The following is a 121896-nucleotide window of genomic DNA, read 5'->3' as shown; positions in this document are numbered from 1 at the left end:
GAGCGACGCCGACCGGCGCCGCGCCTGCGCACACGGCCCGGGCGCGAGCGACGCCGGGGCCGCGCCTGCGCACACGGCCGGGGCGCCGAGCGACGCCGGGGCCGCGCCTGCGCACTCGGCCCGGGCGCCGAGCGACGCCGGGGCCGCGCCTGCGCACTCGGCCCGGGCGCCTAGCGACGCCGGGGCCGCGCCTGCGCACATGGCCGGGGCGCCGAGCGACGCCGGGGCCGCGCCTGCGCACTCGGCCCGGGCGCCGAGCGACGCCGGGGCCCGGCACCTCGCCTGCGTACGCTGCCCCGCCGCGCGCCCGCGCCCGCGCCCAGCGCCGCTTCCGGGCCGCAAGACGAAGGTCTCGCGAGCGTGGCGGGTGTGCGTGGGCTCGGAGTCTGTGGGCCGCTCGCCCGGGCCCCGCCCGCGCCGGCATGGGGGACAACACCAGCCCCATCAGCGTGATCCTGGTGAGCTCGGGCAGCCGGGGCAACAAGCTGCTGTTCCGGTACCCGTTCCAGAGGAGCCCGGAGCACCCGGCGTCCCGCACCAGTAAGTGGGGCCGCGGGCCGAACGACGGACCGACCGACGGACCGACCGACGGACCGACGGGCCCCGCCCCGCCCCAGGCGGGGGCAGCCGAGGACGCTTAGAAACCCGCCCCTCCCCGAGCGCGGCCCCGCGGCCGCCCGAGCCGAGCTCTGTGCCAGGCCGCGCCGTCCGGGACGCTTCTCCCCCGCCCGCCCCGGGGCCCGCCCCGGCCCTCCGCCCGCCCCGGGGCCCGCCCGCCCCGGCCCTCCGCCCGCCCCGGGGCCCGCCCGCCCCGGCCCTCCGCCCGCCCCGGGGCCCGCCCGCCCCGGCCCTCCGCCCGCCCCGGGGCCCGCCCCGGCCCTCCGCCCGCCCCGGGGCCCGCCCCGGCCCTCCGCCCGCCCCGGGGCCCGCCCCGGCCCTCCGCCCGCCCCGGGGCCCGCCCCGGCCCTCCGCCCGCCCCGGGGCCCGCCCCGGCCCTCCGCCCGCCCCGGGGCCCGCCCCGGCCCTCCGCCCGCCCCGGCCCTCCGCCCGCCCGTGAGACCGTGAGACCGTGAGACCGTGAGACCGCGAGACCGCGCCCAGGCCCTGAGTTCAGGCCCGGGACTGGCAATAAATAAATGAACAAAGCATCCAGAGTCATCAGAAAAAGAACATATGCTTTGTGTAAACACGAAGAGCCACTGAGGCCTGGCACCTTCGTGCCTGTCCTCTTTTGGGCTCACCTGGAATCCTAAGCAAGTTGTCATGTTACTTATTTAGTTATTGTTGTGTCGGTCCTGGGGCCTGAACTCTGGGTCTGGGCGCTGTCCCTCAGGCTTCAGCTCAAGGCCAGCGCTCCACCACTTGAGCCACAGCACCACTTCCGGCTTTTTTCTTATGTGGTGCTGAGGAATTAGATCCAGGGCCTCATGCATGCAAGGCAAGCGCTCTACCACTGAGCCACCTCCCAGCCCCTACTTAAGCCATTTTGAACCATACCTCCACCTTTTTGTAATTTTTTGTCAGTCATGGGGCTTGAACTCTGTGCCTGAGCACTGGCCCTCAGCTCAAGGCTAGCGCTCTGCCACTTGAGCCACAGCACCACTATCAGTTTTCTGGTGGCTTATTGGAGATAAGAGTTTCACAGCTTTTCCTGCCTGGGCTGGCTTTGAACCACAATCCTCAGATCTACCCTACTGAGTAGCTAGGATGACAGGCTCGAGCCCCGGCACCCAGCTCCCAGCGCATTGAGAACTAACTACTGCATATCAGAAAAAACATGAGGTTTGTCTCTGATGTTGGCTTAGCTCACTTAACATATTTGTGAATATTAGTATTATTATTTTTTGTCAGTTGTGGGGCTTGAACTCAGAGCCTGGGCGCTGTCCCTGAACCTCTGTGCTCAAGGCTAGCATTCTACTATTTGAGCTACACCACTACTTCTGCTTTTTGAGTGGTTAATTGGAGATAAGAATCTCATGGGAGATGGGTGCTGGTGGCTTGCACCTGTAATCCTGGCTGCTTAGGAGGCTGAGATGTGAGAATCGCAGTTCAAAGCAGGAAGGAAAATTGTGAGACTTAAATTTTTTTTTTGTTTATGCCAGTGGGCTTGAACTCAGGGCCTAGGCTCTGTTCCTGAGCTTCTTTTGCTCAAGGCTAGCACTCTACCACTTGAGCCACAGCCCCACTCCAGCTTTTTCTCTTTGTGTGGTACTGAGGAATCAAACCCAGGGCTTTGTGCTAGGCAAGCAGTCTACCACTAAGCCACAGTCCCAGCCCTGTGAGACTTGTCTCCAAGAAACTCCAGAAAATCAGAAGTGGTGCTGTGACTCCAAGTGGTAGAGCACTAACCTACCTGAGTGAAAAAACTCGGAGACATCATTCATGCCCTGAGTTCAAGCCCCACAAGAGTTTAAGCCCCATAAAAAGAGTCTCACAAACTTTGCTGCCCAGGCTGGTTTCAAACATCAATTCTCAGATCTCAGCCTTCTGATTAGCTAGGATTACATGTATGAACCACTGGTGACTGTGAGAGTGTGTGTGTGTATATGTGTGTGTGTGTTTTAATATGAAGTAGTTGTCCTTCTGGTAGGGTTTATTTAATTCAACTCATGTTTTACATTCTTGCATGTTTATTCCTTTTTAGTGAATGAGTAATATTCCATGGTGTGACTAGACAGTGTTTTGAAAGCATCGGTTTGAATAGTTTCACAATGCTCCTGTGTTAGAGACCCTCTTTCTTAGCCCTTCTCCCCTTTCTGCCCTTCCTCAGGTAAGCCCCGTAGCAGATACGCTGTTAACAACACAAGTGACCATGCTGATGACCAGGATGGTGATTCCCGGTAAGCACTCTGTCACCATGGGCTGGGTCTGGTTCTGCTAAGTCTGGGCAGAATCACTGTCCTAGGGACTAAACTGTTTGTCCCCTGAGAATTCGGGTGTCCCTTTTCTTAATTCATTGGGTATTTCCAGATAGGGCAGATCTGAGGGTTGAACTGCTGCTGCTCTTTAGCTTGCTGAATAATTTGGGCACATACACTAGCTATGGGTTGTATGGTTGATAAAGCAGGTCTGAAAACAGATGAGATCATGTCTATGAGGATGTTTATCTGCTACAGAGGAAATAGAAGAAAGCAGACCCCTTTATTGCTCTTAGACTTCATTCTTCAAAAAGGTAACCAAAGGTTTGATACAGGTGTCCAAGTACAACACAGTCTTATCCAGGCCTTTGTGGGTGGCCAAACTCTAGTGGTGATTAGGGTGAAGTGGTAGAACACTAGCCTCAAGTGAAAAGGTTAGAGGACAGAGCCCAGGCCCTGAGTTTCAAGATTCAATATGGGGGGAAAAAAAAAAGATGGTAGCTTGGAGTAAATTTATCTGTTACAGACCCCTAGGAGGCCTTTACTGCGGCACACTGGTGCTCTACCTATGCTACAGGTCAGCCTGGAGCAGAACAGCCACTCCCTCCTGCTCTTCTCCCTTGCTCAGAAAGTGCTCTTGTGCAAGGAGTTTCCCAGGAAGGCCAGTAGTACCTACTTCCTGAAGTTGGTTTTCAGAGACTTAAAGATGAAATGACATAAAGGATGTTTTCAAGATAATTAGTTCAGTATTTAATATAATGAAGAAGGAAAACCATGGGGTGCTTCTCTTTAGAATTTATTTTATTAATGGGCCTGGGAAGGTAGCTCAGTGGTAGAGCGCTTGCCTTGCATGTATGAGGCCCTGGGTTCTGCTACTTCTGAATCCCGAGTCAGTGGTGGATGGTAGAGAGTTTGTTTAGATCGGGTGTGAGTTACTGGTACTGAGCCAGTGGCTAGCAGAAGTGTTTGCTGGACTTAACTACCACACTGCGGGTTCCTCACACACATGACAGGCTAAGGGGGCAGTGTGGCTTTTGTAGAAAGCCTGTGGTGCCTCCATCTAAGACTCCGAGAGCGAGCATGCTCTGAGGAAGGAGACCTAGGAATTGCCCATAGGTCCTGAAAGTTCTAGAAAGTCTTCAACAAAATTAATGTTGGAAGATTTGACCATACCCTGACTGTACAAGAGACACAGCAGCCCATTCTGACCAGTCTGGTTTGTTTGTGGGTCCAGGTGCCCTAGGGTGGTTGGAGGATCTTGTCAGGTCTGGAGTAAGGCTGGGAAGTAGCGTGAGCCTTCCGGGCTTGGAACACCGAGGCCCTCCACCGGCATGAGGCCCACTTGGGAACGTCCACAGCTGCTTCTCTTGCATTTTGTCCGTGTATCAGTTGACATTATCAGGGTTCTTGCTTCTGACTGCCTCCCTCTTTTATTTAGTTACTTTTTGTCAGTTGTGGGCTTGAACTCGGGGCCTGGGTGCTGAGCCTCTCTGTGCTCAAGGCAAACGCTCTACCACTTGAGCCACAATGCCACTTCCAGTTTTTGAATGGTTAATCGAGATAAGAGTCTCACGGTGACTTTTCATCCAGAGTTGACTTTGAACTGCAATCCTCAGATCTCAGCCTCCTGAGTAGCTAGGATTACAGGTGTGAACCACTGGTACCTGGCTGCCTCCCTTCATAAAGCCCTATTTAGTACTTGGATATGACCCAATGACCTTCTTCCTAGATTTTTTTTAACCCTAGCTTATCTTGTGTGTGTGTGTGTGTGTGTGTGTGTGTGTGTGTGTGTGTGTGTGTGAGAGAGAGAGAGAGAGAGAGAGAGAGAGAGAGAGAGAGAGAGAGAAAGAGACAGACAGAGAGAGGGAGGAGAGAGGATGTCAGAGTTTCTTTTTTTTTTTTTTTTTTTTTTGATGTCAGAGTTTCTTGAGGCTTGAACTCAACTCATAGCCTGGGTGCTGTCCCTGAACTTTTGTGCTCAAGGCTAGTTAAAGGCAGGTAACTAGGATTACAGGACGGGAGTCACTGGTGCCCAGCTTACTGTTTGCTATATCTGAGTGGTGCTACAGCAGCTGTTGAAGTTGACCTTCCTGAGACTGATTATTCATTATGATGAAATTAGTCCCCCTCCCTCCAGTGGACGGCCTCCAGGAGAGAAGCATACTCTAGGAAAGAAGAAGCACACTGGAATATCTGTGTCTCGCTGACTTTTCAGGATTGTGGACTAAGTAGATCTCCTTATCTGGGGCAGAGTATGGCCCTAGGGACACTGGAGCCACTTTCCCCAAGACATGATGCCCTCCTGACCTGGGAATTAGAAATGCTTTCTTTGGTGGATTGGTGAGCACAAGTGTTTTCCTTCCAGGCCCAAGTCAGTAACAGTGGGGAGTGCACCGAGGCGTCCAGAGCAGAGGCCCCAGTCCTTGGGCTCTTGAGATAAGAGGCAGCCCCACACCCAGTGCTCTGCTCCTGCAGGAGGCTCCCTTATCTGGGTCCTCCAGGCTAGGAGGCCCGGCTTACCAATGGGGAGGCTCACACAGAAGCACCTTGGAAGAGCTGAAGGCCTCCCCACATCTGAGTGGTTCCCAGTTCCTCACCGCAGCCGGTTCTGTGCTTCCCTCCGGTCCTGCCACAGGGCATGCGTAAAATGTGGAAAGCTTTAAGGGTTTGGGATAAGGGAAAGGCTGGGCAGCTGTGCCCTGAGAAAGGCCTTCAGCAGTCCACACCCATCACTGAGCACTGTAGGACAGGGCAGAGGTCCTGGAGGTTGAGCCAGAGGTTTAGTCCAGCAGCCTGAGTGTTGTCTGGGAGAGGCTCCTCCCCTGAGGTCAGTACCACATCCACCTGTCAACGCACACTCCAGGTGTTTCTCTCCTAATTTCCTACAGCATGCAAGAGATGGCAGCACATGCCTCCAGCCTGTGCGTCTCCTGCCTTTTACCTGTAATTCTGGTGATTTTACACCCATAACCTGGGGCTTGCTGCAAGACCTGCCCATCAGCCCTGGGGCAGAGCAGTGCCACCGAGACCCTCCCATTTAGGGGTGTTGGGTACTAGCATATGTGGTTAGTTTATTGTCATCCTCTCTTTTAATTTTCAGGTTTTCAGATGTTATTCTAGCAACCATTTTGGCAACCAAGTCTGAAATGTGTGGCCAAAAGTTTGAACTGAAGATCGATAATGTGCGGTTTGTGGGGCACCCAACACTACTGCAGCATGCTTTGGGGCAGGTAGGGCCCTTGGGCAGCTGGGATTGCCTGGGGTAGGCAGGCCTGGCCCTGTCTGGCTCTGGGGGCTTCAAATCTGAGCTCATAAGGGCTCTGGTGAAGGCAGCCAGACCCAGCCAGGGCTTGTTATAACTTCATGGGCCACTGGCTGCACCCCCCCCCCCCCCCCAGTGCTATGATCAAACCTAGGGCTTCCTACATCCTAGGCACGCACTCTCACTGCTCAGCTCCCCTCTGCCTCCCTGCCAGCTGCCTTTGCCACTTACATTCTAGGTCTCTATTTACTGTGGCTGTCCCTTTTATACATGGGGTGTCTGTCTCCTGAGGAGGACAAGAGAATGAGTTTACCGGCATCTTTCAAACCCCTGAATTTAGAACTGTTTCTATTAAATCATCTGTGCATAGCCAGTCTTTTTTTTTGGGGGGGGGTCTGGTCGTGGGCCTGAACTCTGGGCCTGGGTGCTGTCCCTCAGCTCTTCAGCTCAAGGCTAGCGCTCTACCACTCGAGCCACAGCGCCACTTCTGGCTTTTTTCTTTTTGCTTATGTGGCACTGAGGAATCAAACCCAGGGGCTCAGGCATGCAAGGCAAGTGCCCTACCACTGTGCCACCTTCCCAGCCCGCATAGCCAGTCTTACCACTTTGCACTTACTAAGCTTTGGATATATGTTCTCTGATGGAGAACTGGTACCTGAGGGGTCTGTACACCCCAGCCTCCAGTGAGCTCTGCACACAGGCAGGGTCAGTGCCAGCATTACTCAGATTCTGAAGGGTTTCCAGGATACACATGACTCACCTGCATTTCTACAATCCAGAAATTGTGTGAGGCTCTGTTCTGTGATTTGCAAGGCTTCTCCACAGTTAAGCTCCTGAAAAGAACCACTGAGGTGTTTAGATGTGTCTGGCACCTTGGAGCACCTCCCTCCTCACCGGGTGGTCAGAGGGGAGGGGAGATTGGCAGTCACCCTGTAGAACTGGGATGGGTACTTCCTTGGGTGGCCGAGAGAACTGAAGGCAGAGCTTTGACGCCTCCTAGTGGCAACACTTGCAGTTGGCTTTGTAGAGCTGTGCTGTGCCCTGCGGTGCTGCGTTTGAATGCTTTGGTGCGTGTGACCCAAGGTAGCCGGATGCAGAAATTGGGAGCACAGAGTAAGGAAGGACTTGGCTCTAGGGAGACTGGCTGTCTCCCTCAGGGATTTCCAGGCCTTTGTTGGCTTTTAGCATTTTCTCATCTCTAGATGATTCTGAGCAGTGGCCATACCTGGCCAACAGCCTGAGTGGTTGCAAGTGGATTCCAGGAATAGCAACAGGGAATGGGTCTGGGCCTCCACAGATGTGGGCTCCTTTCCAGACCTGTTGTGTCTGGGCTCTGTTGGATTACCCGTCACTCCTGTGCACAAGGCAGTTCCTCTAACAGACACACTGGTCACTTCTCAGAAACCCCAGGTGGTTCTTTCTCAAATTCTCTGGGGCTCTTTCCCAAGTATACTAGCCCTAGATGCCTGTCTTTGTTTGTTTTTTTTTTTGTGTGTGTGTGTTTTTTTTTTAATTTATTGTCAAGGTGATGTACTGATGTATCTTTTTTTTTAATTTAATTTTATTTGTGAACATACTGTACAGAGGGGTTACAATTACATGGGCAGGATAATGCGTACATTTCTTACCAAGCATTGCAGCCTCCTCCTTTGGTTTACCCTTCACATCCCTTCCCAGCCTCCCCCCTCCCCCCCAAGATGCCTGTCTTTGTAAAGTCATACCTCTCAATTTATTAGGATTATGTCTCTTTTCCAGGTCTCCAAAACAGATCCATCCCCGAAGAGGGAGGCACCTACTATGATTCTTTTTAATGTGGTATTTGCACTAAGGGTGAGTGTTTGCATGTACCCATTTCAGTGAAACTCTTGCTGCCTCAGAGCTCAGACTGTGATGGGGCCATGGAACTCACCCTGATTGTTTCCCGTGTGTGTGTGTGTGTGTGTGTGCGCGCGTGTGTGTGTGTGTGTGTGCGCGTGCGTGTGTGCGTGCGTGTGTGTGTGTGTGTGTGTGTGTGTTGGTACTTGAACTCAGGGGCTCTAACTATCTCACTTGACTTTTCCTCAAAGCTGGCACTCTACCACTTGAGCCACACCTCTACTTCCTGTTTCCCTGTAAAACACATGTAATATGGGTTATAATTTAAATGTTATTTATTATTGTATTGAGGATGGAACCTAGGCTCTCAGGGTAGACAAGTACTCTACCATTGAGCTACAGTAAATATTCGGCCCTGTCTTAATCTTTACTGAAGCCGGCGGTGGTAGTACATGCCTGTGATCCCCGCGTTTTGGATCATAGACTGAGACGGGAGGATTGTGAGTTGGAGGCAGTCATCATTACTCATCACCACAGTCTAGATCCAGAATACTTTCCCCCTCTAAAGGAAAGTGCCTGAGAACTCGTTAGCAGTTAGCTAGTCCTTATTCTCTCTTTGCCTTTAACCCTGGAGTTCACCCGTCTACTTCCTGTCTCTGGATTTGTTCTGCGTATTTCTTTTTTTCCTGCTTTTTTTTTTTAATATTTTATTTTATTTTATTTGAGAACATACTGTACAGAGGGGTTACAATTACATGGGCAGGATAATGCATACATTTCTTACCAAGCATTGCAGCCTCCTCCTTTGTTTACCCTTCACCTCCCTTCCTAGCCTCCCCCCCCCCACCCAATCATACCCCCCTCCCCCACACACACCGACATTGTAAAGCTGGTTTTGACATGACATTTTCCTGCTTATTTTTTTGGTACTGGGTTCAAACTCAGAGACCTCGTTCTCACTTGGTTTTCTTGTTTGCTGCTGACATGCTACCATTTGAGCCATGCCTTCAGTTCAAGCCAATTTTTTTCTTTTTCTTTTATTGCTGATTCTGGGGCTTGAACTCAGGGCCTTGGCACTGGCACTTAGCTTTTCAGTCAAGGCTGGCACTGTACTACTCGAGCCACAGCTTTACTTCCAGTTTTTTCAAGAACTTTCTCCTGCCTCTGCTGGAGGTCTCAGCCTCAAGAGCTTTCAGCATCTTGGGTAGCTAGATTATAGGGGTTGAGCCACCAGTGCTCAGCTCATCGTTCTTTCTTTCTTTTTTTTTTTTTTTTTTGGGGTCCGGTCGTGGGGCCTGAACTCTGGGCCTGGGTGCTGTCCCTCAGCTCTTCAGCCCAAGGCTAGCGCTCTACCACTTGAGCCACAGCGCCAACTTCCGGCTTTTTTCTTTTTTCTTATGTGGTGCTGAGGAATCAAACCCATGGCCTCAGGCATGCAAGGCAAGCGCTCTACCACTGAGCCACTTTCCCAGCCCTCCTCATTATTTCTTTCTTTTTTTTTTTTTTTGTCGGTCGTGGGGCTTGAACTCTGGGCCTGGGCGCTGTCCCTCAGCTCTTCAGCTCAAGGCGAGTGCTCTACCACTAAGCTACAGCGCCACTTCCGGTTTTCTGGTGGTTTATTGGAGATAGGAGTCTCACAGTCTCTCCTGCCCGGGCTGGCTTTGATCCGCGATTCTCAGATCTCAGCCTCCTGAGTAGCTAGGATTACAGGCGTGAGCCACCAGCTCCCGGCCCTTCTCATTATTTCTTAAGATAGTTCTAGCTCTGTCTGAGGTTGTCTTCACTAGTTATGGGAAATGCCTTTCCAATAGGCCTATCAAAGTAGAAAGGATACAAATAAACTGTAGTTGAGTGCCAGTGGCTCATGCCTAAATTCCTGACTACTCAGAAAGCTGAGGTCTGAGGATTAATGTTTGAAACCAGCCCAGGTAAAAAGCCCCTGAGACTGTTTATCTCCAATAAACCTTCAAAAAACTAGAAATGGAGCTGTGGCTCAAGAGGTAATGCACTAGTTTGAGCAGAGAAGCTCAGAGGCAGCACCCAGGCTCTGAGTATAAGCCACAGGGCCAGCACAAAGAAAAAAAGTGTATCCAGGGTAAGATTGGTTTATATTATGATGGGACTTTGAAATACATAGTAAATAGTAAATTACTGATAATAAAATAATGGAATGCCTTTGAAATACACTATTTAAAATCAAACTAGTAGCTGGGCATGGTGGCTCATGCCTATAATCCTAGCTACTCAGGAGGCTGAAATCTGAGGATCTTGGTTCAAAGCCAGTCCAGGCAGGAAAGGCCATGAGACTCTTATTGCCAATAAACCACTAGAAAACCGGAAGTGGCTGTGGCTCAAGTGGTAGAGTGCTCGCCTTGAGCTGAAGAGCTGAGGGACAGCGCCCAGGCCCAGAGTTCAAGCCCCATGACTGACCCAAAAAACCCCAAAAATCAAACTTGTAGAGAAAAGCTGCTTTTAAGGGGAACCTAGTTGTTAAAACTGGATACCTGGGGCTGGGAATGTGCTCAGTGGTAGACTTCCTGCCTAGCATGCATTAAGCCCTCGGTTTACCTCTTCACTACCACACACACAGAAAGAGCTGGAAGTAGCACTATGTCTCAATTTGTGGAGTGCTAGCCTTGAGCCAAAGAAGCTCAAGGACAGTGCCCAGACCCTGAGTTCAAGTCCTGGTACTGGCAAAAGCAGAATAAAACAAAACAAAAAACCTCCAAAACACACAAAACTGATGATAAATAAGGGACCAAAATGAATACCAAATGCTTTGTCCTGTCTCAGGGTGTAGTTCAGTGGAGCAGTTTCCCATCCAGCACTGCAGACAAACAGCCCAACCAGAACGCCTTCTCAAATTTGTTACTGGTGGCTGTCCTTGGCCTGAAGGATAGGATGGTGATCTGCCATTGTGCTTGATCCTCTCCTGCAGCCTCTGTATCTTCACAGTATTCTTATATTTCTTACATGATAACAGCATGCATATAGCTCAAAAAAAAAAAAAAAAGGAAAAAACCCGAATGAATAAACATACCATAATGAATGCTACGCACGCGCTGCGCCTGTGCCCGGGGCAGGCCAGCGGGTGAGAAGCAGCTGTAGGCCCGCCTGCTCGGATTCATGCCAGCTCTGGTCTCTGGAAAACAGTACTTGGTAAGGGAACATATAGGCCCTGAGACCGAACAGTCTACCCCTGGAATATTGTTAAGATAACAAATAGCTTCATGATTATGTAGATTTTTTTTTTACACTGATATGCCTGTCTCTGAGGACTCATACCCGTTGGCTCTGTCTGTTTCTTTCCCTCTCTCTCTATCTCAAGGCAAGTCCAAAACCTGTCTGTCCATTCTTTTATGCTTCAGAACACATCTGTAACAGAATGTATTTGTATTATGCAGTGATACTTTTTACACGTTTGACAAAACTTACAATAATTGGTGGTACTCATTAGTACCTGATTCATTGGAACTACCTGACTGAGAAAATACTACCCCCCTTGGCCTGTCTGAAGCAAGACACCACCCAGCCAGCCTGGTGCACATGTGTGTGTGCGTGTGTATGTGCGCGCGTGCATGTGTGCGTGTGTGCGTATGTGTGCATGTGTGCGTGTGTGCGTATGTGTGCATGTGTGCGTGTGTGCGTATGTGTGCATGTGTGCATGCGTGCATGTGCGTGCGTATGTACGTGCATGCGTGTGTGCACACGTGCATGTGTATGCGTGTGCATGTATGTGTGGTGGGCTTGTGCTCTCCAGGCTCTCTTCTCCCTTTGTCATGTCATACATTCTGTATCCATTGGGCAGATGGCTCAATTGTATTTGTGTCTATATCCTGCACACAGGACATTATCTTTGAAAGCCTGGTTACATTTAAATACAAATTTGAGGTGTGAGAAAGTCTCAGGAGTAACCTTGGTGTTGCTTCCTATCATATGAGTAGCTACGGAGATGCGTGCTTCTTTTTTTTTTTTTTTTTTTTTTGGTCGGTCGTGGGGCTTGAACTCTGGGCCTGGGCGCTGTCCCTCAGCTCTTCAGCTCAAGGCGAGCGCTCTACCACTTGAGCTACAGCGCCACTTCCGGTTTTCTGGTGGTTTTATTGGAGATAGGAGTCTCACGGTCTTTCCTGCCCGGGCTGGCTTTGAACCGCGATCCTCAGATCTCAGCCTCCTGAGTAGCTAGGATTACAGGCGTGAGCCACCAGCGCCCGGCTTGATGCGTGCTTCTCTGATCCACTGTAGGTGCAGAAGGAGTATTGAGGCAGGGATGTGGGCCTGACGTGTGTCTGTTGAGTGCAGGCCATCCTTGAGAGCAGCATACACAGTGAATAGCTAGCCTGGTGCAGTGAGGGCATTCTTTTTTTTTTTTTTTTTTTGTCGGTCATGGGGCTTGAACTCTGGGCTTGGGTGCTGTCCCTCAGCTCTTCAGCTCAAGGCGAGCACTCTACCACTTGAGCCACAGCGCCACTTCCGGTTTTCTGGTGCTTTATTGGAGATAGGAGTCTCACGGTCTCTCCTGCCCGGGCTGGCTTTGAACCGCGATCCTCAGATTTCAGCCTCCTGAGTAGCTAGGATTACAGGTGTGAGCCACCAGCGCCCGGCTAGTGAGGGCATTCTTACACAAACACTAGTGTGTGCTGTCTCACGGCTACTGTCTCTGTCCTGTGAGTGCCTCGGTCGTGGTGAAGGCAGTGCCCTGGGCCGAAGGGGAAGCATGGCTGCCTTTTGGCATGTCTGCCTCACGTGAGTTCTGGGTGTGAACTTGGGATCTTCTGAGAATTCTGAACACTTCTTCCACATCCAGGTGAACAAGGTATTTGAGCCTGAAGTCTCGATGTGAACCATGATCAGGCACTGCCCTGCCTGATAAAGGGAAGGCAGCCCCCGGGGTTCTTTCTAATCAGTGGTGCCATTTGCCCCTCTCCCTTCCCCACCCCATCACTGTAGTATGACTCAGCATCCCTGTCGGCCTTCAGAAGAGAAGTACTGAGTCATGTGGGTTCTGTTATCTGCTCTCTGGCACATCTTCACAGACCCCACAGTGACAGGCTCTACTCTTGGCCTGGGCAGATACACCTGCCTGCTGACTTTGGCCCCTGATAGATTCTCGAGGGGGAAGGGCCACTCTCGCCTGCTCCTTTGACCTTGTCCCTACTCTGGTGTAGAGGGGGCACAGGGTCAGGGACTGACGGGCACACTAACCCTGAGTGTGGATTTCAATCCAGGCCACACAGTTAGCATGGTGCTTCTGTGACTGTACTGTGAGCCTGTGGCAATGTGGCTGTTATGCTGCATTCTTACATACCACAGGCCACTCACACCCAGCCATGCTCAGGCCAGGCTGTTCTCAGCACGGTTGGATTAGTTTCCCCAACTCAGTCATTGGTGGTTCTTCCTCAGATTAGGACTTGTGACCCAGGATCCCATAGCTTTGGACCTGTGCCCTGCTTACATTTCTGACATGGGGCCCCCACAGGGTCATCTCTACAGCCCCCTGGGCAGCGGTTCCCGACAACAGAGGGTGTGACTGACACCAGCACTTCTGTGGATGCCCTCAGAGGGCCCAGGGAGGTTCCATGCTAGTGGCCTGGAGAGCAGCCTGAGCACGTAGAGTGGAGAGGCTTTCTTCATGTTTTAAGTTACTGTGTGTTAGGTCTTCTTCAGCTCTGTGTCTGGCTATTTGAGTCTGTGTAGGGCTTCTTCCGCAGGCCGGTGCGGGCCGTCCGTCACCAGCCGTCGGCACAGCCTGCCCAGTGCACTGCCACTGTGTTTCTTCCGCAGGCCGGTGCGGACCCGTCCGTCATCAGCTGTCTGCACAGCCTGTCGAGGCGCATCGCCACCGTGCTGCAGCATGAGGAGCGCCGCTGCCAGTACCTCACGCGGGAGGCCAAGTTGATCCTGGCGCTCCAGGACGAGGTGTCCACGATGGCGGAGGGTGAGTGCGGCGGTGGGCGAGCACCGTCCGGGCCGGCGTGGGCTTTGCGGTGGTGTGGAAATCTTTGGAGTAGAGCCAGGTAGTGGCTCTGGACTCTTAATTTTGAAGAAGCATGAGCATTAAAAGATGGTCCCATGAACTGGCCCTCTGTTTCTAGGAATACTTGTCACAAAGGGTGCCCGAGTCTAGAGAAGCGCTGTGCCTCCAGAGACCTCCCCAGGCCACAGAGCACAGCCATCAGGGGTGAACTACAGCATTGGAGGAACCTGGGATCAGGGACTGTCCTGATGTGCAGGTCGGAAACTGGTTCAGGAGTTGTGTGGTTTTCCTGTTGGACTGATAGTGCCCTGTATAGGAAGACTCCCAGAAGCCCAGTTTTAGATCCACTTGCCTGAATTTATGTGCCTAAATTGATTTCCCAATTGGACGTGTCCTGGGGTAGGGAGACTTGGGAAAGTTGAGGTGGGTGGGTTCGATTCTTGGCTTTTAGCCAAATTGCTGGAGCATCTAACTAGTTATGAAAAATAACCTTTGTTGGTGGATCACTGGACAATGTTTGGCATACCCAAAGGTGCCAGAGTATGGAGGGATCCTGCTAGCTAGCTCTACCCCACTTTGCTAAGGCTAGCAGCTCCCTACAGAATAGAAAGTGAGAAACACAACTAATCAGACTTTGTAGCTACAAGTAAAAGCAGTGATTGTCATACTCAAATTAGCAGAAAAGAAACAAGCTGGTGGCTCACACTTATAACCCTAGCTGTGCAGGAGGATGAGATTTGAAGCCAGCCTGGGCAAAAGAGAAAGTCTGTAAGATTCCATCTCCAAAATAACAAGCAAAAAATAGGCTGGAGGTATGGCTCAGAAGGTTGAGTGCCAGCTAAACTAGCAAACCAGGCAAGCGCCAAACTCCATGACTGCCAAAAACAACTCCCCCTCAAGAAAAATAATAAAAACTGTATACTTTAAGTGCATTTTCAATAAAAATTTACATTTTTGGTTTGAAAATTAAATGTTAAAATTTGTAATGTATGACTGAAAGTAGTAGTAGACTACTTGCTTAGCATATTCAATGTTCTGGGTTCAATCCCCAGCCGGGCGCTGGTGGCTCACGCCTGTAATCCTAGCTACTCAGGAGGCTGAGATCTGAGGATCGCGGTTCAAAGCCAGCCCGGGCAGGAAAGACCGTGAGACTCCTATCTCCAAGAAACCGGAAGTGGCGCTGTAGCTCAAGTGGTAGAGCGCTCGCCTTGAGCTGAAGAGCTGAGGGACAGCCCCCAGGCCCAGAGTTCAAGCCCCACGACCGACAAAAAAAAAAAAAAAAATCCCCAACACCACACACACATAAAGAGATTTTCTGGGGTCGGAGACATGGCTCATGTGGTATAGAGTACTACTCAATGAGTGAAAGCAAGTTTGAGTCCTGGTCTCAGACAAAAAAGAAAAAAAGAGACTTTCTGTTTTGGTCAGTTATTAATTATAATTATGATAATAATTCATTAAAAAAAAGATTCTCTTAAAGCCAGGCACTGGTGGCTCACACCTATAATTCTAGCTATTCAGGAGGCTGAGATCTGAGGATCCCAGTTTAAAGCAAGCCCTGGCAGGAAATCCATGAGACTCCTAGCCTGCAGTTAACCACCAGAAAACCTAAGTGGTGCTGTGGCTCAAAAATGGTAGAGTGCTAGCCTTGAGCAAAAGAAGCTCAGGGACAGCCCCTGTTCCCCAGGTTAAGCCCCATGACTGATTGGGGAAAAAAAAAAAAAAAAAAAGATTCTCTTTAGAAGGTGAGACTTTTGGGGGCTAGGAAGGTGGCGCAGTGGTAGAACACTTGCCTTGCATGCATGAAGCCCTGGGTTCGATTCCTCAGCACCACATACACAGAAAAAGCCAGAAGTGGTGCTGTGGCTCAAGTGGTAGAGCACTCACCTTGAGCAAAAGAAGCTCAGCGACAGTGCCCAGGCCCTGAGTTAGGGTCCCAGGACTGGTTAAAAAAAAAAAAAAAAAAGACTTTTTATCACTAGAAGTGAAAATTTCAGTTGAAGTATAATTTTTTTTGTTAGAGATTGATGGAGAAGGATTAATACAGCATTTCGATCTTTCTCTGTGTGTGCAGGTCCCTGAACTATCACTCCACCACTTGAGGAACAGCCCTGCTTCCAGCTTTTTTGGTACTTAACTGGAGACAAGAGTCTCATGAACTTTTTTTTTTCCCAGCTGGCTTTGAACAGGTTTGAGCCACCACCAGTGCTAGGCCAATATTGCCATCTTAAAAATGAATTGCATTATCTTGGCACTAGTGGCTCATACTTGTAATCCTAGCTACTCAGGAGGCTGAGATTGGAAAGCTGTGGTTCAGTACCAGCCTGGGAGACTCTTGTTTCCAATTAACCAGCTGAAAGCTGCAAGTGAAGGTATAGCTCAAGTGGTAGAGTGCCAGTCAGTAGAAAGGGCCAAGAGTATGAGGCTCCAAGTTTAAGTCCCAGTACTGGAAAAACAGTACGTTCACATACACATAGGAGGAAGATTGAGGTGTAGCCTGGAAATACTTGATCACTAGGACAGAAGATGGAGTCTCAGACAGTTTGTCTAGAGTGACCGGTGAAATTGCCTATTCCTGTCTGTGAGGTTGTAGGGCCATGTATAGGTGGTCAAACAAATCAGCTTAAGTCTGATTTTAATTCACAGGGATGCACATATTTTGTAAAAGAAATGAGAGTTTCCTATTGTTTGGATTAAAGTCATTCAAACCTTTTTGGAATTGGACTGGATTTAAGGATAGTTTCTATTGGGGCCTACGTGTGTTTCCTTGCTTTGGAAGCTCTCATGTCCTTCTCTGTTGTGACTCTTGCAGGAGATGAAGGGCCTCAGTCTCCGTTCCATCACATCCTGCCCAAGTGCAAGCTGGCCAGGGACCTCAAGGAAGCTTATGACAGGTAAGGCAAATGGACGTGCTCATTGAGCCTCTTGTTCCTGGTCCAGTCCCTTATGCTGGGCACTGCTGCAGTGTGTCTCTGCTGAGTAGTGTGGTGATTGGGGTGAGAACAGACCAGACAGGGAGGAACAGCTATGTGGTCCTTCTAAAGAGAAGTGACCTTGGAATACATTTTTCACATGATAGTTTCCACCTCTAGCATCTCCAGACCTCCCCTCCCCCTTCCAGCACTTGGGTTTGAACTCAGGGTCTTCTGCTTGCTAGGCAAACAGTACCACTTGAGCCACAAGCCAGCCCCAGACTTTTCTTAAAAAAGAAAAATGAACCTTAAGTTGTTTGAGAGCCTGAAAGTATTTTTTCTTTTTTTGTCAGTCATGGGGCTTGAACTCTGGGTCTGGGCGCTGTCCCTCAGCTCTTCAGCTCAAGGCTAGTGCTCTACCTCTTGAGCCACAGCGCCACTTCCAGTTTTCTGGTGGTTTATTGGAGCTAAGAGTTTCATGGGGTTTCCTGCCCGGGCTGGCTTTGAACCGCGATCCTCAGATCTCAGCCTCCTGAGTAGCTAGGATGACAGGTGTGTGCTCCCCCCCCCCTTTTTTTTTTTAACTGACCGATGCTTTTCTTGTTGTTCCAGTATCCTCTCTTTGCTGGGCGCTGGTGGCTCCTGCCTGTCACCCTAGCTACTCAGGAGGCTGAGATCTGAGCATCACGGTTTGAAGCTAGCTCAGGCAGGAAAGTCCATGGTTCTAGGGACAGCATCTAGGCCTTGAATTCAAGCCTCACAATCAACACAAGAACAGAAGCAGTGGGGCTGGGGAAGTGGCTCAGTGGTAGAGTGCTTGCCTTGCATGCATGAGGCCCTGGGTTCGATTCCCCAGCACCACATAAGCAAAAAGAAAAAAATCCGGAAGTGGCGCTGTGGCTCAAGTGGTAGAGCGCTAGCCTTGAGCTGAAGAGCTGAGGGACAACGCCCAGGCCCAGAGTTCAGGCCCCACGACCGGACCCAAAAAAAAAACAAAAAACAAAAAACAGAAGCAGTGACGCTTAGTGAGATTGGAGATTAGAGAGGGAGATTCCAAAGGAATCCTTTTGAATTTGTTACTTTTATCAAAAGCTGAGTAGAAGGCTGGGAAGGTGGCTCAGTGTAGCCATGTAGCATGCATGAAGCCCTGGGTTCGATTCCTTAGTACCACATACACAGAAAAGGCTGGAAGTAGTACTTTGGCTCAAGTGGTAGAATGCTAACCTTAAGCAAAAGAAGCTCAAGGACAACACCCAGGCCCTGAGTTCAAGCCCCCAAACTGGCAGAAAACACATTTAGTAATTGGTTAGTTAGGTTTGGGAGGGATTATTTTCTTGAGTTCCCTGTATATACTGGATTATTAACCCCTTGACTGATATATTGCTGGTAAATATTTTTTCCCGCTTAGTTGGTTGTTATAGCTTGGTTGCTATAGCTTTAGCTGTGCAGAAACTTTTTTTTTTTTGTCAGTCGTGGAGCCTGAACTCTGGGCTTGGGTACTGTCCCTGTGCTCTTCAGCTCAAGGCAAGCGCTCTACCGCTTGAGCCACAGCACCACTAATGGTTTTCTAGTGGTTTATTGGAGATAAGAGTCTCACGGACTTTTCTGCCCAGGCTGGCTTTGAATCATGATCCTCAGATCTCAGCCTCCTTAGTAGCTAGGATAACAGGCATGAGCCACTGGCGCCCGGCTAGAAACTTTTTATTTTAAGGTAGACCCATTTGTCGAGTCTCTCTCCAATTTGTTGTGATCCTGGGACTCTGTTCAGGAAGTTCCTGCCTGTGCCTATAAGTTCAAGTGTCTCTCCTACTCTGTCCTGCAGTAGTTTCAGAGATTTCAGGTTTGATGTTAAGGTCTTTAATTCATTTTGAGTTGATGTTGGTACATGGTGATAGGCTGGGGTCCACTTTTTTTTGTTGTTGTTGTTGGTCATGGGGCTTGAACTCTGGGCCTGGGCGCTGTCCCTGGGCTCTTCAGCTCAAGATGAGCACTCTACCGCTTGAGCCACAGCGCCACTTCCGGTTTTCTTGTGGTTTATTGGAGATAAGAGTCTCATAGACTTTCCTGCCTGGGCTGGCTTTGAACTGTGATCCTAAAATCTCAGCTTCCTGAGTAGCTAGGATTACAGGCGTGAACCACTGGCCTCCGGCATGGGGTCCACTTTTAGTTTTCTGCATGTGGCCTCCCAGTTTTCCCAGCACCAGTAGTTGAAGAGGCTGTGTTTCTTCCCCTGTATGTCTTTGGCTCCTTTGTCAAATATCAGCTGACTGTAGGCATGTGGTTTTATTTCTGGGTCTTCTATTCTATTCCATTGGTCTTCGGGTCTGTTTTTGTGTCAGTATTATGCTGTCTTTGTTATTATGGCTCTATTGTAGAGTTTGAAGTCCAGCTTCGAGATCCCTCCTGTGTTGTCTTTTTTGCCTAGAATTGTTTTGGCTATTCTAGGTCTTTCGTTGTTCCATATGAATTTTTGGACTGTTTTCTGTATTTCAGAAATGTACGTCATTGCGATTTGCATTGAATTTGTATGTTAATTTTGGCAGTATTGCCATTTTCAGTATATTGTCTGCCTATCCAAGAGCATGGAAGGTCTTTCCATTTCTTGGTGTCTTCTGTAATTTCTTTTCTTAAGTTTTTATAGTTTTCGTTAAATAGTTCTTTTACATCTTTGGTTAGATTAATTCCTAAATATTTTATTTTTGGGAGGGTTATTGTGAATGGGGTTGCTTCCTTTATTTCCCTCTCTGCTGTACATTGTCAGTGTACAGGAAGGTGTCTGTATGTTATTTTCACAATTTTAAAAAAAGGAAAAAACAACAAAAAAACACCTGTGGGTAAAGTTTTGTTTGTGGCAGTGTATGCCTGTGATTTTAGCACTAGGAGATTGTGAGTTGAGACCAGTCTGGGCTATATAGCAAGAACTTGTCTCAAAACAAGTTTTGTTTGAAGTTTTGATATAGATCTTTTGGTCCTACCCCTTCCTCTTAGACAGCCTGGCTCGGAGGAGAGCAGGGCAGAGGGATGGGGGTGCAGAGGACACATGACCTGCAGGACAGGTCTGTCCTGCGCAGGCCGGCTCCTGCCTAACACAGGTGGTAGGAAGAGCAATGACCAGAGCTAAGGCCAAAACTCGACTTTGCAGTCAGGTGAGCCATGTTGTTAGGAGAAGGCTGGAGGCTGACGTGTGGAGCGTGGGATAAGCTTGTGCGGCAGCTGTCTGGTGTGGGGGGTTGAACCCCTGCCGTCCGTGCCCAGTCATCCTATCAGGACGCAGGGTTCTGGCAGAAGCGTCTATCTGCTGCTGCAGGTTGGGTTGGGCTTCTCTGGCTGTGCAAGTGTTGGATAAGCCTGGGGGCCAGGATTCCTGCAGAGCTTTTTTAAAAATTTTTTTTTATTGTAAAGATACTATACAGAGGGTTACAGTTACATGAGTGAGGTAATGAGTACACTTCCTCTTGAACATTGTTACCCCTTCCATTGTTTTCCCCCTACCATCCCCTCCCTCCCTCCCTTCCCCGAGGTTCTTTTTTTTCTTTTTTTGATTGTGATTAAGTGATTACATAATTTCCGGAAATTCACAGTATTGTGGAATAATGATGCTCATTTAAAGTCACAAGTTCATTCTAGCTTTCCTAGAGCAAATTGTCTATCACAGTCTGTAATATATAACAGTGTTCACATGTTATATACCATATATGTGATCAGCAGCATGGGGATATTTGGTAGTGGTTCAACCAGATGAGTGGGAGTTCTTTGTTTCTTAAGTCCTGTTAGTTTTGTCATATCACCTAACATTTTGGATTTAGCATCCACTTATCAGGGAGACCATGTACTGTTTGTCTCTTCGTTCTTGGCTTACCTTGCTCAACATGATTCCTTCTAGCTCCATCCATTTCCCTGCAAATGCCATTATTTTGTCATTTCTAATGGCCCTGCAGAGCTTTTTCAGACCAAACAATGAAGCACCCTGTTAATAAATAAAGGCAGAAGCTTAACGGGAAAAATTTCAGGGCATAAACTCTGAGAAAACAAGGACAAACCTTACTTTTCCCTTCCTCTTGACAGATTTGAGTGTGGCTCCTGGCTTAACTTCTGACCATGTGGAAAGTTATGTGGAGTTCATTGTTTTCACAGAGATTGCTGCCGCAGTCTGAGGCCTCCTTCCCTCCCCTTCCCATCTGTGTGTGGGTGCTGTCAAGGGAGCAGGGGACCTCGGTGCCTGGGGCAGATCTCTCATGATGGGATCGTTGACTCCTGGGAGGTCAGGCAGTTTCTCAGGGTTTGATGGGAGCTTTCTGCCATAAACATCTTGGCTACAGAGGGTAAAGCTCTGTGGGTCTCTTGTTTTCTCAGTCATACTTAGCATCTACAAGAAGTGTTTGTTCCAAAATCTTGATACTCACTGAACTATCTCGTGTGTTTCTTGGGAACACCCTTCACCTGCCAGCCCTACTCATGGCCCTTTTCCTCAGCAGTTCTGAGTCTCGGGGAGTGGCAGGCATGGATTTTCTAGATATCTCTGAGGAAAAGGTAACAGGGTTGTTTGGAGGGGCACAGATGTGTTACATCCTCTTTGCATATTTCCTTTCCCCGTCTCTTGTTCCTGCCTGAGAGTAACTCAGAGCTGGTGTTTAGGGAGCTTCAGGGAAGAGGCTGTAGGAATTATCTCCAGCTAAATGCCAGTGGCTCATTCCTGTAGTCAATCGTAGCTACCTAGGAGAGCCTGAGATCTGGGGATCTCAGCCAGAAAGCCCAGACAGAAAGGTCTGTGAGATTCCATCTCCAGCTAACCCGAGACATGCTAGACCGAAGGCATAGATCAGGTGGTAGAGTCCCAAGTGCAAAAAAGCTAAAGGAGCGTGACACACCCTGAGTTCAAGCCCCTAAGCCAGCACCCACCCACACACACACAAGAGAAAGGAAGAGATCCAAGAGAACTCACTTTAGTGGGCACCACTGGGGAGGCAACTCTTTCTCCCATGGACCTCCACACAGCTCCTTCCTCCTGGCTGCGGTTCCCCTGGGAGCAGCCTGCAGGGACACATGTCCAGTATGGAACTGTGGTCAAGGAAGGGGTTTCCTGGGCGAGAGTGTGCCCATAGTGCCTAGCACAGTTCTTAGAGCCCTCTCCTCCATTTGTAACACTTCTCAGAGCCACCACGTGCCTGGTGTTTGACCAAGGAAGCCTGCAGGTCTGTTTCTGATGAGCCCGTTGTGGCCAGTGTTGGGCAGGAGTCAGGTGTTGGGATGTGGTGCTTGAGTTGAGGCTGAGGAATGAAGGGACCCTCGGGTACCTGAGGATGGGGCTGGAAGTGAGATGGGGAGGCATGGACAGGTCCTGTAGGGCAGAGCCTTGAATGGGCAGCCCAGGTGGGAGCCCTGGGCTGCGAGGAGAGTAGACCCTGAGGTTGCCAGGCGTCAGCGCCCAGCTCAGCTCCGGCTGGTCCTGGGGAGGTCTACCTTGTGTGCATGCCCGCTGGTACAGCCTACAGGGTCTACTCATTGTCTGGCCTGGAATGCGGAAGAAGTGAGGAGCCAGGTGGGGCCTGAACGTAGTCTGGAGTCCAAAAGACCTGAGTTGGCCTCACTGAGAGAACAGGGAACCAGAGGCTCTCTCCGTGGCAGTGGAGTCTTGGGGCTGGTTCGCCAGCTGCTTCTGTATCCACGGCTTGGTGTCCACAGGCCTGGCACCAGATGCGCAGCTAGCACATGGAGGGGTGGGTGGCGGCGGGCACTTTGTGTCTTGTTTTTTCCTCTTTTCTGGTGCTGGTACTCGTGCTTGAACTCGGGTCCTTCCATTCTTTCTTGGCTTTTTCACTCAATTTAGCTGCTCTCCCACTTGAGTCATACCTCCACTGCCAGCTTTTTTACTCGTGGGTTAAAATTGGAGATAAAGAGTTTCATGGGACTTTTCTTTTTTTTTTTTTTTTTTGGGTCCGGTTGTGGGGCCTGAACTCTGGGCCTGGGCGCTGTCCCTCAGCTCTTTAGCTCAAGGCTAGCGCTCTACCACTTGAGCCACAGAGCCACTTCTGGCTTTTTTCTTTTTGCTTATGTGGTGCTGAGGAATCGAACCCATGGCCTCAGGCATGCAAGGCAAGCGCTCTACCACTGAGCCACCTTCCCAGCCCGTCATGGGACTTTTCTTACTAGATGGGCTCGGAACCATGATCCTCAGATTTCTGCCTCCTAAATAGTTAATGTTATAGGCATGAGCCATTAATGCCCAGCTCGCTTTTATTGTTTGCTTGTTTGTTTCATACAGTTATAACATTCTAGGGGATTTGACAGCCCCCCTTGCCCTTACCTGTTCTCTCTTTGGTAACAGACCCTATCGTGCCTGGCTGCCTACTTCAGTGCAGGGTAGGCTGAAGACCCTTCACAAGGTGCCCTGTGTCTGCCAGGGCCCCAGGAAGGCAGCCGCTGCTGAATTAAATGCCTGTGCTGCTTTAAGTCTGTAGGAAAGATATAGGGGCTCTCCTAGAGCTGTGACAGACATGTTGGACTGCAATCCCAAGGCTCTCCAGAAATTAATTTGTATGTATGTATTCTTTGCATGTTTTCGTATCTTCACTATACTGAGATTTGAAAACATGCTTTCTTGCCCTGACGTGGCCTGCAACGCCCTCCGTTCCTAGAACACTGTACTAGGCAATGCCCTTGAGCCAGTATAGTGATGTGTGCGTGTTTAGAAAGAGTCCATGTGAATGCGTAGAAGTCTCCTGCAGTAATGGTGTCCACTCTCCACCAGCCTGTGCACGTCCGGTGTGGTGCGGCTCCACATCAACAGCTGGCTGGAGGTGAGTTTCTGCTTGCCGCACAAGATCCACTACACAGCCTCCAGCCTGATTCCCCCCGAGGCCATCGAGCGGAGCCTGAAAGCCATCCGGTAAGAAACCCTCCTTCTGCCTTCTTCTCAAGACTCCACAGCTTCTTCTATCCCACAGTTCTTCTCTTCTTAATGCAAACAATTGTCAGGAAGTGCTCCACTGTTAATAAAAGCACTTTTTTTTTGTTTTTTGTTTTTTGGGGGGGTCTGGTCGTGGGTCCTGAACTCTGGGCCTGGGCGCTGTCCCTCAGCTCTTTAGCTCAAGGCTAGCGCTCTACCGCTTGAGCCACAGCGTCACTTCCAGCTTTTTTCTTTTTTCTTACGTGGTGCTGAGGACTCGAACCCAGGGCCTCAGGCATGCAAGGCAAGCGCTCTACCACTGAGCCGCCTTCCCAGCCCCAAAAGCACGTTTTTTGTATCTGGTTCTGTCCAGAAATGATCTGTCCTCGGTTTCTCCTGGGCCCTTCCAGACTGCTTTGCTGGGTGAGGCCGCTCCCTGCCAAGGTCTGTTCCCCATGCTGGGCTGGGCCACTCAGGAGGCTGTGTGGCATAGTGTGCTGAAAACCCAGAGCTCCAGTAAGTCAGACTATATCACAGGAAGTAGCACTGTGGCTCAAAGTGGTAGAGCGCTAGCCTTGAGCAAAGGAGTTCAGGGACAGCGCCCAGGCCCTGAGTTCAAGCCCCACAAAAGAGGAGGGGGAGGGAGAGGCGAGAGAGAGCGCTGGGGTGCCAGCGGCTCACGCCTGTAATCTTACCTACCCAGGAGGCTGAGATCTGAGGATCGCAGTGCAGAGCCAGCACAGGCAGGAAAGCCCATGAGACTCTTATTTCAAATTAACTACCAGAAAACTGGAAGTTGTGCTGTGGCTTAAGTGGCAGAGCTCTAGCCTTGAGCACAAAGAGACTCAGGGACAGTGCCCAGGTCCAGAGTTCATGCCCCATAACCGACAAAAAAAAAAAAGAAATTATTATTATTACTTTTTTTTAATACCCATCCTGGGCACTGTCCCTGACCTTTTTTTTGCTCAAGGCTAGTGCTCTACCACTTGAGTTACAGGTGCCTTTCCAGCTGTCTTGGTGGTTAATTGGAGATTTGAGTCTCTTGCATGCGTGCACACACACACACACACACACACACACACACACACACACACACGCACGCACACGCGTGCGTGCCTGGAGCCCGGGTTGTAGCTCAAGGATGGAGCACTCGACTAGCAGGCATGAGACTCTGGTTCCATTCCCAATATCTAAAGGAAAAAGAAAGAAATGAGATCCTGGCACATTCTAGAACATTTGGAAATCACAGAAAACAAAGCACTGACAGTTTCCTCCCCACCCCCACAATTAGCTCTCCAGGTCAGATGCTTTTTCTCCCATTCTCCCTGCTCAGCGTATCTGTTTATGTCGTTCTGTTCTCAGTTTGTGTAGGGGATTTTGCTCTTCCTGGGTTTGGGACCATTACCTCAGGAGGAAATTCACTCTTCTGCAATTAGCAAACATACTAGTTGATCCCAGGGGTAGGATGTGGAATTGGTGAGGTATTCAGTTCTTCCTCTTGTGTTTTGTTCTAATTTCTTTTCCTTGGGAATAACAGTAATTCTTGTAAATTTTCTTTTAAAAAAGTAGTAGACAGGTGCTGATGGCTCACGCCTGTAATCCTAGCTACTTAGGAGGCTGAGATCTGAGGATCGTAGTCCAAAGCCAGCCCAGGCAGGAAAGTTTGTGAGACTGAGCTCCAATTAACCAACAGAAGAAAAGGAAATGACACTCTGGCTCAAAGTGGTAGAGCAGTAACCTTGAGCAAAACTCAGGGACAGCATCCAGGCCCTGAGTTAAAGCCCCAACAACAACATCAACAAAATTAGTACATATGAGTTGTACAAGGAGGATTTCATTGTGATATTGCGTATGTACATATAGTTTGTCCAGCTCACACTTACCTCTATTCCTCTCCTTTATCTGTGTGTGTGTGTTTGTGTGCATGGGCACATGCTGGTATTGGAGCTTGAACTTAGGGCTTCGACACTGTCCCTTAACCTTTACACTCAGGGATAGCTCTACCACTTGAGCCACAGCTCCACTTTTTTTTTTTTTTTGGTTATGGGCTTGAACTCTGGGCCTGGGCGCTGTCCCTCAGTTCTTCAAGGCGAGCACTCTACCAGTTGAGCCACAGCACCACTTCTGGTTTTCTGGTGGTTTAGAGGAGATAAGAGTCTCACAGAAGCCAGGCATCAGTGGCTCACGCCTGTAATCCTAACTTCTCAGGAGGCTGAGATCTGAGGATCACAGTTCAAAGCCAGCCCAGGCAGGAAAGTCCGTGAGATTCTTACCTCCAATAAACCACTAGAAAACCAGAAGTGGCGCTGTGGCTCAAGCGGTAGAGCGCTCGTCTTGAGCTAAAGAGTGCAAGGACAGTGCCGAAGCCCAGAGTTCCAGCCCCACGACTGACAAAAAAAAAAAAAAGTCTTGAGGATTTTCCTGCCCGGGCTGGCTTTGAACCATGATCCTTAGATCTCAGCCTCCTGAGTAGCTAGGATGACAGGTGTAAGTTACTGGTGCCCAGCTTGGCTTTTTCCTTTCTTCTGGTTAGTGGGAGATAACGAATCTCACATACTTACCTGATTAGTCTGGCTTTGAACCTCAGTCCTCAGATCTCAGCCTTCTGAGTAGCTAGGATTACAGATGTAAGCCATTGGCACTGCCTACTTCTTTATCTTAAAACAATTCTTTCCTTCTTAAAACAATATAAACAGTTCTTACTGTTCCACTTTCATACATGAAAATAAACTACTCTGACTATATATATATATATATATATATATATATATATATATATTTTTTTTTTTTTTCCCCCCCCTCTCCTTTTTGTTGGTCCTGGGGCTTGCACTCAGGGCCAGGGCACTGTCCCTGAGCTTTTTCATTCAAGGCTAGTTTTCTACCACTTGAACCACAGCGCCATCTTCTGGTGGCTAATTGGAGATAAAGGTCTCATGAACTTGCCTGCCCAGGGCTGCTTGGAATCCAGATCCTCAGATCTTAGCTCCTGTACAGCTAGGAGGCCAGGTGTGAGCCACCAGCATCTGCCTCATATTTGTTCGTATTCATCCCTGCTCCTGCTGGTACTCACTCCCCAAACGGCCTCTGCAGTTCTCAAGGCGCCTCTCTGATTCCTCCCTCAGCCTCACACACCATTACTTAACTCTGTTTCTCAGCCCGTACCATGCCCTGCTGCTCCTCAGTGATGAGAAGTCCCTGCTGGCCGAGCTCCCTGTTGACTGCTCCCCGGCACTGGTACGTGTGATCAAGACCACGTCCCCCGTGAAGAACCTGCAGCAGCTCTCACAGGATGCCGACCTGGCCTTGCTGCAGGTAGGCCTCGGGGTGAAGTCGGGAGGTATCGGGCATGCCCTGTGGCATGCCCAGGGCCCCTGTCTGGCTGAGAGCTTCTGCATGGACTGTAGTGAATGAGCGTGGCTCCCACGGGAGCTCACTCCTCTGCTGAGGAGAGGTTAGGCACGCTGTGGGATAAAGGAGAGGGTTGCTTCCACGCTGAGCCTGGAGGAGCGATCCCCAGGCTGGGTGGGGCGGGTCGGGAGTGCAGGGCACTTAGGGTATCATAGCTGACTCCCACAGGTCATCCATAGCTCAGGGAGCCTCACAAGTAGCTCGTGGCCAAGCACGTGGCGGGTAAAGTCCACTTGCCTCAGCCTGAGCACGGCACTACGCTGTGTGTTCATAGCCTGGCTTCGGCTGGCTGTGTAAATGCCTGCTTCTTGCTTAGTGAAGGGGGAGAGGGGACGCAAAGAAGCTCCATCAGGGGTTGGGTTGCTCTGGGGTCATCTGTGCCGCGGCTGTGAGCCAGAGCCTGTGGGTGGCCAGACCCACCAGACAGCCACCAGGGGGCAGCAGACCCACCCTGGGACTCGAATGAGGCCACAGCATGGTGCAGGCCTGCTTGTCCCCTTCTGGCGGTTTCTTGGTGCTGTGTGGGTCTGAGAAAGGGGTGTGGGTCTGGGAAGGGGTGGCATGACCATGGTCTGTGCCTGGCAGACTCGCAAGCTGTTTTTAAATTCCTTCTTTCAGAATAGGTGTTCCCTGCTGGGCGCTGGTGGCTCAGGCTTGTAATCCTGGCTACTCAGGAGGCTGAGATCTGAGACTCAACTCAAGATTCAAAGCCAGCCTGAGCAGAAAAGCACCCAGATTATCTCAGATTAACCAGCAAAAAAAGCCAGAACTGGAGATGTGGCTCCAGCCTTGAGAGTGAGAGTATAGGGCCTGAGGTGGAGCCCAGCACTCGCACCAAAACAATAGGAAGATGAAGAGCCTCTTCCCTTTGAGAGCAGTTGGCAGATTCTGCCTTTGTGTTCCAGCCTGGCTGCTGGGCTGGCCAGGATCCTGTGAGCAGAGCCTGTCCTGCCTGCTCCGTGTCCTCCAGACAGGGCCGTCCCGGACTTGCTGCTCCAGCACACCTGCGGAGTGGGAGTGGCCTTGTTCTCATGGGGAGGCCATGGGGGAGGCAGCCGTGAGCGTATTCACATCCTGTGCCAACACTAGAAAGGAGCTGGCCACTTTTTATACTGCGAGACTGTCTGATGGGTCTGTGCTGGGTGAGTGACTGTAAAGTCTCTTTGGACAAAGCGTTGATGTCCTTTGATGTCTCCTTCACTTCTCGGTCTTGGCCTTGCCTGGGGGTGGGGAGGGCTGTTTATTTTTTATTTATTTTTTGTCTGGTCGTGATGCCTTGAACTCTGGGCCTGGGCGCTGTCCCTCAGCTCTTCAGCTCCAGGCAAGCGCTCTACTGCTTGAGCCATTGCACCACTTCCGGTTTTCTAGTGGTTTATTGGAGATAAGAGTCTCACGGACTTTCCTGCCTGGGCTGGCTTTGAACCATGATTCTTAGATCTCAGCCTCCTGTGTAGCTAGGATGACAGGCGTGAGCCACCGGCGCCCGGCTTATTGTTTCCTTTCATACCGCCCCCTGCTGAGCTCTGTGCAGTCAGGGTTGGTACTGGGATGGCTGTGTGGAAGTCCCTGGGGCCCAGCCTTGCTGGCTCATCTTGCCAGCCTCTGGGACTGCTGCTTTGCTCAGTGTCCCTGTGGGGAGCCCTGGTGGTCCTGGCCTTCTGGGAAACGTCTGTATCAGTTACGCATGCCACAGAATGACTTAAAGTTACTCGTGTCCATTTTATTTTATTTTATTTTTATTTTTTTGTCGGTCGTGGGGCTTGAACTCTGGGCCTGGGCACTGTCCCTCAGCTCTTCAGCTCAAGGCGAGCGCTCTACCACTTGAGCTACAGCGCCACTTCCGGTTTTCTGGTGGTTTATTGGAGATAGGAGTCTCATGGTCTCTCCTGCCCGGGTTGGCTTTGAACCGCGATCCTCAGATCTCAGCTAGGATTACAGGCGTGAGCCACCACCGCCCGGCTCTCGTGTCCATTTTAATCCAGAGAGTAGCAAAGAGTTGTTGTTACAAGTTTTGATGGGCGCCAGATCTCAGGAGGCTGAGATCTGAGGATTATGGTTTGAAGCCAGCCTGGGCAAGAAGGTGAGATTCTTTTCTTAGTTTGGTCAGTCATGGGGCCTGAACTCGGCCTGGGCGCTGTCCCTCTTCAGCTTAAGTCCTCTACCACTTGAGCCACAGCCTCACTTCCACCTTTTTCTGCTTCTGCGGTGCCAAGGAATTGAACCCAGGGCCTCATTCATGCAAGGCAAGCACTCTACCACTGAGCCACCTTCATAGTCCCACAAGTGAGATTTTTTTTTTTTTTTTTTGTCGGTTATGGGGCTTGAACTCTGGGCCTGTGCACTGTTCCTCAGTTCTTCAGCTCAAGGCGATCGCTTTACCACTTAAGCCACAGTGCCACTTCCAGTTTTCTGGTGGCTCATTGGAGATAAGAGTCTCAAGGACTTTCCTGCCATGGTCTGGCTTTGAACCGCGATCCTCAGATCTCAGCTTCCTGAGTAGCTAGGATGACAGGCCTGGGCCATGACACCCAGCAAGGTCTGGTCTTCTCGGCTTCCCTTTGCCTGTAGGTCTTCCAGCTTGCAGCTCACCTGGTGTACTGGGGCAAGGCTGTCATCATCTACCCACTGTGCGAGAACAACGTCTATGTCCTGTCTCCCAATGCCAGCGTTTGTCTGTGAGTATCACTGGCTTCCAGAGCCTGTAGTTGAGGGTAGGAAGGGATGGACTTGGCAGGGCGGTACCCCTGTATGGTCCTGTACCCAAAGCCCTAGAGCCCTGAGGCTGGGCTCTCGATTTCACCTTAATGCCCAGCCTTGGACATGCCCACATCTGGATTCCAGACTGGCTCAATGCTACACTGTTACTTGTCAGGATCCCCTTTCCTGGCTGAGATGAGAGGGACTGGGTGGCTGGTGAAAAGGCAGGGTCTTGCTCTGCCTAGCAGAGGTCTGCCAGGATCCCTCGCTGCACCCTGTCCTCGTCCGACCGTCCCGGCCTGCCCACCATCCCGTGATTCTCTGCAGCCCCCTGGGAGCCTGTGTTGAGAGCAGCCAGGGGTCAGCTGCCCACTGCTGTGTTCTTGTCCCAGGTACTCACCACTGGCTGAGCAGTTCTCCCACCAGTTTCCATCCCATGACCTGCCATCTGTTCTGGCCAAGTTTTCCTTGCCAGTCTCCTTGTCGGAGTTCAGGAGTCCTCTGGCCCCGCCAGTACAGGAGGTGAGTGACAGAAACCTCGGGAGTCGGTCTGCAGCCTGTGAGCTCAGGTACCACCTCCTGACTGTCCTGTCCAAGAGGCCTTTCACACTGCCACCCCTCCCGCCTGGGGCTGGCAGCGCTCTGTGCATCTGCGTGACCCGAAAGCCAGCTGTCAGGTGGCTGCCTGCACACACTCCGCTCGTGACCAGTCTGTGTAGTCCCCTTAAAGGTGGAACTGAGGCTGGGCGCCGGTGGCTCACACCTGCCATTCTAGCCACTCAGGAGGCTGAGATCTTAGGATCTCGGCTCAAAGCCAGCCTGGGTAGGAAAGTCTGTGAGATTCTGATCTCCAATAAACCACCAGAAAATCGGAAGTGGTGCTGTGGCTCAAGTGGTAGAGCACTCGCCTTGAGCTGAAGAGCTGAGGGACAGCACCCAGGCCCAGAGTTCAGGCCCCACGACTAACCAAAAAAAAAAAAAAAAAAAATAGAACTGCTTAGCCTTGCCCAGAGCATGCTGGCCTCTCCTGGCCCGTGCTGCTTTCCCACAGATGGAGGGTGCGATGGTAGCTTCTTCGTCTGAGCCTGGACCCTACCTCCCAGGAGAGCTTGGCGCCAGTCTCCTGGCTCCTTGGAGCTTGGCCTCAGGGCCCAGAATCTCCTTATCCAAAAGGACTTTTCAGTGGACCTTCCTGGGACTACCCCTGCCCAGTGTGGCAGGAGGTAGAGAGGGGGAGAATGAGCTCTGTGGGTGGCTTCCCTGTGTGCTTTAAGGTTCTATTGTACAGCCTCTTCCTTGGTGAGAGGAACCTGCCCCTCCCTTCCACTGACTGCCGGACCAGGGGCAGGGCCAGGTAGTTTTGACAAGGGCTGGGGCAAACTGGCTGTTTTCACAGCCTTGTTCTCAAAAAACAACGTATGCCAGATCTCCTGAACTGAGTACTTAAAATTAATTAAACCCTTTTCTTCTCAAACTGTGAATGAGAAAAAGATCCTGGTTTTTCAGTTAATTTAGACCCTGAGTATGACAGAGCTTTTCATTTCTGGGCGCAGTGCCAGGTGGTACCAGCTGGATAAAGGCCACACTCTGCATCCGCTCTGTCTCCAGCTCCCTGCGGCTCTCGGGAGGGGCCAGCGGTGCTCCTGTCCCAGCACAGACTGCCCAGTTGTCTGGTTCATGTGGGGTGAGCAGTCCAGGCCATGCGCGAGCAGTTCCTTAGATCTTGCTGGGGGCTTGGACGCCCTGGCGTTGGTCCTACCAGCTCCGGGGGATGACGTGCTGTGCCGTGCTTACAAAGCTCCTGGGCCTGCCTCCCTTCCTTCCCTTCTCCCTCTTACCTTCCTTTCCCTTCGTCCCTTCCTTGCCTCCTTCTTTCCTTCCTTTCCCTTTGTCCTTTCCTTCTCTCCTTTATTAGCATATATTAGTTACACAAAAGGGACTTCATTGTGATATTTGCACACACACAAATATCTATGTATTCTGATCACACTCATTCCCTAATCTCCCTTACCCTTCCCCCTTCTTTTTAAAACAGTTCTGGCATATTTCCTTGCTTTGTTTTCATAGAAGCAAATAAACTACTGCAACTGTATCTACCATTCACCGTTTCCCTTCCCCTCCACTGGTACCTCCGTTCAAGAGAATCTGTTTTGCTCTTCTGTTAAGTGTGTATAGTTGTGCCAAGGGTTTTTACTATGTAGTTCAGCCATGCATATGTTGTATTTTGCTCAGAACCATCTCCCTGGCTTTCTGTCTTCCAACCCCCTATTCACAGTTTCATTGAGACTCCTTATTGCTTTCTTCACACACAGATGCAATACATTTAGAAGTTATTCACCCTGTCTTTCTGCTCCCCTCCCCCTAAATCCCACAGGCAGCGTTATGTTGTGTGTTCCATGTTACACGTAGTTTGTCACCCTCTGGTTGTCTTGGGTTTGGCCAGGGTTAGTATATGCAGCCTCAACCCCACTTCCTTCTGGGCAGTGACTGGGCAGCGGTCCCTCCTAGACCTGAGGTGAGACCATTGGTGCCCTCCGACCAACCGTGAGGAGCTGGGTTAGATGTCAGCCCCCTGCATGCCTCTGGGAGGGAGGGCAGGAGGTCCCTGTCCCTAGTTTTCTTCTGAAACCACCTGGGTGTCCGGGCTGATTTGAAGGCAGATCCAGAGAGAATCTTCTGCTCACGGGCAGCTGCCTGCAGCTTTTTTCCGAGCAGTATCTGGGCTTGTTCAAGAGTGCATTGGGGTCCAGGAGGGAAGCATAGTGGGTGACTGGAGGGGAGGCCAGCTCGGAGAAGCGGGGGGAGTGTGTGGAGGTGGGATCCGGGGGCCTTCCTGGCCCTGCCTGTCCTGAGGCGTGGCCTTGAAGAGCTAGCCAGCATCTGGGGCTCCTTGGCCAAGGTGAGGGCCTCCTGCTTAGGAGTTGGCACCAGCTGGTTCTACCTCGGACACCGGTTTCCTTGTCCCCAGGAGGGAATTGTGTTGGGGTGAGGAAACTGGCTCAGCCCCCACCTCCTGTTCCTCACGCAGACCCAGCTCATCCAGATGGTGGTGTGGATGCTGCAGCGCCGGCTCCTCATCCAGCTGCACACCTACGTCTGCCTGATGGCCTCGCCCAGCGAGGAGGAGGCCCGTCTGCGAGAGGAGGACGTGCCCTTCCCCGCCAGGGTTGGCGGCCGCAGCCTCAGCACACCCAATGCCCTGAGCTTCGGCTCCCCAAGTAGGGTCCCCTTCAGCCCCAGTGCAGTAGTGAGGGAGGTCTGGGGTGGTGGCCAGGAAGCCTGGCACGGGCACCTACCTGTCCACACGTGTACACGTCCCTGTCTCCCTGTACCACCGTGGCTCTGAGGCGGCGGCTCTTCTGCAGAGCATGACTGGAGTTGGGAGCAGCCTAACCACCATCACAGACAGTTGAGACCCTCTCCGTCTGCTTTCTCTGAGACAGCAGTGTTGCCATGACCCAGGCCTTTGGCTTGGGGAAGATGAGGGCCTGGTGGGTGTTTCTTGGCCTGAAGTCTGGTGTTGGGCTTCAGGCTGTATGCAAGACACCTACCTACACAGGGTGCTCTGCTCCTCTGACCCCGCCCTTCTCTCCATGAGGTGCTGGGCTCCACCCAGCATCACTCTGGGTTAGATGTCAGCCCCCCCCACCTCACAAGTCTAGCTGTGCCTCTGGACCTGAGCCAGGGTCCCTGTCCCTAGTTGTTTTCTGAATCGACCTGGCTGAGGCTAAGGAACCCAACCCTGCCTTGGGTGTAGGACGTGCAGCATGGCTACAGAGGGCAGCTCCTTGGGTCCCAGGCCTGCCACATAGGAGGACACACACCCAGGGATGCACGTTTCTAGGTGTAGGCAGAAGGTTCAGGTAGAATAACAGGAATCCTTGCTGTCTGACCTGTACCCCTCCCCCCCAGCCAGCAGTGATGACATGACTCTCACCAGTCCCAGCATGGACAACTCCAGTGCAGAGCTGCTCCCCAGTGGGGACTCCCCACTGAACAAGAGAATGACGGAGAACCTGCTGGCCAGTCTGTCAGAGCATGAACGGGCAGCCATCCTCAGTGTGCCCGCAGCCCAGAACCCTGAGGACCTCCGCATGTTTGCCAGGTGGGGGCAGAGGGTGACGGGGCGGGGCGGGGTATGCCCAATTCCAGGGTCCTGAGAAAGCAGAAGGGGACATAGGTACATGTACAGTCACGGTGGGGGAGGTGTGTTGAGTGCCGCCCTGGGGCAGAGATCCAGGCTTGGATGTTGATCTGTCACTAAGAGGCAGCAGCTCTGAGTTCTCACCCACAGGGGGCTTGGGAGCAGTTATAGGCTTAGGATGCCCATATGGTGGCCTAATGGCCTGACGGTCTGTCAAACTCACCCTGCCCAGGAAGGGTCAGGGTGCTGCATGTTGGCCTTCAGTGTGACTATGCCCCAGGCATTATGGACTATTTGCAGCTCTTCCAAACAGCTGGTCCAGGATTTTGTGCCAGCCTTAGCTACAGAAAGCCCCCTGGAGCAGGGTCCCTGCCACAGCAGCACAGAAAAGCCTCTCGCAGCCCCCTGCCTGTCAGGTCGCTGGCTTGGGCCATCCCTGGTGGGAGCAGCAGTGTCTCACGGGTTCATTTCAGGCTCTCCGCTCATCCCTGGGACACTACCAAGGCACGGGGACACACGTGTGTGTGTGTGTGTGTGTGTGCGCGCACGCGTATGCCTCCCCCTCTGCTCAGAGTTGATCCTCACCAGTGGCGGTGGGCCTCCGTGGGGCTGCCTGTGGGCCAGGCTCACGCCACCCTCTCTCCTCCAGGCTCCTTCACTACTTCCGAGGCCGCCACCACCTGGAAGAGATCATGTACAACGAGAACACACGGCGCTCCCAGTTGCTTATGCTCTTTGACAAGTTCCGTAGCGTCCTGGTGGTAACCACCCACGAGGACCCTGTCATTGCTGTCTTCCAGGCACTGCTCACTTGAGACCAGGCAGGGCACGCAGAGGCTGCACACGTATGTCATGAACTGGCATCTCCATTCGTGGTTCTCTCATTGTGGGACCCTGAGCCTGCTTCTCTAAGGCCTGGCGTTGGATGGACAGCCATCCCTGGCTGTGCTCACTGAAGTCCTCCAGACCCTGGTGTGACTGCTTCCTTGCTGTGGGCTCCAGTCAGGGTTAGCAGTACTCTTCCAGTCCTTGGGCACCTCAGCATCACTGAATTGGAGGGGCAAACACACAGAGGCTGTGCCTTTCTAACCTTGGCTATCTTTGCTGTCTTTTCACCATCTACCCTGGAGAATGGGAGGAAACCTTTGCCCATCGGACAGCTGTGGCAGCAGATTAGGTCTGAGCACCAGGCTGATCCTGTGTGGCCCAAAGCCACCACCACCTCTGTTTACCACGCACTCCCTTTCTCCCATCTCACCATCAGTCTTTCTTGCCTAGTACTACCACAGGCATTACACAAACCACCAGCAGGCTCGCGGAGCTATCTCCCTGTCCTGATCATCTGAAGGACAAGGGCATGGGCTGGCCCAAGTGAGCTTGAGTAGCCCTGTCACTCAAGGTCAGCCTGTGGCGGGGTAGCCTGACTGGCAGCACAGAACCCTGGACCTGGGTGTGTGTGCACACCGGGGGTCCTGTCCTGCAAGCACTGGCTGAAGATAGGCTCATCTGTCAGCAGGGGCCTATCTGAAATGTAGGCAAACGTTCCCTAGAAGCAAATATTTATTTGACATTTAAACAATTAAAAAAACTTGTCTGAGCAGGCTCTATGTCCTGGCCTGTATGTCCTGCTCAGCCACTTTGTCCACCACACTGACCCAAGGGCAGCCCCGGATATAGAAGCGCAGGGGCTTCTTTGTCCACTCCCCTGCCTGACCAATGCCCACACGGGCTGCTGCCACTACAGCGGGTCCACTGGGCTGCGGAGACCCATGCTCCAGCCACAGAGCCCCATCCTGGGCCAGGTCCCGCTGGTCAAAGCTCTTGTCAATGGCCAGGGCCTGGCACAGCTTGGAGGGGCCATTGCAGAGCTCCCGGTCTTTGATGGGGCGGCCGGCAGCACCCTTCCGGCGCGTGCCGCGAAGCTGTCTCATGGACTCCAGTCCTTCTAGGGGCTCTAGTGCTCGCAGCAGGACACAAGATCCATCTCCTGTGGGACAGAGACACAGCTTGAAAATCAGATTCCCCACACCTCCCTGCGCCAACATGCTCCCAGCTCTGCAAGAGTCATGCAGTGGCCTTTCTGCATGTATATCTGCACTCGCTGCTTCTGGGTGCACCCTGGCAGGAGGATTTTGGACACTCTCTCTGAGCTTTCTAAGGCTAGCACTCTACCATTCTGAGCCACAGCGCCACTTCTGGTTTTCTGGTGGTTAACTGAAGATGAGAGTCTCAAGAGACATTCCTGCTCAGGCTGGCTTTGAACTGCAGTCCTCAGATCTCAGCCTCCTGAGGAGCTAGGATATTACAGGTATGAGCCACAGGTGCCCAGCAGGATGGGTCTTCTACCTGCCTCCCCTTCTCTCCATACCTGCATTCACAAGGCAGCTGAGCCTTCTCTAAGAGCCTCTGGCAGGCAGCAAGACCTCCACCATTGCATCGTGTAACCAACACTTAGCTGTAGAGACTTACACACAGTGAGTGCCCAGAGAGCAAGGACTGCTCACTTTCTTCAGGGTAGGGTTACCCTGGCCGGTTCCTGGGGGCTCCCCGCCTGCCACGCCCCTCAACACCCCTCGGGCAAACTGGTTCACAGCAGAGCAGCAGCCAGTGAATACATGCTGGGAGAGCCCTATCTGTGACTCTTGAGGAGAGGACACATGGCGGCAGGAGGTGCCTTAGGGCCCCATTTTCCTTGGTCTCTTCTGGCCCAACCTTCTATCAGGCTGGACTACTTCATGGGCTAGAAATGATGGGCTGACACTCTTGGGCCTAGCGGCCTTACAGTGACAGACACCCCAATTCTTCCTGCCCTGTGTGTCTGGAAAGGCCCTCAGGCTTCCTGGCTGAAGACTGTGACAGCCTGGGCCCTGGCAGAGCAACCCTGACTCCAGTTCAGCTGCTCTCCTGGGACACTCACTGCCACTGGCCTGTGCGGCTCTGGCTGCCGAGGTCCTGGGAGTCACCTGTTAGTCCCTGCTCTTGGGCCTTGGCTACAAGGTTGTACCTCGTCCCAGTGCCTGTCCAGGGTGGACAAAGCCATGTTCTCCAGCCCAGCTTGCACCTGGCAAACAATAGGTTCTTCTAAGTACATGCCACTCAGCTGGCCAGTTTTCAAATGCAAGCAAAGCATGAAGCTCCTGGGCTTTTGCCCTTGCTGCTCTCAGCTTCCCACCCGATTCCCTGTGTGCACCTGCCCCTTCTGTCTCCCTGCCCTCCCTGCTCCTGAGCCACCTGGGAATGGGCACAGAGGAAGCTTCACCTCATCACTACCCCCGCTCTCTTAACTCGATGGAACAGCTCCATCCTTACTTACCAAGCCGTCTTCTGTCCTCTGTAGCCCTCAGTGCTCACGCTCTTAAATCTTAAGTAGCTCCTGGCCCCCGTGTGTGCTGCTCATACTCCCTGAGCCAAATGGACGCTCCTAGAGCATCTGGTCACATGTTCACATGCCAGACCATGAGCCCCTTGCTGGCATCCCCGAGCATCTGGTTCAACAGGCTGAACATTCAGCAGACCAACGCTGGGACGGGCCAGCTGGACTTTGCTCCTTCAGCAGGATGCTTTGGCCTCAGACCCCGCCGTCTCCTGTACCTGGCACCGAGCTACGTGCTCACTGGGCTCCCCCTGCAACTGCAAGCACGTGGGTAAGCCCTCACAGGTGCACTGAACCTGTGTCTCCACTCATGATATCCAGAGTCAGAATTCTGCAGTGGCAGCTGACCTGGGCACTGTGGGGTGGCTGTCAGCACCCTCTATCTCCTAGATGACAGGACCCCCAAACACTGCCGAAGACAACTGTCCCTGGGTGAGAACTGATGGTGACCTCAAAATAGACTAGCGAAGCTCTGGGGTAAGCTCAGTTCATCACAAGTTAATCTCCATTCCATACCACCAGTCCCTTCTGCATTTACACCAGCACTCAGTTCTGTGCTGAGACAAGTGGTAATGTTAAGGGAACAATGCACTCTGGAGCCCCTGACCCCTTGAAATATCCTTGGCCTAAGCCGGGCGCTGGTGGCTCACGCCTGTAATCCTAGCTACTCAGGAGGCTGAGATCTGAGGATCGCGGTTCAAAGCCAGCCCGGGCAGGAAAGACCGTGAGACTCCTATCTCCAATAAACCACCAGAAAACCAGAAGTGGCGCTGTAGCTCAAGTGGTAGAGCGCTCGCCTTGAGCTGAAGAGCTGAAGGACAGTGCTCAGGCCCAGAGTTCAAGCCCCACAACCGACAAAAAAAAAAAAAAAAGAAATATCCTTGGCCCATAACAAGCAACCAGAGTACCTGGTACTGTGACCTGGCCCTGGAGCGGCACTCCCCGCCTACCTCCCCTTGTCCTCCTCTGGGGGGTCCCTCACGTGCCAGTCCTTTGCTCCCCCAAGTCCAGTGCCACTAACCTTGGCTGGAGACATTCATGCAGAAGTACATGCCATAGATGATGTACACATAGAGAGTCCCCGCTTTCATGAACATGCTGCGGTTGCGGGGGGTCTGCCGGCCACCCCTCGAGTGGGCTGCTTCATCTTCTGGCCCCACGTAGGCCTCTGTCTCCACTATGCGGCCACGAAGCTCCGTGCCATCGGCAAGTCGCCGGACAAGGACCTGTGGGCAGTCCCTCTGTTCAGGGCCATAGGGACAGGGTCCACCCCAGCCCCCAGCTCAGACCCCCTGTAGGCTCAGGAGATGTGCCAGGTGTCTAGGTACAGTGGGCCTCCCACCCACACCTGTCTTCTCCGTGCTGCTACTTGTGCTGGCATTGAGCCTGAAAGCTGCTGAGGCCATCTGTGCCGGTGCCCCCTCCCCCCCAACCCCGCACTGGGCTTGAACGCAGGGCCTTGCTCTCTCACCTGGCGTTTTCACTCAAGGCTGGCACTCTACCCTTTGAGCCATACCTCCACTTCCAAGGCCACCAATCTGCCTGGCCACCACATTGTAGGTCTTGCTCACTAAGAGTCCTGACCACAGGTTGTCATCTCAAACTTCAGCCAGAGGTTGAAGATTCTTGGAAGTTCATTGTTCACTGAGTCTCTACCTTTCCATCTCCTCTCAGGATTCGCTTGAGAACCATGCTCAGCATGAAGCCAGGCAGTGTAGAAGGGACAGGGACCCTACTCAACCACCTAGGGAATTCCCAGTGTGTGTCATGTCCCCAGTCTCTGCTGTCAAAGCAGTCCCAAGCTGGGTGCCAGTGGCTCACGCCTGTAATTCCAGCTACTCAGGAGACTGAGATCTGAGAATCACGGTTCAAAGCCAGCCCGCGTAGGAAACGCCATGAGACTCTTAACTTTACAGACTCTTGTCTGTAAAGACAAGTCACCTGCTAGGAGGTGGTGGTTCAGGAGGCTGACATCTGAGGATCATGGTTCAAAGCCAGCCTGGGCAGGAAAGTCCAATTAACCCCCAGAAAACTGGAAGTGGCACTGTTGCTCAAAGTGGTAGAGCACTAGCCTTTACTGAAAAAGAGCTGAGGGATAGCACCCAGGCCCAGTTGAAGCCCCATGACTGACCAAAAAAAAAGAAAGTAAAAAGTAGGTGTCTCCATCTCTATTTCATGTTGCTTGAGGTTCAGTAAACAAGACAGTGGTCAGGCATTGGTGGCTCATGCCTGAAACCCTAAGAGGCTGTGACCTGAGGATACTGGTTTGAATCCAGCCAAGGCAGACAAATCCAAGAGACTCTTTATCTCCAATAAACCAGCAAACAGTAACAACAAAAAACCAAAACTTAAGTACAGCACAAACCAGCCTTGAGCAAAAAAACTAAAAAGGACAGTACCCAGGCCCTGAGTTCAAGCCCCAGTACCGGCGCAATAACAAAAAATAGAAGACAAGGTGGAGGAAAGAAGGGAATGATGCTATTCCTAGATGCCCTCAAACCCCCACAGCTATCCCAGGCAATGAAGACAGGATTGGACATTTTGGAAGAGAAGCTCATGGGTGTAAGTATGCACAAGGCATTCCTGCCTTGGCTCCACTCTGCATCCTGCCACAGCTGTAAGGAGCACATGGGCAGGGGCCGCTTCCCCTCTGGAGAGCTCTCCTACTAACCCTTTGCTGGCAGGATTGAGGGAGGCAGTGTCTGCCTTAGCTCCCTCAGAGAATGGTCTTAGTCTTCATCTCAGCTCACTGCATTGAACCTTTTAAATGAGCCTGTGACCCACACTTGTGTTCTGCAAGGCTGTTCCACTGGGAAGTCATGGGAAAGGCTGTGCTCCTCGACCTGACCCATGCGCTCAAGTGGACAGCCGAAGGAGTAACTGATGTACCCAGGATGCCGAGGTTGGATGTTTTATGGAACTCTTACTTTATGCTACCTTTGGGTCCTTGACCCAAACCTGGAATAAACCTGTTCCATGTGCTGTTTTGTCCTAAGGGCTCATTACTAAGCTGTCTGTAGTGAACATTTCTTCTGACCCTTACAGGGAAGACGTCCCAACAGAAACAAAATCACATCCCTTTCCAGTAAGTTAAGGTCTGTTCTTTTTTTTTTCTTTGGTCAGCCGTGGGGCTTGAACTCTGGGCCTGGGCACTGTCCCTCAGCTCTTCAGATCAAGGTGAGCGCTCTACCACTTGAGCTACAGCGCCACTTCCGGTTTTCTGGTGGTTTATTGGAGATAGGAGTCTCACGGTCTCTCCTGCCCGGGCTGGCTTTGAACCTCGATCCTCAGATCTCAGCCTCCTGAGTAGCTAGGATTACAGGCATGAGCCACCAGCGCCCGGCTCAAGGTCTGTTCTTTTTAGCACCTAATTCTTGGCACTAGTTTTCCCCTTAACCCCAAAAACCGGCAGTCCTTGCCCCTTTTAGCCTAAAAGTATGCATTTAAAAGACAAAGATGAGCCGGGCGCTGGTGGCTCACGCCTGTAATCCTAGCTACTCAGGAGGCTGAGATCTGAGGATCACGCTTCAAAGCCAGTCCTGGCAGGAGAGACCGTGAGACTCTTACCTCCAGTTATTTACAAGATGGCTCAAGCAGCGGTACAGAGCTAGCCTTGAGCTGAAGAGCTGAGGGACAGCGCCCAGGCCCAGAGTTCAAGCCCCACAACCAACACCACCAACAACAAAAAGATAAAGGTGAGCTAGATGGTGGTGGCTCACACCTGTAATCCTAGCAACTCAGAAGGCTGAAATCTGAGGATCATGATTTGAAGCCAGCCTGGGTCTCCAGTTAACCACTAGAAAACTGGAAGTGGAGCTGTGGAGAGCACTAGCCTTGAAGAAAAGGAGCTCGGGAACAGTGCTCAGGCCCTGAGTTCAAGCCCCAGGATCACCACCAACAAACCCAGGCCAGGCAGGAAAGTGTGAGACACTTTTATCACCAATTAACCACAAAAAGCCTGAAGTGGACCTGTAGCTCAAGTGGTAGAGTGCTAGCCTTGAGCAAAATGCTCAGGGTTGGGATGCAAGCCCCAGAGCTAGTTAAGTAAATAAATTAAATAAATAAAGGAAAAAGAAGTGGGCCATGAAGGTCTGGCTGTGCTTTGGCACCTATGATGCTTCAGGCAGAACCAGCTAACTCTGGCTGTGTACGCAGGCTAACAGGTTGGGCCTTTGCACTTCCTGTCCAGCTGGCTTAGCTCGGATCCTCACCCTATACTGGGCTGCCTCTGGGGAAACTGCGTCAGTGTCAACTGAGCCACATGGCAGGGAGGGAGCTGTCCCAAGCAATTCTGATGCTAGCAACGCCCTGGCAGCCACGTTCAGTCCCGCGTGCCTGAAATGAGCGCATGGTGTCATGCGGTCAGGCCCCAGCCAGGGCACCAGCTGTGTGAGCAGACGACATGCAATGGACTGCGGTCTCAGCAAGTGGCTTTCCTGAGGACCCCGGGTGGGCGAGGCTGAGGACGCAGCTGCTGCCGTCACTGCCAGGGCAGGAGCCATTACTGGTCTCCTTTTTCTTTCCAGTGACCCCAGATAACTGGGACCCAACTGCCACGCCGACTCCAGTGGAGTCTGCTTAGCATGGGAAACCATCTATCAGACCATGATAGGGGCTTCAGAGACCTATCTCTTGAGTTTTGGGACTTCACCGAAGTCTACCTCAGAGAATGGGGCTTTACAGAAACATATCTCCAAGTTTTGGGACTTCACCGAAGTCTACCTCGGAGAATAGGGCTTCTAAGAGGCCTACTCCTGGTTTTAAAAAGGCTGGCAAACCCCTGGGAAAAGATGTGTTTCTGTCTTTCTTCCCTCATAAGAGTGCCTATTAATCTTTTACTGCTTCTACTGCTTTTTGTACTTGCTCATTGTCAACGTTCCCTTATTCAAAGCTCTTTCTTAAGAGTGTTGACGACTCCAATATCTGATGAGTGTCTTAAAAATATGACGGACTCAGCCGGGTGCTGGTGGCTCATGCCTGTAATCCTAGCTACTCAGGAGGCTGAGATCTGAGGATCGCGGTTCAAAGCCAGCCCGGGCAGGAGAGACCGTGAGACTCCTATCTCCAATAAACCACCAGAAAACCGAAAGTGGCGCTGTAGCTCAAGTGGTAGAGCGCTCGCCTTGAGCTGAAGAGCTGAGGGACAGCGCCCAGGCCCAGAGTTCAAGCCCCACGGCCGACAAAAAAAAAAAAAAAAAAAAAAAATGACGGACTCACCAGAGTTAAGTGCTAACCCTGAAACCCCTCTTATGAAGGCTAGTAGACAAGTTATAAGTAAATATAAAAGTATTGGGGGTTTCACAAAGTCACTTCAGCAGAAGGAATTGTTTGTAAGGGACTTACAAGAAGCTGTAGGCTCAGCTAAAACAGAAAGAATGTATGGCAATTGCTGAGATAATTATTTAGGAGAGAGAATTTCCTGCTGTTTACTAAGAGAATTGCTAAACCTAGAGAACTGCTAGGTCTCCTTAAAGTTTACTATTAAAGAAGAGACAGGAAAGATCTTATGGGAAAGTTAAGACCTCTATAAAAATAGGTAATGGTTAATTGGTGACAAACATCGAAACCCAAACCCATTGTATTCCTTAGAGATAAGCGGAAGATAAATGCCTATCAGGTGCCCAGCTGGTGACCACCCAAGAAAGAAGCCATGCAGCAAGATTGTGTAACCTTTTGCCCTTTCTCATGAAGACTTCTGTTATAAAAGTTTGCTATCCTCTGCATTAAATCGCACTCAGCACTCAGCATCCACTCCTAATGTGTGTGAGTTGTCTGTTTGCTATCTCCCCATCCTATTCCAGGTTCCTCCCCTAGGTATCCTCCGTCATCCCGACAGAACCCGGTCCGCGGCACCCAACTATCCAGGAACTTGTGCGTGCGCGCTAGTGAGGCGCACCTGGGCAGCGGTCACCCCGGGGCGGATGTTACCTGTCCCAGAAATGCCCGGGCGAGGGGGACTGCTGGCTGGTTGAAAAACTCCGTCCCCAGCCGCATACCAGGCTCCTTTGGACTGGAGAAGTAGACGCTGTGCCGGAGGCCCGGGGTCCGGGGCGGCGCCCGGGGAGGGGAGGCCCGCAGGGTGTCCGCTGGCGACCGCGGCTCTCCCGCCTCTGCCCGCCGCTGCTGCCTTTTTTGCCCGGTCTTCGGAAAAAGCTGAAACCGGAGGGGAAACGGATCTCTAGGTGCGGAAGGCCCGGGGTGTGCTCACGGGGGCCTGCCTCGGTTTCCCCGTCCGCAGCGGGCAGCGCCCACGCCACAGGTTGTCAGGCCCCGCCCCCCGCCGGCCCCGAGGCCCCGCAGCCCCCGCCGGCCCCGAGGCCCCGCCCCCCGCAGCCCCCGCCGGCCCCGAGGCCCCGCAGCCCGCAGCCCCCCCCGGAGGCCCCGCAGCCCCCGCCGGCCCCGAGGCCCCGCAGCCCCCGCCGGCCGCCACCCCCGGAGGCCCGGCCCCCGCCGGACCGTGACATGACCGTGGCCGCGGCCTCTCACCCGGCTCGCTCCCCGGCCGGCCCCGGCGCCTTCCGGGCGGCGCGCTGGTCCCGGAGGCGGAGGTCCGTCGGGCGCGGCCTCGGGCGCCGGCTCCCCGCGAGCTCGGGCCGCGCCGCGCGCTCGCATCCGGCCGCTCGGCCAGCGCGTCCCGGCCGCCGGAAGTGGGCGGGGCCGCGCCTGCGCGGAAGGCGCCGGGGGGGGAGGCGCCGCGGCCCCCGGTACGGGATCGGGGAGAGGCTCCGGCTCGCGGGCGTCAGACCGCACGGGGTGGGGCCGGGGACCGCGTCTCCTGAGTCCGGAGGGCCTGGCCCCGCGGTCGGGCTCTCCGCGGGAGCAAGGGGCGGGCGGGCGGGCGGGGATTCTTACCCCGCCGCGCACCCCCAGCGCGCGCTCCCCGCCCGCCCCCGGACCCGCGCTCCCCGCCCGCCCCCGGACCCGCGCTCCCCGCCCGCCCCCGGACCCGCGCTCCCCGCCCGCCCCCGGACCCGCGCTCCCCGCCCGCCCCCGGACCCGCGCTCCCCGCCCGCCCGCCCCCGGACCCGCGCTCCCCGGACCCGCGCTCCCCGCCCGCCCCCGGACCCGCGCTCCCCGCCCGCCCGCCCCCGGACCCGCGCTCCCCGGACCCGCGCTCCCCGCCCGCCCCCGGACCCGCGCTCCCCGGACCCGCGCTCCCCGCCCGCCTCCGGACCCGCGCTCCCCGGACCCGCGCTCCCCGCCCGCCCCCGGACCCGCGCTCCCCGGACCCGCGCTCCCCGCCCGCCCCCCGGACCCGCGCTCCCCGCCCGCCCCCGGACCCGCGCTCCCCGCCCGCCCCCGGACCCGCGCTCCCCGCCCGCCCGCCCCCGGACCCGCGCTCCCCGGACCCGCGCTCCCCGCCCGCCCCCCGACCCGCGCTCCCCGCCCGCCCGCCCCCCGACCCGCGCTCCCCGGACCCGCGCTCCCCGCCCGCCCCCCGACCCGCGCTCCCCGCCCGCCCGCCCCCGGACCCGCGCTCCCCGCCCGCCCGCCCCCGGACCCGCGCTCCCCGCCCGCCCCCGGACCCGCGCTCCCCGCCCCCGGACCCGCGCTCCCCGCCCCCGGACCCGCGCTCCCCGCCCCCGGACCCGCGCTCCCCGCCCCCGGACCCGCGCTCCCCGCCCCCCGACCCGCGCTCCCCGCCCCCCGACCCGCGCTCCCCGCCCGCCCCCCGACCCGCGCTCCCCGCCCCCGGACCCGCGCTCCCCGCCCCCCGACCCGCGCTCCCCGCCCGCCCCCCGGACCCGCGCCCTCCGCTCCGCGCCCCCCGTGTCCGCGGGCCCTCCGCTCCCCTCCCCGTGTCCGCGGGCCCTCCGCTCCCCTCCCCGTGTCCGCGGGCCCTCCGCTCCCCTCCCCGTGTCCCCGTGTCCGCGGGCCCTCCGCTCCCCTCCCCGTGTCCGCGGGCCCTCCGCTCCCCGTGTCCTCGTGTGTGCAGGGCCTCCCGCACACCGTGCAGCCTGTAGAAATCCTTGAGGTCCTCCTGAACTGTCCCTGAGCGCGTGGCCCCGGCTCAGCCCCACAGCACAGCAGCTCGAGTGGAGTGGACGCCATGGCCGCGTGCCTGCCACCCTCCCGTGCCTCCGGCCCCCGGCCCCAGGCAGGGCCCTGTTCTGCTGCCTGGCTGACCAGCCCGGCCCAGCGCCCACCCCATCCTGGGCGGGGGGACGGAGGGAGGACACCTCTGAGTCTGGGGAGGAGGGAGGGAGGACGCCTCTGAGTCTGGGGAGGGAGGGAGGGAGGACACCTCTGAGTCTGGGGAGGGAGGGAGGGAGGGAGGACACCTCTGAGTCTGGGGAGGGAGGGAGGGAGGACACCTCTGAGCCTGGGGAGGGAGGGAGGACGCCTCTGAGCCTGGGGAGGGAGGGAGGACGCCTCTGAGCCTGGGGAGGGAGGGAGGACACCTCTGAGCCTGGGGAGGGAGGGAGGGAGGACGCCTCTGAGTCTGGGGAGGGAGGGAGGACGCCTCTGAGCCTGGGGAGGGAGGGAGGACACCTCTGAGTCTGGGGAGGGAGGGAGGGAGGACACCTCTGAGCCTGGGGAGGGAGGGAGGGAGGACACCTCTGAGCCTGGGGAGGGAGGGAGGACACCTCTGAGTCTGGGGAGGGAGGGAGGACGCTTGAGTCTGGGGAGGGAGGGAGGGAGGACACCTCTGAGTGGGGAGGAGGGAGGGAGGACGCTTGAGTCTGGGGAGGGAGGGAGGGAGGACGCTTGAGTCTGGGGAGGGAGGGAGGACGCTTGAGTCTAGGGAGGGAGGGAGGGAGGACGCCTCTGAGTCTGGGGAGGAGGGAGGGAGGACGCCTCTGAGTCTGGGGAGGAGGGAGGGAGGACGCCTCTGAGTCTGGGGAGGAGGGAGAGAGGACGCTTGAGTCTGGGGAGGGAGGGAGGGCACCTCTGAGTCTGGGGAGGGAGGGAGGGAGGACGCCTCTGAGCCTGGGGAGGGAGGAAGGGAGGACGCTTGAGTCTGGGGAGGGAGGGAGGGAGGACGCTTGAGTCTGGGGAGGGAGGGAGGGAGGACGCTTGAGTCTGGGGAGGGAGGGAGGGAGGACGCTTGAGTCTGGGGAGGGAGGGAGGGAGGACGCTTGAGTCTGGGGAGGGAGGGAGGGAGGACGCTTGAGTCTGGGGAGGGAGGGAGGACGCCTCTGAGTCTGGGGAGGAGGGAGGGAGGGAGGACACCTCTGAGTCTGGGGAGGAAGGAGGGAGGGAGGACACCTCTGAGCCTGGGGAGGGAGGGAGGGAGGACACCTCTGAGTCTGGGGAGGGAGGGAGGACGCTTGAGTCTGGGGAGGGAGGGAGGGAGGACACCTCTGAGCCTGGGGAGGGAGGGAGGGAGGACACCTCTGAGTCTGGGGAGGAGGGAGGGAGGACACCTCTGAGTCTGGGGAGGAGGGAGGGAGGGAAGACACCTCTGAGTCTGGGGAGGAGGGAGGGAGGACGCCTCTGAGTCTGGGGAGGAGGGAGGGAGGACGCTTGAGTCTGGGGAGGGAGGGAGGGAGGACACCTCTGAGCCTGGGGAGGGAGGGAGGGAGGACACCTCTGAGCCTGGGGAGGGAGGGAGGACGCTTGAGTCTGGGGAGGGAGGGAGGGAGGACACCTCTGAGTCTGGGGAGGAGGGAGGGAGGACGCTTGAGTCTGGGGAGGGAGGGAGGGAGGGAGGACGCCTCTGAGTCTGGGGAGGAGGGAGGGAGGACGCCTCTGAGTCTGGGGAGGAGGGAGGGAGGACGCCTCTGAGTCTGGGGAGGAGGGAGGGAGGGAGGATGCCTCTGAGCCTGGGGAGGAGGGAGGGAGGACGCCTCTGAGTCTGGGGAGGGAGGGAGGGAGGGAGGACGCTTGAGTCTAGGGAGGGAGGGAAGGAGGACGCCTCTGAGTCTGGGGAGGAGGGAGGGAGGACGCTTCTGAGTCTGGGGAGGGAGGGAGGGAGGACGCTTCTGAGTCTGGGGAGGGAGGGAGGACGCTTGAGTCTGGGGAGGGAGGACGCCTCTGAGTCTGGGGAGGAGGGAGGGAGGACACCTCTGAGTCTGGGGAGGAGGGAGGGAGGGAGGACGCCTCTGAGCCTGGGGAGGGAGGGAGGACGCTTGAGTCTGGGGAGGGAGGGAGGACACCTCTGAGCCTGGGGAGGGAGGGAGGGAGGACACCTCTGAGTCTGGGGAGGAGGAAGGGAGGACGCTTGAGTCTGGGGAGGGAGCGAGGGAGGGAGGACGCCTCTGAGTCTGGGGAGGAGGGAGGGAGGACGCCTCTGAGTCTGGGGAGGAGGGAGGGAGGACACCTCTGTGTCCTGGGGAGGAGGGAGGGAGGGCGCCTCTGAGTCTGGGGAGGGAGGGAGGGAGGACGCTTGAGTCTGGGGAGGGAGGGAGGGAGGACGCTTGAGTCTGGGGAGGGAGGGAGGGAGGACGCCTCTGAGTCTGGGGAGGGAGGGAGGGAGGACGCTTGAGTCTGGGGAGGGAGGGAGGGAGGACGCTTGAGTCTGGGGAGGGAGGGAGGGAGGACACCTCTGAGTCTGGGGAGGAGGGAGGGAGGACACCTCTGAGTCTGGGGAGGAGGGAGGGAGGGAGGGCACCTCTGAGTCTGGGGAGGGAGGGGGGAGGGCACCCCTTTGCTGCTGTTTGCTGCATGTGCAGGGTAGGGGTGGGGAAACTGTCATAAATCCCAGCGGAAGGGTGGGAAGGTGGCTCAGTGGTAGAGCGCTTGCCTCCCATGCATGAGGCCCTGGGTTCAATTCCTCAGCACCACATAAGCAGAAAAAGCCAAAGCCGTAAGTGGCACTGTGGCTTACATGGTAGAGCGCTCGCCTTGGCCTTGAGCTGGAGAGCTGAGGGATAGCGCCCAGGCCCCAACTAAAAACAACAAATCCCAGTGGCAGAGGCAGGGAGGTCTGGCCGCCCCCCAGCCACTCCGCCCAAAGATGACTCCCCTTTCCTGTGGGAACAACGCTCCCTTCCCCCCCCCAGTCTGAGTAGCCAGCACCATACCACGGCCCCTGGTGTAGCGTGGGCAGCCTGGCCCTGCCCAGGAAGAGGTGGCTGCTGCCACCGCCCCACTGCTGATGTGAGGGCCTGAGCGTGGGAGTGGTGCAATCTGTGTCCCACCCCCACTTCTCCCACCCCCACTTCCGGCTGCAGGCTGGCCAGCCGGGTCTTCCCGCAGTGGTCTGCAGGCAGACTGAAGCCCAGTGGAGGCTGAGAGGAGGGGCTTGGAGGCTGGCAGGAGGGAGGGAGGCTGGGGACTGGCTGGAGGGAGGCTGGCAGGAGGGAGGCTGGGGGCTGGCTGGAGGGAGGCTGGCAGGAGGGAGGCTGGGGGCTGGCTGGAGGGAGGCTGGGCGCTGGGGAGGTTGGCTGGAGGGAGGGAGGCTGGGGACTGGCTGGAGGGAGGCTGGCAGGAGGGAGGCTGGGGACTGGCTGGAGGGAGGCTGGCTGGAGGCTGGCTGGGGGCTGGCAGGAGGGAGGCTGGGCGCTGGGGAGGTTGGCTGGAGGGAGGCTGGGGGCTGGCAGGAGGGAGGCTGGGCGCTGGGGAGGTTGGCTGGAGGGAGGCTGGGGGCTGGCTGGAGGGAGGCTGGGCGCTGGGGAGGTTGGCTGGAGGGAGGGAGGCTGGGGACTGGCTGGAGGGAGGCTGGCTGGAGGGAGGCTGGGCGCTGGGGAGGTTGGCTGGAGGGAGGGAGGCTGGGGACTGGCTGGAGGGAGGCTGGCTGGAGGGAGGCTGGGGGGAGGCTGGGGGCTGGCAGGAGGGAGGCTGGGGGGAGGCTGGGGGCTGGCTGGAGGGAGGCTGGCTGGAGGGAGGCTGGGGGGAGGCTGGAGGGAGGCTGGGGGGAGGCTGGGGACTGGCTGGAGGGAGGCTGGCTGGAGGGAGGCTGGCTGGAGGGAGGCTGGGGGCTGGCAGGAGGGAGGCTGGGGGGAGGCTGGGGGCTGGCAGGAGGGAGGCTGGCTGGAGGGAGGCTGGGCGCTGGGGAGGTTGGCTGGAGGGAGGGAGGCTGGGGACTGGCTGGAGGGAGGCTGGAGGGAGGCTGGGGGCTGGCTGGAGGGAGGCTGGGCGCTGGGGAGGTTGGCTGGAGGGAGGGAGGCTGGGGACTGGCTGGAGGGAGGCTGGCTGGAGGGAGGCTGGGGGGAGGCTGGGGGCTGGCAGGAGGGAGGCTGGCTGGAGGGAGGCTGGCTGGAGGGAGGCTGGAGGGAGGCTGGGGGCTGGCAGGAGGGAGGCTGGGGGGAGGCTGGGGACTGGCTGGAGGGAGGCTGGCTGGAGGGAGGCTGGGGGGAGGCTGGGGGAGGCTGGGGGCTGGCAGGAGGGAGGCTGGGGGGAGGCTGGGGGCTGGCTGGAGGGAGGCTGGGGGGAGGCTGGGGGCTGGCTGGAGGGAGGCTGGCTGGAGGGAGGCTGGGGGGAGGCTGGGGGCTGGCAGGAGGGAGGCTGGGGGGAGGCTGGGGGCTGGCTGGAGGGAGGCTGGGGGGAGGCTGGGGACTGGCTGGAGGGAGGCTGGCTGGAGGGAGGCTGGAGGGAGGCTGGAGGGAGGCTGGCTGGAGGGAGGCTGGGGGAGGCTGGAGGGAGGCTGGCAGGAGGGAGGCTGGGGGAGGCTGGGGGCTGGCTGGAGGGAGGCTGGGGGGAGGCTGGGGGCTGGCTGGAGGGAGGCTGGGGACTGGCTGGAGGGAGGCTGGGGACTGGCAGGAGGGAGGCTGGGGGCTGGCAGGAGGGAGGCTGGGGGGAGGCTGGGGGGAGGCTGGGGGCTGGCTGGAGGGAGGCTGGCTGGAGGGAGGCTGGGGGGAGGCTGGGGGCTGGCTGGAGGGAGGCTGGCAGGAGGGAGGCTGGGGGAGGCTGGCTGGAGGGAGGCTGGGGGCTGGCTGGAGGGAGGCTGGGGGCTGGCTGGAGGGAGGCTGGGGGGAGGCTGGAGGGAGGCTGGCTGGAGGGAGGCTGGCTGGAGGGAGGCTGGAGGGAGGCTGGGGGGAGGCTGGAGGGAGGCTGGCTGGAGGGAGGCTGGGGGAGGCTGGGGGCTGGCTGGAGGGAGGCTGGGGGGAGGCTGGGGGCTGGCTGGAGGGAGGCTGGCAGGAGGGAGGCTGGGGGGAGGCTGGCTGGAGGGAGGCTGGGGGCTGGCTGGAGGGAGGCTGGGGGCTGGCTGGAGGGAGGCTGGGGGCTGGCTGGAGGGAGGCTGGGGGGAGGCTGGAGGGAGGCTGGCTGGAGGGAGGCTGGAGGGAGGCTGGGGGGAGGCTGGAGGGAGGCTGGCTGGAGGGAGGCTGGGGGGAGGCTGGGGGCTGGCTGGAGGGAGGCTGGGGGGAGGCTGGGGGCTGGCTGGAGGGAGGCTGGCTGGAGGGAGGCTGGGGGGAGGCTGGGGACTGGCTGGAGGGAGGCTGGGGGGAGGCTGGGGACTGGCTGGAGGGAGGCTGGGGGGAGGCTGGGGGCTGGCAGGAGGGAGGCTGGCAGGAGGGAGGCTGGGGGGGAGGCTGGGGGCTGGCAGGAGGGAGCAAGGCTTCCAGGCTGCCGAGGGCTGAAGCCTCCTGCTGCTATGAATGTGTGGCTGTCAGTCCCCTGGCCCAGCAAACTGCTCTGTGGGATGGGCTGCTAGCTGCTGAAGTGGGGATGGCTGCGGCCGCCCCGTCTGGCCCAGCCCTCTGGGATGGCAGGGGTCAGCTGTTTCTTGAGGAGAGAGGGCAGCAGCTGTCTAGCAGGCCAAGGAGTGGGGTGGGCTGCCATTTCCCGGCAGAAAGGCCTTGCTACCCTACCACTAGTCCTGGGCCCAGGAAGCTACTAGGACTTCCTTGCTAAGCCTGGGGCCATGGGAGGGGGCAGCTGCTTCGGATGGTCTGTGGCTTCCGCCGTCTGTCTAGCTGGACCCCTTTAGCCAGCGGCTGGTTCCAGGGCCATCCCTGCACCTGCGCATCTGCTTCCTAGGTGTGCGCACAAGGCCCCGAGAAGCCGAGAGCCATATTCTGGAGTGTTTTGTGGCCGAGACGCTCTGCTGTGGATGCCAGAGTCGCTGTGCGGTGTCCTCTTCCTGGCTAGGGCTCCTAGTGCTCCTCTCAAGCCCTGAAGCCAGGTCCAGCCCCAGACACCCACCCAGCAGCCTCAGGTGTGTGGGGAAGCTTCATCCGACTCATTTCTCCACAATAAATGAACCCAGGGACCAAGATTCCCTGTCAGGCTGCTTCTCCCACACCACAGGTCAGCAAGGTAGGCATGCAGTGGAGAGAGTGGACGGGGGACACGTGTGTCTGCTCTCCCAGCTCACTCTGCTCCATGTCCTTATTCAGGACACCAAGGTGCTCTGAGCCCGAGGCTGGGACTCACTGACACCGCAGCGAGGTACCTGTGAGAGGCAGTGGGTTTGCCAGAGGGACCGCCGCAGAGACCCTGGCCACCTCGGGGTCCTGGGGAGGGGGAGCTCTGGAAGCCACACACCTGTCAGTTAATGCAGACCATCTTCCCCACAAAGGTGACTTGTGTCAGGGCTGCCTGTTGCAGCGGTGAGCCAGCGTCAGCTCCTGCTCGTGGCCCCTGGAGATGGGTCAGGATGGCAGTCCGCGGTGTCTGCTGCAGAGAGGGAACCCCCGATACCAGATGCCCCACTGTGGCATGTCCCTGGCTTCCAGACATGACAGCACTGCTGGTCTAGCCATCCTAGTCGGGGCATCCAGGCCCTGTGGCCAGCTTATCCCTGGGAGGGGCCAAGAGTGCCAGGCATAGAGACTGTCCCTTCTGGGGGCCTGGCAGGATTAGCTTAGGCCTGGAGACCTGAGCCTCTGCTTCCTCCAGTAGCCCCCTCCTCTCAGAGAACCACCACCACTCTCTCCCAAGTCTCCAGGTCTCCCTCTAGGTAAGAACTGTGTTCATAAGCAGGCGCCCTGCCCCTCAGCAAGGCCACAGGAACAGAGAGGACTGTGCACGGTGCCCAGGCTCTGGGACCTGTTGCCATATTTTGTTCAAGTAGTCAACTTTATTTTCAGGCCCTGCCAGTGTTGGCTGTGGATGCAGCATTACTGACTGTTGGTAGCAATAACTCCGTTCTGAGTGGGAGAGGGCCACTTGCACCCAGGATATGGTTGGGCAGCAGCGGCTGGTGACCCGGCCGGCTCTTGAGTAACTGGCTGTAGATTTGAGGCCAGAGCGACTTGTGGGGAGAAGGGAGAGGTCAAGCCAGTGAGCAGAGGAAGCTGGGTTCCCACCCACAACCCGGGGGTGGCCCGGCCATGGGCAGCCTCGGTGGGAAGCCCGATGGCCCTTTTATGTCCGGCTTAGTGTGCAGAGTCCATCTGGGAAGGCGGGCTGGGGCGTGCCACCCGCTGCTGGGGTCTAAGGGCAGGTGTAAGCAGAGGGTCGTGTGCAGGCCAGCGAGTGTGCATTCGTGTGTGAACACGCTAGTGGTGTGCTTGTATCCTCGTGAAAAGTGTGTACTGCATAGGTGTGCTGGGAGTCTGTGTACACAGGCGGGTGTGGTGCTCATGTGTGCGAGGTCGAGCGTGTCTGTGAGCGTGTGAGATGGGGGCTCCAGGCCCGTGTGGGCCTGGGGGTCAGCTTCTGCTTGTCTTCTGTGTGTGGGGGGGAGGGGGGAGGGGGGAGGGGGGAGGGGGGAGGAGGGGAGGGGGAGCCCGGGGGAGGGGGGAGAAGAGGGAGGAGGGGAGGGGGAGCCCGGGGGAGGGGGGAGAAGGGGGAGGAGGGGAGGGGGAGCCCGGGGGAGGGGGGAGAAGGGGGAGGAGGGGAGGGGAGCCCGGGGGAGGGGGGAGAAGGGGGAGGAGGGGAGGGGGAGCCCGGGGTAGGGGGGAGGCCGCAGTCGGGGCTCGCGGTGCTCAGGCCAGTGCTCCCACTGGCTGGAGGTCGCCGACCGTGCGGTTAGCCGGCCAGGGGACCCTCCTGCGCCCCGGACCCCCGCACAGACCCGGGCAGGGCCGGGCCAGGCTCGCCCTGGACCCGGGGCTGAGGTTGGTCCTGGCAGGGCAGACGCGGGCCGGGCGGGGCCTGGCGGGCCTGGCGGGCGGGGGGGGGGGGGGGGGGGGGGGAGGGCGGGCTCCCTGGAGGAGGCGCCGCCGGCCGGGCCGCCTGGCGGGCGGGGGGCGGGCGGGGGCCGGGCCTGGCAGGCGGGGGCCGGGCCTGGCGGGCGGGGGGCCGGGCCTGGCGGGCGGGGGGCCGGGCCTGGCGGGCGGGGTGGGCCGGGCCTGGCGGGCGGGGGGCCGGGCCTGGCGGGCGGGGGGCCGGGCCTGGCGGGTGGGGGGCCGGGCCTGGCGGGCGGGGTGGGCCGGGCCTGGCGGGCGGGGGGCGGGGGCCGGGCCTGGTGGGCCTGGCGGGGGGCGGGCGGGGGCCGGGCCTGGCGGGCGGGGGGCGGGGGGCCGGGCCTGGCGGGCGGGGGGCGGGGGGCCGGGCCTGGCGGGCGGGGGGCGGGGGGCGGGGGGCCGGGCCTGGCGGGCCTGGCGGGCGGGGGGCCGGCCCTGGCGGGCGGGGGGCGGGGGGCGGGGGGCCGGGCCTGGCGGGCCTGGCGGGCGGGGGGCGGGGGGCGGGGGGCGGGGGGCCGGGCCTGGCGGGCCTGGCGGGCGGGGGGCGGGGGGCGGGGGGCGGGGGGCGGGGGGCCGGGCCTGGCGGGCCTGGCGGGCGGGGGGCGGGGGGCGGGGGGGCCGGGCCTGGCGGGCGGGGGGCGGGGGGCGGGGGGCGGGGGGCGGGGGGCGGGGGGCGGGGGGCCGGGCCTGGCGGGCCTGGCGGGCGGGGGGCGGGGGGCGGGGGGCCGGGCCTGGCGGGCGGGGGGCGGGGGGCGGGGGGCGGGGGGCGGGGGGCCGGGCCTGGCGGGCGGGGGGCGGGGGGCCGGGCCTGGCGGGGGGCGGGGGGCGGGGGGCGGGGGGCGGGGACCGGGCCTGGCGGGCGGGGGCCGGGCCTGGCGGGGGGCGGGGGGCGGGGGGCGGGGGCCGGGCCTGGCGGGGGGCGGGGGGCGGGGGGCGGGGGGCGGGGGGCGGGGACCGGGCCTGGCGGGCGGGGGGCGGGGGGCGGGGGCCGGGCCTGGCGGGCGGGGGGCCGGGCCTGGCGGGGGGCGGGGGGCGGGGGGCGGGGGGCGGGGACCGGGCCTGGCGGGCGGGGGCCGGGCCTGGCGGGGGGCGGGGGGCGGGGGGCGGGGGCCGGGCCTGGCGGGCGGGGGGCGGGGGGCGGGGGCCGGGCCTGGCGGGGGGCGGGGGGCGGGGGGCGGGGGGGCGGGGGGGCGGGGACCGGGCCTGGCGGGCGGGGGGCGGGGGGCGGGGGCCGGGCCTGGCGGGCGGGGGGCCGGGCCTGGCGGGCGGGGGCCGGGCCTGGCGGGCCTGGCGGGCGGGGCGGGCGGGCTCCCCGGAGGAGGCGCCGCGGGCCGGGCCGGGCCGCCTGGCGGGCGGGCGCATTCCTGAGCCCTGAGTCAGCGCCGCCCTCGCCGCCGCCGCCGCCGCCGCCGCGCACGCCCCTTGCGGCCCGGCATTCCCGGACGGGCGGGCGGGCGGGCGCGGCCTGGGACTCGGCGCGGGCGCCCTCCCGGCTCGGCGGCCCCGCAGCCTCCGGACGCCTCGAAGCCCGCGGCGGCGGCGGCGGTGAGTGCGCGGGCGGGCGGGCTCCGGGCGCCGACTCGGTTGGGGGTTTGCGGCTCGCGGGCGCCCGAGGGGGCGGCGTCGGGCCCGGCCGCCCCGCGGGGCCTCCCGGGCCGCCGTCCGCGCCGTCGGCTCCGCCCTGCGCGAGGCCCGGGGCCGCGGCGGCGCTGCGCGGGCCGCACCGGGCGGGCGCGTGCGTGCGTCTGTCCGTCTGTCTGTCGCCGTGGGTGAGGCCTGCGTCCGGAGGCGCCAGCCCCGTGCTGGACGCGCTTCTCCCAGGCAGCGGCGGTGTGTGTGTGTGTCTGTCGTCTGTCTGTCTGTCTGTGTGTCCTCTGTAGCTGTCTCTCGGTCCGGGGGCCGCGCGCCGGGACAGCTGGGTGGGAGAAGATTCGGATGAAACTGGCTTTTCAGGTTCAGCCCGGGGAAGCCCGGCCTTGGGCTGAGTCCTCCCCACTCCGGGCTGGGTCCTCCCCACTCCGGGCTGGGTCCTCCCCACTCCGGCCGGGTCCTCCCCACTCCCGGCCGGGTCCTCCCCACTCCCGGCTGAGTCCTCCCCACTCCCGGCCAGGTCCTCCCCACTCCCGGCCGGGTCCTCCCCACTCCAGCCGGGTCCTCCCCACTCCGGCCGGGTCCTCCCCACTCCCGGCCGGGTCCTCCCCACTCCAGCCGGGTCCTCCCCACTCCCGGCTGAGTCCTCCCCACTCCCGGCTGAGTCCTCCCCACTCCGGGCCAGGTCCTCCCCACTCCAGCCGGGTCCTCCCCACTCCGGGCCGAGTCCTCCCCACTCCAGCCGGGTCCTCCCCACTCCGGGCTGAGTCCTCCCCACTCCCGGCTGAGTCCTCCCCACTCCAGCCGGGTCCTCCCCACTCCCGGCCGGGTCCTCCCCACTCCCGGCCGGATCCTCCCCACTCCAGCCGGGTCCTCCCCACTCCCGGCCGGGTCCTCCCCACTCCAGCCGGGTCCTCCCCACTCCGGGCTGAGTCCTCCCCACTCCCGGTGAGTCCTCCCCACTCCGGGCTGAGTCCTCCCCACTCCAGCCGGGTCCTCCCCACTCCGGGCTGAGTCCTCCCCACTCCAGCCGGGTCCTCCCCACTCCAGCCGGGTCCTCCCCACTCCAGCCGGGTCCTCCCCACTCCGGGCCGGGTCCTCCCCACTCCGGGCTGAGTCCTCCCCACTCCAGCCGGGTCCTCCCCACTCCGGGCCGAGTCCTCCCCACTCCGGGCCGGGTCCTCCCCACCCATGAGCCAGCTCCTCCAGCAGCTGTCCGGCTGGAGGGGCCCCTGGTGCTGAGCCCTGGGCACTGGGGTCTTGGCAAGCTGGGCCTCCTCCCAGCGTGGAGTGCGGGTCCGGATGGACGCAGCTCCCTTGGGCTCCTTCCCAGGCCCTGTGCACTGCTCTGCTCTGTGGGCTGTCAGCTCCCGTGCACGGAGGCCAGGGCCTGTGGCCCGGCTGGGCCTGCCCTTCCTGAAGCCGTGGCTTTCTGGAGGATCTGACTCAGAGGAACCCCAGCCCCCTTGCTTTAGATGGTTCTCCCCTAGGACCTTTCTGGCTACAGCTGTTTCTCGGACCTCAGTTCTCCTGTGAGGTCTCGGCCCCTTCCCTGATGGAAGGACCGTCCCACCTCGACGTCTCTGCGGGGTCACTTCCTTCTCCAGCACAGCACCCTTGCTTCTGCGTGTCTTCTGTGTTGTCTTTATGAATGCCTCCTGCCTGTCTGAGCTGAGATGCTTCTAGGAAGGTTGCCCAGGATGCTGGGGGTCCTTGACAGCCCAGAGCTGAGGCCCAGGTGCTCTACAGCCAGTGGAAGACCGGCCCTTCCCACCTCAGCTCCTGCTGGACCCATAGCCCTGCCCACCTGGCTGTGCTGTGGGGGTCCCTTGAGGTTCACTGACCTCAGGCGGTGGCTGGCCTGAGTTTCAGCCTCCCTCCCTCCCTCCCTCCCTCTCCCTCTCCCTCTCCCTCTCCCTCTCCCTCTCCCTCTCCCTCTCTCTCTCTCTCTCTCTCTCTCTCTCTCTCTCTCTCTCCTCTCTCTCTCTCTCTCTCTCTCTCTGTCATGGGGCTTGAACTCTGGGCTTGGGTGCTGTCCCTCAGATCTTCAGCTCAAGGTGAGCACTCTATCACTTAAGTCACGGCACCACTTGTGGTTTTCTAGTGCTTCATTGGAGATAAGAGTCTCATGGACTTTCCTTCCCTGGCTGGCTTTGAACCTCAATCCTCAGATCTCAGCCTCCTGAGTAGTTAGGATAAGGTAGACATGAAGGACCTCTCTTCTCCCATGGGTAAGGCAGACCAGTGGAGTTAGTTAGGACTCTTGTTTGTTTTAGACATTGTTTTGCTATGTAGCTCAGGCTGGCCTGGGACTCATGATCCTCCTTCCTTAGCCTCCTGAGTGCTGGGATTGCAGGCTTGTACTACCAGGACTGCCCTAGAATCAGGTTTGAGGGAGGTGTGCCAGGTTCCTGATGATGAAGCCATTTTTGCTGACTCCGTTTCCCCTTCAGGAGCTGTCAGTCTGATTCTGCTTCCAGGAAGTGTTGCTGGGTAGCAGGAAGCAGTTTGTGGGATTGTTAGGGCGCGTCTGTGAGCTGACCTGAGACTGGGTTGCTCATCTGCTGTTACCACGTGTGGATGTCCCTGCCCTCCAGGGAGCATGCTGCCCCTTAACTCCCAGTGCCTGGCTGGGCTGCACAAGTATCCAGCTTAGCAGGTGGTTCACACCCAGGAAATGATACAGCTGAGTCCCATTCTTACCTCTTCTTGCTCTGGTGTCTGGATGGCCCCTCACCTCTCTGAGCCTTGACTCACCCAGGTGTGTCTCTTGTCAGTCCAGACTTTGTTGGGAGCTTTGACTCTGGCCATCAGCCACCCCTGGACCATGGGTGCTGGCTGGACCACAGGATAATGCCCTACATGGCTGGCTGGACCATGGGACAATGCCTCCATGGCTGGCTGGACCATGGGATAATGTCCTCCATGGCTGGCTGGACCATGGGATAATGCCCTCCATGGCTGGACCACAGGATAATGCCCTCCATGGCTGGACCACGGGATAATGCCCTCCATGGCTGGACCACGGGACAATGCCCTCCATGGCTGGACCCCAGGATAATGTCCTCCATGGCTGGCTGGACTATGGGATAATGCCCTCCATGGCCGGACCACGGGTAATGCCCTCCATGGCTGGACCCCAGGATAATGCCTCCATGGCTGGCTGGACCGCGGGATAATGTCTCCATGGCTGGCTGGACCATGGGATAATGTCCTCCATGGCTGGACCCCAGGATAATGCCCTCCATGGCTGGACCACCGGATAATGCTCTCCATGGCTGGACCCCAGGATAATGCCCTCCATGGCTGGACCACCGGATAATGCTCTCCATGGCTGGACCCCAGGATAATGCCCTCCATGGCTGGACCACCGGATAATGCTCTCCATGGCTGGACCCCAGGATAATGTCCTCCATGGCTGGACCATGGCACAATGCCCTCCATGGCTGGAGCACGGGACAATGCCCTCCATGGCTGGACCACGGGACAATGCCTCCATGGCTGGAGCACGGGACAATGCCCTCCATGGCTGGAGCACGGGACAATGCCCTCCATGGCTGGACCATGGAATAATGCCCTCCATGGCTGGACCACGGGATAATGCTCTCCATGGCTGGAGCACGGGATAATGTCCTCCATGGCTGGCTGGACCCCAGGATAATGCCCTCCATGGCTGGACCACCGGATAATGCTCTCCATGGCTGGAGCACGGGACAATGCCCTCCATGGCTGGACCATGGGATAATGCCCTCCATGGCTGGACCACGGGATAATGCCCTCCATGGCTGGACCACCGGATAATGCTCTCCATGGCTGGAGCACGGGACAATGCCCTCCATGGCTGGAGCACGGGATAATGCCCTCCATGGCTGGAGCACGGGATAATGCCCTCCATGGCTGGACCATGGGACAGTGCCCTCCATGGCTGGACCATGGGACAATGCCCTCCATGGCTGGACCATGGGACAATGCCTCCATGGCTGGACCACCGAATAATGCCCTCCATGGCTGGACCATGGGACAATGCCCTCCATGGCTGGAGCACGGGACAATGCCCTCCATGGCTAGCCCCTCTGTCCGTCCTGTAGACTATGTTCTGTGTCAGGGCCCGGAGTGCCACAGCCTCCGCCACATCTCCCAAACCGCAGCCAAAAGCCTCTGTGGCTGCTGCTCTCCACGCTCTCCAGCATGTCAGGTGACAGGGCCGTGGGGGGAGGGGGGAGATCTGAGGGAGAAGGTGCTGTGGAGGCCGCTGGCTTGGTATCAGCCTGCCCTGTTGCATGTGGAAACTTGGTTCTTCCACAGGAAGAGACTGTGAGGACTAGAGTGCTTTGTGGATTGCAAAGGGAGTCTCCACATGGTGATGCTTAGAGATGGTGCAAGGAGACAGAGAGAAGCTGGGAAACGTTTGCTTTACTACAGTAGTATGTGGTGAAGAACTGGAATCCAGGCCCCAGAGCTGTGATCTCGCCTAGAGAGGACTGAGGCTGAGCACCAGGTTGGAAGAGAAAACAGGGTCTGAGCCAGGGCGAGGGGGTAGAGCAGAGCAGAGCAAAGCAGAGCGTGCGTGACCCTAGGGATGTCCTTCCCCGCTGGCTTCCAGGCTCCCAGTGCTTCTTAGTGGCCCCTTCCTCTTTCTTTGTTTTTTTGGTGACAGTCCTGGGGCTTGAACTCAGGGCCTGCACACTGTTCCCAAGCTGTTTTAGCGCAAGGCTAGCATGCTACCACTGGAGCCACATCTCCATGTCTGGCTTCTTGGTGGCTCATTGGAGCTAAGAATCTCATGGGCTGGCTTTGAGTGGAGATCCTCACGTATGTGTGAGCCACTGGTGCCTGGCGTGGCTGCCTGTTACTGAACCCCACACCTCTGAAGTGTTCCTGGGTGAGGCCCTCATACCCTGGCTTCCTCCTGCAGCCCTCAGAGCTCCTACGTGCCGTCACCTCATGAACACCTACTGTGTGCCAGGCACTGTCATCACCTGTGATCCTTCACACAAAAAAACAAGGCCTGTCCAGAGTTAGAGGTGGAGACAGATTATGAGTATAGCATTTTGGCCTGGCTTTCCCCGCTTGCTCCCTTCCTTGATGCACCAGTGATGGCCAGCGAGCCCTCAGACATTGTACCACAGAACTAGAGTCAGCAGGACTCCTGCATCCCCAGGAAACGCATCGGCTGTGACAGTCCCAGTGGCCCCCACTTCCCGCCAGTCTCCAGAGCCTGGGCACCCTGACTGTCCTTGCCCCTCCATCCTCTGAGCTGCGTGGAGGGCACCGCTGTTCCCGGTGGCCCCTGACTCAGGCCTGCCCCGCAGACCTCATCGTGCTACATGTCCGTGTGGGCGTCTCCAAGTGGCTGGAGTGACTCATGCTGTGTGACCCCAGGCGGACAGGCCCTCCACGGGCCCTCTGTACTGTGGAGCCCCAGAGTGGAAGAGTCCCCGGGGCTGTTGGGGAACAAGAGCCCACTGTGCGCCTGGACACTGAGCTTCTGTGGGCAGACGGTGCTGCCCCTGGCCTGGGCCTGCCCCTCCCCCATGCTTTGTGAATCCAGCCAACTTGAGGCTCACATAAGGAGCAGAGTGCGCAGTGACGGAACAGGCCGGAGTCACCACCCTGCGGGGTGGACGGGTGTCCTTGCCTTGCTTTTAGACCTAGAGCAATGTGGGTTCTCCTGTACCCCCTCCCTCTACCCAGGAGGAGGGGCTGGGCCACCTGAGCAGAGCTGGCAGGGCTGAGCGTAGGGCTGGCCTCACCGCACAGCGCGCTGCCCTTCTCCCCGCTTTGGGAGCTGTTCGTGCTCTCCTTTGTGCCGGACAGGGACCCCTTGAAGGTCCAGCTGAGGGTCATCTGCTTCAGTAACCACCATTGCCACTGCGTCTGGGGACTGCCCTCCGCCCCTCTGCCGGCAAGGGTGCCTGCTGGGTGGGGCCTGTGACTGAAGAGCAGGCCCTCCATCACACAGGAAACGGGGAGACGGCCAGGGCAGGGCTGGGGGGAGGAAGGCACCGGCTGTGCAGACAGGTGAGGATCGGGGTGTGTGGGTCCGTTTGCAGAGCTGCTTGCACCCCTGCTGGTCACCACCGCTCACCTGTGCATTCCCAGCAGGCTCTGCTGTTCTGTCCACGCCTGACCCTGTTCCTGTCTGGGCCACATAACAGGCTTATTAACAGCACTGGTCATTTTCCAGGTGAGAAGATGGAGCCTAGCCAGGCCATGTGGCTGATGGGTAGTAGGACCAGCCAGTCTCCCCTCTTGGTGGGTGGAAGGCAGAGTGCTGGGGTCTCTGTCCTGTCTGGCCTGGCCTACTTGTCTCTGTGGGCATGGCTGTCCTTGGTCAGCTGACCGCCAGGTCCCTCCAGCAGGGCTGGCCTGGCTTCCTGGGAGGTTCAGCAGGTTCTCCCTAACCCTTATACCTAGGACTGTGTCAGATTCAGACCTAGGGGCGGCTCTTGACTCCGCTCACTAACTGGCAGGTGACTGTACGGCGACCGCAGGGTCCCCGGCTGGTGGCTGGGCTGGACGGACTCTCCTGGGAAGGGCTATGGCTCCCAGCTCTGGGCTGGGTGGATGGTGCACAGTGTTTCAGCCTGGAATGGTTCAGTTAGTATTGAGACCTTGCCTCACTCACTCTGCAGTCAGGATGCCTTCCTGACTGTTCATCCTCCCAACACGGTAGCCAGGAGCTCTGTGAAGACAAATTGCCTGATCCATGGCCCCGAGAGAGGCCGTGCGAATGCAGGGAGGGACCCTTGGCCACCACACCTAGGAGTTCCCTTCAGCTCTACTTCCCAGCTGCTGTAAGCGGGGCATAGCTCAGAGAAGGGATTGGAGCTAGGTCAGGGTTAGAGTCAGGCATAAATGTTTGAAAGATTGTCTCCCATGTCCTGGTCACTGTAGGCCAGGAGGAGCAGTGAGCAGCATCCACAGCTGTTCCTGGTCAGTCAAGTCTACTGTGGTGCTGTGGGCCTTCTCTGGTCAATGTAGGCCCAATAGGAGCTTGAGTACCTCTTGGGCTTGTGTAGTTATATTACTCTGTTCTTCAGGCCTCTCTCTTTTTTCTTTCTTTGCCAGTCCTGGGTCTTGAACTCAGGGCCTGGGTGCTGTCCCTGAGCTTCTTCAGCTCAAGGCAAGCACTCTACCGCTTGAGCCACAGCACCACATCCAGCTTCCCAGCCCAGGCTTCACTTTCTGCATTTGTATAAAGTAAGGGTGTGTGTGTGTGTGTGTGTGTGTGTGTGTACTTGTTTCCTCTAAAGCAATGAAGAGAAACTCCTGCCAGGCACTGTTGACTCAGGCCTGTCATCCTAGCTACTCAGGAGGCTGAGATCTGAGGATCACGGTTCAAAGCCAGCCTGGGCGGGAAAGTCCTTGAGACTCTTATCTCCAGTTAACCACCAGAAAACCAGAAGTGGCGCTGTGGCTTAAAGTGGTAGAGCTCTAGCCCTGAGCAAAAAGATTTGGTGGGGGGGAGGGGGGGAGATGGAAAAGCTGGGAAGGTGGCCCAGTGGTAGAGTGCTTGCCTAGCAGGCACAAAGCCCTGGGTCAAGTTCCTCAGCAACACATACACAGAAAAAACCAGAAGTGGAGCTGTTGCTCAGGTGGTTGAGCTCTAGCCTTGAACAGAGCCCAGGCCCTGAGTTCAAGTCCCACGACTGACAAGAGAGTAACTCCCAAGTGGAAGCCATGTCTGGTGCATCGATGCCTGGTACACACCCTGTAGCACAGCTGTTGGGTGTCACACGTTGAGGAGACAGGAATTTTGTGCTTTCCACCTTCCAAGTCTTACTTCAGAAAACCCCACCTCCACCCATGTCTGTGCGCAGAGGGTCTTCCAACCTTGCGTCTGTCTCGGGCCCCTGGAAGAGGCGCATGCAGATGTGCCATGAGCACCCTTGTAAGGGGCCCCAGGAAGCCAGGGTGCTGGGTCTTTCCCTGGACCTGGTCTCTGGTGTTCAGGGCGCCCACACGCTCCCATCTGCCTGAGCAGCCTCGCTGCCACTTCTGGTGCATGCTGCCACCTGGTGGTGAGAGGCGAGATGGATGTGGATAGGCTGGAGCCTCAAGCCCCCCCAGGCCTGGCCCTTGTCCCTGGCCCCACAGCCCAGGACCTCAGTCCTCCTCCCTGAGGCCTCTACCCAGCTGGTATGTCACAGGGGCCTCCTAGACCCCACCAAACAACTCTAACCTGCTGGCTTATTTTCCCTACCACATAGAGCCTGTGTGTCCATTTACTGAGAGGGTTAATATTACATAAACTGTAAATGTCCCCTCTTAAGGACCAGGAGGGCAGGAGCTTGGTTCTCATCCAGGTATATTGGTGGTATGTGTTCAAAACTTCCTTGGGTTGCTGGGTGCTGGTGGCTCACGCCTGTAACCCTAGCTGCTCAGGAGGCTGAGATCTGAGGACTGAAGCTGTGAGATTCCTATCTCCAGTTAACCACCAGAAAACTGGAAGTAGTATTGTGGCTCGAAGGGGTAGAGCCCTAACCTTTACCAATAAAGGTCAGGTATAGAGCCCAGGCTTTAAGTTCAAGCCCCAAGACTGACAACAACCAAACAAAAAATTTCAAAGTCAATGTATCAATGTGTATATTACATAGCTCAGCTGATGCATAGAAGCTCTGTCCCTTGTTACTGTCAATTGTGTTTAAATGACTGTGTGCTCTGCAGTATTTCTCCACCCTTAATTTTGTGAATATATGTCTCCTAAAAAGTAAATAGCTGGGCACTGGTGCCTCACAACTGTAATCCTGGTTACTCAGGAAACAGATCTGAGGATCACAGTTTGAAGCCAGCCCAGGCAGGAAAGCCCACGAGAGTCTTATCTCCAAATAACTACCTCCCATTCAAAAAAAAAGAAAAAAAAAAAGCAAATAGTACCTAAAAAGCAAGGTAAAACTGAATGTGCTGCCCATATAATCCTAGATACTTAGGAGGCTGAGATCTAAGGATCATGGTTTAAAGCCAGCCTAGGCAGGAAAAGCTGTGGAATTGTTTGTTTTTGTTTTTTTCCTTCTAGACAGTCCTGGGGCTTGAACTCAGGGCCTGGGCACTGTCTCTGAGATTCTTTTGCTCAAGGCTAGCACTCTATCACTTGTGCCACAGCTCCATATCTGGCGTTTTCTGCATATGTAGTACTGAGGGATTGAACCTAGGGCTTCATGCATGCTACTCACGCACTCTCCCACTAAGCATCTTCCCAGCCCTGTGGAATTTTATCCAGTGAACACCCCAAAAGCCAGAAGTGGAGCTGTGGCTCAAGTGTTAGAGCACTAGCCTTAAGCAAAAAAGCTCAGGGACAGTGCCCAGACCCTGAGTTTAAGCCCCAGGACACACATAGGCGTTCTGTCTGTCTGTCTCTCTCTCACACACATACACCAATGCAAGTTGATGTGTTTAAGTGATAAAGTGAAATTTTTTGGGGTTTGTGCCCCTGGGCTTGAACTTGGCCTTGGGCTGCTAGGAGGGTGCTCTACTGTGGATGGGTGCCTCTAGTCTTTTTTTACACTGGGTATTTTGAGGCAGGATGCTGCTTCTTCCCTGGGTGGGTTCCTGGACCGCCACCTGCCTACTTAATACTTCATACATGGCTAGGAAGACTCACCCAACATTTGGTTGAGAAGAGGTCTTGTGAACTTTTTTGCCCAGCTGGCTTTGAACTATGGTTCACTCTATCTCAGCTTCTCAGGTATCTTATCAGCCACCTGTGCCTGACAGCAACTGGAGGTCTGTTGAAGGTGGCATGTCCTTAGTGGGGCTGGGTGGTGGTGTGGGAAAAATGAATCAAGCGTGCTGAACATTTGCAGTTTTTCCTTAGAGACTGTCTCCTTGCAACAGCAAGGCTGCTGTCTGAGAAGGGATCCGAGGAGGCTGAGGCCGCACAGAGCAGGCCGGTGCTCCGTCGGGTTCCCCACCGCACCTCTCCACTGCCTGGGCCTGTCACAGCTCCAGACTCGCCGGGGTTGTTGTTACTGTGCGGTGTGTCCCGTCCCCAGGCCTGCCTGGCACAGCACTCCCCTCTCCTCGCCAGGCCTCCTCCTGCTGGAACCATGAGCGAGGCCCGGAGGGACGGCACAAGCAGCCTGCAGCGCAAGAAGCCCCCCTGGCTCAGGCTGGACATCCCGGCTGCGGTGCCCCTGGCGGCAGAGGAGCCCGGCCTCCTGCAGGTAGGCCGCCTGCCCCGGCCCTGGCCCACAGGGGCCGAGGGTAAGCCCTGCCCCGCGCCTCACTGCGGTCTCATCGCCTAGCCCCTCCGGCGCCAGGTTTTCCTGCGGAGTGTGAGTATGCCAGCCGAGACGGCCCACGTCCCCTCCCTCTACCCCGAGCCTCGGCGGCCTGCGCTGCAGCGGCAGACGTCCATCACGCAGACCATCCGCAGGTACCACAGCCCTGGTCACTCCGGGGCAGAGGGGCGGGGCGGGTACCTTTGGGCATTGGGGCTGGGAATGGCTCGGGGGCCCTTGTCTCAGTTTTCTCCTCCATCTTGGTCCCCACGTTGCTCCCCCTTCTTCCTGTGCTTGGGACCGCTCTCTGCCGCCTCTGCCTGTCTCCCCAACACTAATGCTCTGGCCCCCCACAGCCGACAGGTGCGCTTTGGGCGTGTTCACACTCTGCCCCTCCTGGGCCCCCGGGCTGCCCACAGGGTCCCCCCACAGCGCCAGTCTCTCTCTTGGTCCCTGCTCAGGTATCTTAGGCAGATCATGAGTGTGTTGGTGTTCACTGGCACGTGCATGCTATGCAGCATGAATGGCTGCCATTTCCTGGGGCTCCTAACGGTAGATGATGGCAGTCTTTTTGTTTGCATGTCCAAAGACTGGGCAGCCTGCCTGAGTCAGCAGCTCCCGTGCTCTGTGCTGTCCTTGGCTGTGGCTGCCGTCCAGCTGAGTTCTCTCTCTGGACTCAGGGAGGGGTGAGGGCCGCTGTGGAATGCCACTGGGCAAGGCGGTAGGGTGATCTGGTAGGAATCAGAGTGAGCCAGGGGTGGTTAGGGCTGGACTCCACTTGTCTCTGTGGACTCTGGTCCTCGCTTGAATGGTGGCCTGGGGTGGGGCATGCTGCCCAGGAGGCTGGGCACCGAGGCCCATGCCCAGGAGGAGGGGAGCAAGGGCCCCTTGCTAAGTCCCTGCCTTGTCAGGGGCACGGCTGACTGGTTCGGAGTGAGCAAGGACAGCGACAGCACCCAGAAGTGGCAGCGCAAGAGCATCCGCCACTGCAGCCAGCGGTACGGCAGGCTGAAGCCCCAGGTCCTCCGGGAGCTGGACTTGCCCAGCCAGGACAATGTGTCGCTGGCCAGCACGGAGACCCCACCCCCACTGTATGTGGGCCCATGCCAGCTGGGCATGCAGAAGGTGCGCTTGCTCCTGAACCCCCATCGGCTTTTCATCCCAGCCCCTTGGGTGGGAGAGGGGCACCAGAAGGCCCGGTGGTGTGGGGATTGTTGGGAAGGAAGGAAGCTACACTCCAGGACAGGAACCGAGAGGGAGAAGGTTGCTGGTCTGTACCAGGGTGAGCTGGGTAGGAGAACATCTCACCTAGACCAGCAGAGCAGGGGGAGGGGAGGGGAGGGGGGAAGGCCCCTTGGCAGCGCTCTGGGTGAGCCTGGTCCCATGCAGCCGTCAGGGCCGTGAGGGTCCGAGGGGGCGAGCCTCCCCGAGGTGCCCGCACTGACCTGTCCTCTCCCCTGGCCTGCACCAGATCATCGACCCTCTGGCCCGGGGCCGGGCCTTCCGCCTGGCGGATGACGCTGCCGATGGCCCGAGTGTCCCCCACACCCCCATCACCCCTGGAGCTGCCTCCCTCTGCTCCTTCTCCAGTTCCCGCTCAGGTTTCAACCGGTTTCCTCGGCGGCGCAAGCGCGAGTCCGTGGCCAAGATGAGCTTCCGGGCAGCGGCGGCACTGGTGAAGGTTGGTGGGGGCCGAGGATGGAGCCGGGGTGGGGGCGGCTGCCGGGTCCTACGGCGGCCTCCTCGCCCCCAGGGTCGAGTGGTTAGGGAGGGCACCCTGCGCCGGGCCCAGCGTCGCAGCTTCACTCCGGCCAGCTTCCTGGAGGAGGACACGGCAGACTTCCCCGAGGAGCTGGACACATCCTTCTTTGCCCGGGTAAGACTTGCTGGTGGCCCCCTCGCCTGCCGCGTCCCTGGGTCCACCCTAACTGCCTGTGCTTGCTCAGGAAGGTGTCCTTCATGAGGAGCTGTCCACGTACCCGGATGAAGTGTTTGAGTCCCCTTCAGAGGCGGCGCTCCAGGACTGGGAGAAAGTCTCGGAGCAGGCAGAACTCACCGGTGGGGCCCTGGGTCGCACTGAGCTTGAGCGGAGCCATTTGATGCTGTAAGTGCAGCAGGCTGGCGATGGCTCCAGGAGAACCTTAAAGACAAAAAAAGCTGGGCGCCGGTGGCTCACACCTGTCATCCTAGCTACTGAGGAGGCCGAGATCTGAGGATCACGGTTCAAAGCCAGCCCAGGCAGATAAGTCCATGAGACTCTTATCTCCAATAAACCACTAGAGAACCGGAAATGGTGCTGTGGCTCAAGCGGTAGAGCGCTTACCTCAAGATGAAGAGTGCAGAGACAGCGCCCAGGCCCAGAGTTCAAGCCCCACAACCGACAAAAAAAAAAAAAAAAGGTCAGTCTTGGGGCTTGAACTTATGGTCTGGGTGCTGTCCTGAGCTCTTTTGCTCAAGGTGAGCACTCTACCACTTTGAGCCACGGCACCACTTCTGGTTTTCTGGTGGTTCATTGGAGAGAAGAGTCACAGATTTTCCTGACTGCGCTGGCTTCAGACCAAGATCCTCAGATCTCAGCCTCCTGAGTAGCTAGGATGACAGGCGTGAGCCACTGGTGCTTAGCTTAGAAGGCGAATTTTTGTCCCATTAGGATCCCCGTGACTGTTGGTAGAGACACTCCACATTCATGGCCCAATTGCCTGGGAAACTGGTCTGGGCACTGAGTGTGGAGGACCCAGGGTTATGCATGATTCCAGCCTGGACTGCCCACCTGGGACACACCTGTAGCCCAAGGACTGGGCATCTTCAGTGGGGAGAAGGGGCTGACCTCATTAATGCAGAGGTGTGGAACCTCTAGTGGGTCCTAGCTCCTTTCCTGCCATCCTGAAGTGGGGGATAGCTGCTTTTTTACCAGTAGGAAGAGGCTGAGGCTGAGCAGTTTGCGCTATGCTTTCATAGCAGGGAGCAGGACCCTGATTCCACGTGGGGGGGACTGCGCCAAGTGGGTGGGGTCTGAGCAGGAGATGAACGAGGCTGCTGGTTTTCTCCAGGCCACTGGAGCGAGGCTGGCGGAAACAGAAAGAGGGTGGCGCCCTGGCCACACAGCCCAGGGTGAGGCTTCGGCAGGAGGTGGTGAGCCCTGCAGGGCCCAGGAGGGGCCAGCGCATCACCGTGCCCGTGCACAAGCTCTTCGCCAGGGAGAAGCGGCCCTACGGGCTGGGCATGGTGGGGCGGCTCACCAACCGCACCTACCGCAAGCGCATCGACAGCTACGTCAAGCGCCAGATCGAGGACATGGATGACCACAGGTAGGCCGGGAAAACGCGCTGCCTCTTGGGCACGCCTGGGCGTACAGGGGAGGCTCATGGGCAGGGCTGGGGCTCCGGCTAGTGGTGTGCCCTACTGACCCTGCGCCCCACAGGCCCTTCTTCACCTACTGGCTTACCTTCGTCCACTCACTGGTCACCATCCTAGCTGTGTGCATCTACGGCATTGCGCCGGTGGGCTTCTCGCAGCACGAGACAGTGGACTCGGTGAGCCTCGGCCCTTTTCCCAGGCTGGGATGATTGGGACCCTAGCTCTGGATGCCCTCTGGGAGGAGAGAGCCTCAAGTGGTGGAAACTTTGTCCCTGGTCGCCAGGTGCTCCGGAACCGTGGCGTCTATGAGAACGTCAAGTATGTGCAGCAGGAGAACTTCTGGATTGGCCCCAGCTCGGTGAGGGCAGGGCTGGGGGGAGCGTGGAGGTGCGCTAGTGGGCAGGAGCCTGGGGCCACAGCTGCCGTCTTCACCACAGGAGGCCCTCATCCACCTGGGCGCCAAGTTCTCACCCTGCATGCGGCAGGACCCGCAGGTCCACAGCTTCATCCACGCAGCCCGGGAGCGTGAGAAGCACTCAGCCTGCTGTGTGCGCAACGACAGGTCTGGTTGCGTGCAGACCTCCGAGGAGGAGTGCTCGGTGAGGCCCCCCACCCCGCCTCAGCCTCTCGGAAGTCTCCTTTTCTGTGGCAGCTGGTTCGTGGCTTCACCAAGCACTAGGCTCTGTCACTTTGCCTTCTCAACCCCGGCCTCGGTGCTTCCCCAGTCCTGGACAGATTACCACCTGGCTTCTTGATCTGGTCGTGCACTACCTGGAGGTGCCATCGTTAATACCAGTGGCTCAATTCAGGAGACTGTTCTTACCTAGGAGTTCTGCTGTTGCTTGCTCTCAGAATCCCTCCCTATGTGCTCTGTGTGGCTGTGGTAGGAGCTCACAGGGTGAAGTGGGGCTCGGTGGCTTTGCTTTTGATTTCCTGAATCGTCACCACATGGCTCAGAGTGGGCAAGGGTCTGCTCTGACCAGAGGCTGGTCCTGTGTCCTCAGTCCACTCTGGCAGTGTGGGTGAAGTGGCCCATCCATCCCAGTGCTCCAGACCTTGCTGGCCACAAGAGGCTGTTTGGCTCTGTCTGCCACCAGGACCCCAGGTCAGTCCTGCTGGCTGGCCTGTCACCTGCCTTCCTAACTGCCTGTGAGGGGTAGGGTGTTCCCTGTTGTTGGCTGGGGCAGGAGGGCGCCAATGCCGGGGATGGAGGAGTTGACAGTATCTGGGTGCACACAGGGTGTGTGACGAGCCCTCCTCCGAGGACCCACACGAGTGGCCAGAAGACATCACCAAGTGGCCGGTGAGCTGGGGCAGCGGCTGCCAGGGAGTCACACTTGTCACGTTGGGGGGTGGGGGGACCACGCCCACCATCGATGATACCAGCCTCCCACTGGAAGGGACCGCCTCCTGTGTTCAGAGGCTGTGTCCCTGCCCTTGGCCCAGCCTACTCATCAACATCTGCCTCCCGGATCAAGGAACTAGGTGGAGACGTGGCAGGGGGAAGAGGCTAAATAGTCTAGTTTGGCACATGGGCCAGCTTAGTCTTAGGGTGCAACAGTATGCCTGAACTCAAGGAAGCCTATTTCCTACCCTGTGGGTTTTCTTGTTTGCCTTGGCACTGAATGGGATGTATGGCCAAAGGCAGGGAGAGGCCCTGACCTCAGTTGCTCCCGTTTGTGATCCAGATTTGCACCAAAAACAGTGCTGGGAACCACACCAACCACCCACACATGGACTGCGCCATAACCGGCCGGCCCTGCTGCATTGGCACCAAGGGCAGGTAGGTGTGCCCATGAGGCTGGCCCGGGGCTGAGCACTGCCACGGAGCGGCCATCCCTCCCTTCCCAAGGTCCGGGAAACCCACAGGGCCAGGACAGGTGTGTGGGTGTTCAGCAGAAGCCTGGGCCTGGGCGGTGTGGACAGTGCCTGTCCCTGGACTCGGTAGCACATCCAAACCCTAGCCTGACTCTCCAGGTGTGAGATCACCTCCCGTGAGTACTGTGACTTCATGAGGGGCTATTTCCATGAGGAGGCCACACTCTGCTCTCAGGTAGGCACTGAGGGGGTGTGTGCGTGTGGGTGTGCACGTCTCTCACCTCCCGCAGGTGCTGATGAACCACTCTGCAGGTCCACTGCATGGATGATGTGTGCGGCCTCCTTCCCTTCCTCAACCCGGAGGTGCCCGATCAGTTCTACCGCCTGTGGCTCTCTCTCTTCCTGCACGCTGGGCAAGTCACATGTGGTCCTGGTGGGTGGCGGGGTGCCCCAGGCACGACCCTCCTCCTGGAGGTGGTGAGGTCACCTTTGACTTGTCTCCTCCACAGGGTCCTGCATTGCTTGGTGTCTGTCTGCTTCCAGATGACGGTCCTGCGTGACCTGGAGAAGCTGGCAGGCTGGCACCGCATAGCCATCATCTACTTGCTGAGCGGTATCACTGGAAACCTGGCTAGTGCCATCTTCCTGCCGTACCGGGCAGAGGTGAGGCTGCCGCCCCGGGATCAGGGAGCTTCTCCATGTGGCTCCTCAGTCCCGTGTGCTCTAGGTCTTGAGGCAGGGTAGGCAGATCAACCACCCTCCTTAGTCACAGTCAATCCCACTGCTCCCAGGTGGGCCCGGCCGGATCCCAGTTTGGAATCCTGGCCTGCCTCTTCGTGGAGCTCTTCCAGAGTTGGCAGATCTTGGCGCGACCGTGGCGTGCCTTCTTTAAGCTGCTGGCTGTGGTGCTCTTCCTCTTCGCTTTCGGGCTGCTGCCTTGGATCGACAACTTTGCCCACATCTCAGGCTTCGTCAGCGGCCTCTTCCTTTCCTTTGCCTTCCTGCCGTACATCAGTTTCGGCAAGTTCGACCTGTACCGAAAGCGCTGCCAAATCATCATCTTTCAAGCAGTGTTCCTGGGCCTGCTGGCTGGCCTGGTGGTTCTCTTCTACTTCTACCCCGTCCGCTGTGAGTGGTGTGAGTTCCTCACCTGCATCCCCTTCACGGACAAGTTCTGTGAGAAGTATGAGCTGGACGCTCAGCTCCACTGAGCAGCCATGGGCCCAAGGCCACAACCCTCACCTCACAGAGCAGCCTGCTCTGTGCACTTCCTGAACACAGACCTCTCGCGCCTTGTTCACGTCTGTCCAGTCACTTATATTGCTGGACATTTATTACAATAGTTCCCATGACAAACTTCTAACTAGTCCTTCGACGACCACCTCATGTGGCCAATAAATGGACCGGGAGCGTTTTAGCTGCCACTAACAACCAGGGTTGTTGTCTCCTTCCTGGTCTCTGGCTGGGGACTGTGGTAGGAAGCCCTTCAGGCTCCCAGCCTCCAACATGTACCTCAGGGAGGTAGGCATTAAATGCAGCCACGCTTCTTTCATCTCCCAGGGAAATCCCTCAGCTAGGTGGCACACCTTGCTCCAAGGCCTCAGAGGGACCCGTGGCCAGGGCCGGGACATTTCTCCACACCCCACCGCCACCCCCTTCTGCCTCCTCGCCCACACCTGCCACAAGGATGAGATGCAGTTCCTGGTGTCTCCACAAGCACACCAGCTTGGCTTTTATTCTTTGCTGAGGATGCCAGGCTAACAGATGCCGGGGCTGTGGCCACCAGCTCAGATGTGGTATCTTGGACTTCAGCACTCCTTTTCAACAGCTATCTGTGCTGACCTCTTGCCTAGAGCAAATTCAGCCCTCCCACACAGGCTACTGTGGCCTTGATTCTTCCAGATTTGAAGCAAATAGGGTTATTCTGTACATAAGGCCAGGGCTCTCGCCATGTGAGATTTGTTTTTTGAGGGCACAGGGAGAGGGCAGGCTTAGGCCAAGTCCCTAGGAAGGGAAGGGACAGAGGCTGACACTGTGCTAGCCCTGAGTGTCTCAGGGCTCAAGTGCTGAGTGGTACCCCAGGGATGCAGCCAGCCAAATATTCTTTTGGTGAGGGGGCTGGGAACATGGCTGGGTGGTAGAGCGCTTGCCTTGCATGCGTGAGTCCCTATGTTTCATTCCTCAGCGCCACATAAGCAGAAAAGGCCAGAAGTAGCACTGTGGCTGAAGTGGTAGGGTGCTAGCCTTGAGCTGAAGAGCTGAGGGACAGCGCCCAGGCCCAGAGTTCAGGCCCCACAACCGACCAAAAAAAAAAAAAAAAAAAATTCTTTTGGTGAGGACAGTGACAGGAGCCCCTCCCGCTAGGAGAGGCCTGGCCAACCGTTAGTACAGATGTCCTCCGAGGGTCACTTTTGCCTAAGCTTTTTGATGAAGGAAACTTCATCCCGATTCCGGATGCCATAACTGAAAGAGAAGGAAAGTGGTGTCTGTGAGAGACAAAGAAAACAAGTGAAGATGAACGTGGCATCTAGGAAGTGGTGTGGCACGCTTTGTGGTATAGTGTGTACCACACTGCACTACCAGAGCAGCCTTTCGCTCCACAACTGCTCTACCTTCCTTTGAGGCACCGTAGCCCTGGGCTTCTGCTGCTGAGTATGAGCAGGGCCCGTGGAGCTGCTTGTCTGACTACCACTCTAGTGGAGAGGGCCTTCCAGAAGCTCCTTATGGGAGGGTCAGTCCAGCTTGGGACCCTCCTGTTACTGTTCTCTGGCAGAAGTCGGGGGCACTGGAGGGTAACAGATCAGATACCTCCCTAGGATTGGGGACATGGGCTGAACTTACTCTCGGAGTTTCTTCCTGTCCTCGGTGAGCTTCTCTCCTGCAGAGGTCAGATGGTATGTTCTCCACACATATGACCTGCAACAAGAGTTGAACCACATGCTACCCTTGAGCAAGGTGAGCTGAACATCTGGGACCACAAGGGCTTGAGGTACACCGCCCTCTGCACCTAGGACAGCCGTGTCCCCCTCCTGGGCTTTTCCCCTGCACACTGTATACACACCAGGCATGAGGCAGCTAGAAGCTGGTGTTTGGGGTAGCTGGGCCAAATGCACCTTACTAATAACCTAGTTGATAGTTCTGAGACTCAGCTACAGGACACTTGATCCAATTGGAGACCCAGGGTTGACAGCACCCAGGTGAGGGCAAGAAGTGGCGCTGACAGGCGTACCATCCATAACGAGAGAAGCCACTTCTGGTGACATAAGGCCCTGAGGTGACTCCCAGGGAAGATCACCCTCACTCCCCAGGATTCCACACTGCAGTCACGACTGTAGCAGAACCTGGGCATGAACACTGAAAGCTGCTGTTTTCCCACACCAGCCCTGGGAATGGTTACAGTGAAGAAGCTGCTGCTCCACCTACCAGCTGATGTGCTGAATGCCCCCCTCACGCTCCTGCTTGAGCCGCACATATCTCTGGATGGCCTTCTTCAGGTCCAAGACCGTGGCGTTCTGCACTACCACCACCGCTGCAACCGTGGACACATGGGGGAGAAAAACCCTGTAGGAATCCACAGCCAGCGCACCGAGGGCAGCTTTGTGGCTGTCTTAGTGCTCCTGGGCATGCCCTCCAAGTTTCTCAAGATTAGCTCTGCTAACATCTCAGACCTCAAGGGAGGAGGATCGCACTCACGCATTACTTCTCCATCCATCTTGCAAACTCGGACAGTCATTGCTTGGCCATATTCCAGTGCTATCTGGGAATTGATCTCTTCCAAAGTAACCTAGAAAAGACCAGAAGTAGAGGTGGGAAGTGTTTTTATCGCCTGAAAGAGAAGTAAGCTGACAATACTTCAAAAGAAGCGCCCTGTATTATGAAGGGTGTGAAGGGGCTTTCCCAGTTTTCCAGCACTGTAGTCTTTCATCCTACCCACATTTATATATAATTTCCAAGTGGACAGAGGCTGTGGGGAGAGGGACAAAGAAATAGCAGGGATTGGACCCACAAAAGAATGGGGCTGGGAATGGCGCTGTGGCTCCAGTGGGAGAGCACTAGCCTTGAGCTGAAGAGCTGAGGGACAGCGCCAGGGCCAGAGTTCAACCGACCAACAACAAGAATGGGGCTGAATTGGTACTTTGGGCCTGGCAGCGGGGCTGACTAGACACCAAAAACTGGTCATGATAGTCCTTTTTTATTTCTGGTCAGTTGTGGGCTTGAACTCGGGGCCTGGAGACTGTCCCTGAACTTTTCTGGCTCAAGGCTAGCTCTCTGACTTGGAGGCACAGCCTCGCTTCTGTTTTCTGGTGGTTCAGGGCTGGCTGTGAACCGCGAGCCTCAGATCCCAGTCCTGCGCAGCTGGGGTGCCGGGCGCGAGCCACGGCGCCGGCACGCGCACGTCGGTAATAACGCATTTTCAGAAAGCAGAAGTCGGGCGGAAGGTGGTCGGCGGTAGAGCGCCCGCCTCGCACGCATGAGGCCCTGGGTTCGAGTCCTCAGCACCACAGAAGCAGAAAAGGCCGGAAGTGGCGCCGTGGCCCGAGTGGGAGAGCGCCAGCCTTGAGCACAGGAAGCTCAGGGAAGCGCCCGGGCCCCGAGTCCAAAGGCAGCCGCCACCGCCGAGGCGGCTGCGCAGCCCGCGAGGCCCGGCCCGGCCCGGCCCGGCCCGGCGGCCGCCGCGCACCTGGATGGGAAGGTCGCAGAGCAGCGGGTCCTGCACCACCATGGCGAGGCCCTCCTGGAACACGTCCACGGCCTCCGAGTGCGGCAGCGCCTCCTCCTCATCCTCCTCCTCCTCCTCCTCCGGCGCCTCCAGCCCGGCCTCCGCCTGCGCCTGCGCCTCCGCCTCCGCCAGGGCTGTGCGCCTGGGGTCCGGGCCCCAGCGAGAGCGCCTGCCCAGCAGGGAACGCGCAGCGCGCACGCGCAGGCACGCGTACGTACTGCGCACGTCCCGGCGAGGCAGGCCGCCGACTGACCAATGAGGCGCCTGCCGCAGGGTTGCGTCATGATTGGGGGATAATAATTGGAAGACTGAGGGGAAGAAGCTGTTGTGGTGACCAATCAGAAATAGGAGGGCCGACCCATGGGAGAAGCCGACCAATGGGAAGCGCGTCGTGTTGGGCCCGCTGGGCGCATGCGTCCGGCGAGCGGCGGGGCTGGCGCGCGGGTGCCGTCCGCGCGGCGGGGCCGAGGTGATGCTGCTCTTCTGCCCCGGCTGCGGGAATGGGCTGATAGTGGAGGAGGGACAGCGCTGCCACCGCTTCGCCTGCAACACCTGCCCCTACGTGCACAATATCACCCGCAAGGTGGGTCTTTGTGTTTTGTTTTTCTGTCGGTCGCGGGGCTTGAACTCGGGGCCTGGAGCTGCCCTGAGCGCCTTCGCTCCGGGCGAGCGCTCCGCCATTTTCAGCCACAGCGTCACTTCCGGTCTTCTGGTGGTTACGTTACCGGGCTGGCTTTGAAGCGCGGGGCGCGAGCCGTGCCCTCAGGAACTGGCTTTTGCTGTCCACCCCATTGGGGCGTTGCTGTGAAGGCCGTCCTGATTGGGGCGTTTGCCGACGTTGGTTCTGAAGGCGTCTCTGTTGTCAGGTCACAAACCGGAAGTACCCGAAGCTGAAGGAAGTGGACGACGTCCTCGGGGGAGCGGCTGCCTGGGAGAACGTGGACTCCACCGCAGGTGAGGCCCGGTCAGGGCTCGGCCGGCCGGACCGTGTCGGAGCCCGGGCCGGGGATTGCTGTTCAGAGTTGGTTATGGAAACAGTGCTGGGCCCGAGTCAGTCTCGGTGGCGTCCGGCGAGGCTCGCGTGGGTCCCACGGCCCACAGTGGGCCGGCTGGAGCGGGGCTCGCGTGGGTCCCACGGCCCACAGTGGGCCGGCTGGAGCGGGGCTCGCGTGGGTCCCACGGCCCACAGTGAGCCGGCTGGAGCGGGGCTCGCGTGGGTCCCACGGCCCACAGTGGGCCGGCTGGAGCGGGGCTCGCGTGGGTCCCACGGCCCACAGTGGGCCGGCTGGAGCGGGGCTCGCGTGGGTCCCACGGCCCACAGTGGGCCGGCTGGAGCGGGGCTCGCGTGGGTCCCACGGCCCACAGTGGGCCGGCTGGAGCGGGGCTCGCGTGGGTCCCACGGCCCACAGTGGGCCGGCTGGAGCGGGGCTCGCGTGGGTCCCACGGCCCACAGTGGGCCGGCTGGAGCGGGGCTCGGCTGGCGGCCACGCGATGAGCGATGAGAGGCACCTGTCCCGGGCGCGCCCTGGCGCCGCGCTGGCCTCTGGCCTCTCCAGGTGCAGTTGGAGGGAAGGGAGCCCTGAGGAGCCGCGGGTGAGGCCGGGCTTCCCCCTCTGTTAGGTCGTGCTGCGCTCCAGCTCAGGCTTGCGTGGGTAGACGGGCGCGCAGCACCTGGGTAACCCCTCTCTTACCCACTCCTTTGCCCTGGTTGTGTGTGTGTCAGTGGGACTTGCGCTCATTTGGCACTGTCTCTTGAGCTGTGCTTCCAGTCCATCGTTTTGCTGGTTGAACGATTCTGCTTGGGTTGACTTCAAACCTTGATCATCCATCTCTGTCTTCTGAGTAACTAGGATTACAGGCATAAGCCACCAGTACCTAGCTTTTAACTATTATTACCTTTTCTCACCCAGTATGAAGGTTTTTTGTTTTTTGTCGGTTGTGGGGCTTGAACTTGGGGACTGAATGCTGTCCCTCAGCTCTTCAGCTCAAGGCCAGTGCTCTACCACTTGAGCCACAGCACCACTTCTGAGTGGTTTTCTGGCAGTTTATTGGAGATAAGAGCCTTATAGACTTTCCTGCCCGGGCTGGCTTTGAACCGCAATCCTCAGATCCTAGCCTCCCGAGTAGCTAGGATTACAGGCGTGAGCCACCAATGCCCGGCTTTCAAGTGTTTTTGCTTTTTTGTTTTAGCACAAAGTGGACTAAGGTATTTGTCTTTGGTGTTATGCTTCAAGCAGACTTTAATGAGATTTGAAAAGAAAGGTGGAAAGTGGGAGAGAAGAGTGTTTTCAAGGTCAGAGGGGAAGGGGAGTGTTTCCAAGGTCTCAATGTTTCCCTCGGTGTTACTGCACTATGGAAACAATGCTGTTGTTTGTAAAGTTACCATTAAAAAGGGAGATCAGATTAGGGGAGAAGACCTCGCCTTTATTGCCTTCAGTGAGTTTTCTGAGCTGATACTGGGTCTTACTCTTACTCTGTTTTCTTGCTCACAGCTGATGCTCCATCACTTTTTTTATTTTCTGGTCCTGGGTCTTGAACTCAGGACCTGAGCACTGTCTTGTTTTTGCTCAAGGCTAGCACTTTACCACTTGAGCTACAGCACCACTTCTGGCTTTTTGTGTCTATGTGGGACTGAGGAATAGAACCCAGGGCTTCATGCATGCTAGGCAAGCACTCTACCACTGAGCCACCTTCCCAGCCCATGGTGCTCCACCACTTAAACCATGTCTGTAGTCTGGTATTTTCGTAGATAGAGTCTTGAAGGCATTTTTGCTTGGGGTGGCTCTGAACCAAGATCCTCCAGGTCTTAGCTAGGATTATAGCCATGGTGGACTTGTTTTCATCACAAGCAATGTCTTGGTGTAATGGATCACATGGTTTTTGTTTTGTTTGTGTTGTTTTCATTGCCAGAGCCGTGTCCCAAATGCGAACATCCCCGCGCTTACTTCATGCAGCTTCAGACTCGCTCTGCGGACGAGCCAATGACTACCTTCTACAAGTGCTGCAGTGCCCGGTGCGGACACCGCTGGAGGGATTAGACGCCTCAGTCTGCGTCAAGAACAGATGGGCTGTCCAACTGTCTTCTGAAGTAGGGGCCAGTGAGCTGGGAAAGACCATCTGACAATCAGTAAAGGAAGTCATTAATGCCCAGACAGGTGTACATAGTCAGTGTGCCAGGCCTGAGTGCTGTCTCTGAGCTTTTTTTTTTTGCTCTGAATGAGCATTCTACCTCTTGAGCCACAGCTCCACTTCTGGCTTTTTGGCAGTGAATTGGAGACCAGAGTCTCGTGGATGTTTCTGCAGGGGCTGGCTTCAAATTGAGATCCTCATATCTGTCTCTGAGTAGCTTGAATTACAGGTGTAATCTACCAGTACCTGGTGGGATTTTTTTGGGTGGGTGGGGGGAGTGGAGGAGACCTATGAAGAAGTGTACCTAGTTTAAAGTCCTATGTCTTCATTCATCATTCACATTTACTGGTCAGTTGACATTTCCTGACTACCACCCAACACGCTGATGTCTGTACAGCTTAGTACATTAGAAGGTTAAAGTTAATTGAACCATTCGTTGTAAAGTTATGTAATCAAAATTTATTTTGTGAACTTTTCTGCTAGGGCTGACCTCAAATCACAAACCTCCCAACATCAGCCTCCATGAGTTACTGGTCCCTGGCTGTCGCGAGTTTTGGTGAGGACATGGTGGGAAAATCAGCGAGAGCCCCTAAGAATGGGGTAACAATATCTCACTGAAACATTCAATGAAAAGGAGGTAATACGGAAAGAGAAAAGGGTCAAAGAAGCTGTAGGGTCTGCAGAAAGAAAAGGCAGAGTAGCATAAGTAAGTCTTCCTATCAGCAGTTACTCTGGTGTCCATGGAGTAAACTCACTTGGCTGAAAGGTGGGTGGCGTTGAGATAGTTACAGCATACTGGATCTAGTGACTATAGTGTATGTAGTCCTCACAGGAATTATCTTCAAAGAGCATTTCTCAATGGCCATTACTGAATAGTCATTCATTGCTATGCTTGAAATAGTATAGTAATGAATCTCATATACATATTTTTCTTATAATGCATCCCTATGGTACATTTTAAAAAAGAAACTAAGTAGTTCTCTAAAGAGGTCCCAGTTCCACAAGTCAGGTTATGAGTAAATGCTTCTTGAGCAATATCACCCCTTCCACTGTTCGAACCCTTTTCCCACTCTCAGCCCTACCCTCGTTACATTGTTGTTTTTGTATAATGTACAATGTACATGGACTATAATGACTGTATTTGTTTTCCTCTTCTCCCTCAATTTGTGTATGGTAGTTTATAAACAGGCACAGGAAGATTAACAATAGTACAGCAGACACTAGATAGAGCAAGATACTTAATAAAAGTTATGTGAATGATCTCTCAAAGTGATTTTTTTTTTTTTTTTTGTTGGTCATGGGGCTTGAACTCTGGGCCTGGGTGCTGTCCCTCAACTCTTTATCTCAAGGCAAGTGCTCTACCACTTGAGCAGCGCCACTTCCGGTTTTCTGGTGGTTTATTGGAGATAGGAGTCTCACAGTTTTTCCTGCCTGGCCTGGCTTTGAACCTCAATCCTCAGATCTCAGCCTCCTCAGTAGTTAGGATTACAGATGTGAGCCACTGGTGCCCAGCTCTCAAGGTAGTCTGATTATTCTGCATTATCTCATGGTGTGTGAGATGATATAGTACCCGTGTAATAAGACTGAAGACAGTTGAGTGATACAGACATTGTGATGTAAGCATTACAATGCTAGTGGGGGTTTTGGTGGTGATGAGATGGACCCCAAGCTCTGTGCTTTGCCAGTGAGCCACATCTCCTTGTACTGCTGTTGACAGTATGTCTTCTTTGGGTGCTTCTGTATGTTCAAGCCATGATGATCTTGACTACTGAGTCACTTCACTTACAAACAGCACTGGAGAGAGCAGAGTGATTGTGCTGAGTCACTTGTAAACAGCACCAGAGAGAGCAGAGAGACCATGCTGAGTCCCTTCACTTACAGATGGCACTGGAAGTATAACAGTTCTAGAGACTGAAGGTAGAATGGTAGTTTTTAAATGCTCTTGTCAGTTTATTAGGTCGGGTGAACGGGAAATGGTGAGGCACTATGTAATGGGTGTGGAGTTTCAGTTTTGCAAGACCAAAAGGGTTTTGGAAATGAATAGCGATGGTACACAACAATTTGAATATTGAATGCTACTGATCTGTGCACTTAAAAACAGTTCAAAGATGAGGGGTTGGACATTTAGCCTTTGGGAAAGCACTTTCCAGGCTGTGTCCTCAGTTCTGCAAAAAATAATAAATTAAAAAAATAATTAAGATCTTAAATTTCATGGTGCTACCGCCCCATAATTCCAGCCCTCATCTTCCCCAGTTTGAGGCCAGCCTGGCAACATTGTTGAATCTCTCTTTCCCTCTCTCTCTTTCTCTTTCTTTCTTCTTTCTTCTTTTTTTTGGTCATGGGGCTTGAACTCTGGGCCTGGGCGCTGTCCCTCAGCTCTTCAGCTCAAGGCGAGCGCTCTACCACTTGAGCCACAGCGCCACTTCTGGTTTTCTGGTGATTTATTGTAGATAAGAGTCTTACGGGGGGCTGGGAAGGTGGCGCAGTGGTAGAGTGCTTGCCTTGCATACATGAGGCCCTGGGTTTGATTCCTCAGCACCACATAAGCAAAAAGAAAAAAGCCGGAAGTGGTGCTGTGGCTCAAGCGGTAGAGCGCTAGCCTTGAGTTGAAGAGCTGAGGGACAGCGCCCAAGCCCAGAGTTCAGGCCCCATGACCGGACAAAAAAAAAAAAAAAAGTCTTACAGCCTTTCCTGCCCAGTCCATCTTTGACCTGCAATCCTCAGATCTCAGCTTCTTGAGTAGCAAACATTCAAACCCCAGTCCCTCCCTTCCCCTTCAAAAGATTACACTACATACTTGTATATGCCACAGACAAGATGGGGCCAAGCTGTTTAAGCTTAAATGTTAGAAGTATGCTTGGACATTCTTGAAGTTTTATGCCTTGAGACTTTGATTCCATCTCCAAGAGTTCAGGCATGCTCACATTCCAGGGTTGTAGCTCTGGGCTGCACAGATTCTATGGCATACAATACATACACACAAGCACATGCACATAAACACACCCATCTATATACACCAAAATAGTCTGATAAAGAATATAGTGAATAAACATGAAAAGATGCTTTTCTTGAGTGATTATCAAGCAAATACAAAATCAAACTGCTGAAATGTCTATATCTGCCAGAGTGTCAAAGATTAGAATCTGATCATTGCTGTTGGTAAGGGCTGCAGGCGTCTCCCAGTCCGGGGGGTGAGGGGTGGGGGGTGGGGGTGGGGGTGAGGGGCTGAAGCTGGTGCAGCGTTGCAGAGTTTTAATAAGATCAGTACACGAAACCCCTGGTTAAAAGGGCTGATTTGAAGATTAGTGAGAAATGAATATAAAAGGGGAATGTGTGTGTGTGTGTGTAATGATAATTTTTTTTTGGGGGGGGTCTGGTCATGGGGCCTGAACTCCGGGCCTGGGCGCTGTCCCTCAGCTCTTCAGCTCAAGGCAAGCACTCTACCACTTAGCCACCTTCACAGCCCCTGTAATGATAATTTATATGTGCCTAATTGCTCACAATGGCTACTTGTGGCTAAGATAAAAATAGGATCTCAAAAGTTCCCTTTTGTAGTCTTGGTTTATCCTTAACTGAGTTTGCACTACTTTTAGCACCCATTCTACCACCCATGTACATAGATTGCTGTGGCTTGGGAAAGCCTGGCAGGGTCCCTGACCAGGTCCTGTCCCCCAGAGGCTAGTCTAGTGAGTCTCAGTGGGTTTTTTTTTTAGTTGTTGTTGTTGGTCATGGGGCTTGAACTCTGGGCTTGGGCGCTGTCCCTCAGCTCTTCAGCTCAAGGCGAGTGCTCTACCACTTGAGCTACAGCGCCACTTCCGGTTTTCTGGTGGTTTATTGGAGTTAGAGTCTCGCGGTCTTTCCTGCCCAGGCTGGCTTTGAAGCACCGATCCTCAGATCTCAGCCTCCTGAGTAGCTAGGATGACAGGCGTGAGCCACCAGTGCCCGGCCCTCGGTGGTATGTCTTAGGAGGAATGTGTGTCTTCATCTAGCAGGCAGGAGACAAATCACCAATGACACTTGGCAATTCTCATGGGAATCCAAGCTTACTCCACCTCAGACACCACTCTCAGCCCTGGGGGCCATTAGTTCTGTGGTGTGCTTTGTGGTTTCTGATGTGGGTGGCCTATGTCAGGCTCCCTGAGGCTGGCATCACAGCCTGCTGTAGTCATCTCCTGGATTGGGTGTGGGGCTTTGCTGTACAACAGGGACAGTGGGTGACAAGCCGCCCCCTGGCTGAGGCGCCTGAAGCTCCCAATGACCCTTGGCAGACGCCCCTGGAAAGGTGAGTCTGTGTGCTTAGCTTCCCAACCTCTGAAGTCAGCCTAACTTCAGGAGACAGACTTGTGACCGCTCCCCCTGAGCCCCGCGGACACATCATGAAGTGTAGTATTGGGCCTACCACCCCGTTTTACCTCTCTAGGGTCCCGGCCTTGGGCACTTCTCAGAGATGACAGAGCTTGCAATACCGAGTATGAATTGCAAGGTGTAATTCCCAGACCTGTGGGAGTTGTGAATTCAGTTATGGTCGGTGCAGCCTGACTGGACAGAGGGAAGGGCGCTGATCTGCCAGTTGTCATGTCTAATTAGGAAAGAACTTTTGCTTCCTCCATGACTGAGAGGACGTTTGGGACGAAGGCAACTGGGCCTTGTTGAGTGGATGGACTTAACTGTGATCTCCATGAGGTATTAATGAGTAACCCCTCCACGCAGCCAGACGTGGGTGGCTTCACTGCAGAAGAGGAGCGTGGACACAGCTGGTGCTAGAGGGCTTCAGGAAGAGGAGGGAGGATGGGGCGGGTGTTTTGTTTTGCCCCCCCCATTTCCCCCCCTCCCCCACTACTGAGATTTCTGGTCTTGGGCTCTGTCCCTGAGCTTTGGTGCTCAAGGCTAGTGTTCTACCACTTGAGCTACAGCTCCACTTCCAGCTTGTTTTGATAGTTTTAGTGGAGATTAGATTTTCACAGACTTTCCTTCCTGGACTGGCTCTGAATCATAATCCTCAGCCTCAGTAGCTGGGATTATAAGTATGAGCCACACTCAGGAGGCTGAGAGCTGAGGATTGCGGTTCAAAGTCAGCCTGGGCAGGAAAGGCCGTGAGACTCTTTATCTCCAATACATCACTAGAAAACCAGAAGTGGCTCTGTGGCTCAAGTGGTAGAGCGCTAACCTTGAGCTGAAGAGTGCAGGGACAGGGCCCAGGCCCAGAGTTCAAGCCCCAGGACCGACCAAAAAAAAAAAAAAAGAGCCACAGGTGCCTGGCTTTTCATTGTTGTTGTTGTTTGTCAATTGTGGGGCTTGAACTCTGGGCCTGGGTGCTGTCTCTCAGGTCTTCAGCTCAAGGCAAGTGCTCTACTTGAGCCACTTGCAGATTTTCTGCATATGTGGTGCTGAGGAATGGAAATCAGGGCCTCATGCATGTGAGGCAAGCACTCTACCACTGAGCCATCTTCCCAGCCCCTTTTCATTGCTTTTAAATGTTTATATTTGAAGCAACCCTCACCTTTTCTGGGGCTCTGCACCAGTCCCTACTCATTCTCCCTAGGACACTGCTGTTCTGCCCTTACTCTAGGCCAGAACTTGGCCTCTGGAGGTAGAGTGGGAGTTTTCCCAGGATGACCTCTGGTCATGTCTCCCTCTGAGTGACAAGGCATTGTCCATACCCAGTGTTGACGCTAGGAGGTGGAGGAGGCAGTGGTTATGGAGTTGAGTGGGTCCAAGAGATGCAGCACAAGTCCGTAGCAGTTTCACCCCACGCAGTACAGCTGGGAGCTGTGCTCGCAGCGGGCCACAGGTGAGCTGCGAGGCTGCTGAGGCGTGTGCTGGGCGGGAGGTCCATCCTGGTGCCACATTTCCTCCCACCAAAAGAACCGGCCAACACCTGTACTGGAGCATGCCCACTGTCACCTCAGCATTCCTGTCCAGTCCAGTGCTAGCCTGGCCTGGCTCTAGCTGTGCCTGGGGCTGGGGAAGGCTCCAGGCTGGGAACGGGAGCTGGGCTCTGAGTCACACCTCGTCAGGAGGCACGCTTGTGTGCAGTTCTACAGAAGGGTTCCCTGGGCCACTTTGCTATCACGATGCCTTTCTTGTTCCTGGGACCTCTGTCCTCAACCTCTTCCCTCTGCCTGAGTCTGTGGTCTTGTCCACCCACACTTGTGTGTCCAAGCCTCATCTGATATGCTCACAGCCACTACTCCTAGAAGTGCCCCTCACCCCAAGGTGTGTGGGAATATACTCTTGGCGGCGGCCTCTTCTAGGCCTTCCCTGCCCCTTCCTCTTTTGCCTCTGTCCTCACTGAGATGGTCTGTCCTGTCCTGGCTCTGCTGGCTTCACCTCCCCCAGCGTTTCCAGAGGAAACAGCATCCTTAGGTGTGCTATTTTCAGCAATGTGCGGCGTCTGCCTGGGGCAGAGGAGGCCCCACCCCCTGTGTGGCCCAAAGGGTTGCAGGTCCCTGCTCTTGCTTTTATTTTCTAGTACATCTTTCTCATGTCATGGGCTCTGGTTATTTCTGCAGAGCCAGGGGCTGCATTTCTTCCTCCGTCTCTATCAGAGAGAAAACTGCTGGTCAGGGGTTCATGTAGTTAACAGTCTTCATCTATCTGCCTCTGTGTGAAGTCCCCTTCCTACATCGAGATGCAAAGCGGGTCTGGGCTGTGGCTCGTTCCTGGGACTGGTGAGGAATGAGGTGTGTGTGTGTGTGTGTGTGTGTGTGTGTGTGTGTGTGTGTGTGTGTGTGTGTGTGTGTGTGTGTGTGTGTGTGTGTGTGTGTGTGTCTGTGTGTGTCTGTGTGTGTCTGTGTGTCTTTGTGTGTGTCTGTGTGTGTGTGTGTGTGTCTGTGTGTGTGTCTGTGTGTCTGTGTGTGTCTGTGTGTCTGTGTGTCTGTGTGTCTGTGTGTGTCTGTGTCTGTGTCTGTGTGTGTGTCTGTGTCTGTGTGTCTGTTTCTGTGTGTCTGTGTGTGTCTGTCTGTGTGTGTGTCTGTGTGTGGTGAGGAATGAGGTGTGTGTGTGTGTGTGTGTGTGTGTGTGTTCGTGAATGCAGTGGCTAGCTCCCAGTGACACTGAGTCTGTGTGTGTCTGTGTGTGTCTGTGTGTCTTTGTGTGTGTCTGTGTGTGTGTGTCTTTGTGTGTGTGTGTGTGTGTCTGTGTGTGTGTCTGTGTGTGTGTCTGTGTGTCTGTGTGTGTCTGTGTGTCTGTGTGTGTCTGTGTGTGTGTGTGTGTGTGTCTGTGTCTGTGTGTGTGTCTGTGTCTGTGTGTCTGTTTCTGTGTGTCTGTGTGTGTCTGTCTGTGTGTGTGTCTGTGTGTGGTAAGGAATGAGGTGTGTGTGTGTGTGTGTGTGTGTGTGTGTTCGTGAATGCAGTGGCTAGCTCCCAGTGACACTGACTTGGGCAGGTGGTACAAGACACCAAGAGAGCTCAGAGCCACCTGACCAACCCTTACGACAGCCGCTTGCCATGACCAAGGAAGAAAGGAAGAGAGTCCACGTAGAGGCCTCCCCAGGGGTGATGGAGCCTGGGTTGAAGACAGGAGTGTAGCTGCGTGCACGGAACCCACGTTTTCATGGTGGCCCAAGCTGGGCAGATGGGTTATCTGATTCAGACCCAAGCTTTGGCCATGAAGAGGATGGGACTCTGGGAAGGGGCTAGAGAGTCTGGGCTGAGGGTTGCATCTTCATAACTGACGGGAGAGCAGTGTTGGCCAGGCTCCTCCGCAGGACTGGTGCAGCAGACAGGAAGCAGCTTCATTCCAAGATGACAGACATGGCTTTCTTCTGCCTTGTATGTGGTGTTGGCTATTGTGGGCCCAAGTCAGTGCCTCTCCTGGGACTAGTGAGCTTTCTGCACTTACCCTGAGCACTGGTCTCCAGTCTGCCAGCTAGAGCGAGGAGCCTTGCTTCAGTAATGTCCCATTCAGTGTCCAAGGAGCCCGCAAAGACAGAGATCTGCAGTACCACTGGAAATAGGGTGGTTTAGGTTCTGTCCAAGGCTTCACCCTACACATGAAGTATTTAGGTGTGTGTGTGGGTCAAACACTTCTCTCAGGAAGCTTGTAGGCTCTGAGAGAGATTGTGGGACACCTAGTGAGAAGAGGTGCCAGGTTCCAATTGTTGAGCAAGTCCCTGGTCTCCCTAGGCCTGACCCACCCCACTGTTTACCCGGTATAGGTGGTGGTTTTTGTGCTGCACTGGCAGTGCCCAACTCTGGGACACCCTCCGAGTGCTCCCCTTGGAGAGCCCTCCGTCTCTGTCTACGAAGGGGGCCCTGCTGACCTGGGAGCCACTCACTGCTCTGAGCTTGGGTTGGTGGAAGCCAGGCTGGGCCGGTTCTGTGCAGGTGCCTTTTTAAAAGTTGTTATTCTAAAGGTGGTACACAGAGGGGAGGGACTAGGCACACCAGTCAGGTAACGAGTACATTTCTTTTTGAACAGTGGCTCCCCTTCCCTCACTCCCTCCAATAGTTTTCCCTCCATTCCTGCACGCAGTTGCACAGTGCATTTTCAACATCGTGTCTAGCGAGTACCACCGCTGCATGTGTTCACCCTTTGTCCCTCCACTTCTGTTCTCCCCTTGCCCTCCCAAAGACAGATAAACAAAGACCCCCCCAAAAAACAGAAACCGCAACAGAAACCACTCTTGTTTCCATTTCCTGGTGTTCATTTCAATAACTACCATTTTATGCTATCAGATAAGCACATAGGCATTGTGCCCTTGTGTTCCACCCCAAGAATACCCTCCTTTGGTCTCATTGTGTGCGAATGTCTCGATCCCTGTATAGTCTACTATGTTCCAGTAAATATTTGATCAAGAGAAAACTGGGCTTACCTCCCTGAACATGATTTGTTCTAGGTCCATCCATTTCCCGGCAAATGACAATATTCCTTCTCATGGCTGCGTAAGGTCCCATTGTGTGTATAGGCACCACAGTTTTCATCTATTTTAGGGCCTCTGGGCTGTTTGCACAACACGGCTATTATTAATAGTGCAGCAACGTCTTTATGGTATCCTGGCTTTTGAGGTTCTGTGCAGAGGCCCAGCAATGGTCTGGCTGGGTCCTAGGGAAACTCTATCTTTAGTGTTTTGAGGAACCTCCAGACTGCTGTCCAGAGTGGCTGTACTAGTTTACCTTCCCACCAGCAATGCTGTAGGGTTCCTTTGCCCTCCATCCCCACCAACGTTTGTTGTTGCTTGAATTCACAATGTTGGCCAATCTGACTGGGTAAGATGGAATCTCAGACTTGTTTTTGATTTGCACTTGGCCATTTACATATATATATATATATATAAAATTTTATTTTATTTTGGTCTGTCATGGGGCTTGAACTCTGGGCCTGGGCGCTGTCCCTCAGCTCTTCAGCTCAAGGCGAGCACTCTACCACTTGAGCTACTGTACCACTTCAAGTTTTCTGGTGTTTTACTGGAGAAGGAGCAGATGCCTGCTCCTTCCCAAGGGACGAGGCCCTGACTGGTCCACCCTACAGGCGTAGAGACAGGCTGCGGGGACGGGCGGCCCTGAGGTGTCCCTGCTGGAGAGGTGCAGGTTCCTGCAGCGCCGTGTGCTGAGGTCTGTCTGCTTCCTCCCTCCTCCTTATCACTCATCAGGCTTGTATAACTACGCTGCCCTGGCTTCCTGCTCAGGCTATCCACGAACCATCTGAAGCTGCAAATGGGGTGATGGGGCCCCAGCAGCCTCCCCACAAGCCAGGCTCTTCCTGACACTCAGCCCTGGTTGGCAACCAGATTTTGTGTCTGGACCCCTGGTCAGGCCTTGTCTGTCTCGAGGTGCTGCCCTTGGAACAGGCTACGGAGGGCTGTGTGCTGCACTAGTGCCTGCTGCCCTCCTCACCCTCCTCTGCCCTGCGGTGGATTCATTTAAGGTGGTGAGGAGAGGTGGAGCACACAGGTGCTAGCCTTGCCACCCCAGGCAAGACGCCTCCCTTCCTCGGGAAACCCACGTCTGCGCCTTTCCCACAGCAGTGGTCGGAGCCGAGTGGAAAGTGCCGGCTCCACAGCCGCACAGGCCCCAGCACCCGCCACCCTGCCGGTCCGCAGCTACTGGGGCCTGGCCTCTGCAGGATGGGTAAGGGCTCTGGCACGGGGGATGGGATGGCAGAGGGTGTCGGGTCAGAGAAGCCTTCTAGACACACATGGACACACAGCATATCTGAGTCGGAGTTGCTGAAGCTGTCCTGAAAGCACAGTCAGCCGCTGGGCTCCAGCTCTCGTTGGTGAGGCTGGGCATGGCCTAGCCCTCGCACAGCATCTCGTGGGGGTGCACGTGGTACCCCACGTTGGGCCTCTGCAGTGGGACCTCATGAGAAGCCCTTTCCAAAGGGGAGGGGCAAGCCAAGCTTCTCAGTCAAGGCCCCTGCAGGCTGGCCCGTGGAGGGCGAGGCCCCGATCCGGGGCAAGCCAAGCTTCTCAGTCAAGGCCCCTGCAGGCTGGCCCGTGGAGAGCGAGTCCCCGATTCGATCCGTGGGCACCTGGCTCCTGCTCTGCACCTGTATGTGCAGCTGCCACACCTGCCTGGGAGTCTCTGTCCCCCGGCATGGAGGAGGTGAGGGCGGGGCCCTGGGGCTGGGTGGGGAGCTGGGAGTGGGTGCCCAACCTTGGGGAGAAGCATGGACTCAAAATGTTAGCTCCACGCCTTTGCCAAGCTCCCGGGCCTCCCAGCTCTGGCCCTGACGACTTCTGAGGTCGTTCTTTGGAGACGGCCCTGTCAGTGCTCAGTGGCAGGTGTGTCCCACCCGCCCAGCTCTCCAGGCTCCCACTGGCGACCCCCTGTGGTCCTCCTCCCCAGGGCCGAGGGCCGGGCCTCTCACCTGTCTCACGGACAGCATCCTCAGGATCGACTGCCGATGGTCTGGCCCAGAGTTGTCTCAGGACTCTGGTCCTTGGCTTCTCTTCTCCAGGTAAGGGCAGAGGGTCAGGCCCAGGAGGAGGGCAGGAGAGGGAGGGCTCCCACGCCAGCAGCGCCCTCGGTGCCAATCCTTTCCAGCAACCAGGCCCCTGGCGGCGAGCACAGGTGCGTTTTCCAGGGCAGCACATGCACCATGGAGCTGCCCCCCGAAGAGATGATCCTGCCAACTGACAACTTCACCATCACCCTCCACCGCCGCCTGTCTGGGAAGGAGCAGGTCAGCCTGGTGGACCGCCAGTATCTCCCGTGGAGACACAGTGAGCAGGGCCACTTCGCTAGGGGCTGTTTGCTTGCTTGGTGGTGGGTCAGGCCCCCAGCCTGTGACGTCTGTGATCTCACGGGAGACCCAGGACTGGAAGAGGGATCTGGGTGGTGACTGGGAGGCTGGGGTTTTCATAGACAGTGAAGATGTTTGGCTAGGTGGGACAGGAGTCATTTGAAACACGCTTCAGTTTTAGTAAGGACTCCAGCAAGGCAGCAGCAAGAACTCGCAACTATAGATCATGAAGGCAGGGAAGCGGAGGTTTAGAAAGCAACTTTTTGCAGAGGTCCAGCGGGAATCATTGTCACCTCTTCCCCACGAGGCCTTCCCTGACCTGCCTTTCAGTGAGGCCTATGGTCTAAGGTGACTTTGACCTTGTACCTTGGACTCCCGTCCATTCCCAGCTCCCCGAGTTTGGGTTATCTGACCCGAGGCACACAGCTGCAGCCTTGCTGGGCCTTGCCTTGTTTCAGTTAAACTGGACCCTCCTGCTGATCTGCGGAGCAACGTCAGCTCTGGCTATTGCGTCCTTTCCTGGAGTGTGAGTCCTGTCCTGGAGCCGATGAGCGCACTTCTCAGCTATGAGCTGGCTTTCAGACGGCGGGGAGAGGCCTGGGAGGTAACCCTGGCTGCCTTCCCCCGGCGGGCCCCTCTCTGTCAGGAGGAGGGGTCGCGGAGCCTCTGTGCACATGCACTCATGGGTGTGATGCGTGTGGAAGTGTGCATCTGTGCGTGGAGATGGTGCGTCCCCGTCCAAGTGTGCATGTGAGTACATTCTCACATCCCCACAACAAGCCGACTCCCCAACCCTGCAGCAGGCCCGGTACAAGGACCGCATTGTGGGTGTGACCCGGCTCATCCTCGAAGCCGTGGAGCTGAGCCCCGGCTCCACTTATGAGGCTAGACTGCGCGTCCAGATGGCTGTCCTGGATGCTGAGGTGGTAGTGGAGGAGCCTCTGTGGAGCCAGTGGAGTGAATGGAGCCAGCCTGTGTGCTTCCCCTCTCCCCAGGAGCAGGGTGGGTGTCAAGGGCAGCAGCCTGCCACAGACTGGGCTGAGCCTAGGTCCCACTGTTCATCCCTGCCCTCCTCCCCGTCCCCACCCACGTCCATCCCAGCCCCCCTCCCCGTCCCCACCCACGTCCATCCCTGCCCTCCTCCCTGTCCCCACCCAGTCCATCCCTGCCCTCCTCCCTGTCCCCACCCACGTCCATCCCTGCCCTCCTCCCTGTCCTCCCCCCCATCCCCACCCACATCCATCCCTGCCCTCCTCCCCATCCCCACCCACGTCCATACCAGCCCCCCTCCCCGTCCCCACCCACGTCCATCCCTGCCCTCCTCCCTGTCCCCACCCATCCCCACCCACATCCATCCCTGCCCCCCTCCCTGTCCCCACCCACATTCATCTCTGCCCTCCTCCCCGTCCCCACCCACATTCATCCCTGCCCTCCTCCCCGTCCCCACCCATGTGCATCTCTGTCTTCTGTCCCGTCCCCACTCATGTGCATCTCTGTCTTCTGTCCCGTCCCCACCATGTGCATCCCTGCCCTCCTCCCCGTCCCCACCATGTGCATCCCTGCCCTCCTCCCCATTCCCACCCACGTTCATCTCTGCCCCCCTCCCCGTCCCCACCCACGTCCATCCCTGCCCCCCTCCCCATCCACACCCACGTTCATCCCTGACCCCCTCCCCGTCCCCACGCACATTCATCCTTGCCCCCCTCCCCGTCCCCACCCACATTCATCCCTGCCCTCCTCCCCGTCCCCACCCACGTTCATCTCTGCCCCCCTCCCCGTCCCCACCCACATTCATCCTTGCCCCCTCCCCGTCCCCACCCACGTCCATCCCTGCCCCCCTCCCTGTCCCCACCCACATTCATCCCTGCCTCCTCCCTGTCCCCACCCATGTTCATCTCTGTCTTCTGTCCCGTCCCCACCCATGTTCATCTCTATCTTCTGTCCCGTCCCCACCCATGTGCATCTCTGCCCTCCTCCTCCCTGTCCCCACCCACATTCATCTCTGCCCTCCTCCCTGTCCCCACCCATGTGCATCCCTGTCTTCTGTCCCGTCCCCACCCATGTGCATCTCTGCCCTCCTCCCTGTCCCCACCCATGTGCATCCCTGTCTTCTGTCCCGTCCCCACCCATGTGCATCTCTGCCCTCCTCCCTGTCCCCACCCATGTGCATCTCTGCCCTCCTCCCTGTCCCCACCCATGTGCATCTCTGCCCTCCTCCCTGTCCCCACCCATGTGCATCTCTGCCCTCCTCCCTGTCCCCACCCATGTGCATCTCTGCCCTCCTCCTCCCTGTCCCCACCCATGTGCATCTCTGTCTTCTGTCCCGTCCCCACCCATGTGCATCTCTGCCCTCCTCCTCCCTGTCCCCACCCATGTGCATCCCTGTCTTCTGTCCCGTCCCCACCCATGTGCATCTCTGTCCTCCCTGACACCATTCTGGAGCCACCTCCCCTGGAGTCTGAGTTTCACAGGGAGAGACAGCACCTTGGCTACCTAGGCTCCTGTGACTAATAGCTATCATTAGGATGGACAGAAGTCTCCTTCATGAGCATTTGGCTGACCCTGTGCCTAGCAGTGAGGAAGGCCATCTGGCCAATGGGAGGGGTGAGGCGCAGAGCTGGGCGAGGTCCAGAGTGAGATGAGGCCCAGAGCGAGGAGGCCAAGAGCGAGGAGGCCCAGAGCGAGGTGAGACCCAGAGCGAGGTGAGACCCAGAGCGAGGAGGCCCAGAGCGAGGAGGCCCAGAGCAAGGTGAGACCCAGAGCGAGGTGAGACCCAGAGCGAGGAGGCCCAGAGCAAGGTGAGACCCAGAGCGAGGTGAGACCCAGAGCAAGGTGAGACCCAGAGCGAGGAGGCCCAGAGCGAGGTGAGACCCAGAGCAAGGTGAGGCCCAGAGCGAGGTGAGACCCAGAGCGAGGTGAGACCCAGAGCGAGGAGGCCCAGAGCGAGGTGAGACCCAGAGCGAGGTGAGACCCAGAGCGAGGTGAGACCCAGAGTGAGGAGGCCCAGAGCGAGGTGAGGCCCAGAGCGAGGAGGCCCAGAGCGAGGAGACCCAGAGCGAGGAGGCCCAGAGCGAGGTGAGACCCAGAGTGAGGAGGCCCAGAGCGAGGTGAGACCCAGAGCGAGGTGAGACCCAGAGCGAGGAGGCCCAGAGCGAGGTGAGACCCAGAGCGAGGAGGCCCAGAGCGAGGAGGCCCAGAGCGAGGTGAGACCCAGAGCGAGGAGGCCCAGAGCGAGGAGGCCCAGAGCGAGGTGAGGCCCAGAGCGAGGTGAGACCCAGAGCGAGGTGAGACCCAGAGCGAGGTGAGACCCAGAGCGAGGAGGCCCAGAGCGAGGTGAGACCCAGAGTGAGGAGGCCCAGAGCGAGGTGAGGCCCAGAGCGAGGAGGCCCAGAGCGAGGTGAGACCCAGAGCGAGGTGAGACCCAGAGCGAGGTGAGACCCAGAGCGAGGTGAGACCCAGAGCGAGGTGAGACCCAGAGCGAGGAGGCCCAGAGCGAGGAGACCCAGAGCGAGGTGAGACCCAGAGCGAGGAGACCCAGAGCGAGGTGAGACCCAGAGCGAGGTGAGACCCAGAGCGAGGTGAGACCCAGAGCGAGGTGAGACCCAGAGCGAGGAGGCCCAGAGCGAGGAGACCCAGAGCGAGGTGAGACCCAGAGCGAGGAGGCCCAGAGCGAGGAGGCCCAGAGCGAGGAGGCCCAGAGCGAGGAGAGACCCAGAGCGAGGTGAGACCCAGAGCAAGGTGAGACCCAGAGCGAGGAGACCCAGAGCGAGGTGAGACCCAGAGCGAGGAGACCCAGAGCGAGGAGGCCCAGAGCGAGGTGAGACCCAGAGTGAGGAGGCCCAGAGCGAGGTGAGACCCAGAGTGAGGAGGCCCAGAGCGAGGAGGCCCACAGCGAGGTGAGACCCAGAGTGAGGAGGCCCAGAGCGAGGTGAGGCCCAGAGCGAGGAGGCCCAGAGCGAGGTGAGACCCAGAGCGAGGTGAGACCCAGAGCGAGGTGAGACCCAGAGCAAGGAGGCCCAGAGCAAGGAGGCCCAGAGCGAGGAGGCCCAGCACGAAGAGGCCCAGCGCGAGGCGCCCCTCAGGGGCTCCCGTGGTACAACACAAGCATCCGTGGTGGAGTGGCACGCTTTCTACTCTGACTCAGGGACCTGCTGGGGTCCCTCTCACATGTGGTCATGTCCAGTCTTCTGCCCACAGGACCCCTGAGCCCCTGGAGGTGGCTGCACTGCACCCTTGTTGCTGTGTCTGTCTGTCTCCTGTTGACTGGCCTGACCTGCCTTCTCTTCAGGCTGTCTCCCCGGTAGGTAGCCAGTGTGTGTCTCCCCGAGTTGACTGTTGCGTGCTTGTGTTGCTCTGTGGGCGGCTCTGCGAGTGAGCGGGGGTCTTGTACTCATACAGGTGCACAGTGGCTGGGGTCTGGAAGCTTCCTCCTGCCCTTCACTGACCCTGGATGAGGAGGGCTTTCCAGTGGGATTCCCAAGTAGCCAGGGGAGAGAAGACTAAGGGAGCTGTGACAATGCCACGTGCCATGTGACTGGCATCTGAGTCCTTGTTTGCTGCCTTTAGGGATGTGTTCTGAGTTCTCATCTGTCACACATGGGACATGGTGCCACTGGAGGCCGCTGGGGTACAGGATCCTGTTAGTAGCCCTGGGAGAGCTCTCAGAGAGCAAGGGGATAAGTTCCTCCTCAGAAAGGCTCCACACCTCATATGCACGTTGATTTACAAGGACAGCACAAGGGGCATTTTTTTGCCAGTTCTGGAGCTTGAACTCAGGGCCTGGGCACTGTCCTCAGTGTGAGTGTGGACTGGCCGGGCCTGGTGGGGAGGAGGAGGAGGCTGTGTGGTGAGTGTGGACTGGCGGGGCCTGGTGGGCAGGAGGAGGCTGTGTGGTGAGTGTGGACTGGCGGGGCCTGGTGGGCAGGAGGAGGAGGCTGTGTGGTGAGTGTGGACTGGCGGGGCCTGGTGGGCAGCAGCAGGAAGAGGCTGTGTGGTGAGTGTGGACTGGCGGGGCCTGGTGGGCAGGAGGAGGCTGTGTGGTGAGTGTGGACTGGCGGGGCCTGGTGGGGAGGAGGAGGAGGAGGCTGTGTGGTGAGTGTGGACTGGTGGGGCCTGGTGGGGAGGAGGAGGAGGCTGTGTGGTGAGTGTGGACTGGCGGGGCCTGGTGGGCAGCAGGAGGAGGCTGTGTGGTGAGTGTGGACTGGCGGAGGCCTGGTGGGCAGGAGGAGGAGGCTGTGTGGTGAGTGTGGACTGGCGGGGCCTGGTGGGCAGCAGGAGGAGGCTGTGTGGTGAGTGTGGACTGGGGCAGCAGCAGGAGGCTGTGTGGTGAGTGTGGACTGGCGGGGCCTGGTGGGGAGGAGGAGGCTGTGTGGTGAGTGTGGACTGGCGGGGCCTGGTGGGCAGCAGCAGGAGGCTGTGTGGTGAGTGTGGACTGGCGGGGCCTGGTGGGGAGGAGGAGGCTGTGTGGTGAGTGTGGACTGGCGGGGCCTGGTGGGCAGGAGGAGGCTGTGTGGTGAGTGTGGACTGGCGGGGCCTGGTGGGGAGGAGGAGGAGGCTGTGTGGTGAGGGTGGACTGGGCCTGCACAGCACCCCTGTGATTAGCCCTGGGCTGGGGCAGGAGGTTCTGGGGCTCGGGAAGCCTTGAGGGTGAGGGCTGCAGGCTGTCTGTCACTGGCACAGATGCGGTTCCTGGGCTGCTGCTCTTTCGGAGGGCAGAGTACACATTTGGTCACTTCCAGGTCTGTGCCTAGCATTGAAGTTCTGTCTGTAAAGAACATGTGAGTGCTCAGACATGACAGTACATGCCTGTAAGCCCAGCTACATGTGAGGTAGAAATGGAGGATCGAGGTTCAGGGCCAATCAGAGCAAAAAAAGTTACAATATCCCATGTAAAAAATAAGCCAGGTGTGACCTGCGCACCGCAGCCCAGCCATGTGGTGCACGGCGGTAGGAGGAGGGCTGTCTGAGTCCATCAGGGCAAAAGGAGGGCATTCTACCTGAGAATCAAAACTAAAACCTAAAGGGCTGAGGAGGTGGCTCCAGCGGTAGAGCACCACAGGAAGGGTACTGTAAACAAGAAAGATGCCTTGGTATGACTCCGTCTATGGGGGCATTAGCTTGGGCACCCATGCGTGCCAACCGGTTTCCTGCCCTGGAGTAGGTTTAGCCACAGGGTATTTCATTCCCTTCTTGTTATTCTATTGCCAAGGCTGGTTTTGAACTTTGAGGCTCAAACCATGCTCTGTCCTCAGCCTCCAGAGTAGTGGGGGCTACAGGTGAGGCCGCGGTGCCCAGCCCTGGGAAGGCAGATCTGGATGCGGCAGGAGGGAGGCGGGGCAGCAGCTGGAGACCACTGGCTTCTCAGTGTGGTATTGGCGGAGCCCTTCTGAGTGCCTCTAGGCTCTGACCTGTCTCTTCCGGTATCAGGGTGAAGAGAACCTTCTACCAGAATGTGCCCTCTCCCGCCGTCTTCTTCCAGCCCCTCTACAGTGTGCACAATGGGAATTTCCAGGTGTGTGCAGGGCGCTGCAGGGGTCTGTGGGGGGTCCTGGGCGGCCTGGCGTGGATGAAGTGGGGGGCCCTTGTCAGCACTACTATCTGTGTGCACACACATTCATACATGTGTGCATATGTGTGTGATATGTGTGTGATATGTGTACCTATGTGAGGATATAAGGACTTTAAATGCTGTCTCAAGTGGGTGAAAACTCAGCTGAATTTTTCACTTGTGTGTGAGAGTGTGGGTCCGGATCGGGGTCCTGGGCCTTGAATTCAGGGTGTAGTCACTCGCCTGGGCCTTTATGTCCTCAAGGCTTAGAGCTCTACCACTTGGGCCACAACTGTACTCCTGTGTTTTTGTGGCTAATTGGAGATCAGAGTCGCATGGACTTTCCTGCGTGGTCTAGCCTCAAACCATGATTCTTAGGCCCCAGACCATGAGTAGCTAGGATTATAAGCATGAGCTACTGGCTATTAGTGATTTCTCTTTGTTCTTGGATCTCGGGTTCCATTCTTTCTAATTTTCATGGTTTTACTCTTAATGATTAAAAATGTGCACAACAGGGTGTACTGTGGTATTTCTCTATACATAATATATTTGGATCATCTCTCAGTTGTTTTTTCTTGTTTGTCCTTTTTTCACATTGAAAGAGGTGTTTTATTTATCCTGCTTTCATACATGCGTTTCCCCCCCTTTGGCTGATACCAGAGTTTTGAACTTAGGGCCTCATGCTTGTTCCAGTTTGTTTGCCTGGCTGATGCTGTTTCCTTTGCCTCTGGCCCAGGTGTTCATTCTCTATGTTGGAGATGGAATCTTGTGAAGTGGTCTGCCTGGCTTGGCTCTTCCAGTCTCAGCCTCCTGAGCAGCTGGGATTATGGATGCTTGCCGCTGCTGGTGCTCAGCGTCACACGTGCATTTTTCTTCTTCGTGTTGAAGGGTGGTCCTGCGGTTTGAACTCAGGCAGGCACTTTACCTCTGAAGCTATCCTTTTGTTTTAGCGGTTTTTCAGATAAAGTCTCATGCTTTTCCCCAGGCCAGTCTCAGACCATGGTTTTCCTAGCTATGCCTTCTGAATAGCTAGAGTTTATAGACATGGAACCATCATGCCTACTTTGTTCTTTTCTTTTTCTCTGAGGTGGGGACTTGAACTTGGTATCTGATGGCTTTGCTCTGGCTGGCACTCAACCACCTGAGCCCTGCCTTCAACCCCAAGCTGGAGTCTTAGTAACTTCCCCTCTTGCTGAGCTCTGCCTCCCAATTGCAATGGAAAACTGTAAACTTTTTCCTGATTTATCTGCCATTGAGGAACATGGCTGGTAGTTCAAGGTACAGACACCCGTTGACACCCATTTTACCCCTCTGCGTACTCCCTCCTCCACGGTGTCTCTGGCACCTGTACTGCCAGTACCTGGGCTCCTTCTCTGGTGGCGACTATGAAGCACCTGAACCCACTGGTCCTCAGGGTAGTGTGCTGACACCATGCCCATGAATGGACTCTGTTTCTCCAGGCTGGTGGGCCTGTTTGGCTCCCATAGGCTACAGGCAAGCAAGAGCACCCTGGAGTGTCGCCCTGACCACTGATGCAGTCTTTTGTAGCTCATAGTCCTGGTGGAGGGAATCTCCTGGGGGTAAACTCAAGCTCCTCCCAAGGGTTGTGGCTCACTGGTCCTGTTCTTTCCCATGCCCTCCCTTCTGGTGCTGCAGGGCTGGCCTCTACCCTGTGGGCAGCTGTGTCTCCAGCTGACAAATCCACGTCTTCTCTGAGCAAAGCCTCTTTTGGAGGACTGTTGTGTACACACACCCTTTAACTCTTTAGGGTCCTAGCTCTGGACAAAGTCCATCCCTGCTCTCCAGATGGCAGAAGTGCCTATGAAGAAGCTAGATAGGTGAGGGTCGGACTGCGATGGCCTGGACGGTGCGGTCCTGTTTAAAGGCCCCATCCTCTCCCTGCAGGAGCCCAGAACCTGCCAGGGTGCCCCAGACCCTTGGTGGTCTGGTTCTGTGTGGATCACCTCTCAAGAGCAGGGCGTGACGGAGGGGGTGGTGTGTGAATAACATTTGGTGGCGTTTGCAGTGGGGCCTTGTGTGCCCCCACAGAAGGATCCAGATTTTGTTTCCTTGTTTGTGTGTATAGTGGGGTTCAGAATAGGTTTCCACTTTCTATGGCCGTTGCTGGAAGGTCCCCTCTGTCACGGGTCTGCCTTGTCTTTGGTGCCTGTAACCATTTGTGCTGAGCGAGGTCCAGACTACTGAGCCGGGGCTGGAGAGAAGAGGTGGACCCAGAGGGACTCAGGCTCCCAGACTGAGGCCATGATCACACATTTTGAGGATATGGGGTATTCTTGATGTTGGCAATACTTGAACACTGGAGGATCAGAAGAGCTTCCCTGAGAAGTCCAGGCTGCGGTTTCAGAGTGAGCCCTGAACATGCTGCCTGAGTCCTTACCTCTGACCTGTGTTGTGTTTCAGACCTGGACAGGGGCCGACAGAGTCTGTCTGCAGCCAGGCCAGGACTGTGCTAACAGCTCTCCAGGAACCCGGGAGGCCATCACACTGCTAACCTGTGGCCCAGGATACGCTTGGACCCTCTCAGGCCTCAGTGAGGAGGAAGGCAGCCCAGGGGGTGTATTGCAGGCAGAGGGGGGACCGCCATCGGGCTACCTCCCCCAGGAGGACTGGCTCTGCCTGCCTCCCACCAGGCCGGCTCCCCCAGAGCCAGAGGGGAGCAGCAGCGACTACTGTGCCTTGGGCTGCTGTGGTGGGTGCCACGCCTCTGTGTTCCCCAGAAACATGCAAAATGCTGAGTCCATCCCAGACTTGGCCCGTGGCCTTTCCTACGTCCAGCAGAGCCCAGAAACCCAGCAAAGGGCTGCCTGTAAGGAAGCTGGCCACGATCAGAGGTGTGCACTGTTTGAGGACCCACAGGGCATTTGGCTCTCTCCCATTCTGGGCCAGCAGCAGGCTGTCCTGAAGATTCCAGAACTCTGACTTTATCCAGTTGCTTCATGTGCACATTGAGAAAAGTGGATGAAATCACCTGTTGCTGACTGTTGCTGGGCCTGGGCCTCCTGAGAAGGGTCGCTCCACACTGGTCCGAGGCCCTCGTCAGTCCTCAGCCCCGTGGGGAGGAGTCCCTGCCCTTAGCACCCTGACACCCAGCCTCTTTTGTCCTTTTCCCAGGCCTTTTTGTCCTTTTGCCCCAGGCCTCTCTGAGAAGCAGGGTGTGGATACACAGCCTGTTCCACCCTCCCCCCTGTAAAGGGCCAGCCTGGGCTCGGTGGACACAGGCGAGACGCCATGACCAGCTGGAACAGCCTCTTCAGGAACCTTCCTGAGTCACTTTCCCCACTGAGTTCACAAGGGACGGCTTGGCTGTTCTAAGTACAGATGATCCAAGTGCTGGGATCCTGCGATCCAGCATCAGCAGCGTACAGGCTCACCAGCTCCAGAATATCATACCTTTCTTTCTTTCTTTCTTTCTTTCTTTCTTTCTTTCTTTCTTTCTTTCTTTCTTTCTTTCTTTCTTTCTTTTTTTGTTGGTTGTGGGGCGTAAACTCTGGGCCTGGGTGCTGCCCCTCAGCTCTTCAGCTCAAGGCTAGCGCTCTACCATTTGAGCCACAGCGCCACTTCCAGCTTTTTTCTTTTTGCTTATATGGTGCTGAGGAATCGAACCCAGGGCCTCATGCATGCAAGGCAAGCGCTCTACCACTGAGCCACCTTCCCAGCCCATACTTCTGTTTCTTGTTCTGATTTCCCCACTGGTCCCAGGAGGTGGAGAGCTGAGGACAGGGATGCCAGACGCAAGTGACCACCTGGCCATGGCTATGGCCTGTGAAGGGCCCTGCTTTCCACAAAACCTTGTTGGGCGACCTTGGGGGAGGCACTGTGGTCTGGAGAGCGTGTGGAAAGAGCAGAACATTTATGTGTTATTTCCCTAGGGTAGCTCTGACACCTTGCCCTCCTCAGAGGTGTAGTGAGTGTTGACTCCCACCAGAGGGTGCTCTATGTGCATGCACCGTCTTCCCTCAGGACCTGGGGTGCAGTGAGTACTGATTCCCACCAGGGGGTTGCTAGGCACGTGCACACCATGCTCCAATCCTCAGGTCCCAGGGTGCAGTGAGCACTGATTCCCACCAGGGGGTGCTCTAGGCATGCACATCATCTGCCTCTCCTCAGGTTCCATGGTGCAGTGAGCACTGATTCCCACCAGAGGGCGGTCTAGGTGTGTGCACTGTCCTCAGGACCCCCGGTGCTGTTTGCCCTGATTCCCCCCAGGCATTGCTCTAGGCATGGGCTCTGTCCTCCTGGGGACCTGGGGTGCAGTGGGTGCTGCTTCCACCGGAGGACGTGCTAGGCGCGTGTGCACCGCCCTCCTCTCCTCAAGACCCGGGGTGCAGAAGATGTGCAGAGACCATGTCCTATGGGCTACATGGAGTCACGGCATCCTGAAGCTGAGAACGTGCACAGGTGAAGTGGTTCTGTCTGACTCCATTCTCGGGAACTGATTGTCAGAGTCGGATTTAGGGTTGCTTCAAATAAAACAGAAAATGAAATGAATACCATGGATGTATTATAATAACAACTAGGACCTGAAATAGAATTAGTATTGAAAAGTATATATAGATATAGATATAGATATATAGATATATGTATAATTTTTTTTTTCGGTTGTGGGGCTTGAACTCTGGGCCTGAGTGCTATCCCTCAGCTCTTCAACTCAAGGCTAGCACTCTACCACTTGAGCTACAATGCCACTTCCAGTTTTCTGGTGGTTTATCGGAGATAAGAGTCTCATGGATTTTCCTGCACGGGCTGGCTTTGAACTTCAATCCTCAGATCTCAGCCTCCTGAGTAGCTAGGATTACAGATGTGAGCCACCGGAACCAGCTTGAAAAGTATTTTAATGTTAAGGGTTGTTGGGATAGATGAGGTGAACTGATTATAATCATTAAGTGTGGTGAAAAGTCAGGCTGATAGGGTTAGAATGAGGTAATGAGAAGGTAAAATGTGAAAATAGGCAATTTTCATGATATTGAATAAGGATGAACAGTCATTCCATACTAATTAGTAGGTGAAGAATAATTTCAGATCATATGACTTTTCAGATATCGAGTTATAGACATTTGTATGTTTGTGGGGAGGCAGCAAAATGTGTTCAAGATGATTAAAGTAGATTGAGAGTAGCAGAGAGGAAGGACATGAGACTGGAAGATTAAGATACCTAGTAGAAATGCCACAACCACAATAGGTAGATTTAATACAGTTTAGCGCACATTGGTGGTTACAAAATTAACACAATTTATGCGTTCTTTAATGTGCTGTCCTGGATTGTGCTGGCCAGGGCAGGGTGTTTACCTGCATTCCCAACCCTGACCACTAGGTGTCAGCGGTGCCTGACCAGGCCTGAAGAGCAGGCTTGTCTACCTAAATTGCCAGTATCAACTGTGGAGCAAACCTCCCTGGTTCAGAACCATTCATGACTCTGATGGCTTTGTACAACCTGGACAAATACTGCCAGGGGCTTCTGAAAGTGTGCAGGCCCTCCATTTCCCTTCCTTAAGTACGTCACTACCTGGCAGGACCCTATCCTGTTCTTATCAGGTAACAGTCCCTGTAAGAACCAAGCACCTTGAGGTCACATGCAGTCCCGTCAGGTCCCCTGGCTGCTTACTCTCTGCCAGAGCTCAGAGGACTCATCCACAAGAGGGTCAAGCTCCGGAGGGCGGCTGCTTTTTGTGTGGCCTTGAGGTGTAGCTCATTGCAATCTGGGGTTATCTGGGGTTCGGAGCTGAGGAGGGCCCTCTGCACAGAAGCCTTCTGACCTGAAATGATAAACCAATCCAGGAATGGATTCCAGGGCTGCGTACCCAGGACTGCTGGGTAATATGGCTGTTTGAGTGTTGGCAGCTACAGAGGGAAGCAAACAAGCACCACCCTATGCCACGCCTACTCCGGTGGAGTCTGCTTAGCATGGAACACCTGCTTTCAGATCAGAGAATGCGGCTTCAAAGAGGACTACCTCCTGTAAAAGGCTGGCAATTCCCTGGGAAAGATGTGTTGCTGTTTTTCTTTTCTTCGTTGTATAGGAGCGCCTATTAATCTTTTACTGTTCCTGCTGCTTATTGTACTTACTCATGCTCAACGTTCTTTTATTCAATGCTCTTTCTTGAAAGTGTTAATGACTCCAACATCTGATGAGTGTCTTAAAAATATGACTAACTCACCAGAGTTAAGTGCTACCCTGAAAGCCCCTCTTATGGAGGCTAGTAGACAAGTCATAAGTAAATATAAAAGTATTGGGGGTTTCATGATGTCACTTCAGCAGAAGGAATTGTTTGTAAGAGATTTACAAGAAGCTGTAGGCATGGCCAGAGCAGAAAGAGTGTATGGCTATTGGAGACTTCCCTTTAATCCTAAAAACATATACAGTAGACCCATATGGATATCCTGTAGATAAAAAAATGTAGAGGGATATTTAGACCAAAAGCTAAATAAGATTCCTAAAAGGTTGGTAGATGGAAGGTGGCAATGGCTTATCAGAGAAAAATGGTGGGATCCTCCATTATCTAGAGGACCCCAAAGACTTCCCCCACATCCATAGCATTTATAGGTGTGTATAATAAGAATGGCAACCGTTGGGTAAACTACTTAGAAGAAAGAACTTCCTATTACTCTCTTTCATTTACTGAGAGACTTGCTAGATCTAGGCCTCCTTAGTGCTTACTATTAAAGAAGGAACACAAAAGATCTTATGAGACAGTTAAGGCCTCTATGGAGAAGAGTAAACGATTATGTGAAATGGTTACAGAAAAGACACTATGAGCTTAAATTTGATATATGGCCAGATTTAACTAAATATACTGAATATCATGAATTTTGGCCACAAATTGGGGACCCTCTAAAGAATGGCAAAGAAGCACAATTGCTTAGAAAAGATTTAAAATGTATAAAGTACAAAACTAAACAAAAGTAACTATGAAGTACTAGAGTTCATGCCTTTCTGTTCAGCCCCTTGCCCATATGCTCTGGTTAATGGTTAATTGGTGATAAACATCGAAACTCATTGTATTTCTTTAAAATAGAGGTAAAGCTGAAAACAAGTGCCTGTCGTCATAGCTCCTCATCCAAAAAACAAGATCAGGCGACCAGCTGGTGACCACCCAAGAAACAAGCCTTGCAGCAAGATTGTGTAACCTTTTGCCCATTCTCATGGAGACTTTTGCTATAAAACCTTGTTATCCTCTGCAATAAATCGCACTCAGTATTCACTTCTCTTGTGTGTGAGTTGTCTGGTTGCCATCTCCCCACCTATTCCAGTTCCTCCACAGAGTTGGTCTGTGGCAACCCTAGATACCCCAGGGGCATCTCCAGGCGAGAGGAGGAGAAAAGTGTGGAGGGCTAGGAAAGTGGCTCAGTGGTAGAGTGCTTGCCTTGCATGCATGAGGCCCTGGGCTCGATTCCTCAGCACTACATAAGCAGAAAAAGCTGGAAGTGGCGCTATGGCTCACGAGGTAAAGTGCTAGCCGTGAGCTGAAGAGCTCAGCTCTCAGGCCCAGAGGCTAGTGTTTCTCTGACACACCACTGCAGACTGGGTGGTTTAGAGATCTGTGTTCATAGCTCTGAAGTCCAGCAGCATGGAATCACTGTCTTCTGGGCCATATTCCCTCAGGAGGTACAAGGCAGTGAGTTCTAGGTCTTCTCTCAGCTTCTAAACCTGTGAGAGCAGAGTGACATCTCTACAGAGGGTCATCCCTGGGTGCATTTATGGGACCCAATTTCCCCCTTTTAGGGGCACAGTAACAACAGGAACTGGAGTTGATCTTCCCAGAGTCCATTTCCATATAAGGTCACATTCACAGGTACCAGGTGATGAGAGTGTCCATACATGAACTTTGGGAACACAACCCATTACAATGTTCCTTCCTCTGCCTGCAGCCTCTACCTCCCTGTTGACCTCATGGCTCCTCTGGGGCCCCATCTCCTTCCTGCACCCAGCAGATCACTGCGGGCCCTGACTGCTGGCCTGAGCTGACACTGAGAATTCAGTGAGAGCTGGGACAAGACTGCTCTGGGGCTCGGGGCACTGAAGTTTGGAGCAGGACCACACAGGCCAGTCTGTCTTGGAGCTGAGGTGTTGGGACACTTCCTCAGGGCTTCAAGTTTTCAGAAGGAAGTAGTTGCAGCTACAGGCTAGGAGGAGGAGCGGAGCATTGCAGGGATGAGGCAGGAGCAGGAAGTGAGTGGTGCAGGGGTGGGGCTTTTGTGTAGCAGAGCATGAGAGGGGTGGGGCAACAGTAAGTGAATGGCCCAGGTGTGGGATTTGTGTGTGTGTGTGGCAAAGCTTGAGAGGGATGGGGCAAGAGCAGAAAAGAGAGCACTTGGGTGGCAGGGCTTGTAGGGTTACAGAGCACCAGAAAGGACCACAAGAGCATGGAAGTGAGCCGTTCCAGGGGCGGGGCTTGTGGAAGGGCAGAGCACAGGAGGAGTGTGGCAAGGGAGCAGAAGTGAATGGTCCAAGGATGGAGCCTGTGGGAGGCCAAGGGTCCAGAGAACTGCGTGCACACCTAGAGCACCATCTGGTGGGAATCAGTCGTCACTGCATCCCGGGTCCTGAGGAGAGGAGGATGGTGTGCACACGTACAGCACCATCTGGTGGGAATCAGTGGTCACTTCACCCTCTAGTCCTGAGAAGAGGAGCATGGTGCACATACCTAGAGCACCATCTGGTGGGAATCAGTGGTCACTGCACTCTCTGGTCTTGAGGAGGGTGGTACACACACCTACAGCACCATCTGGTGGGAATCAGTGGTCACTGCACCCCAGGTCCTGAGGAGAGGAGGACAGTACACACATCTAGAGTGACATCTGGTGGGAATCAGGGGTCACTTCACCCTCTAGTCCTGAGAAGAGGAGCATGGTGCACATACCTAGAGCACCATCTGGTGGGAATCAGTGGTCACTGCACCCCAGGTCCTGAGGAGAGGAGGACAGTACACACATCTAGAGTGACATCTGGTGGGAATCAGGGGTCACTGCACCCCGGGTCCTGAGGAGAGGAGGCTGGTGTGCACACGTACAGCACCATCTGGTGGGAATCGATGGTCACTGCACCCCTGGTTCTGAGATGAGAAACATGGTGCGCACACCTAGAGCACCTTCTGGTGGGAATCCATGGTCACTGCACTCTCTGGTCCTGAGGAAGATGGTACACACACCTAGAGCACCATCTGGTGGGAATCAGTGAAAACTGCATTCCACACACCTAGAGCACCATCTGATGGGACTCAGTGGTCACTGCACCCCAGGTCCTGAGGAGAGGACAGTACACACACCTAGAGCACCATCTGGTGGGAATTAGGGGTTACTGCACCCTGGTTCCTGAGAAGAGGAGCATGGTGCACACCTAGAGCACCATCCTGTGTGAATCAGTGGACACTGCACTCTCTGGTCCTGAGGAGAGGAGGATGGTGCGCACATCCAGAGCACCCTCTGGTGGGAATTGGTGGTCACTGCATCTCTAGTCCTGAGGAGCATGGTGCGCACACCTAGAGCACCCTCTGGTGTGAATCAGTGGTCATTGCATCTCTAGTCCTGAGAAGAGGAGCATGGTGTGCACACCTAGAGCACCCTCTGGTCGGAATCAGTGGTCACTGCACCCTGGGTCCTGAGGAGAGGAGCATGGTGTGCACACCTAGAGCACCCTCTGGTGGGAATCAGTGGTCACTGCACCCTCTCGGTTTGTGGGAAGAGCAGAGCAGGAGAGGGGTGGGGTTAGGGAGAGGAAGTGAGCAGGGCGGGGTTTGTGGGACCGAGGATGAGAGGGGCGGGGTTAGGGAGAGGAAGTGAGAGGCGCAGGGCGGGGTTTGTGAAGCCGAGCAGGAGAGGGGCGGGGTTAGGGAGAGGGGCGGGGTTAGGGAGAGGAAGTTAGCGGCGCAGGGCGGGGTTTGTGGAATAGAGCAGGAGAGGGGCGGGGTTAGGGAGAGGAAGTGAGCGGTGTGGGGCGGGGTTTGTGGAATAGAGCAGGAGAGGGGCGGGGTTAGGGAGAGGAAGTCAGCGGCGCAGGGCGGGGTCTGTGAAGCCGAGGAGAGGGGCGGGGTTAGGGAAGGAAGTGAGCGGCGCAGGGCGGGGTTTGTGGAATAGAGCAGGAGAGGGGCGGGGTTAGGGAGAGGAAGTGAGCGGCGCAGGGCGGGGTCTGTGAAGCCGAGGAGAGGGGCGGGGTTAGGGAAGGAAGTGAGCGGCGCAGGGCGGGGTTTGTGGAATAGAGCAGGAGAGGGGCGGGGTTAGGGAGAGGAAGTGAGCGGTGCAGGGCGGGGTTTGTGGAACGGAGCAGGAGAGGGGCGGGGTTAGGGACAGGAAGTGAGCGGCGCAGGGCGGGGTCTGTGGAATAGAGCAGGAGAGGGGCGGGGTTAGGGACAGGAAGTGAGCAGCGCAGGGCGGGGTCTGTGGAGCTGAGCAGGAGAGGGGCGGGGTTAGGGACAGGAAGTGAGCAGCGCAGGGCGGGGTCTGTGGAGCTGAGCAGGAGAAAAGTGTGGTAAGGGATCTGGCTATGCGGAGGGGCCTGGCTGAGTGGTTACTGAGGCTGGAGAGGCTGGGCTGAGGGACCAGCGGAGGGGCCGGCGGGGCTGGGCGGCTGGGCTGGTGGAGGGTCTCCTCAGGCCGGCGGGGCTGGACTGAGGGGCCGGCGCAGGGTCTCCTCAGGCCGGCGCGGGGTCCCCTCAGGCCGGCGAGGGTCTCCTCAGGCCGGCGCAGGGTCTCCTCAGGCCGGCGCGGGGTCCCCTCAGGCCGGCGCGGGGTCTCCTCAGGCCGGCGCGGGGTCCCCTCAGGCCGGCGAGGGTCTCCTCAGGCCGGCGCAGGGTCTCCTCAGGCCGGCGCAGGGTCTCCTCAGGCCGGCGCGGGGTCCCCTCAGGCCGGCGCGGGGTCTCCTCAGGGCGGCGGGCCTCGGCTCCTCAGGCCGGCGCGGGGTCTCAGGCCGGCGCAGGGTCCCCTCAGGCCGGCGCGGGGTCTCCTCAGGCCGGCGCGGGGTCTCCTCAGGCCGGCGCGGGGTCTCCTCAGGCCAGCGCGGGGTCTCCTCAGGCCGGCGCGGGGTCTCCTCAGGCCGGCGAGGGTCTCCTCAGGCTGTCGGGGGGTCTCCTCAGGCCGGCGCGGGGTCTCAGGCCGGCGCAGGGTCTCCTCAGGCCGGCGCGGGGTCCCCTCAGGCCGGCGCGGGGTCTCCTCAGGCCGGCGGGCCTCGGCTCCTCAGGCCGGCGCGGGGTCTCCTCAGTCCGGCGGGGCTCCGCTGAGGGGCCGGCGGAGAGGCAGAGAGCCTGAGGGGCTGAGGGGCCTGCAGAGAGCTGACACCTGTGGGAAGGAGAAAACAAAAGCCTTGTAGGTTGCAGCTGCTCCTAGTTCTGACAGAGCTCAGGATGCAGTAGTTGCAGATCCATTAGTAAAACTCCTTTGTGATCTTTCTCTGTGCCTGGAGGACTCTCTTACTGGCAGGGTTATTAGGAGTAAACCATCACTGCCTCGGGCCTGGCCTGAGATCTGTCTCCTTAGGAGCTGGGTCTGGTAGCAGAAGGTGGGAGCAGACAGTGTGGTTGAGATGGCTTTTTCTTTTTCTTCTCAGCCATACTCCAGATCCCGCTCAGCAGTGGAGGGCCTGCAGGACGCTGATTCTTTGTTCTCCCGAGACTGCCCTTGACCTCAGGTGCTGCAGTGAGAGAATGGGACGCGTTCAGAAGCTTGGAGTGGTGAGTGACGGGTCTGCCCCACACTTGGTAGGCCCCTCACCAGGCTGGTCCCATGCCTGGCCCCACACCAGGCAGGCCCCACACCAGGGAGCCCCATACCAGGCCCCACACCAGGCAGGTCCCACACCAGGCCTCATGCCAGGCCCCATACCAGAACCCACACAAGGCAGGCCCCCACACCAGGCCCCATACCAGAACCCACACCAGGCAGGTCCCACCCCAGGCCCCACCCCAGGCCCTATACCAGGTCCCACAACGGGCCTCACACCAGGCAGACCCCACACCAGGCAGCCCCCACACCATGCCCCACGCCAGGCCCCATACCAGACCCCACACCAGGCAGGCCTCACACCAGGCAGGCCCCACTCCAGGCCCCATTCCAGGCCCCATACCAGGACCCACACCATGCCCCACTCCAGGTCACACACTAGGCCCCACACCAGGCCTCATGCCAGGGTCCATGCCAGGCCCCATACCAAGCAGACCTCACACCAAGCCCCACACCAAGCAGGACCCACACCAGGCCCCACACCAGGCAGGCCCCATGCCGGGCTTCACACCAGGCAGGTCCCATACCAGGCCCCAAGCCAGGCCCCACACCAGGCAAGCCTCATACCATGCTCCACACCAGGTAACATACTTGGCCCCACGCCAGGCCCCATACCAGGCCTCACATCAAGCAAGCCCCACACCAGACCCCATGCCAGGTCCCACACCAGGCAGGCCCCACACCAGGCAAGTCCCATGCCAGGCCCCATGCCAGGCCCAACATCAAGAAGGCCCCACACCAGACCCCATGCCAGGCCCTACTCCAGGCCCCACACCAGGCAGGCCCCACACCAGACAGGCCCTGTAGCAGGCCCCACGCCAGGCCCCACACCAGGCAGGCCCCATACCAGGGAGGCCCCATGCCAGGCCCCACACCAGACAGTCTCCACACCAAGCATGCCCCACACCAGGCAGGCCTTACACCAAGCAGGCCCCATGCCAGGCAGGCCCCACGCCAGGCAGGCCCTACACCAGGCAGGCCCCACACCAGGCAGGCCCCACCACCGGCAGGCCCCACACCAGGCAGGTCCCACACCAGGCCCCACGCCAGGCCACACACCAGGCCCCATACCAGGCAGGCCCCACACCAGGAAGGCTCCACACCTAGAGCGCCCTCTGGCCAGAATCAGTGCTCACTGCACCCTCAGGTTTTGTGGGCGGAGCAGAGCTTGAGAAAGGTGGGCAAGAGCCCAGAAGTGAGCAGCCCAGGGGCGGGGCTTGTGGACTGGCAGAGCACTAGAGGGGAGGGGCAAGAGCCTGGAAGTGAGGCAGAGCTTGTGGAGGGTCAAAGCTTGAGAGGGATGGGGCAAGCGTGCAAAAGAGCAGATCAATGGGGGCTTGTGGAGGGACAGAGCATGAGAAGGGAGGGGCAAGAGCTTGGAAGTGAGCGGTCCAAGGGATGGGCTTGTGGAAAAGCAGAGCACAGGAGGGGTGTGGCAAGGGAGCAGAAGTGAGGGGTTCAGGGGAGGGGCTAGTGGGAGGCCCTGGGGTCCTAGGAGGATGATGTGTACACTAGAGCACCATGTGGTGAGAATCAGTGGTCACTGCACCCCCTGGACCTGAGAAGAGGACAGTGCACACACCCAGAGCGCCCTCTGGTGGGAATCAGTGTTCACTGCACTCTCTGGTCCTGAGGAGGACGGTGCACACAGCTAGAGTGCCCTCTGGTGGGAAGCAGTGTTCACTGCACTCTCTGGTCCTGAGAAGGACGGTGCACACACCCAGAGCGCCCTCTGGTGAGAAGCAGCCTCACTGCACCCCCACCCCCCTCACCCTGTCTTCAGGAGAAGATAACGATGAGCCTGCCTAGACACCTTCTGGGGGAATCAGCTCTCACTGCACCCTGGGTCCCGAGGAGAGCAGGAGGGAGCTCACCTGCCTAGTGCGCCCTCTGGTGGGAATCAGCCCTTAATGTACTCCAGGTCTTGAGAGGAGGAGGACAGTATGCAAGCCTAGAGCGCCCTCTGGTGGGAATCAGTGCTCACTGCACCCTCTAGTTTGTGGGAGGAGCAGAGCATGGAAGTGAACGGTCCAGAGGCGGGGCTTGTGGAGGGGCAGAGAGTGATAGGGGTGGGGCAAGAACGAGTCCAGAGGCAGGGCTTGTGGGGAGGCAGAGCACAGGAGGGGTGTGGCAAAGGAGAAGTGAGCAGGCCAGGGCTGGAGATTGTGGGAGGCCCCGGGGTCCTGAGGAGGACGGTGCACACAGCTAGAGTGCCCTCTGGTGGGAAGCAGTGGTCACTGCACCCCCTGGTGGTGAGGAGGACAGTGTGCATACCTAGAGCGCCCTCTGGTGGGAAGCAGCCCTCACGGCACCCAGTGTCCTCCATGGATAGTGCACCTGCCTAGAGCACCTTCTGCCTAGAGCAGGGAAGTGTGCAGCCCAGGGGCAGGGCTTGTGGAAAAGCAGAGCACTGGAGCATTTTGGGTACATGTTAGGGTGCATGTAAGGCTCACTTAGAGTACACGTTAGGGTACTTGTTAGGGTACATGTTAATGTTTACCACAAATTTTAGGATTGAGGTACATAGGGTGTTAGAGTTAGGGTACATGCTGGCGTATGGATGTCAGTCAGGGTACATGTTAGGGTATGAGTATGGGCCAGAGTTAGGGTGTGTGATGAGGTATATGTTAGGGAATATTTTAGGGTACATGTATGTGTCAGGACTAGGGCCTGTGTCAGGTTACACATTTGGAGTACACATAAGGTTACCTGTATGGTTTAGACAATGTATTAGAATTTAGAGTATTTATTAGGGGATGTGCTACGTTTAGGGTACATGTTAAGTTACAGTTTGTTAGGGTACATTCAGAGTACACTTACAGTTTATAGAATATGTGAATTGGTACTTGTTACCATATGGGTTCGTGTCCAGAGCATGTTTAGTGTATTACAGTATATTGGGAATCTGTTAGGTTTAACATACATGTTAAAGTAATGGCACGTATTAGGGTATGTGTTTGAGTCCATGTTAGGGTATGTGTTAGAGTTAGGGTACTTGATAGGGGATTTGTTAGGGTTACGGTACATGTTAGAGTGTGTGTTAGGGCACATATTATGGTATGTATTAGAGTTAGCATACTTCACAGGGGATTCGTTAGGGTGAAGGTTCATGTTAAGACTATAGCACATGTTAAGCTATATGTTAGGGAACATTGAGGGTACATGTTAGGGTGCATGTAAGGATACTTGTGTGGTTTACAGTACTTGTTAGGGGATGTTAAGGTGCATGTTAGGGTACATGTTAGGGTTAAGGTACATGTTAGGATATGTTTGAGTCACGTGTTAGGGTACATTTATTTTTTAGAGTACGGGTCAAGGTATTTGGGGTATATGTAAAGGTCAGAGTTAGAGTATGTTAGGTACATTCAGGGTACGTGTAAGGTTACCTGTATGCTTTATAGAGTATGTGTTAGGGATTTGTTAGAGTATGTGTGTCTAGAGTATGTTTAATGTGTTAGAGTACTATTGGGAAATCTTTTAGGGTTAAAAGACATGTTAAAGTCAGGGCACATATTAGGGTGTACATTGGGTTACTTTTGGGTACAAGTTTGAGTGTATTTAAGGGTATTTGCATGGTTTTGAATAAGTGTTAGGGTCCTTGTTAGGGTATGAGTTAGTGTTTAGAGTACATGTTAGCAAACAGGGTATGTTTTGTCACATGTTCGGGTACATGTATGACTTGAAGTACATGTTAGAGTACTTGTTAGGATACATGTAAATGTTTAGAGTGTGTGTTAGAGTATGTGTTTGGGCATGTGTTAAGGTTACAGTTATGGTTTGGGTTAGGCAACATGTTAGGAAGTATGTTGGGATAAGTTTAGGGTACTTGTTAGGGTATATGTAAGCTTTACAGTACATGATAATGGTTATGGTCTGTGTTAATCAGTAGGGTATATGTTAGAGTATTTGTTAGGGTTTGGCTTAGGGTTAAGGTTATGTATTAGGGTATGTTTGGGCATGTATTAGAGTGCATGTAAGAGTAGTTGTTACCACACATTTTAGTGTTTAGAGTATATGTTATGGCATGTGTTTGAGTGAGGATGAAGTTTATGGTATATGTCAGGGTTTGTGTTAGAGTTTGGGTATTTTTAGGGTTAAGGTATATGCTATAGTGCATATTAGGGTTATAGTTTGGGTTAAGGGCAAGTGTTAGGGTATGTGTTAAAGTGAATTCGAGGTAGATCATAGGGTGTATGTAAATGTTACCTGTATGGTTTACAGTACTTGTTAGGGTACTTGATAGAATGTGACACTGTTTACTATATTTGTTATGGTACTTATTAGGGTATGTGTTACAGTTTAGGGTTTTAGAGTAAAGGTATGTGTTAGGATAACTGATAGGGTACATGTTGGAGCATGTGCTAGGGTATGGGTTAGGGTTGTGGGTTAGGGTCAGAGTCAGGGTCATTGTCAGTGTTAGGATTATGGGTTAAAGTTATCGATCTGGTGAGGTTAGGGCTAGCATTTGGATTATGGAATAGGTCAGGCTTAAGGTAAGGAAAGGGTGTAGGGAATATGGTAGACAAAGGGTGATGTTGGGGATGCACTTGAGGAAATGTTAGAGTAAGGGTCCAGGAAATATTTAGGGTTAGGGAATGTGTGAGGAAGAACTCTGTGGGATGGGTTGGGGTTATGGATATGGTATGGATATGGAGTAGTCTTCAAAGTTGATTATGGAACAGGTGACGATTAGTGAACTTGTTAGGGTAGGATTGCAGAAAGTGTTAGTTGTGCAGTTATGTATGGATTGGGGTTAGTAGATGGCTTAGAATGAGACATAAGATTGGTGAGTAGCTTGGGGTACATATTAGGGTATGAGTTGGGTTAGGGCACATGCTAGGATGTGAGTATGGGTCAGAGTTAGGATGTATGGTGGGGTACATGTTAGGGAACACGTTAAGATAGTGTTTCGGTTTAAGGTGCATGTTAGGGTGTTAGGTTTTGGCACACATGTTAGGGCATGCATTGGGGTAGGTTTGGGGTACATGTTACAGGGCATGTAATGGTATTGCTATGATTTAGAGTACATGTTAGCGTAGGAAATGACAGGGTTAAGGTACCTGTTAGGGCTAAGGCATGTTAGAGTATTTGTTAGGGTGCATTTGGGGTACATGTTGGGGTGCATGTAAGGGTGGTTTTGAGTACTGTTAGGGTGCTTGTTAGGATACATGTTAATGTTGAAATAATATTTTGAGGTTAGAGCACATTTTAAGGTACATGGTAAGATATGTGTTAGTTATGGTACATGTCAAGGTATGGGTTATGGTTAGGTTTACAAATTAGGGAGTTAGTATGGGCCAGAGATAGGATATGTATATATGTTAGAGAACATGTCAGGATACATGTTAGGATCATGGCAAGTTATAGGCTACTGTTATGCCATACATTTGTAGTACATGTTAGGCACATGTATCATTTAGAGTATGTGTTCATAGTTAGGCTACATATCAAGATATGTGCTAATGTTAATGGTTCATGTTAGGATATGTGATGGGGTATGTGTTAGGTTTAGGACATGTTTCAGGGTATAAGGTTTATGGTTTTGTTAAAGTTAACACATGTGTTAGGGAATATGTTAGATTACATTTGGGGTTAGAGTGCTTGTAAGGGCACCTGAATGGTTTTGAGTATGTTCTAGGGAACTAATTAGGATATGGGTTTAGATGATGTGTTAGGATCAGGGTACATGGCTAGGGTATGCTTTACAGTTAGGGCATGTATTAGGGTATTACTTAGGGTTGGAGTTTCAGTTAGTGTTAAGGTTCATTTGGGTACATTTTAGGGTGCATATGGGGGTATCCGTATGTGTAAGAGTACTTGTTATCGTATGTATTAGTGGTTAAGGTACACGTTAGTATACATGTTGGCGTTTGCCTTAGGGCATGTGTAAGGGTATTAAGGTTTGGGTTAGTTTTTGTGTTAAGGTATGAGTTAGGGTACATGTAAGGGTAACTATGGTTTACAGTACATTTTGTTAATATATCTGTTATGTATTGGGGTATGTGTTAGGATATGTGTTGGGGTACATGTTAGGGTATATGTTAGAGTTAGGATAACTGATAAGGGATTTGTTGGTGTTATGGTCTGGGTTAGGGTTAGAGCACACATTAGGGTATGTTACAGAATGTGTTAGTGTTAGGGTACTCAATTGGGGTAGGGTTATAGTTACTGTTAGGGTTAGGATATGTGCTATGGTACATTGGCGGTACCCATTGGGGTACCTGTTTAGATTAAAATATTTGTTAGGGCATATTAGGGTGTATATTAGGGTATATCTTAGGGTTAAGGAACATGTTAGGGTATGTTGGAGGTACATGTTAGAGTACATGTATGGGCACATGTATTTATTAGAGTATGGGTTAGGATGCTTGTTAGAGCATGTGTTAGTGGCTAGGGTACATGTTAGGGTATATGTTAAGGTCAGGATTAAGGTTTTGGTTAGAGTATGTTAGGGTACATTCAGGGTACATGTAAGGGTTACCTGTATGAGTTATAGAGTATATGTTAGGGTTCTTGTTACCATATGTGTTAGTGTCTAAAGCATGTTTGGTGTGTTAGAGTGAAAATACTATTGGGAAATCTGTTATTTTTAAGATACATGTTAAAGCTAGGACACATATTAGGGTGTATATTAGTTTACTCTGGGGTACATGTTATTGTGCATGTAAGGGTTCCTGTATGGTTTTGAGTATGTGCTAGAGTACTTGTTAGGATATGAATAAGTGTTTTGGGTACATACTAGGATACATGGTATGTTTGTCACATGTTAGGGTAAATATACTGGTACATGTATGACTTATAGTACATGATAGAGTACTTGTTAGGAGACACATTAATGTGTTAGATTTCGGGAACATGTTTGGGTATGTCTCAGGGTTAAGGTTATGATTTCGGTTAGGCAACATGTTAGGATGTGTGTTGGCATAAGTTTAGGGTACTTAGGGTATATGTAAGGTCTACAGTATATGATAGGGTTAGGGTACATGTTATGTCTAGGGTAAATGTTAGCGTATCTTTTAATTTTTATCTTCGGTTAGGGTATACATTAGAGTGTTTGGGGTACATGCTAGGGTATGTGTAAGAGTAACTGTATGGTTCAAAGTTCACATAACAGTTACTGCTATGATACATGTTAGTGTTTAGAGTGTATGTATTAGGGTAAGGTAAAATTTATAGTATGTGGCAGGGTTTGTGTTACAGTTAGGGCATGTGTTATGGTTTAGGTATGTGTTGTGGTATATATTAAGGGTACATGTTAGGGTATGCATTACGAAAGACGTTGGTGTTTGGGTGTAGTAAGGGTGCCTCAGCACTCAGGCCTGCCGTGGGGACACTCAGCCACCACAGGGACACTCAGCACTCAGGCCCACTGTGGGGACGCTCAGCACTCAGCCAGCACAGGGACACTCAGCACTCAGGCCCACTGTGGGGACACTCAGCCACCACAGGGACACTCAGCACTCAGCCACCACAGGGACACTCAGCACTCAGGCCCACTGTGGGGACGCTCAGCACTCAGCCACCACAGGGACACTCAGCACTCAGGTCCACTGTGGGGACACTAAGCCACCACAGGGACACTCAGCACTCAGGCCCACTGTGGGGACACTCAGCACTCAGGCCCACTGTGGGGACACTAAGCCACCACAGGGACACTCAGCACTCAGGCCCACTGTGGGGACACTCAGCACTCAGCCACCACAGGGACACTCAGCACTCAGGCCCACTGTGGGGACACTCAGCACTCAGCCACCACAGGGACACTCAGCACTCAGGCCCACTGTGGGGACACTCAGCACTCAGCCACCACAGGGACACTCAGCACTCAGGCCCACTGTGGGGACGCTCAGCACTCAGCCACCACAGGGACACTCAGCACTCAGGCCCACTGTGGGGACGCTCAGCCACCACAGGGACACTCAGCACTCAGGCCCACTGTGGGGACACTAAGCCACCACAGGGACACTCAGCACTCATGCCCACTGTGGGGACACTCAGCACTCAGGCCCACTGTGGGGACACTAAGCCACCACAGGGACACTCAGCACTCAGGCCCACTGTGGGGACACTCAGCACTCAGCCACCACAGGGACACTCAGCACTCAGGCTCACTGTGGGGACACTCAGCAGTCAGACCCTCCATGGGGACACTTAGCACCTCCCCCCACATACCCAGCAGCTGTCACCTGGGAGGAATCCTGGGCAGCCTGAGGCACAGGGTTGGGTCCCCAGCACATGCCACATGCCAGCCACCTGCTGTGCCCACTCTCAGCCTCTGCTGCTCTTTGGGCAGACACTGACTCCAGACCTCAGGCCGCTGAAGATGACCCAGGAACATTAATGAAACCCCAGAAAGACCTTGACCTCCAGGAGACCCTGACCCCAGGCCTAGGTGACTCTGTCCCCCAGGAGAGCCTGTCCTCTAGGAGACCCTGACCCCAGGAGACCTTGACCCTCAGGTCTAGGAGACCTGAACCCCAGGACACCCTGTCCCCTAAGTCTAGGAGACATCTCTGCTGCCGCCTTTGATCTCAGCCCCTGCCCGGTCCCTTGTCTTCAAGTTCTGACCACCCCATGGCCACTCATCCCTGTCCCTAAATGCCCCTGGGCTCAGAGGAGGGGATCCTGCCCTCTTCTACCATCCCCTGTCCACCTGACCCCTATCTCCTGACCCCTCCACCTGACCCCTCCACCTGAGCCCTCCTCCACCTGATCTCTCCTCCACCTAACCTCCCTCCATCTGACCCCCTCCACCTGAACCCTCCTCCATCTGACTCCTCCACCTGAGCCCTCCTCCATCTGATCCTCCTCTACCTGATCCCTCCTCCACCTTAGCCCTCCTCCACCTGACCTCCCTCCACCTGATCCCTCTACCTGATCCCTCCTCCACCTGACCTCCCTCCACCTGATCCCTCCTCCACCTGACCTCCCTCCACCTGATCCCTCCTCCACCTGATCCCTCCTTCACCTGATCCCTTCTCCACCTGACCTCCCTCCACCTGACCCTCCTCCACCTAACCTCCCTCCACCTGACCTCCCTCCACCTGATCCCTCCTCCACCTGATCCCTCCTCCACCTGACCTCCCTCCACCTGACTTCCCTTCACCTGATTCCTCCTCCACCTGATCCCTCCTCCATCTGACCTCCCTCCACCTGACTTCCCTCCACCTGACCTCCCTCCACCTGACCCTCCTCCACCTGATCCCTCCTCCACCTGATCCCTCCTCCACCTGATCCCTCCTCCACCTGATCCCTCCTCCACCTGAGCCCTCCTCCTGACCCCAGTACCCCTCCCTTCACCCCTGCACAGACACGGACTCCTCCCCCCCCCCCCCCCCCCCCCCGCACGGGTGTGCTGAGTTCCAGTACGGGGTCGAATCACGCGGGTTCGGGACTTATTTGTGCTTTTCTTTTTTCCTGTAGGGTCTCGAAAGCAGGCGGTGCCGGCCTGTCCAGCGCTCTGTCCGTGGGCCCTGGCGCCTCTGACTTCCTGCCACTGCCACTGCACTGCCCGGGCCACCGCGCCCGGGAACTCCTAGCCCCGCCCCTCCCCACAAGCCCCGCCCCCGCGGCCCCGCCCCTCAGCCCCTCCCCTCCCCGGCCCACAGGAAATCCAGGCCCTGCGCGTGCCACACCCTGCGCCTCCAAGCCTCACAAGCACAGCGGCCACCGAGAGGGGCTTGGCGGGAAATCCCAGCCCCGCCCACCACACCCTGCGCCTCCAAGCCTCACAAGCACCACCACCTTGGCGGGAAATCCCGGCCCCGCCCTGCAGCCCACCCTGCTGGCCCCGCCCACGGGCGCTGGCTTTAACCCCGCCTCCTTCCCCTCTGCCACTCATCCTCCGAGATTGGCCATGGACCCCGCGGCTGCGGACTCCCATGACCACCACCAGCGCACCCTGCAGCGCTGGCCCGCCACCATTGGTTGGCTGCCTGCTGCTGGGTCGCCTCTCAGCGCAGGGTGGGCGGGGCCTCTGCGGGGACCAGGGCAGGGCCTGCGGGGCGGGGTCTTCCGGCTGTGCAGGGCCAGGGCGGGGCCTGCTGGGCTTTCCCGGACCAGGTGGGGCCTGTGGGGAGTGGAGTGGAGCCAGGGGCGCTTTGCAGGGGCAGGGGGGGGCTTGGAGCAGGGCGGGGCCTGCGGGGCTCTGCCGGGCTAGGGCGGGGCCTGTGGGGAGCAGGGCGGGGCCTGCGGGGCTCTGCCGGGCTAGGGCGGGGCCTGTGGGGAGGGGGCAGAGCCAGCGGCGCTTTGCAGGAGCAGGGCGGGGCCTGTCGGTAGCAGGGCGGAGCTTGTGCGGGAGGGGGAAAGGGCGGGACTAGAGAGAGGAAGTGAGTGGTCCAGGGGCGGGACTTCGGGGGATAGAGCATGGGAAGGGCAGAACTAGATTGGGAGTGAGCAGGATATGGGCGGGGCTTGTGGGGCAGAGCGCGTGAGGGGCGGGGCAGGAGAGAGGAAGTGAGCGGGGCGGGGGCGGGCCGGAGGGCTGGACTAGTCTGGTTCGGTTCTTTCTGAGGCCGCGGGCAGCTCCTTCCTCCGAGCGCGCGCGGTGGCGTGCGGGCCTGTGGAGCTGTGGTCTTGTGGCGGGCTGGGCTTCCGACCCGGTCCTGTCAGGCGCCAGCGGCTTTTCTACGGGGGAAGCGCCTGGAAGAACGCGGGCTCTGCGCGGTCAGCTTGTCTGTGGAGAAGGCAGGACGCGGGGCCTGAGCGGACCCTGAGGCGGCTGCGGAGGACGAGCGGAGCTGAGCGGACCGTGAGGCGGCTGCGGAGGACGAGCGGAGCTGAGCGGACCGTGAGGCGGCTGCGGGGGACGAGCGGCCTCCGGCCAGGTGCGGACGGGGCCTGGGGTGGGGCTGGTGGGGCACAGGGTGGAGCAGTGCGGCCTGCCTCTCCCGGTGTGTCATTTGAGCACATTCTGAGGTGACTTCGGTGCGTTTAGGCCCTGAGCCAGGCGTCCGGAGCTGTCTAGGCCCAGGCCTGGGTGCGGGTGTCTGTGGAAGGGTGTGGAGCAGTGCGGCCTGCCTCTCCCGGTGTGTCATTTGAGCACTTCCTGAGGTGACTTCGGTGTTTAGGCACTGAGCCAGGCGTCCGGAGCTGTTTTCCATGATTTTCAGACTTTGATGCATGTTGTCTTTCTCTGACTATAGGCATTTTGAGAAGAAAACACGCAGAGTGTCAGGATAAAATGGGGAGAGCCTGGAAGCTTGGAATCACGAATATAGGTTCATGGTGTATAGACTAATGTGGGATGGTCTGGACGGATCGGATCCCATCAGAACTTGCTCTTGCCACTGGTGTTTCTCGGAGTCTGCATCAAGTTTTCATCTATACTTTCATGTCTACACTTGGGCCTGGAGAACGCGGTGAAGCCTCTCCCTTCCTGCTTGGTAAGTTGATACCTGTCAGAACAAATTTGACCACATTAGGCTCATCCCAGGCCTGTATCCATGTCACCAAGTCTTTACTGAGCTTTCAGCTATGTCCTGCATAAGGTATGGTGGTTAGGGGGTGAGAGGATGTGTGACACATGTTTGTTTTCATTACATACACCTTACAGACATTTTGTCAGGCATTCCAAGGTATTTCAGTTTGCTTTGTTGAATTCTGGTGATACTATGTTCAGGGCTCTTCACAGGCTAGGGCAACACCTCAACACTAAGCTCTCCATTTTATGCATTAGAAGCCAGTCAGTTTCTGTAGACTGGAGTCATGTCCACATTCTGATAAGGATTTTTTGAGGGGAAGCAGAAGGCATAACCTAGCCTTTTTCTTTTCCTTGTCAGACATACCAGGTCCCCCTTGTCTGTGACAGGGCTCCTGGATGCCTATCCTTTGTTTGGTTGCCTGCCTCTGCCTGTAGGCACTTTGAGGAGAAAATGTACTGAGTGTCAGGAGAAGCTGGGGAGAGTTCACACACTTTGAATTATGCATGTAGAATCTTGCTCTACAACTCAATGTATGCTTTGTCAGACTGAGACCCAACTTAGGTCTGCATCCTCATCTCTACCGTGCTTTCATCTGTGCTTATGTTACCTGGAGAAGGGGTGAAGGCATTTGTGAGGAAGGGAGGCCTACTCCTTCCTGCTTGTAAGTTGTTACTTGTCAGAACAACTTTGATGACTCTAGGTCCCAACCCTGCCCTCTGTCCTGTGCTGTGAGCTAATTCAAATCCATTCACAAAGTGTGTACCTAACACATTCAGGAGCTTTGACCAACTTCCCAAAGCTATGAGAGGCATAAGGTTATGAAAGAATTGTTGAGGAATTGGTTATAGGTGTAGGGTTGTTGATGCTAAGGGCAGGGTTAAGTTTGGGTGTTTTAGGGCTACTCAGGGTGGAAGTTAGAATTAAATTTTTTGTTATGGATCAGAACTAGGTTAGATCAGGTGCTGGGTTTTCAATTAGCCAAACAGAGCAGGTTTGTATGAAGAGCTAAGTTAGTGTTAGGGTCAATGTTACCATATGATAATGGATTAGTTAGAGAATGGGTTAGGGATCTGGTGAAGTTAGGAGTTATAGAAGGGATTAACATTTGGATTATGGAATGGGTCAGGCTAAGGTTAGGTTTATAGAGTACATGTTTGGGTACTTATACATTTGTGGTATATGTAAGGTTACCTGTGTTGTACACACTTCAGGGTACATGTAATACTTGAAGTACATGTTAGAGTACTTGTAGGATACATGTAAGTGTTTAGAGCTTGTATTAGAATATATGTTTGGATGTGTGTTAGGGTTACAGTTTTTTAGAGTGCTTGTTAGAGTACATGTTAGGGTATATGTTAAGGTCGGGGTTAGAGAATTCTAGGGTACATTCAGGGTACATGTAAGGTTACATGTATGGTTTACAGAGTATGTGTTAGGCTATTTTTAACCATATGTGTTAGGGTCTAGAGTATGTGTAATGTATTAGAGTGCTATTGTGAAATCTGTTAGGGTTAAAATACATGTTAAAGTTAGGTTCAGAGTTACTTTGGGAACGTGCAAGGAAGAACTTTGTGGGATGGGTTAGGATATTGGATATGTTATGGAGCAGTCTTCAGAGTGGGTATCGAACAAGTGAGGATTAGGTAATTTGTTAGTAAAGGATTAATGTAGGTTTGGGGAGTTGTAGAAAGTGTTAGTCAAACAGTTATGGATTTGGGTTAGCAGCTGGTTTAGTGTGAGGCCATAAGATTGCTGAGTGGCTTAGGGTATGTCTTAGGGTATGAGTATGAGTGTGGGATAAGGCACATGTTAAGATGTGAGTATGGGTTCAGAGTTAGGGTGTATGGTGGGGTACATGTTAGGGAACAAGTTAAGATAGTGTTTGGGTTTAAGGTACATTAGGGTACATGTTAGGGCATGCATTTAGGGTAGGTTTGGAGTACATGTTAGGGTGTACACAAACCTTTATGGTTTAAAGTACATGTTAGGGTACTTGATTCTGTACATATTAGTGGTTAGGGTATACATTAGGGTACATGGTACAGTTATGGTAAGTGTTTGGGATTGTTAGGGTTAAGCTATGTGTTAGGGTTAGGTATGTGTAAGGGTACATGTTAGGGTACATGTAAGGATACATGTTAGGGTGCATGTAAGGATCACTTGGAGTACGTGTTAGGGTACTTGTTAGGATACATGTTAATGTTTACCATACATTTTATGATTGAGGCACATTTTAAGGTACATAAGGTGTTAGGGTACATGTTTGTGTGTGGATTTAGGTTAGGGCATATGTTAGGGTGTGAGTATGGGCCAGAGTTAGGGTGTATGATGGGGTATATGCTAGGGAACATTTTTGGTACATGTTAGGGTTAAGGTACATGTTAGGACTAGAGCCAGCTCTAGGTCATGTGTCAGGTTATACATTTGTGGTACATGAAGGTTACCTGTATGGTTTAGACCATGTATTAGTGGTTAGGGTATTTATTAGGATATGTGTTTGAGTATGTGTTTGGGTTAGGACATGGATTAGGACATATGTTAGGGTATTGGTTAAGGTTATGGTTTTGGTTATTTTTCGGGCACGTGTTAGGGTATGTGTTGGGTTACATTTCGAGTACATGTTAGGGTGCTTGTAAGGGTACCTAGGTAAAAGAGCACATGTTAGGGAACTATGATGTTTCAGGGCACAAGTCAATATTGTGTTAGGTTTACGACGTGTGTTAGGGTATTGCTTAGGGTTAGTGTTAGGGTACATTTGGGGTACATGTTAAGGTGCTTGTAAGAGTACCTGTATGTGTTAGGGTACTTGTTACTGTGTGTGTTAGTGGTTGGGGCACATGTTAATATACATGTTAGGATTAGAGTATGTGTAAGGGTATTAAGGTTT

The 121896-nt window shown here is 55.9% G+C and overlaps 6 protein-coding genes across 9 annotated transcripts; 4 read left to right on the top strand and 2 right to left on the bottom strand.

Moving 5' to 3' along the window:
• The first annotated feature begins 244 nt into the window (after positions 1-244).
• On the top strand, positions 245-35556 carry LOC138825367 (GATOR1 complex protein NPRL3). 2 transcript variants are annotated; one of them, XM_070019820.1, is made up of 13 exons: positions 245-540; positions 2771-2840; positions 5959-6088; positions 7876-7950; positions 13717-13870; positions 16722-16803; positions 23570-23707; positions 26863-27019; positions 29684-29790; positions 30205-30334; positions 32841-33030; positions 33725-33917; positions 34606-35556. In XM_070019820.1, exons 1-13 carry the CDS (start codon positions 423-425, stop codon positions 34769-34771), a joined length of 1710 nt encoding a protein of 569 aa, XP_069875921.1. In that variant the 5' UTR covers positions 245-422; the 3' UTR covers positions 34772-35556. The 2 variants fall into 2 exon arrangements, with proteins under 2 accessions (XP_069875921.1, XP_069875922.1); XM_070019821.1 differs by lacking the exon at positions 245-540 and adding an exon at positions 1657-1782.
• LOC138825368 (DNA-3-methyladenine glycosylase-like) lies at positions 35499-43959 on the bottom strand. Its single transcript, XM_070019822.1, has 4 exons — positions 43816-43959; positions 43258-43482; positions 38351-38555; positions 35499-35943 (listed from the first exon to the last, which is right to left on the bottom strand). The coding sequence occupies exons 1-4, from the start codon at positions 43939-43941 to the stop codon at positions 35561-35563; spliced, it is 939 nt and encodes a 312-aa protein (XP_069875923.1). The 5' UTR covers positions 43942-43959; the 3' UTR covers positions 35499-35560.
• Positions 43960-54734: 10775 nt separating this feature from the next.
• Positions 54735-71704, top strand: LOC138825365 (inactive rhomboid protein 1). 2 transcript variants are annotated; one of them, XM_070019816.1, is made up of 19 exons: positions 54735-54830; positions 64906-65041; positions 65123-65253; positions 65455-65559; positions 66010-66223; positions 66570-66779; positions 66852-66974; positions 67045-67202; positions 68149-68406; positions 68520-68631; positions 68739-68813; positions 68893-69054; positions 69460-69560; positions 69695-69758; positions 70144-70238; positions 70433-70508; positions 70586-70686; positions 70783-70936; positions 71065-71704. In XM_070019816.1, the coding sequence occupies exons 2-19, from the start codon at positions 64925-64927 to the stop codon at positions 71482-71484; spliced, it is 2676 nt and encodes an 891-aa protein (XP_069875917.1). In that variant the 5' UTR covers positions 54735-54830; positions 64906-64924; the 3' UTR covers positions 71485-71704. The 2 variants fall into 2 exon arrangements, with proteins under 2 accessions (XP_069875917.1, XP_069875918.1); XM_070019817.1 differs by lacking the exon at positions 65455-65559.
• A 267-nt stretch (positions 71705-71971) lies between these two features.
• On the bottom strand, positions 71972-75158 carry LOC138825366 (U11/U12 small nuclear ribonucleoprotein 25 kDa protein). Its single transcript, XM_070019818.1, has 5 exons — positions 74955-75158; positions 73967-74057; positions 73697-73802; positions 73115-73189; positions 71972-72736 (listed from the first exon to the last, which is right to left on the bottom strand). The coding sequence occupies exons 1-5, from the start codon at positions 74994-74996 to the stop codon at positions 72679-72681; spliced, it is 372 nt and encodes a 123-aa protein (XP_069875919.1). The 5' UTR covers positions 74997-75158; the 3' UTR covers positions 71972-72678.
• A 192-nt stretch (positions 75159-75350) lies between these two features.
• LOC138825364 (DNA-directed RNA polymerase III subunit RPC10) lies at positions 75351-78210 on the top strand. The gene is made up of 3 exons (XM_070019815.1): positions 75351-75576; positions 75860-75947; positions 77904-78210. Exons 1-3 carry the CDS (start codon positions 75466-75468, stop codon positions 78029-78031), a joined length of 327 nt encoding a protein of 108 aa, XP_069875916.1. The 5' UTR covers positions 75351-75465; the 3' UTR covers positions 78032-78210.
• A 1254-nt stretch (positions 78211-79464) lies between these two features.
• LOC138825363 (interleukin-9 receptor-like) lies at positions 79465-100046 on the top strand. 2 transcript variants are annotated; one of them, XM_070019814.1, is made up of 10 exons: positions 79465-80039; positions 88087-88192; positions 88913-89024; positions 89111-89289; positions 89768-89913; positions 90110-90311; positions 93507-93609; positions 95736-95820; positions 98278-98407; positions 98989-100046. In XM_070019814.1, the coding sequence occupies exons 2-10, from the start codon at positions 88189-88191 to the stop codon at positions 99141-99143; spliced, it is 1116 nt and encodes a 371-aa protein (XP_069875915.1). In that variant the 5' UTR covers positions 79465-80039; positions 88087-88188; the 3' UTR covers positions 99144-100046. The 2 variants fall into 2 exon arrangements, with proteins under 2 accessions (XP_069875915.1, XP_069875914.1); XM_070019813.1 differs by having other exon boundaries at positions 98278-99066.
• The last annotated feature ends 21850 nt before the right edge of the window (positions 100047-121896 follow it).

Source organism: Dipodomys merriami, unplaced genomic scaffold (genome assembly GCF_024711535.1).
Source record: "Dipodomys merriami isolate MVZ:Mamm:240054 unplaced genomic scaffold, mDipMer1.0.p SCAF_137, whole genome shotgun sequence".
Classification (NCBI taxonomy): domain Eukaryota; kingdom Metazoa; phylum Chordata; class Mammalia; order Rodentia; family Heteromyidae; genus Dipodomys; species Dipodomys merriami.
This window is presented reverse-complemented; position numbering and strand designations above follow the sequence as displayed.

Bases quoted from the DNA above. Each gene is read 5' to 3' on its own strand.
- LOC138825365 (XM_070019816.1), top strand. From the start codon at position 64,925: ATGAGCGAGGCCCGGAGGGACGGCACAAGCAGCCTGCAGCGCAAGAAG. The intron at 65,560-66,009 runs GTATCTTAGGCA...CTGCCTTGTCAG, and splicing joins CTCTCTTGGTCCCTGCTCAG to GGGCACGGCTGACTGGTTCG. The intron at 68,632-68,738 runs GTGAGCCTCGGC...CCTGGTCGCCAG, and splicing joins AGCACGAGACAGTGGACTCG to GTGCTCCGGAACCGTGGCGT.
- LOC138825367 (XM_070019820.1), top strand. From the start codon at position 423: ATGGGGGACAACACCAGCCCCATCAGCGTGATCCTGGTGAGCTCGGGC. The intron at 541-2,770 runs GTAAGTGGGGCC...GCCCTTCCTCAG, and splicing joins GCACCCGGCGTCCCGCACCA to GTAAGCCCCGTAGCAGATAC. The intron at 33,918-34,605 runs GTGGGGGCAGAG...TCTCTCCTCCAG, and splicing joins GACCTCCGCATGTTTGCCAG to GCTCCTTCACTACTTCCGAG.
- LOC138825363 (XM_070019813.1), top strand. The intron at 89,025-89,110 runs GTAAGGGCAGAG...AATCCTTTCCAG, and splicing joins CCTTGGCTTCTCTTCTCCAG to CAACCAGGCCCCTGGCGGCG. The intron at 89,290-89,767 runs GTGAGCAGGGCC...GCCTTGTTTCAG, and splicing joins GTATCTCCCGTGGAGACACA to TTAAACTGGACCCTCCTGCT.
- LOC138825368 (XM_070019822.1), bottom strand. From the start codon at position 43,941: ATGCGAGCGCGCGGCGCGGCCCGAGCTCGCGGGGAGCCGGCGCCCGAG. The intron at 43,483-43,815 runs GTGAGAGGCCGC...CTCCGGTTTCAG, and splicing joins CCGGCCGGGGAGCGAGCCGG to CTTTTTCCGAAGACCGGGCA. The intron at 38,556-43,257 runs GTAACATCCGCC...GACTGCCCACAG, and splicing joins CCCGGGCATTTCTGGGACAG to GTCCTTGTCCGGCGACTTGC.
- LOC138825366 (XM_070019818.1), bottom strand. From the start codon at position 74,996: ATGGTGGTGCAGGACCCGCTGCTCTGCGACCTTCCCATCCAG. The intron at 74,058-74,954 runs GTGCGCGGCGGC...GGTCTTTTCTAG, and splicing joins TCTGCGACCTTCCCATCCAG to GTTACTTTGGAAGAGATCAA. The intron at 73,803-73,966 runs GTGAGTGCGATC...CCACGGTTGCAG, and splicing joins GATGGATGGAGAAGTAATGC to CGGTGGTGGTAGTGCAGAAC.
- LOC138825364 (XM_070019815.1), top strand. From the start codon at position 75,466: ATGCTGCTCTTCTGCCCCGGCTGCGGGAATGGGCTGATAGTGGAGGAG. The intron at 75,577-75,859 runs GTGGGTCTTTGT...CTCTGTTGTCAG, and splicing joins TGCACAATATCACCCGCAAG to GTCACAAACCGGAAGTACCC. The intron at 75,948-77,903 runs GTGAGGCCCGGT...TTTCATTGCCAG, and splicing joins GAACGTGGACTCCACCGCAG to AGCCGTGTCCCAAATGCGAA.